Source organism: Monodelphis domestica, chromosome 4 (assembly GCF_027887165.1).
Source record: "Monodelphis domestica isolate mMonDom1 chromosome 4, mMonDom1.pri, whole genome shotgun sequence".
Classification (NCBI taxonomy): domain Eukaryota; kingdom Metazoa; phylum Chordata; class Mammalia; order Didelphimorphia; family Didelphidae; genus Monodelphis; species Monodelphis domestica.
The window spans coordinates 447366470-447510648 of NC_077230.1; the positions used below are offsets into that span (position 1 = coordinate 447366470).

Genomic DNA, 144179 nt, shown 5'->3' on the forward strand with positions numbered 1-144179 from the left:
TATGGATTCTCTGATGTGCAATAAGGCATGAGCTACTGCTGAAGGTTTTCCCACATTGACTACATGTATGGTGTTTCTCTACATTGTGTAATTTACGGTACTGAAAAAGGTCTGAGTGGTAAATGACAGGTTTCTTACATTTATAGTTACCAATTTTCTTCCCTAAGGAGTTCCTATTATGGTCAATTATGTCTGATAATTGTTTGAAGCTCTTTCCAAGTGTGTCATGTTGATGGTGCTCTACTCCCATAGTCGCTCTTTGTCTGGGAACAAGAACAGATCCTAACTTGAATCTCTTCCCAAAAGCATTCTGTTCATGAACATCCAACTCAGAAGCTGTTCTGTGACTGCCTATTACTTCCTGGAGCAATCTCTCCTTCCCCTTATGGCCTTCCAACCAGACATTAAAATTCCAAGCTTCATCCAACTTAGAATTCCAGAAGTGATTCTCTGAGGGTCTCTCCTTGCTTGATGCTTCCATAAAAATGCCATGATTTAAAGATGATTCCTTGATCTCATATCTTGTATTCAGAATAAAGGAATCTGAAATGAACAAAAAACTGTGAATATCCACTTTATTGCAAGAAAGGAAATTTTTTAATGTTAAAGTTCTCTCAAGGAGAATAACTAACTGTAAAAAGTAAAGCAATTTTTTCTTGGAAACTGAAGAAGGGAGAAATATCGAGGAAGGTGTGATAGCAACAAAGTATCTAGTTATCTGGGATTATGTAACCTGAATCAAAATAGTCTTTCCTTCATAGATTATAGAAACTCTTACTCACTTTAAGAAAACAAATATAGGCAGAATATTAGGGAAAAACTTTTCCTGGTGAGAGCTTAAAAAGTCACTTATAAAAAAAGGCCTCATGAAAATTACCTTCCCCCATGGAATCAGGGAGATGCTTCATCAGTGATCCATTTAGATGATGATTTAAAAAACAGTTGAGAAAATGACTTGATGTGAAAAGGCAATCTTAAATGTTGTTTTCAATTCTATGAAGAGGCTGAAAAGTTGACAAGGTTCTTATCCCTCTATTATCTCACCTGGAAATATCATCAGCTACCATGGATTTAATCACCATTTCTTTCTCAAATCCACTTTTCCTAACCTAATCTTTCTGCAGATCTCCAATCTCTCAACTCTAAATATTGCCTGTCAGTCATTTTTACCTAGATGGATAGCAGGAATTTTAAACTCAACATGTCTAAAACAGAACTCATTATCTTTCCCCTTAAAATGCCCCACTCCCCACCACCTTCCACCCCTATTACTATAGATAACAGGGCCATTCTCCCAAACTCTCAGGCTCACAACCCAAGAACCATCCTGGACTCCTCATTCTCTCAAATGCCACTTCCCCACCCTCCAACCAAGCTGTTGCCAAGTCCCGCCAATGTGATCTCTAGGACATCTTTCTTGTTAAAATAACTTGCTTTCTGTTTTAGAACTAACTCTAAGACAGAAGGGCAAGAGCTAGACAAAGGGGGCTAAATGACTTCCCTAATTGGTCACAGAGCTAGGCAGTGTCTGAAGTCAGATTTGAACTGGAGCTCTATGCATGGAGCCACTTATGTCTTTAATATTCTCCCCTCTGACACTGCTCCCACCCTGGTGCAGGCCCTCTCATCATTTGGACTATTCCAATAGTTGCTGGTGTATCTAGAGCCTCTCCCCTTTCCAAGACATCCTCCATTTAGCTACTAAGGTGATTTTCCTAAAGCTCAGAACTCATCATGTTGTAAACCTTAAAATTTCTTAGACTTATAAATGTTGGAAATTTCACCATTGGGAAATTTCATACTTGAAAAATTTCTTACTGATAGTCTATTGGAATGTGAACCCCATTGGCATGAGAGGTTCCTCCTCCTCCCTTCTTAAGATTACTTTAGGACAGAAACCTTTTGCTGAACAATGGAAAGGGCTTTGACCTATGCTTAAGCATAGAACAGGAATTTCTTTGAGTCATGATTGATTTTAGAATTGATACAATAGAGATACTTGGAATGACAGAACCAGGTCTTGGAAATTACAATCTCCACCCTACTCAGTCCTAACAGGATTTAGGAAGGGCTGCAGCATAGATCAAAATTTAATTATTCCAATCTCTACCCTACTCAGGGTAACAGGATTTAAGAAGGGCTGTAGCAAAGGATCAAGATTTAATTATTTGAGAAGATGACCTTCAACAGACATGTGCAAAGCCACAGACCTCTGGGCGGTCCTGGGTTAAGGTAGAGCCACCATTGGCACAGGGAAGACATGGACAGTGATTGGTAGATGTGAGAACTGAGGGGAGGGAACTTGGATGGTTTCCTTAAAGATAGCGGGGTCTGAGGACTAGAGGGGGTTGGTTGGAGAGTTTTGGCTCTGAGTGGTTGGAGAGGTGCTCTGAGAAGCTTGCTCTGAAGGAAGCTGGAGGTGGAGGCCCCTGAGACTGTTTCTCCATTTTGGTCACGTGAGTAATAGGGACTGATCTCCTTTCTTTGCCCCAGCTATCTAAGGGCTTGGGCCTTTTGGCCCAGCCTAAACAGAAGGGGTATTTAAGCCCTATTCCCTTCTCTCCCCTTTCTCTCTCCCCCTCTCTCTCTATCTCTAATACCTTTCTTCATCCTGTTTGTAATTAAAATTTATAAAAGGTTGACTGCTGACTTGAGTTTTCATTTAGGAATTACATAGCTGAATTCCTTGGTGACCTTAAATTAATATATATCAGTCTTTTAAAGTGATTTCCTTGTCACAATGTCAACACCCTACTTAATAAAACTCCAGTGGCTCCCTATTGCCTCCAGGAGCAAATATAAAATGCTCTTTTTGGCATTTAAAATCTTTTCTACCTTTCCTACTTAACTGTCAATTCCCAAGCCATATTCTTCTATCCTATGATACCAACATCCTGGCTATTCCATGAACAAGACCCTTCACCTCTAAAAGTTTTGATCATTTCTTCTGACTATCCCTCATGCCTGGAATGCTCTCCCTCCCTCCTATGCTTTGAGTACTGGCCTCTCTGGTTTCCTTTAAGTCCCAATTAAGATCCCATTTCTATAGGAAGCCTTCCCCAAACCCTTAAACAAACTGATTTCCTCTGTTACTTCCCATTTATCTTGCCTCTAGTCTATTTTTTTACATATGTTGGCATGTTGTTTCCCCTATTAGATTGTAAGCTCTCTGAAGAGCTTTACTATTTATTATCTTCTATTTCTTCCTGTATCCCCAATACTTAGCACAAAGATTGGCACACAGTAAGAGTTTACAGGGGGAGTTTGAAGTGACTCAGGTTGTGATATTAGAGTCAAAATATCATAAATAATTCTATAGCTTTATGCTTATTGCCTTCATTTTCTATTTGTGTACGGCCAATAATTTAAATGTTTAAAAATAAGAGTAAATGCAACCAGTAAGGAAAGTTTCTCTATTTCATTAACAATGTTTAGTAAACTAGAATGAAGTATGAGATAATTAGTGACAAATTCATGAATGAAATTAATGATCACACAGCATATCCCTAGATTTCTATGGACTTCAATAAGATAAAATTAAATCTACAGCCAAGCCAAGTGGTTGGCTGACTTGTATGATCAGATTCCAGACCCCACTGAATTTGCTGCACACAAGGTTCTTCATACAGACTACATTTTCTAAAGTATTTATAGGATATTATCAGAATGTTGTTTTGTAAATTGAGAATGTCTAATGATTACAAGAGAGAAACTGGTTAATTATGGATAAAATAAGCATAATATTGATGAACTGCCATGAATTAAGGGACCTAAGGTCAGCCAATCACTTATGAATCATAAGAAAACAGTGATTCCTAACATTCAACATGAATTCAATTAGAAAACATCCACAATGAACATCCCTGGGAGGATACCAAAAGGAATATGAAAGCCAACTAATATTTTACAGATTTAAGGTGATATGAAATTTCAAAACAGTAATTTTCTAGAATTGGATATGTTAAAAGAAAAACTTATTTGGAGGAACCAAAAGTCAAGAATTTTAAAAGGAAGAATGAAAAGAATGTTCAGGATGACAAGATTATATTATAAATGCATTTTGGAAAGGAAGTTTGGAACCAGTTAAAATTAAAAGAATAAACATGGTAATAAAAAATGCAAGACATCCTAAAACTGGTGCTTTCCAATGAATCTAAGAATTAAGTTGAGATTTAGAGGTAAAAGAAACTTGGTCTACAAAAGCTGCTGGAAAAGCAAAAAAACAACCTAGCAGGAATGAAGTTTCAATTTTTGAAACAGACTCCAAGTACATAGGAGACATAAAGATTACAACAGAAAAGTGTCACCTACCATGATGATGGTTAGGTAAATGATTTTTAAAGAATAGAAATGCAAAAGATGAAGTAATACAGATTAAAAGTTTTAATATCTATGAAATTGATAAAAATATGTAAAAACAAAAGCTATTCTGAAAAAGTTAACTGGCTAGAGGAAACAAACCCTATAGCACTGCAAACTTACCGATCATCTGAAAATACTCCCAATCACTAACAAAAATGCATATTAGAACATTCAAGTTTCACTTCATACCATCAGTTGTACAAAAACGACAAAATATGAAAACAGCAAATGTAGCCGTGAAACAACAGACCTACCCAGTGCCCTGGTAGAAGAGATGAGTTGTTTGGAAACAATTTACCACAACAAAAAAGTAAATTGTGCTTAACTCTATTCTGGCTCAGTAGTATCACTGCTGAGAGTCTGACAAAAAGAAATGAAAAGATCTCCAATTTTAAAGAAAATCACTATCAGTTTTCTTTGTGGTAGCCAAAACCTAACAAAAACCTGGAAACAGTGGTTGTCCATCAATCAATCAATCCCTTGCTAGACATAAGGTAAAATATCTCAAATAGTTTTGATTTGTTTTTCCCTTATTGAGTATTCAAATAGTTAATGATTTATAGTTCTTTTAGAAAAATCTGTATATCCAACCATTCTGGAGGGCAATTTGGAACTACGCACAAAGGGCTTTAAAACAATGCCTGCCTTTTGACCCAGCTATACCACTCCTCAGTTTATACCTCAAAGAGATAATAAGGAAAAAGACTTGTACAAAAATATTCATAGCTGCACTTTGTGGTGGCAAAAAATTGGAAAATGAGGGGGTGCCCTTTGATTGAGGAATGGCTGAACAAATTGTGGTATCTGATAGTGATGGAATATTATTGTGCTCAAAGGAATAATAAAGTGGAGGAATTCCATGGGAACTGGAATGACCTCCAGGAATTGATACAGAGTGGAAGGAGCAGAACCAGGAGAACATTGTACACAGAGACTGATACGCTGTAGCACAATCAAATGTAATAGACTTTTCTACTAGCAGCAATGCAATGACCCAGGACAATCCAGAGGAACTTATGAGAAAGAAGCGCTCCACGTCCAGAGAAAGAACTGTGGGAGTAGAAAAGCAGAAGAAAAATAATATGCTTGATCACATAGTTCGATAGGGATATGATTAGGGTTCTGATGTTAAAGAATCACTCTACTGCAAATATGAATGACATAGAAATGAGTTTTGAACAATGATACATAGATAACCCAGTGGAACTGCTTGTAGGCTTTGGGAGGGGGGAGGAGAGGGTGCAGAAGGGGGAATTATTAATCATGTAACCATGGAAAAATAGTCTAAATAAAAATTTTTTTTAAATCTCTGTGCTAGACTCAACAATTTTGTTCTGGCAGGATGTTTTCAATATTGGGTCATTGGAATAACCTGTTTTAACTTTTCTAATCACTTCTATCCCATGATTTGGTTAAGTATCATCAGCACTTCAATATGGCACTCTTCTAGCTTTTTTGTGCCTTTTAACTTGTAATATTTGGATCACATATGCATTTGAACTTTACTGTGGATAATTTGAGATAATAATATAAAACTAATTTCTCAAAGACTGTTTCTAGTTTTGCCAGTCATTATTGTCAAATAGGGCTATATTTTCTAAGTCATTTATTTGATTCTTCCTTTTCCAAGTTTTGTTTCTTTGATCTACTCTTCTGTTTTTACTTATGATCAAAGTATATTTGATAATTATAACTTTGCAATATAGTTTGACATTTGGAAGTAGTATTCCCCTTTCATTACTTTTTCCATTGTTTCCCATAATTACTAAAAATAAAATACATCCTCCTTTACTATCATTTTTCCTACCTCTGGAAAGTACCCTCTACATAAGTTTGATTGGTTAGCAATAATATGTTTATTAATTTAGGCAGCATTTTAATTTTTATTATATTGGTGTGACGCAGAAACAAGCAATTATTTAAACTGTTATTTTTCCAGAAAATTTTTGAATGTTCCTTGGTAGACTCACTCCATGTTGGCTATGGGATAAGGAGATAATATAAAATGAGGTTACCTAATACACTGCTTATGGAGCTGTGAATTGGTCCAAATTTTCAGGAAATCAACTTGGAAGTATGCAAAAAAAAGGGGGGGAGGGACGAAAATGTCTATGCTCTTTGACCCAAGATTCCATTGCTCAGCACATACAAGTAGGTCAAAGACAAAAAGTATACATATTCACTAAAATATTTAGAGTAGCAAAGAACTAGAAACAAAGTAGATGTTTACTGATTGGGGCATGGTTAAATAATTTATGGCATGGGAATACACAATGCACAAAAATATCTATATAATATATAATATCATTTTAAAAATATATAAAAATATATACACACATACACACGTGTAAAAATAAGTAACAGGATCTAAAACAAAACCACAAGTTTTTCTTGGAGGTTGGCCGTAAAAAGGAGAACAGGTAGAGAAAAAAATATTTAGTCTTAAAAATAATAAAGACAATAATTCATTTCACATAAGAATTTTTTAATCAGGAACAGCTAGATGGTTCAATGGGTTGAGATCTAGGCCTAAAAGATGGGAGGTCCTAGTTCCAAATCTAGCCTCAGATACTTCCTAGCTGTGTAACCCTGGGCAAGTCAATTAACGCCCATTGCCTAGCCCTTACTGTTCTTCTGCCTTGGAACCAATACAGAGTATTAGTCTAAAATGGAAGGTAAGGGTAAATGAATGAATGAATAAATGAATGAATAATATAAATAAATAAATACATTTTTTTCCCTTCCCAAAAACACAAGATTTCGGAGCTGGAAGGGACCTCACACATCACTGAGGCCAGCTAATGCCTGAAAAGTCCACTGAGAAGTAGTTACCGAGTCTTTCCTCAAAGTCCTCAAGTCAAAGGCTCCACTCTACCTAGTGATCTGATTCTCTACTTTTGGATGTCACTGTGCAGAAATTTTTTCCCTCCAGGAGTCCACTCCAATGACTGAGTGTATTCTACTATTTTAAGGAAATGCAATTCTGTTTAATATATTTTTTTAAACATGAGCGGGTTCTATGGAGGCTTTTTCAGTACATATAAATCACATTCTATCGTTTTTGTTGCTATGATTTATTTTCTTATACTTTAAGTAATCCAGGTACAAACCCAATTTGGTCAGAAAGAATATTCATGGGTTTTTTAATTAATGTCAGTATTTGACTTGATATTTTTCGATTAATATTCACCAGAAATATAGATCTTTAGTTTGCAGTGAGGCTGATATAACCAGCTCAGTTGGTGGCAAAGATAATTTTGGCAGCAGTATGACACAGGTAGAGAGGGGAAGAGGAGAACGGAAGGGAGACCTAAAGTGAGCAGACATGGAAGGTGGCTACCACATTATTCTCCAGCAGGTAGGTATTGTGGGTTGGGGGGCAGGGGGGACCAACACATGCACTGATAAAGAGGTGCCGCAGGGAGACAATCTAGGATAGTGATGGCAAATCTTTTAGAAACCGAGTGCCCAAACTGCACCCTCATGCCACATGTGAGCCACCCCTTGCTCCAGACAGGGGAGGAAGCACTCTGGGCAGAGGGGTGGGTGAAGTGAAAAATGTTCTCAGCTGAGGTGGAAAGGGGGAAAGGAGCAGCCCCTTCCAGCACTCCTCTGATAGGTTCACCTACATGGATCTAGGAGATTTGCCAATGGGCTCTTTCTTTCCTCACTAAACCCAAAATAGTTATATGTAAAGTTGTAATGCCGGAGTTATTCAAATTCCTCCCATTGGGGACTCAACTTTACTGACCCACTGAGCTCTTGCTGGCAATGACTGTTACCAACCTGGTTTTTACTCACTCACCTTGGCAAATGGAAATGACCCTCGGGGCTTCCCTCTCTGCTAGGCATGGTGTTTCTCCTCTCTCCAACTGAGAGATCACATGAGGTTTAGGGGCTGGTAGTCCTCCTTTAGGGAAAGAAATGGCAAAGTGCTAAGCAGGGAAATCCATCTCAGAATTCACTGTAGTTCCTTTCTCTTTAAGAAAAAGCAGAGGGTGACCCCCAGACCCTGGGAAGAGATCTCTCTACTGTGCTACTCCCAGATAATAGGGGGATCCATGGGACCCCACTGAGTCCATGGGACCAGACTTACAAGTGAAGGGCCTATAGGGGCCATATATAGTCCCACCTCTTCATTTTACAGATAAGGAACCTGAGTTGCTGTAAAGAAAAGCAAGAACATTGAGATCACCCATTAGTAGGGGGTCAGAGAGACGGCACCATGGCTGTCATTGTGCTCTTGGAATTCGCATTCCTCCAAAACAGGAACTCCTTTACTCATGTCTCGGTATCCCTAGCACAATACCTTACCTCTCAGAAATGCTTAATCTATGCTTGGGGGAGTCAGGAGAGACCCATGTTCAAACCGTTCCTTGGATTTAACTGATGGGGTCAATGGAAAAGAATTTCCTGTCTCTCTTTCCTTTCTCTCCTTCTAGCCCTCTAACTTTCTCTACTCTAGATCTCCCTCCTTCTCTCTCACAGTCTCTTTCCCCATCTCTCTCCCACCCCCACATAGTACTCAGAACATGGGAGCCACTTAAAGGCTTGTTGATTCCTAGACGAGGTTTCCTTATCTATAAAATGGGGGTCATGTGAGTACTGACCTCTCAGGTTTGTGGTGAGGCCCAGATAGGGTAATGCACATTAACGCCACCTCACAACCCCCGAAGTACAATACAAACAAATGTCCGCTACGGTCACCCCCGTTATTCATGACTATCCCCACACTGACAACTCAGCACTCGAACCCCAGGCTAACCCGAAGGCCAGATGCCAATAGGAGCAAGCTGTCCTTACCCAGGGAGACAAAGTTCTGATAGTTCTCCAGCATCACATCCCTGTACAGGTCCTTCTGAGCGGGCTCCAAGCGTCCCCACTCCTCGTGGGTGAAGTCCACAGCCACATCCTGGAACGTCACGGACTCCTGAAAAGCAATCGGATGATCCGCCACTTGGAACAGGAAGGTGACAGGAAGCGAACTGCTTGGTTCTAGTTTTGTCTACTCCACTTCAAGTGTTTCCAGAGGCCTTTGGCAACCAGGGGTCTCGTCTGGTACAAAATCCTTTTTTCAGACAGTCAATAGTAATAGCAACAAAGACATTAACTCCTTTCTAACCAGAAATATCAACTTATCCAAATTTGGATGGTCAGAGCATGGATGAAGGATTAATGTTAGCCCAGCAATAGCCAATAAACAAGTGGGCGTTCTCAAAGACCAAAGACGCTGAGAGAGAGCTACTAGGTCTTTTAACAATCAGCAAGATGACAGCAAATCTGGAGCACTACCTGTGTCTTCTACACGCCCTGAAGGTCTACCATGACAGTACTGGTAGGCAGGTAGGAAGAGGTAGGCAGACTCATCTCAGTAGCTCATTACTTCCTCCTGAGATGGGAATAAGCATCTGGTGATAGGATTAGTCTTTTGACTGCGATTCTCTACAAATGGTCTTGATGGAATCAACTTGAATGAGATAAGGGGAAGGTGGGTGAAGTTACAAAGATGGTCAGAATTCAGTCCAAAGGGGGAAGCTAGATGGCTCAGTGGATTGAGAACCAGACTGAGCAGGTTCTAGATTCAAATCAGTCTTCAAACACCTCCTAACTGTGACCCTGGGCAAGTCACTTAATCTCTCCTGTCTAGTCCTTACAACTCTTCGGCCTTAAAACCCACACACAGTACTGATTCTAAGTTGGAAGAACAGAGTTAAAAAAAAAATAATTTAGACCTGAGTGAAGGGACTTATAAGACAAAAGCCTAAGCTTTCGGTAAGTTTCTCAGAATACAGGTGACTGATGGAGTTACAAAGTTAAGGAGTTTGGACTTGGGTGGCATGGGAGAGTATCACCCAATCCAGCATAATTAAGCCACATTTTAAATTTTACATCTTGAGATTGGATGTGGCTCAGAGAATTGAGTCTTGGGCATTTGGCAGGGTTTTCTAGTCACCTAAGAACACAGAAGCTGTCTAAGCATCTAGAGCTGTGAGACTGACCTACCCTACTAGGTGACCCATCTACCTGGCGCATGGTATTCTCCACTCTTTAATAAGGACATGGATCAGATAGAAAGCTTCCTTGGGAAGGTGACAAAGATGGAATATGACCCTGAGATCATACCATGTGGGGCTCCTTTAGGAACCACTTAGCCTAGACAACAGAGATATAAATCACTGAACATCCAAGAACTGTCATGTGGAAGATGAGATGTCTCCCTGGGCTCTCAAGGGAAGAAACAGGAGTGTTGGCTAGAAAATACAGAGAGAGAGATTTAGGTTTAAGATGGGGATCTCAAAGTGGAATGGACATCTTTAAGAGGTGGTGAGCTTCCTTCCTGCAAGCCATCAAAAGAAAAGCTGATGGCCATCTGTCTGGTCTGCTAGAGGAAGATTCCTTTTAGGCTATGAGAAGAGGAGATGGGCTCTACTAGAGTCCTTCCAACTTGAGATTTTATGACCTCATATTTATAAAGTCAGCACTTACATTTATAGATAGTCACAAACTGCAATTCTTGGCACAATCTCTCCTTTTCCCATCACTCTACCATACTCCCTGCAATGGCAGGGAACTTTGTTCTATGTGTCCTGGACTTGGTAGGTAGATGTTAAAAAGGACAGAAAAACAGGCATGTGGGAGAACCAAAGAACATGTACTTTTAAAATGCACATGGACCTCTCAAATATTGTCACAGAGAAGCACTTGGTAAACTGAAAAGGGTAGAAAATGTGAAAACTGCTATTTTTGGACCACAATGCAATCTTCTAGAAATAAATCACTGATCATTCCTTCACTAAATTCCTATTTCTTCTCTTGATATCTTCTGGAAAGACACTTTGAAATTGGATACAAGCCTGGATTTGGGAGACAGGAAAAACTCAGGGCAAGTGTAGCCTCTTACACACACCACCTGGGTGACCATGGGTGAGTCACTGACTTCTCTGAGCTTTAGGAAATTCTCAGAGATAAGTAGACCGGGATCTGCATGGTACAGGAGATGCACACCAACCAAATCACAGATCCTAGGAAACTTGATTGTCTCTTTCCTTCTTATTACAAATAGATCTAACTTTCCATTGGAATAACACCAAGTATTAACTCTTTCTGGGGTTTATTACAAATTTATTCCACAGTATTTGGCCCAGCAGAGCTGTTAGTTCAATGAACAAGCAAAAATTCTCTAGGAGAGAGAAGGGCACTAAGAGAATGGGGAGCATTCCTCAGATAATGTGGATTAATAGAAAGAACACATTGGCAGATAGGTGGCTGAGTGGACAGAATTCTGGGCCTGAAATGAAGAAGCTGAGTTTAAAACCAGCTTCAGATACCCCCTAGCTGTATGACCATGGGCAAGTCACTTAACCCTCTTTGCCTCCGTTTCCTCATCTGTAAAATGAGCTGGAGAATGAAATGGTAAATCACTCCAGTATTTTTGCCAAGAAAACTCAAACAGTATCATGAAGAGCCAAACGCAACTGAAAAATGATGTGGACATTTGTTTTCCTCGACTGTCTGTGGCAGTTTTACTTCTTGCTTTTTCCTCAATTGAAGGTAAAGAAATGAAAGGGAGGAGAGGAAAGGAAAAGAGGTAGATTTTCATTTGAAAATAAAATTTAACTAAAAAAAGAGGTAACTTTGAATGAGACACTTTGCTTCCCCAAGGCTCAGTTTACCATCACATCAGATAAAGAGAAATAGACTATACAAATCTCTTCTAGTCCTACTGCTCTATGAACTCTATAAAGTCTGAGTAACCAGTCATCAGAGAGAATACATATAACGCTCAGGTCATACCTGGACAGGACATGATAGAGCAGAGCTGCTGGAGGACAAAGGAAAGAAATGTGTCTGCATTGTGAGAAACATGGTAGCATTTCAAAAGAGAGAAGAAATCATAACTCACCATTGCCCTGGCCACAAGGAGCCCAGAAATCATTCTCTCCTCCTCTGTTCTTCTTTATGGAAAGGCAGAATCTGAAAATCTATTATGAGGGAAAAGAATTCATAGAGACAAAATTCACTGAGTGAAACTTAATATGCTCCAGCCTGGGGGGACGGGAGGGAGGGAGGGAGGGAGGGAGGGAGGGAGGGAGGGAGGGAGGGAGGGAGGGAGGGAGGAAGGAAGGAAGGAAGGAAGGAAGGAAGGAAGGAAGGAAGGAAGGAAGGAAGGAAGGAAGGAAGGAAGGAAGGAAGGAAGGAAGGAAGGAAGGAAGGAAGGAAGGAAGGAAGGAAAGGGTGGAAGGAAGGAAGGAAAGGGTGGAAGGAAGGAAGGAAAGGGTGGAAGGAAGGAAGGAAAGGGTGGAAGGAAGGAAGGAAAGGGTGGAAGGAAGGAAGGAAAGGGTGGAAGGAAGGAAGGAAAGGGTGGAAGGAGGGAAGGGGGGAAAGGGGGAAGGAAGGGAGGGGAGGGAAAGAAGAAAGGAAGGAATGGTCATTACACTTGTTTCTGTGTTCCATGAGAGACAAAAAGGTTTAACTAGAAGACTGTCCAACCACTGTAAACAGGAACCTGAACTACATCACAACTGAGATCAAAACAAAGTAGCTAGGGGACACCAAAGAGGATAAAACATAGGGCCTGAAGTCCGGAAGACTTGAGTTCAACTTTGGCCTTACTGATACTTGCCAGCTGTGTGACTTGGACAAGTCACATAACTAGTCTGAGTTTCCTCATCTGGAAATTGAAAATAACAGCCCCCAATTCCCAGAGTTGAGGATCAAATAAGGTATGTACAAAGTCCTAAAATATAGCAAGTGACATAGAAATGCCAGTTATGATGATGCTGATTAGTTGGAGCTGACTGCATCTTACACCTTTTCCCTGCTGTACAGTCCTGTTCTGACTAAAGTTCAGTGGTTAGCAACACATTCTTTTTTTCTTTTTTTAGGAACAATATTAACAGGGCAAGAAGGCAAACAGGATAGCAAAGGTCTTGCAACATGTTTAATAGTTAACAGGCCTGGAAAAGAGAAAATTTAGGCTGTACCCAATACATGTCTTCAAGCATTTTAAGGGCTAAGAAATATTAGATTTCTCCTGCTTGGAGTTGCTGACAGACAATACATTTGGGTTCAACATAAGGTAAAAACGATCTTCCTAAATAAAGCTACCCCAAACTGAAACACAACCTTGGAAGCTAGTTAGCACTGGCTGTTTTCAAACTAAAGCTGAAAATGATAATAAGCTGCTGGGATGTGTAAAAGGGATTCCTCTATAGGACAGGTAAGCCTGAATGGCTATGATGGCTTTCATCTTAGATCCCTCCTAGATTTAAGATCCTGATTTTTCTTCCAACTTTGAGACTCTATGACATCATGCCAGAACACTTTACCTTTCAGACAGGGTTACTCATTCCAGAAGGGCAACAAGGTTGCAAAGTGTATGTTGTTGGGCTCGGATTTGGAATGTTTCAACTTGGGAGTTCAAATCAGGCCTCCTTTACTGTGTGTTGCTTAACCCCTTCTGCCTGAATTTCCCATCAATAAAATGAGGAGAGGCTTTGCCAAGAAAACCCCAAAGGGGATCAACTCATTTCTGTTGCCTGTCTCTAGATCCCTAGAGAGGTCAGTTCCCAGATCAGACATTCCAAAGCTGTGACAGACCCCAGGCACCTTGTTTGACCTCCCAGCGCTGCTGTGAGGCTCCTAAGAAACAGCAGCTTAGCAGGGTGCCTGGCTAGAGTAGGTGCTGGGTAAAAGATGGCCAATATTTAGGAGTTATAAGTATAGCTCAGTGCCTGGCATCAGGGAAGACCTTAGTAACACACAGGCTGCCTATCTGAAAGCCCTGAGGGCAGCTGAGTGACTCAATGGATTGAAAGTCAGGCTGGGAGCCCAGACGGAGGTCCTGGGTACCAATCTGGCCACAGACACTTCCTAGCTGTGTGATATTGGGCAAATGCCTTAACCCTCATTGCCAAGTCCTCACCGATTCTCTTCCTTGGAACTGATATCAACTCGGTATTGGTTCTAAGCAGGAGAACAAGGCAGGAAGGTGGCCTCACCAGGAAGCAGGCTGGCTGGTCTTAGGTCTCCCTCAGCCCTTCATGATCCGGGCCAGTCTACTTAACCTTTCCTGGCCTCAGTTTCCTCATCTGTAAAAGGGGTGAGTAACAACACGGACCTCAGAGGATGGCGGGGATCCACAAGAGATGTTAGCAGTAGCCTCGCACTTCCAAAGGCATCTCAGGACAGCCTGTCCCGAGGGGGAACAGGAGCTCCCTGAATTCGGGATCACTGCGGGGGGGGAGGTTCCCTTCTGCAAGGCCACTCCAGGAACCGTAAGTCCAACATTGGGGTCACGACTAGGGGTAGGGAGACGGGGTCCTACAAGCCGAGTAAACCTTGGAGTGACGAGGGTCGGGATGCTCCAAGGGGAGCTCCGGGGCCCAGCTGCAGGCCGGGAGGAGACAGGCGCCAACAAGAAGTTTGTACCCTGCACTCCCAGACTGCCCAGCGGGAAGCGGGAATGGCCCCGGAGGAGAGGAAATAAAGACCATGGCAGACAGTGACCCCCAAGCCAGGGCCGAGCTCCCGCCCCCCCTCCTCCGGGGGCTCACCGAGCTCTCCTCCAGCCGCGGGTCCGGTTCCTCCACAGTCCCGGGCACGCCTCGGCCGGGTGGCTACTCCGCACCCGCCCCTGATCAGCCCCTGCCACTGTCCTTGGCTCCCCGCGACCACAACCGCCTCCGGACCCGCCCGACTCCGGCGAGTGCGACGCCCGGCACGCACGCACGCACGCTATCTCTCACGCACAAGCGTGCACGCACGCAAAAGCACGCACACCTACGAGCTGGAGTTGAGCCCGAGATATGACTGGAACGCTGGCCGCCCGCCCTCTCTCGCCTCTCCGCTTCACTGTACCCACTGACGCAGTCCGCCTGCACAAAAGACTATTCCTCATCTGGGGCGGCTCTTCGTTCCCTGCCGTGCTGCGTAGGAGCCAGGATCCGCCTGCCTCAGGAAGATCGGCGCTACCGAAAACTCAAGAGAACGCAGGGTCGTAACCTGAGCGTGTTGTTCCAGAGGCATCCTGGGAAATGAAGTCTGAGTCCTTGAAAGGAAGGAAGGAAGGAACCGGCGAGGAGCAGGAGATCTACGAGGAGTTTGGAAGATGTAGGCGCGTGGCGCCTTCTGCGCAGGCGCACTGCCATCTGCCACGTGGCGGCTTCACAAATGTCTCTGGTCCCTCCTCCCTTAGCCCCGCCTCCCTCTGCTAGGGGTTCATCTGCAGGCTGGGATCCAGGGGAGCCTGCGAGTTTAGGTTTAGAGCCGGACGTCACCAGGCCCGTCTAACTTGGACCTTCCTACTCCTGAAGCTCCCCAGCCCCGCCTTGGTTATTTGGGGTGCCCCCTTCCTCTGAGGCGCTAGTGGCCGGGGGAAGGGCTGTCTGCTGTCCATAAGCCAAATCTATGACCAAACCCCTCACCTCCCCAGTCCGAGGGTACGGGCTCCTTCCTTGGGACCCCATTTGGAGGGTTCTTGGCACAGATAACCAGGCAGCTAAGTGCCACCGCGCCATGGACTAGAATCGGGAAGACTCATGTTCTGAGGTCAGATCCGGCCCAGGGATTTGGTGACCAGAACCCCAAACTCTTCTGCCTTAGAACCAATACACAGTATTGACTCTAAGACGGAAGATAAGGGTTTAAATTTTTTTTTAAGTTGTTAGAATGAACCAGTCTTTAATCAGGACAAGGAAGACAATGCTATGATCAGCCGCCACACAGAGTCAAGTGCTGGATACCACAGAGAGGAAGCTCTGGTACTCTGGAAACAATGTCTCTGGGGAAATGCAGCTCCAGAAGGAAGGTAAACTACACGTAAGAAAGAATCTGATCACAAGGGCAGAACCAAGGTGGCCGCTTAATAGCAGCGCAAGCCAAAACCACTCCGAGAATCCTTCCAAAGAAGTAGACTGCAGGACTTTAGATTCAGCTAGATTAAGCCAAATGAGTTTTCCACTAAATCTTTTATTAAGTTTTCTATACTTCACCACTACATAATATGTACCAAACTCACTCACGCCAAACTAGGTCTGCCTACATGGAAACAGAACTGATGGGCAGGACTGTTAAAGGCCCAAAGGATCAAGCTAGATAAGAAGAGGTTCTGTTTTCCCAAACTAAACTATGTTTTAAGCTCAATGTATACTGTTCTTAAATGACCAAAAAATATCTTCTAAAAGCTGTTTTTCCCAAAATAAACAAACCCAAAGGCAATCTTCCATGATTTGTTCTGAAACTGACACAAGTAAGACTTCAAAATCCTAAAAGGTAGACCTAATTTTCTTTTAATAAATTATTCTCCATGGAGAACACATGCATTATAAAAGCTTATTTTGTATAACATTAGGAAATGGGAGGACTGGGGTATGGTAGTAGGAAAACGGAAAATGACAAGAAGCATTTGAGAGCAAATGAAATTGAAACAATCAATATTAAAGTTTTTAAAAGCTTAATGGATTCCATCAAGCTTATAAATTATGTTTTGGTAGACATTAAGACCTGCATTCTCAGGGGCAGCTGGGTATCTCAGTGGATTGAGAGCCAGGCCTAGAGATGGGAGGCCTCAAACACTTCCCAGCTGTGTGACCCTGGGCAAATCACTCAACCCCCATTGCCTAGCCCTTACCACTCTTCTGCCTTGGAACCAAAACATAGTATTGATTTCAAGACAGAAGGTAAGGGTTTTTATTGAAAGAATAACATTTAAAAAAAATTTTTTTTTAAGACCTGCATTCTCTTATCTTACCAAAGAAAATTGCACAACTTTAAAAATATTGGACAATTTATTATAAAGTATACTAGGTCTAAGGTTCCTAATGTCTTTGGGCTTATCAAAAACATCATGCTCCTATGTTTGTTTGCTTCTGCATGGTAATTACCTAATCTATTCCACTGGTTGACCCATTTCTTAAGCAGTATCAAATCTTAATGATTATTGCTTTGTTGCATAGTTTGTGATACAGTACTGAAATGTCCCCATTTCCCCATTTTTAAAATTACCCTTCAGATTCTTGAACTTTGTTCCTCCATATGAATTTTATTATTTTTTTTCTAGCTTTATAAAATGATCTTTTGGCAAGGCACTGAATGAGCACATTACCAAAAATCCCTTACTTATAGGAGAATCCTGATGCAATCAAGTATCCCAGAAGGGATTATAACATTTTTTTATTGTAAACAATGTTGAATATATTTACAATGACTTTACAATGACCATATTCAACCTAATTAACATCTTCAAGAAGTTGGAGAATAGCCTCACAATGGATACATTCAAGCAAATCAATAATTTAAAGAAATAATCAGGAAGTTGGAGATGTGCAATTGGACATCTGTTACCCTAAAAACTACATTTCCCAGGAGCCTGCTGACTTCTTATCATTGCATATTTCCTCTCATTTCATACTTCCTGTAGACAGGATATATTAGCCAGTGGGTTGGCTGGCCTCAACCTCTTTGGCTTCCTGTCAGCATGGTGGTGGTGGTAAAAGGGGATTTTAAAGAGGCTGATTAGCCATGGGAAGTGGTTGGTTTTATTTTTGTTACCTTTTTATTCCTTTACTTCTAATGATCATTAATAAATCTCCTAAAATATAATATTTCTATATTTGAGATCAATTTTAATTTTTACAGAGACAAATACAAAGAGGGGAGTAGTTCCCGAACTGGATTATCTAGGAGGGGCTGATGAGAGGATCAGTCAAGCCACTGACCTTGACGTCCAGGAAGAAGCTTCAATAATCCAAATGATACGATAGGATAGTCTTCTAAGACAAAAGTGTACTTAAGATTTGATCACAAGTACTTCAAGATCTAAGATCATCAGCCTGGGACTCCTGCCTAGGGCAATTCCCAGACAGACTCACTTAAAGCTGTAAAGCCCTTGGAAGAATATGGGGAATGGTGCAGAACACTAGCTTTTAGATATTAATAATTATTAATAGTAAAAATGATGCACTGATTTCTCACTCCACACACAATGATATTTGTCTAATTATTTAGTATCTATTTTGACATAGAGTGCATAACTATCACATCTAGTACTCTCTTTAATAATAATTGTTAGAGTTGTCAGGTTTGCTTATGGAACCCCCAAGTTTGTCCTTCTCCCTTGGGAACTTGCCTTAAGGGAAGTCCCAGACTGAGCTTGTCTACTGAACAATAAACCGTATAGTACCCAATGGTCTAAACTTTGATAGAATTAGTAGATGAAATCAAATCTCAAGTACCATTTTGCCTTAGAAGTTTCTCTCAGGACTTCCGGTCAAGATGGCGGCTTAGAAGCAGCAAAAGTTCAGACCTCTGAAAACCCTTCCTTACCAATCACAAACTGATGCTCCTAGGAGACTGAAATTCAAACTTAACAACAGTACAGAGGCAAGGAACCCTCCTTCTGGACTCAAATCAGAAGGTATGCCCCCCCCCCAAAAAACCGGAATCCCAGAACACTCAGGTCTAAGGGGAAGGCAGAAGGAAGATCCCAGGACCCTTCCCCCCCAACCCAGAGCGCTGAGCCCCCAGCAGCAGCGGGAACCTCAGGACCAGCAAAAGTGCTGTTCTGAAGGGTGCACCTTGAAAGCAACCTGGGCCAGGCTCAGGGTGTCCAACACAGATGGCAGTGGAGCAGCCAAAGAGAGAAGGGGGGAGCCTATAGCCCTGTGGCTGAGTCCTTCCATCGGAGTCTCACCAGAGGATTTTGCCTCGGGGCACATCCAGACCAACCCAGCTGAACCTAATCCCATCAGGAGCCCTCCCCCCCCCACCCCTAGAGTGCAGGGCCTCCCGAAAGGACAGTAACCTCAGGTCAGGCAAAGGCACTGAGGTACCTTGCAGACAGTGCTATGCCAGGCTCAGAGTGTGGACGTAAGGCAGCAGAGAAGCAGCTGAAGAGAACTGAGAGCAGTAACACCAGAAACACTGGCAGGCAGGGGAGGGCAGACCCTGGGCTTCCCCAGGAAGACAGAACAGCTGCGGAGAATGGACAATTTGCCTGGGGCTAAAGCTTTGATCACTAGACACAATTAGAGCAAGCCCTCCACACTCAGATTTCTGGCTGAAAAGGGGAGGAAAAACCATAGACATGGCAAACAGGGCACAGGAGCAACAGCCTCAAAACACCAAGAAAAGCAAGAAGAAGGGGTAGACTTTGGACACATTTTTGGAGCAAAAATACAAAATACAGAAGAAATAGAAGAGGAAACACAAACAAATGCTCCAAAACCTTCCAAAAGAAATGAAAATTCTCCACAAGCTCTTGAAGAATTTAAATTGGAAATTATCAAAAAGATGGAAGCCTTCTGGCAGGAAAATGGGAAATAATGCAAAAGGAACTCAGCAATATGAGGGACCAAAATATGCAAATGCAGAAACAGCTCAAAGCCTCAAAAAACAGGTCAGACCAAACTGAAAAGGAAAACCAGTCTTTAAAGGTCAGAATCAGGCAAATGGAAGACAATGATCTTGCAAAAGAGCAAGAACTAATAAAGCAAAGTCAAAAGACTAAAAAATTAGAAGATAACATAAAATATCTCACTGACAAGGTGACAGACCTGGAAAACATAGGAAGGAGAGATAATCTGAGAATCATTGACCTACCAGAAAAGCCAGAAATAAACAGTAATCTTGATGTAATAATACATGATAACATCAAAGAAAACTGCCCAGAGATTCTAGAACAAGAGGACAAAATATGTATTGAAAGAGTTCACAGAACACCCTCTACACTAAATCCCCAAAAGACAACTCCCAGGAATGTAATTGCCAAATTCAAAAGTTCCAAGCAAAAGAAAAAATCGTACAAGAAGCCAGAAAAAGACAATTTAGATATAAAGGAACACCAATCAGGGTCACACAGGATCTAGCAATTTCCATTCTGAACGACTGTAAGGCATGGAACTTGATATTCAGAAAATCAAGAGAGCTGGGTGTTCAACCAAGAATCAGCTATCCATCAAAACTGACTATATACTTCCAGGGGAAAGTATGGGCATTCAACAAAATAGTAGATTTCCAAGTATTTGTAAAGAAAAGACCAGAGCTCTGTGGAAAGTTTGATATCCAAACACAAAGAGCAAGAGAAACTTGAAAAGGTAAATATGAAGGAAAGGGAAAAGGAGAAAAATATTATCTTTTTCTTTTATTCAAACTCTCTTCTATAAGGACTACGTTTATATCAAATTATATATATTAATATGTGGGGAAAATGTAATGTGTAACTCTCAAAAATTGTATGCATCATTAGAGTAGTAAGAAGAATCACGCATAGGGAAAGTTTGGGGCATCAAGACGATATGGAGAAAGGGGGGGAACAGAAAGAAAAAGGGAGAGGGGAATCTTTGACGGTACTAAGTTTACTCCAAGAAATAGGGGAAAAAAAACTAAATAGAATAATCTTTCTCACACAAAGATATACATGGGAAGGGGAGGGGAAGAATTCTCTTATAAGAAGGATAGGAAAAGAGTTTTTACTTAAACCTTACTCTCAGTGAAATCAAATCTGAGAGGGAAGAGCATCTAGATCCATTGGGATCTTGAATTCTATCTTATCCAACAGGGTAAGGGAGAAGGGAAAACCAAGAGGGTGAGGGGGGAGGGAACACAAAAAAGGAGGGAAGGAGAGGGGGGAGGGGAAGGGAACAAAAAGGGAGGGGTTAGAAAGTGAAACATATCAAGGGAGGGGATTAGGGGTACTGAATTAAAGTAAATCACTGGCTTAAAAGGTTTTAGCTAAAGAAGAAAGGTCAGAATTAGGGGAAGATATCAAATGCCAGGGAATCCACAAGTGACAATCATAACTTAGAACATCAATGGGATGAACACACCCATAAAACGTAGACGAATAGCAGGATGAATTAGAATCCAAAACCCTAGCATATGTTGTCTTCAAGAAACACACATGAGGGGGGTAGCTACTCACAGAGGCAGAATTAAAGGATGGAGTAAGTAACCTTTTGGGCCTCAATGGACAGAAAGAAGGCAGAAGTTGCAATCATGATATCTGAAAAAGCCAAAGCAAAAATAGACCTGATTAAAAGGGATAGGGAAGATAAATATATTTTGTTAAAAGGGACTATAGAAAATGAGGAAATATCACTAATCAACATGTATGAACCAAATGGTATAGCACCCAAATTTCTAATGGAGAAACTAGGAAAATTGAAGGAGGAAATAGACAGTAAAACCATATTAGTGGGAAATCTGAACCAACCACTATCAAATTTAGATAAATCAAATCAAAAAATAAGTAAGAAAGAGGTAAAAGAAGTGAAGGAAATCTTAGAAAAATTTGAGTTAATAGACATATGGAGAAAAATAAATAGGGACAAAAAGGAATACACCTCAGCACCACATGGCACATTCACAAAGATTGACCATACACTAGGTCACAGAAACATGATGTACAAATGCAGAAAAGCAGAAATAATAAATGCAGCCTTTTCAGATCATAAGGCAATAAAAATAATGATCAGTAAGGGTACATGGAGAGCCAAATCAAAAATTAATTGGAAATTAAATAATATGATACTCCAAAATCGGTTAGTTAGAGAAGAAATCATAGAAACAATTAATAATTTCATTGAAGAAAATGACAATGGTGAGACATCCTTTCAAACCTTATGGGATGCAACCAAAGCAGTACTTAGAGGAAAATTCATATCCATTAGTGCATATATTAACAAATTAGGGAGGGTAGAGATCAATGAATTGGAAATGCAAATCAAAAAACTTGAGAACGAACAAATTAAAAACCCCCAGAAGAAAACCAAACTAGAGATCCTAAAAACTAAGGGAGAAATTAATAAAATTGAAAGTGATAGAACTATCGAACTAATAAATAAGACTAGAAGCTGTTACTTTGAGAAAACAAACAAAATAGACAAAGTACTTGTCAATCTAATTAAAAAAGGAAAGAAGAAAAGCAAATTAACAGCATCAAAGATGAAAAGGGGGACCTCACCTCCAACAAAGAGGAAATTAAGGGAATCATTAAAAACTGCTTTGCCCAATTATATGGCAATAAATATACCAACCTAGGTGATATGGATGAATATTTACAAAAATATAAATTGCCTAGACTAACAGAAGAAGAAATAGAATTCTTAAATAATCCCATATCAGAAAAAGAAATCCAACAGGCCATCAAAGAACTTCCTAAGAAAAAATCCCCAGGGCCTGATGGATTCACAATGAATTCTATCAAACATTCAAAGAACAGCTAATCCCAATACTATACAAACTATTTGACATAATAAATAAAGAGGGAGTTCTACCAAATTCCTTTTATGACACAAACATGGTACTGATTCCAAAGCCAGGCAGGTCAAAAACAGAGAAAGAAAACTATAGACCAATCTCCCTAATGAATATAGATGCAAAAATCTTAAATAGGATACTAGCAAAAAGACTCCAGCTAACGATCAGGAGGGTCATTCACCATGATCAAGTAGAATTCATACCAGGAATGAAGGGCTGGTTCAATATTAGGAAAACCATCCACATAATTGACCATATCAATAAGCAAGCCAACAAAAATCACATGATTATTTCAATATATGCAGAAAAAGCCTTTGATAAAATACAACAACCATTCCTATTAAAAACACTAGAAAGTATAGGAATAAAAGGGTCTTTCATAAAAATAATAAACAGTATATATCTAAAACCATCAGCTAATATCATCTGCAATGGGGATAAACTAGATGCATTCCCAATAAGATCAGAAGTGAAACAAGGATGCCCATTATCACCTCTACTATTTGACATTGTACTAGAAACACTAGCAGTAGAAATTATAGAAGAAAAAGAAATTGAAGGCATCAAAATAGGCAAGGAGGAGACCAAGTTATCACTCTTTGCAGATGACATGATGGTCTACTTAAAGAATCCTAGAGATTCAACCAAAAAGCTAATTGAAATAATCAACAACTTTAGCAAAGTTGCAGGATACAAAATAAACCCACATAAGTCATCAGCTTTTCTATATATCTCCAACACAGCTCAGCAGCAAAAACTAGAAAGAGAAATCCCATTCAAAATCACCTTAGACAAAATAAAATACCTAGGAATCTATCTCCCGAGACAAACACAGGAACTATATGAACACAACTACAAAACACTCTCCACACAACTAAAACTAGACTTGAGCAATTGTAAAAATATTAACTGCTCATGGGTAGGATGAGCCAATATAATAAAAATGAACATCCTACCCAAACTGATCTATTTAGTACCATACCCATTGAACTTCCAAAAAAAATTTTAATGAATTAGAAAAAAAACATAACAAAGTTCATTTGGAAGGATAACAGATCAAGGATATCTAGGGAAATAATGAAAAAAAAATACAAAGTAAGGGGGCCTTGCAGTCCCAGATCTCAAACTATACTATAAAGCAGTGGTCATCAAAACAATTTGGTATTGGCTAAGAGACAGAAAGGAGGATCAGTGGAATAGACTTGGGGTAAATGACCTCAGCAAGACAGTCTATGACAAACCCAAAGACCCCAGCTTTTGGGACAAAAATCCACTATTTGACAAAAAATGCTGGGAAAACTGGAAGACCATGTGAGCAAGACTAGGTCAGTATCAACACCTCACACCCTACACCAAGATAAATTCAGAATGGGTGAATGACTTGAACATAAAGAAGGAAACTATAAGTAAATTAGGTGAACACAGAATAGTATACATGTCAGACCTTTGGGAAGGGAAAGACTTTAAAACCAAGCAAGACTTAGAAAGAGTCACAAAATGTAAAATCGATAATTTTGATTACATCAAATTAAAAAGGTTTTGTACAAACAAAACCAATGTAACTAAAATCAGAAGGAAAGCAACAAATTGGGAAGCAATCTTCATAAAAACCTCTGACAAAGGTTTAATTACTCAAATTTATAAAGTGCTAAATCAATTGTACAAAAAATCGAGCCATTCTCCAATTGATAAATGGGCTAGGGACATGAGTAGGAAGTTTTCAGATAAAGAAATCAAAACTATTAATAAGCACATGAAAAAGTGCTCTAAATCTCTTATAATCAGAGAGATGCATATCAAAACAACTCTGAGGTATCACTCACACCCAGCAGATTGACTAACATGACAGCAAAGGAAAGTAATGAATGCTGGAGGGGATGTGGCAAAGTCAGGAAATTACTTCATTGCTGGTGGAGTTGTGAATTGATCCAGCCATTCTGGAGGGCAATTTGGAACTATGCCCAAAGGGCGATAAAGGACTGTCTGATCCAGCCATAGCACTTTTGGGTTTGTACCCCCAAAGAGATAATAAGGAAAAAGACATGTACAAGAATATTCATAGCTGCACTCTTTGTGGTGGCCAAAAATTTGAAAATGAGGGGATGCCCTTCAATTGGGGATGGCTGAACAAATTGTGGTATATGATGGTGATGTAATACTATTGTGTTCAAAGGAATAATAAAGTGGAGAAATTCCATGTGAACTGGAACAACCTCCAGGAAGTGATGCAGAGCGAAAGGAGCAGAACCAGGAAAACATTGTACACAGAGACTGATGCACTGTGGTACAATCAAACGTAATGGACTTCTCCGTTAGTGTCAATGCAGTGTCCCTGAACAATCTGCAGGGATCTAGGAGAAAAAACACTATCCACAAGCAGAGGACAAACTGTGGGAGTAAAAACACCGAGGAAAAGCAACTGTTTGACTACAGGGGTTGAGGGGATATGATTGAGGAGAGACACTAAATGAACACCCTAATGCAAATACCAATAACATGGAAATGGGTTCAGACCAAGGACACACATGATACCCAGTGGAATCATGCGTTGGCTATGGGAGGGATGGCGGGGGGGGGGGGAGGAGAAAATGATTTTTGTTTCCAATGACTAATGTTTGAAAATGACCAAATAAAATAACATTTAAAAGTAAAAAAAAAAAGAAATTTCTCCCATTGTATCAGAGGCCTCTCATGGGTAGTCCAGCCCCTGGCTAGAATCAACTTTCCCTTGTATCCATTTGTACAGCATCAGCTTCTCCCAGACAAATCTAGCCCCTAGCTGGACTCTGTAAAAATGGAGATTCTATTTGTTTCACTTTCATGTAGGTCTTTCCATGGGTTTTTAAAAATTAAGCTACTTATTGTTTCTGGACATCCCTCTTGTAAACCTTAAAATTTCTTAGACTTATGAATGTTGGAAATTTCCCCATTGGGAAATTTCATACTTGAAAAATTTTCCTATTCATAGTAAGAACTCTATTGGAATATGAAACTCCTTGGCATGGGAGGATCCTTCTCCTCCCTACTTAAGACTACTTTAGGACAGAAACCTTTTGCTAAACAATGGAAAGGGCTTTGACCTATGCTTAAGCATAGAACAGGAAGTTCTTTGAGTCATGATTGATTTTAGAATTGATACAATAGAGATACTTGGAATGACAGAACCAGGTCTTGGAAACTACAATCTCCACCCTACTCAGAGTAACAGGATTTAGGAAGGGCTGCAGCAAAGATCAAGATTTAATTATTTGAGAATATGACCTTCAACAGACATGTACAAAGGAGACAGACCTCTGGGAGGTCCTGGGTTAAGCTAGAGCCACCATTGGCACAGGGGAGACATCGACAGTGATTGGTAGATGTGAGAACTGAGGGGAGGGGACTTAGGTGGTGTCCTTAGAGATAGTGGAGGTCTGAGGAGGAGGAGAGTTTTTTGCTCTGAGAGGTTTTTCTCTGGGAGGTTTTGCTCTGAGAGGTTTTGCTCTGAGAGGTTTTGCTCTGGAGGAGTCTGAGAGGAGAGAGGTCCTGGAGGGAGAGCTCCTGGAGAGGTCTGAGAGGAGGGCTTGCTCTGAAGGAGGCTGGAGGTGGAGGCCCCTGAGACTGTTTCTCCATTTTGGTCACATGAGTGATTGGGACTGATCTCTTTTCTTTGCCTCAGCTATCTAAGGGCTTGGGCCTTTGGCCCAGCCTAAACAGAGGGGGTATTTAAGCCCTATTCTCTTCTCTCCCCTTTCTCTCTCTCTCTCTCTCTCTCTCTCTCTCTCTCTCTCTCTCTCTCTCTCTCTCTCTCTCTCTCTCTCTAATACCTTTCTTCCTCCTGTTTGTAATTAAAAACTCCATAAAAGGTTGACTGCTGACTTGAGTTTTCATTTAGGAATTACATAGCTGAATTCCTTGGCGACCTTAAATTAATATATATCAGTCTTTTAAAGTGATTTCCATATCACACATATTTGGGAATTTTTCCCTGGTGACCACTTTATATTTTGATTTAACTCAAGACAATATCTTGAAACCATATTTCCACGGTCACAATTTAAGGCAACCACTCTTTTATCTGTTACAGTTTATGCCAAAGACTCTTTTAATTGTTAGAGTTTGCCCTCCTAGGCATATGCTTTCTTATTTTGTATTTTCTTTATTTCTTAATCTTTAATAAACCTCATAAAATATAATACTTTTAGCATAGAAACTAAATTTTAATTTTTACAACTCCTCCTTCCCATCATAAAGCTAATTAATTGAACTGTTCTGTCCTCTATTCCCTAAAAGGTATGTAGGACCCCAAGGTCTTCAGCTCATTGGAAGATCTCCTTTCAAGGTACCTTTTTCCAGACATTTTACCTGGAGTCCCAAAACTTTGTCTCTGTGAGGTGTCTAGTGCTTGACTCTGTGTAGTGGTCAATCAGAGCATTTTCTTCCTTGTCCTGATTAAAGACTTGTTCTTTCTAACTACTTTAGTGGTTCTAAGTTTTTCAAGGTTGACAGAGTAGACAGAGATGTTTAACTCATTCTGATATGAAAAGGTTCTAAGGTCTTGTCTTATATACAATGTTGGGTTTTAGGGTCATTGATCAGGAGCTAGATCATCTTGCCCAACTCCCTCATGTTTTACCACTGAGGAAATGGAGGCCCACAGAGATTGTTACTTGCCCAAAGCACATAGCTGGTAAAGAGAGCTAAGCTAGCAATTGAATCTCCAATTTTTCCCACTGTACCCCAATAAATGACTGTTTTCTATTGCTGAGACTTGAAAAGAGTTTAACTGAAGAATTAGATGGGTCAGTCAATGCTGAAAGCAATAGGTCTTTATTTAGAGAGGAAAACCAGCATTTATTAAGTGCCTCTTATTGCCAGACATTGCAAAGATAACTTATTAGAGAAAGATTGGTCCTGAAAAGTCACAGGTTTTTTTCAGACTACAATTATCACCATTGTATTTTTTTAACATAAGCAAACATATTACTTTATCAAAGGCATTGATTGAGAAAATGTCAGTATAAGAATGAAAAAGGTTCAAGAATAAGAATATGACAGGTAGAAGGACAGAAGATCATATTCAGAGAGGGAAGTCATAGGCAGACATATTTCAAGTGATAGGAAGGTCAGCAATTTGACCATCCCTATGAATTGTTGAGGAAAAATAAGGATTGAAGTCATTGGATTTGAGGTTGCTGCACTAAGAAGCGAAGAGTTGGGACAAAGAGAAACACTGTGAAACAGATGCTGAAATCTTTGACAAAGTAGAAGAATGGGGGAGCTGGGGTGGAGCTCAGTAGATGACATTGGTAATGACTTTGGACAAAGTGTACGCACATAGTATAATATCAATGAAAGAAGTTATGGAGTGATTTTGGCAAGACAAGGTCTAGGAATGGCAATGGGAAGCATGAGACATGCCATCTTCTACAAGGTTATGAACTGAGGCAGGGAGCTTGAGATAAAAGAAATAGAAGCATTGGAAAGGGTACTGAGAAATAACTTTCAGGAGAGGAAGGTCTTAGTTACTGCCTACAATGGGAATCTAAGAGAAAATGAGAGAAGTGGCTAAGTGGCTCCATGGATTGAGAGCCAGGCCCAGAGATGGGAGGTCCCAGGTTCATATCTGGCCTCAGCAATTCCTAGCTATATGACTCTGGGTAAATCACTTAACCCCTTACCACTCTTCTCCCTTGAAACCAATAATTAGTATTGATTCTAAGATGGAAGGTAAGGGGGGAGAGAGAGAGAAAGAGAGAGAGAGAGAGAGAGAGAGGGAGAGAGAGAGAGAGAGAGAGAGAGAGAGAGAGAGAGAGAGAGAGAGAGAGAGAGAGAGAGAGAGAGAGAGAGAGAGAGAGAGAGAGAGAGAGAGAGAGAGAGAGAGAGAGAGAGAGAGAAGTAAGACAAAGGGGAGTTTGTCAACAATAGGACAGGACTTCCAAAAAATACAGTGGCTGTATTGAGTACATTGCCAGTGAGGAACTGGCAAGAGGTAGGACTAAGGATTCAAGGGGCAAGTTTCAGAGGATTTTTGTTTAGAAGGTGTTGGTTCTAGCTTATTGATTATGAGAATGAAACTTGATAGAGTTAAGGAAGAAGGAAGCAAACACTTATAGGCAAAACTTGTTGATAAAACAGCACCAAGATTCTAAACCAAAGGTTCTTAACTTGGAGTCCACCAACTGAGTAGATTTTAGGGAGTCTATTACCTTGTTTGGGTACAGGGAAGAGAATTTCATCTTTATTTTTACTGAACTCTTAGGGAAATTTAGTATTCCTTCAGTTATTTAAAAACATCCTGAGAAGGGGTCCAAGACACACAGAAAATTAAGAACTCCTATTTTACATAGAAAGTTGATGTGATGAAAGAGATAGAAGACTCCTCTCTAGCCCACCTCTTTGCATAGGTAAGAAGTCCAATGTCCAAGCCTATACATTGCTCATATTAATTTTTTTTTATTTTATGATCACTTAGACTGGTTTTCCCCCCTTTTTTGTCTTTTAAAAACTGTTATACAGGATGATTCTGAGAAGGACAGGAGGAAGGATAATAAGAGAAAATGGTGATATAAAAAAATACCCCAAAAACTCATTTTGAGAAATGAGAAAATAACTAAAAAATTTTAAATGACTCTATTCTCACCAAATCTGTAAAGTAGGTGATGCAAGAATGATTCTTCCGGGGGCAGCTGGGTAGCTTAGTGGATTGAGAACCAGGCCTAGAGATGGAAGGTCCTAGGTTCAAATCTGACCTCAGCCACTTCTTAGCTGTGTGACCCTGGGCAAGTCACTTAACCCCCATTGCCTAGCCCTTACTGCTCTTCTGCCTTGGAGTCAATATACAGTATTGACTCCAAGACGGAAGGTAAGGGTTTTAAGAATGATTCTTCCCTTTCTATGTATGATGAAAAAGAGATGTAAGGAAGTTAAGTGTGTCTAGGATCATATAGCTAGTATTGAGAACCTGGATAGCTTGAAGAATCTATTGAACTGACAAGAGGCTAGAGCAGCTAAGTAGTGTTGCTGGACATTCAAACAAGGTCTTAGTAGAATTAGGTGGAGACTCCAAATATACCATAACAATGAAGTCTGGGACAGTGCTACAAGATGATTGTACTTTATTGGAAAGCTGATGCCCAGATCCAGTTGTCTGGGAATAAGCACTCCCATAGGCCCCTAGATATTGGGGAGAAAAAGAAGTCTGGATACATGCAACACTTCCCTGTTGCCTCCTGCCCAGTCACATACCAGGAGGAAGACACAGAGACACCAAGGCAATGCTAAGAAAGCTGCACCCTGGTGACAAAACCAGTGCCTTTGCACCTGTACCACAGTTTTCCCACAATCCAAAACACCAAAAAGCACACCATAATTACTTTACTGGCAATTGGGAGCTGCCTTTCCTCCTCATATAGTCAAGCTAATTACACTAAAATATATTCCCCAACCTGGCTAAAGCACTCTATCCCAGTGACCCTCCACCCACTATGGTTCCCCACTCTGAGAACTGCTGCTGTTGCTGCTGCTGGCCATGGTGCTGACCACTTCCCTAATACCAGTGTTGAATATTGCCCCTTCCTGTCCCTTTGCTTCCAGTGATGAGACAGAAGTTTGGATTTTAAATTCCTCTCAGTTAACAGAAAGCTTCTCATGCTTGGAAACAAGGTTCCTAGGACTGTTGAGCTCACAGTAAGTTGTTGGTTGGCTTACTCTGCATGTTAAAGGTCATAGTTTTATCTCAAACTCAGGTCAAATTCTGCTCAGTCCCTATGGACCAAGTTTAGTTAATGTCATGAATCTAAGCTCAAATCATGGTAGGGAGTAAGCTTCCTGAGCCAGCACAACCCAAACATAGAAGCCATGTTAACCAGTGGAAAAACTAAACAACCAGAAAGGAAGTCCTTCCCTACCAGGACAATGGAAGAGTTTCCTGCAATATCCACCCATCTTCCTCCCAGATTGTCACTACATGCAGTTGTGGGGCTACTTTTTCTAGAAGTCTTCTTCCATAATAGCATAATAACTATTTCATTACCAAGTTGTCAATGATACCATTTTCTATTTTTTTTTTAAATAAAACCCTTATCTTCCATCTTGGAATCAATATTGTGTATTGGTTCCAAGGCAGAAGAGTGGTAAGTGGGGATTAAGTGACTTTCCCAGGGTCACACAGCTGGTAGTGACACCCTTTTTAAAGTCTCTAGTATAATTAGAACTTTTATCTTTTAGTTTGTCTCATCCAACCACACACACTGCCACAATGGAACAAGATAATATAACAAGTATCTCCCTCATTAGACAATGAATTTTTTTGAGGGCAGGGAACCATCTTAATTTCTATTTGTATCTTCAGTACTTAGCATGGTGTTTTGAACATAGTAAGTGCCTAATAAATGCTTTATTCATTCATATGTATGCCATTCTACTGCTTTGCTCAGCTTTAGTGCTGACTAAGCAAGCTATTACCACAGAGCTAAGGGGCTTTGAAAACCATAAAGAATGTGTGTCAGTGATCATCAATGTTATTTCATTCTTTTTATTTTTGTTGATGGGATTTAGATGGAAACAACCTGAGGACATCACTATCCTGACACTATTCTCCATATTTAGTGTTCTATATAACTACTGTATAGCTTAGTGATGGTGAACCTATGGCACAGGTGCCAAAGTGCTCTCTGTGGGCATGTGAACACCCCTCCTCTCCCCAAAATTTGTTACTAGAAAGTCAGAGGGACTTACACAAAGCTGCTCACCTCCCTCTCTCTCCTGTCCTTCTGCCCAGTAACCCAATGGGAGCACACAGGGGTAAGATAGATGGCTCACAGGCAGTAGAGCTAGAGGACAGCAGAGTGCTCAGGCCACTCCCCATCCCCTCTCTATACTCACTGAGGACATTCCTCACTTCATCCACCCCTCTGCCCAGCAACCCAATGGGAGTACTTCCTCCCTCCCATGTGGGGTAAAGGGGAGGGCAGGTGCACCCAGCACTCAGTGGGGGGGGGCATGGCATGTGCTGGGGTGGGGTGGGTGGGCATGGTACTTGGTCTGGGGAGTGGGGTGGAGGTAGGGCCCAGCCCTCTGTATCACTGGTCTAAGTGGATGAAATGGCTTTCTGTGATTGAATAAGCTGCCTTGTCCAGGCTTAGTGAAGACTGAGCAAACTGTTCCCACCTGCCAGGTGTTTTGCCAACCTTAAAGCATAATATAAATGCCAGCTATTATTGACATCATATAATTGTGCTAAAACAGGGGTCATCAATTTACTCAAATCAAGTCTAAGGGAAAAGTAGTTACCAAAGAATGGAAGCAAGAAGGTGGTGGTGGTGGTTTGGAAACAAGAGGGGTAATAAGAAGACCATGAGAAACAAAGACCTTCTGAAATTGTCAGATAGGGGCACAGGGGTGAGGAAGAAAAACAGAGAAGAGTTTAGAAGCAAAGAAAAGGTTGGATAGTTAGAGGGGTAGAGCTATTAGTTTGTAGGCAAACAGAGAGGTGCAGTTAGCCAAAACTGATGAGGTCCAAGATCAGGACAATCGAATACATGCATGGCTGAATGCCTATATAAAGATTAATACTGTTAAGAAAGATAGTTGCAAGAATGGCTCTGAAAGAGCTATGGACTGTCTCAAGTTGATTAGGACATGTCAAGTAGAGCCAGCTCAGGTATGTCATAAAGAAACAAGGTTATATGTTAACATCACATTTGGATTCGCCAGCCTGCAGTTAAGTCATGAAACCTGCTAAAGGACAGATATAATAAACAATAACGAAAGCAATTTTAGCTTCTGAAGGTCTGCATTCTCCACTAATTTGGAAAAATGGATTAGCCACAAGGGATAATTACTGCATAGCTTAATAATGATATGTACATCAGTAGAGTGAGTCCACTGACACAGTGTGTATGTGCCCGATGTGGTAAGATTTTATCTGATAAATGTGATCAAATTAAAAAAAAACAACTCCTGACAGAAACTGTAAGAAAACCAGCTAAATGTTTAACTTGATGACTGATGTTGTATGGTTTATGTTAAATATATATTCTTTTAATCAATGAATAAAGCATTAAAAAATTTTTTTAATGAGGAATGAATGGCCACCTCTCTTCTTATCAGCCTCATGTTAATTAATTAATCAATAAACATTTATTTAGCACCCGCCCTATGTCAGGGCATTATGCTGAGTTCCTAAAACTCAAAGAGGCAAAAGACAATCCCTGACCTCAAGGGATTTACAAGCCAATTTGGGGGGGGGGGGTGAAGACTCTAAATAGTCTAACTATTTTATTATACAATTATTTTATACTATAAGATTATTTTAAAAAACTAACTATATACAAGATAGATAGGAAATAGATAACAAAAGGAAGGCACCAGAATTAAGAGGGGTTGTGAAAGGCTTCCAGTAAAAGATGAGATTTTAGTTGAGACTTAAAGGAAGTCAAAGAGGTCAGTAGGTGAGTTGAGGAGGGAGAGTACTCCAGGCAAGGGAGGCAGCCAGAGAGAATGCCCAGAATCAAGTGGAGTCAAGGAAGAAGTAACTTGTTTGTGGAACAGCTAGGAGGCCGGTGTTATTGGATCAAAGAGTACATTTTGGGGAGTAAGGTTTTAGAAAACTGGAGGGAGCAGGTTACAGAGGGCTTTGAACGTCAAACAGAGTATTTTATATTTGATCTTGGAGGTGACAGGGAACCCCTGGAAACTGAGTGACATGATCAGACCTACAATGTAGGAAAATCACTTCAGTGGCTGGATAGATTGAAGAGAGGAAGAGTCTTGGGGATGGCAGACCTACTGGCAGGCTATTGCAGGAATCAAAGCATGAGGTGATGGGGACCTTCACTAGGCTGGGGGCTATTCTAGAGAGAAAGGGAAATATTCAAGATATGTTGCAGAGGTGAAATGAATAGGCCTTGACAACAGATTGGATATGGGGGTGCGGGGGAGCAAGAGAAGAGGAGTCCAGGAAGACTCCTAGGTTGTGAGCCTGAGGGCCTTGAAGGATGGTGCCACTTTCTACAGTAATAAGGGAAGGTTATATAGGAAAACATAATAATGGAAGGAACCCTTGAGATTGCTGGAGTTAAGCTGATGATGAAACAATCTGAAAATAATGTTGAACTTCAACTAGATCCTAAAGATTCTCATAAAACCTTAGGGCATGAGGGGTTCTCAGGGACTATTTAGAGTAACCCATGCCTGAATAAGAATATCTTCTCCAACCTGCCAAGTGGTCATCCAACTTTCTCTTATGACATGCACCTGACTTGCTCAGACATGGGCTGTTTACTCAATGGGAAGAATATTATAGCCAGCTGGACCAGTCATAGTTTGATTAATGCTTTAAGAGCAATGTTGTGTTAACATGTCCAATTCTTGGTTGCCATGTGGTGTTTTCTTGGCAAAGATACTTGACTCCTTTGCCATTTCCTTCTCTAGCTCATTTTCATAGATGAAGAAACCAAAGCAAAAAGGGTTAAATGACTTGTATAGGGTCATACAATTAGTGTCTGAGGTCAGATTTGAACTCGAGTGTTCCTGACTCCAGATCTGATGCTCTATCTGTAGCACCACCTAGTTGCCCATATAGGGAATACCTAGTGCCATTGCTTGGGGTGTGTAACAATAAGAAAACAGGGAAAATTAGATCAAAAGGGTCATTTGGGCATGAGTATTAAATAAGAGAAGTCATTCTCGTTTGTTAGCAAATAGAACAAAACATATAGGTCTGTAATGAGGTACAGTAAGCCAGGACAAGTGGATTATGTTAGGCTTGTCTGAAACTTCTTGTATGTGTTTCCACTGGGGACTTATAAGCTAAATAATGCTGATTGCTGGGACACAGAAAATTATGAGCCCAATAAAAACTCTATGCTTCAATATGGTTAGGACATTCCCAATGATGTTGTTGATCAGTGGCCATTTATCATCTTTTATTTCTTTCCTCAGCACTTAAAATGTAACCATTTAGTAATAAATTTTCTGGATTTCTTGTATAGGTGTTCTTAAAGATTCTATATGTACATAACTTTATTGCTCCTCAACAGCAGCCAATGTGTGTCTCAGGGAAAGGGGATATCAAAGAGGACCTGGATAAGTTTCTCTCTCGAAGCACCAGTATAATAGATCATGAAACAAAAATCAGACATGGATTCAGTGTTTAACAAATGATGAGATTATACAAAGCTTTGCACATAGTATTGCTTCCCCAAAGTTAATATTCTGTATAAAGTCTCTGAGGGATGAAATAGACACCTTATAGTTGTCTCATAGTAACTTCACAGAATTTTTCTTCAGTATGAATTTTCATACTCCTCTAAGTGGATGCTAAAGGCTTTCCTCCGTTCATTGCACCTTTGGAGAGTTTCATTAGTATTAATTTTCTGAAGTTTGTTCATAAGGTACAACTTTCATTTGAAGCTTTCTCATATAATTTATATTTAAAAGGTTTCTCTCTGGTATGAATTTTCTTATGTGCATTATAAGTTTGCTTCTGCCTAAAGGCTCTTCCACATTCATTACATTTAAAGGGTTTTTCTCCAGTATGAATTCTTTCATGTTCAGTAAGGTAGTCCCTCTGAGTAAAGGCTTTTCCACATTCATTACATATAAAAGGTTTCTCTCCAGTATGAGTTCTCAGATGTCTACTGTGGGATGTATTATAACTGAAAGCTTTCCCACAGATGTGACATTTATAGGGCTTCTCTCCAGTGTGAATTCTCTGATGAATAATATAGGATGCCCTTAGGCTGAAGTCCTTCCCACATTCTTTGCATTTATAGCATTTCTCTTGAGTATGAGTTCTCTGATGGATACTAAAATATCCCTTGTATCTGAAGGTTTTCCCACATTCCTCACATTTATACAGTTTTTCTTCAGCATGTTTTTCTTGATGTGCACTAAGGCTCCCCCTCTCTCGGAAGGCTTTTCCACATTCATTGCATTCAAAGGGTTTCTCTCCTGTATGAATTCTCTTATGTACACTAAGGCTTCCCCTCTCTCGGAAAGCTTTTCCACACTCATTACATTCAAAGGGCTTCTCTCCAGTATGAATCATTTTGTGTTTTTTAAGGTTTGCTTTTTGGCTAAAAGTTTTCCCACATTCAATACATTCATAAAGTTTCTCTCCAGTATGAATTCTCTGATGATAAATAAAGGATGCTTTGTCAGTGAACTCTTTCCCACATTCATTACATTTATAGGGTATCTCCCCAGTATGGATTCTCTTGTGTTTCTTAAGGTATGTCCCTCGACTGAAGGCTTTTCCACAATCAGTACATACATATGGCTTCTCACCTGTATGAATTCTTTCATGTTGAATAAGGAGATAATTGTTGTTAAAAGCTTTTCCACATTGCTTACATTTATATGGTTTTTCTCCAGTATGAACTCTCTGGTGTTGATTAAGGTTTTCCAGTTGCCTAAAGACTTTCCCACATTCATTACATTCAAAGGGTTTTTCTTCAGTATGGGTTCTCTGATGTTGATTGAGGTGACCCCACTGACTAAAGGCTTTCCCACATTCATTACATTTATAAGGTTTTTCTCCAGTATGAATTCTCTGATGTTGATTAAGGTTTCCTAACTGTCTGAAAGCTTTCCCACAATCATTACATTTATAGGGTTTTTCTCCAGTATGAATTCTCTGATGTTTGATAAGGTAGGAGTCAACACTGAAGGCTTTTCCACATACATAACATTTATAAGGTTTCTCTCCAGTATGAATTCTCTGATGTTGAATAAGATGTGCTCTACGCCTGAAGGCTCTTCCACATTCAGTACAATTAAAGGGTTTCTCTCCAGTATGAATTTTTAGGTGCACAGTAAGGCATGAGTTGTTGCTAAAGGTCTTCCCACATTCATCACATTTATGAGTTTTCTCTCCACTATGTATCTTACGGTACTGAAAAAGGTCTGAGTGATAACTGAAGGGCTTCCTACATTTATTATTCTTGTAATGTTTCTTCCCTGAGGTGGTCTTATTATATTTAAATATATCTGGCAAATATTTAAAGCTCTTTCCAAGAGAATCATATTTATAAAGATGTTTTCCTCTGGTAGCTTTTTGTTTGGGAGTAAGAACTGATCCCAACTTAAACTTTCTTCCAAAAGTAACACATTCATGAAGACTCAATTCATTAAAAGTTGTCCTTTGACTGATTATAACTTGCCTGGCCCATCTCTTTTGACTGCTCTTCTGTCTCTTCAACCTTGTATCAAAATTCCAGGATTCTTTTAACTCAGAATTCCAGAAGCCATTCCTTGAGAATTTCTTCTTGGATAAATTTCCCATAGAAATACTCTTATTTGCAACTGACTCCTTAGTTTTAAAACTTGTCTTCAGAATAAAAAAATCTAAAATAAACAAAAAAATTTTTCATTTGATGGGGAGAAAGGAAATTGCTTTAGATTTTGTCTCTTTCATCAAGAAACATAACGATTGATCAGGAAAAGGTGGAAGTTATTTCTCTTTATTTCTTTTAAAATCTTATATTACTACCTCTCTTTCTTTTTTTATATCACTGTAACTCCCACATGCCCTTCTGTCCCAAATAGGGCACTCCCTTGTAAGAACTATAGTGCAAAGCAATTCATATCCATATATTGCAAGAAGCTTTTATCAGTTCCCCTTAATTGTGGTGTTTTCTCTTTGAGACATTCCCAATTTATCCTGTAAATTTATCCTCTTTGTCCACAAGTGTTTGCACGCTATCTCCCCATTTGACTGTGAGCTTCTTGAGAGCAGAGATTGTCTTTTGTCTTTGTATGCCTAGGGTTTGACACACTACTTGCCACTTGGCAAGCACTTAATGAATGTTTGCTGACTGCTTATTTTTTATCCAGTAATAGGTTTGATAATTATTGTTTTCAATATAATTCAACATTTACTAATGCTATTCTCCCTTCTTTCCTATTGTTTTCTGGTTTTGATCTTTTTTTCTCATTATGAAATATTGTTATTATTGTCTAATTCTAGGAAGTATCTCATATTTTTAAGGGTGTAGCATTAAATCTGTAGACAGGAGCAGAAATGTCACCTTTGATATAATAATTATTCCCTTTTAGTTATAAACAGCAAACACCTCAAACTATTTAGGCCTTTTGTTATTTCCATAAAAATTATACTTCCTGTGAAAAACTTGAATATGAGGAATTCAATGAAATAGATCAACTGGTATGAAGTTATGCACGTGAAGAAACTATATCCAAGAGACCAATGTGCATATGATCTGTGCACAGAATACAGAGATGTTAAGTGAAGGCATCACAGAGCAACAAAACAGGCTAAATACAACAGATGTGAATCTTAAAAATTCTCAGACTCTACCTTAGAACACTTGGTTAAGACCATTCACCATTTTAAACAATGAAGGGACTTAGTCAGGAATGTGAGAACTCTAACATTACTCCACCCATACTTAAGCATACTTTAGGGGAAGATAAAGTTGTAAACTCCTTAATGAACAATGAAGGTACTTAACTCATACTTATAGTGAGGCAAAAGCCCTTTAGCTAGGTCTATTTTTAGATATAATACAAAAGGGTGCTAAGTACCTATGAAGGTCAAAATAATCACTAAAAGGTCAGGCAACTTGCAAACTTGCAAGGGGCAAAGAAGTGTGAATTTACTCAGAAGTTTTAGTCTACCCAGAGAAGTTGAGAACTAAAGAAGGTGTGAATTAAGAATGGTCAGTCCTGTGAAAACATTTACTGTGATTGGTAGATGTGAGAACTTAGGGGAGGTGACATAGGAGAAAATTCTCTTTAAAAGGAGAATCAGAAGGCCTCTGGGAAGAAAATTCAGTTTCCAAAGCTGAATTGGAGCTCGGACTAGTTGGAGTAGCTGGGTCTCTCTGAACACTAGAATCTTGCTTGGGACAAATCTTGTGGTGAGTGGATTAAAGACTGACTGATCTCTCTCTTAGGGCTTGGGCCTAGGCTGGCCTACCCCCTTTCTCATTATTTCCTCTTACTCTCTCTCTCCCTTTCATTAATTCCTTAATTTGTATAATTAAAATCTCCATAAAAACCCAGCTGACTTGGGTATATTTCATATTTGGGAATTTTTCCCTGGCGACCACTTTATATTTGATTTAACTCAAGACAATGTCTTGAAACCATGTTTCCGCGGTCACAGTTTAAGCCAAACACTCTTTTAACTGTAACACAGACAACATGGTATTACCTTGTAAAGCACAAGGCCTTCTTTTCTTTAAGGAATTAGTAAGTTAGGAAAAGGCACAATATAATCGAGACTTTTGCTGTTTTCGTGAATTATTTGGATAATATACTGGTTGGTTTGTGTGCCTGTTTATATTTATCTCATGTGTTCAAGCTGCATTTTGTAAACCTCACAATTTCTCAGACTTATGAATGTTAGGGGTTTCCCCCATTGGGGAATCTTCTACTTAAAAAAATCCCTAGCAGATAGTGAGAATTCTACTTGAATGTGAGGGCTCCTTGCCTTGGGAATATCCCTACTCCACCCTACTTAGGACTGCTTTAGGACAGAGAGCTCCTTGAGAACAATGAAAAGTGCTTTGATCCATGCTTGTGGAAGGGACAGGAAGTTCTTTGAGTCATGACTGTTTTAGAATTGATACAATGGGATGCTAAGTGCCTATAAAGGTGGGGCAACTTGTAAACTACTTAAACCTAAAAGGGTGATAACTTATTCAGAGGTTTTTTCTAATGAAATTTGTCGACACAGCAGCATTTTTTTTCCTGACTTACTAAAGAGATTAAAACTACTCAGCTGTGAATTCAAAATGGGCAGTCCTTTAGAAACATCTACAGTGATTGGTAGATGTAAGGACTTAGGGGAGGTGACATAGAAGATTCTGCCCTTAAAAATAAGAGCTCAGGGAAGAGCTGGGAAGTCATTCTGAAACATTCAGATTGGAGAGACTCATTCTGAGGAGACTGATTCTGAAACATTCAGATGGAGGAGGGAGCTGGTGAAAGCAGCTGAGATGCTGCTGGCCTGGTGTCATTAGAAATCCTTACTTAGACAGATCTTATGGTGAGTTATAAAAAAAAACTGTCTGATTTCTCTTTTAAGACTCAGGTATAGGCCATATTGGCTTTGAGGCCCTTCATACTTATTCCTTTTTTACTCTCTCTCTCTTTCTTTAATTATTCATTGTATTGTTAATTAAAATCTCTATAAAACCCAATTGACTTGGGTATTTGAATAATTGGGAATATTTCCCTGGTGACCACCTTATATTTGATTTTAAACCCAAGACACTAGTGAAACATATTTCTGCGGTCAAACTTACTCACCCTCTCTTATATCTATCACAATTTATATCTTCCACTATTTTAACCACTACAGTTTAAGACCTCAATCATTTTAAATCTCACAATTTTTAATATTTAAAAATCTGTAAGGAAAACAGTGAAAGGAGAAGGAGTGATGGGGCAGCCAAGCGTATTTATTGCCAGTTAAATAATATTGTTCTTCTGGAAGGAGTTCTCAAGGATATGCCAAAGGGCTCAGTGCTTGGGCCTCATCAGTACAAAATCTGTATCAATGATGTTTATTTTTATTTATTTTTATTATTTTTTCAAATTTTATTTAATTGATTAAGAAAATGTTTCCATCATTCTATGGTTCATGTTCTTTCTTTCCCCTCCTCCTATAGCCAATGCACAATTCCACTAGGTTTTATATGTGTCAATCGATGATGTTTATGAAAATGTGGAACTCTGCCAATCAATTTTGTTTTAGGTTTTATGAATTTGTATTTCATTTTCTTTATATTTTTGACATTAAATTTCACTTTGATCTATCATACACATGCCAACAATACCCCCAACAATGTACAATTCCCCCAGATAGTGAAGTAAAACAACAAAAAATTGATTGCAACTGATCATAAGCTACAACCTTACCCTTTAGCCATTTTCTCACTGTTAAAAGAAAGGCCTTTATTCAGCAGTACTATGGTTGTTCAAGGGTCTTTCTGTGAATTCTGCTGCCCTTTAAAGATGCCTTCACTTAATTTTTTTTTGTCCACATCAATCCTTTCATTGGTCTAAGGGAATGCTCAGCAAGGAAATGCCCTTTCCCAAACACAACAGGTCAGCATCTACTCCACAAATAAGAGTCCTGCACAGTTGGATGGATCACTGAGAGGTGAACTGGATGTGCCCAGGGTCCCACTGCTACCATCAAAGCAGCGACTGCAGCAATGGAGGTAAAAAGACCAATAAAGCAAAACTTCACTCTGTGTAATTGTAATGACCAACTTCTTCCCTGCAAGAGAGAGCAGGAAATGTCCTGATCCTCCACCTTTACTGGAGGGAGGCGGAATGGTGAGTATGAACCGTCACATGGCTCATCAGAGGCAGTCGATGCATGGATTAGTTTTACTTCGATGATTCTTTCTGCCTTTTTCACAAGAGAAGGCTCTCTGGGTAAAGCATGGGAGGATGATGTTGATAAATGACGAATGTGAAAGAAAAAAAAGCCTCAGTAAAACTAACCTTAAAAGGTTCGAAAGAGCAGCTTTAAGGGAAATAAGATCAGCCAGTAAGAGATTTTTTGGAAGTAATAAGGGCAGGGTCAAGGAGAGGTGGCTCATAGAGAGAGCTGGGCTAGATTAAAATCTGAGTTCAAATCTTACTTGCAAGATGGCTCTAGGCAAATCCCTTAACCTTGTTTGCCTCAGTTTCCTCATATGTAAAAATGAGGTCTTTGCCAAGAAAACCACAAATGGCGTCATGAAGAGTTGGACAGGACTAAAATGGCAGAACAACAAGGTTATGGACCACCAGTTTGTAGGGAGTGAAATCAGCTTGAATTTGTAACTTTTATCTTGTGATGCTCAGAAGCTTTGAAGTCAGAGGAAAGCAGGGATGGAGAGTAGTGGGAGGTCAGTGGGACTTCATCAAAAAGCATTTATTAAGGGCTTTCTATGAGCTGAGGGCTGTACGAGGCACCAGGGATACAAACTCTCAAGAATGAAACTCTTCCTATTCTCAAGGAGTTGACATGCTACTGGTGTAAAAATAAACTTGAATCCAGGACTTCAATCCCCAGAAGTCCTTGTTCCACTTCCCCAGAATGCTTTGTAATCTCACTGAATTCTCACCTGGGCCGAGAGCAAAATCATTATTTAAAGGGTCTCCTCCCACAGCAGGGTCTCTTCTCTTCCTGGCTCCGCAGACACGTCTCATGATGTGAGTGAAATTGAATTGGGCCTTTCGGCCCACCTGGCACGTGCCTTTCTTACTTGTATTTTTCTTAAATTCTCACCCTTAAATAAACCTCATAAAAATAATACTCCTTGCAGAGAGAAACTAATTTCTACCTCTATTTAATCTTAACACTGGGGAGACCAAAGAGATGGCCGAAGCTGGTGAGATACTAAAAGGGCAAACCATGGGGTTGTCCTGGCTAATTTTGGAGGCCGAGTGGGACCCACTGAGGTTCACACTGAATCAGGTTAATAGACTGAAGATGACAAGAGTCGAGGGTGGGCCTAGGGTGGGTGAGAGAGGAGGCGGAGTGGAATGTGCCATGGGGTGGAATTACCTGGAGGAGGAGGAGGAGGAAGGAATGAGAGTATAACTGACAAGAGGGTTTCTCAATGTAGACACAGATCCCAAGGAAGATGCCAAAATGGATGGAAAGACGGTGAATCACTACTAACCCCTCTTTACTAATCCTTAGGGAACTTCTGTAGAATATCTACAGCTTGGTTAATGACAGCAGCAAGGGATGGGGAGAGAATAGTACAAACCAGAGTGAATGGGCCTCACCAGAAAAAAATGTCACTATGAGGTAGTGACGGTGGAGCAGTCTGGATGAGGCAGGGATGAGCAAGGAGCTTTCTCTCCTCTCCTCCTGGCCCTATGAGCCGGGCAGAGTTGGAGAAGCAGTGGCCACTAGTGGAGAGGACGACAAGGGAGCTGGTGTCACCAGGGGAGAATTAAAGGAAAGGAGAGTAGAATGGAAGAAAACTTTTGTGCAATCTGTGCATAACAGGGAGTTTGTGGTGAACGGGGTGAAGGATCCAAAATGAAAAGTGGTTGTTAAGTCTCACTGGACTAGAGCTGGGGAGGAGATAGATAAATAAAGCATTTACTAAGCACTTACTGCCAGGCACTGTGCTAAAATCCAGGAAATACAAATAGAAGGAAAAAAGTACAACACTTGCCCTCAAGGAGCTTTTACTACCCTGTTTCGGAAAGGAGATTCATGACCAGGAGTGTATCCAGAGAAGGGGAACCAGCCCAGGAGGGTGAAGGGCCTGGTGATCAAGCCACACATGGGGAAGTTTGTTATTACATGTAGTTGGCAAAAAAATAAATAAACAAATAAACAAGCAAATAAATAAATAAATGAAATGGAAAATAAATACAAATATATTAATTAATTTAAAAAAAAAAAAAGGTCTATCATGTAGAAGAAAGATTAGACATGCTTGACTTGGCTCTAGAAGGAAGGCCTTGGGACAACGGATAAAAGCAAAGAGATAAATTTAGGTTTGATGGCAGGAAAGAAAACAACATTAAAGCTACCCAAAAGTGGAATGGGCTGCCTCAGGGTTCCCTTTCACTGGCTGTCTTTAGCCAAAAGCTAGAGAGCCAATTATATGTCTTGGAGGAAATTCTGGTTAAGGTATGAACTGGACTAAGCAGCCTTGGAGGTGCCATCTAATGCTGGGCTTCAAGGAAAGAGAAAGAAATGTAGAAGTAACAGGAGCCACCAGAGCATGAAGAGGTCAAGGTAGAAGGCACCTTCATGAAGGGTTGTAGACACTGTCTGATGCTGGTTACAGAAAAAGTCCCTAAAGATTGGGATTTGAGAAAAGTTCCTTGGAATTAGGTAGAAGGAAGAGAGAGAGGATGATAGAAAGGGGAGAGTGTTGGGCTTGGAGCTAGAAAATCTGGGTGTGAGGCTGATTACATGACCATGAACAGTGGGACTGGACGGTCACTGAAGCCTGGTCTGAGGCTGCATTCTAGTACGGGGAAGTCTCCAAGATTAAGTGATACATGCTCAGTGTAAGCTTTGGTTGATTCTCCCAAGCCAGAAAGACTTCCAAGCATGGGGAAACAAGCATTTTTTAAGCACCCACTAAGAGTCAGGCACCATGCTAAGCACATTACAAATATTATCCCATTTGATCCTCACGACAACTTTGGCATTTAAGGCTGACATTATCCCCACTTTTTTTTACAGCTGAGGAAACTGAGACAGAGGGCTTAAGTGACTTGCCTAGGATCACACAGCTAGGAAGTCTGTGGCAATATTTGAACTCCCGACTTCTTGACTGCAGACCCAGCTCTCTGTGCAATATGGCGCCACGTGGCTACAATGGACAATCTGTCTTTCATCTGAGGTCTAGCCTCGATAACTTTGGAGCCTCAGCTCCTGCTGGTGAGAGGGTGATGAAGACTTGAGCTTATCAACTATGACAAAGAGATCACCATCTACACTAGCACAGAGCCCTCAGACCAAGGAAATTAGAGCTCCCTGAAGCACCACCTTCTGCATGAGCCTTTCTGACCACTCCAAGTACTCATGTTCTCCCTCCTAAATTACTTCATAGTACACTACTTTCCATAACTTTGGGATTATTCCTGTTATATGTATGTTAGGTATATTTGTGTATGTACCTATTGTCTCTCTTCTTAGAATGTAAGCTCCCTTCAAGGACAGGCTGCTTCCTTCTTTGTCCTTGTCTCCCCACAGCCCAGCCTCAGGCCAGGCATACAGCAGGTGCTTAATAGATGCTTTTTGAATGGTTGATTAAAGTACTAAAGGAAGGGAGTCATTTTCAGAAAGAATGGGGACCAGAGGCAAATCTTGGCACTGGGGCAGATGATATGTATATTGGGAACAGCAGTGAAAGGAATGAGACAATGGAATGTAGAGAAAAGAGGGAAGAGGCCAAGGAATTTCAGAAAATACTGATCCGATCTGTGTTCGATCTAAAGGAAAGAGAACCTGCAAAGAAGGTGATGTAGAGGATGCAAGAAGAGAGAACAATATGGCAGCAAACGATGGATGAAAGCCAGAAGACAGGAGGGGCAGGATCGGGAAAGAGAACGAGTCTCTAAGTGAGGAAGATCAGTGTAAACCACCTCAAACCTCTTCTGCAGTCCTGAGGGCCTGTGGGAGATGTTCTTTATCTGACACGGCAAGGCTATTAATGACATAATTGCATGCTGAAATGCTGCTGACCAATGGCTCACCTGGGCAAGAGACTCTTGGGATGATGTCCTTCTCTGTTATCCATGGTGCTTCTCCTCTCTCCAACTGGGAGATCATATGAGGTTTGGAAAATGGAAGCCCTGCTCGTAGAGGGGAAAACATGGAAAGGGCTGAGAATAGAAGTCTACCTTGTAAGATAAAAAATTAATAAACAAATACTTCAAGTATTATATTCTTGTAAGAATTTATTAATTAATAACTTGAAGAAAAAGGAAAATGATAGCATTAGCAAAAAGAGAGCTGCCCAGACCACCAAAAGCGAGAAGAGAGCCAAGAGGAGAGCGCAGGAAGGAGAGTTCAAAAAGTTGGGGTTATGGCAAGCTTTTATGTACAATACGTAAGCACGCCACGTGGAGAAGGGAAAAGGATTCTGGGTGATGAAGTCCAAGGGTTCAAGATTTCTAATTACACAACCTCATGATTACATTCTAGCCCCTTCCTCGTGTCATTTTTAATGTGTATTGATTCCTTTTGTCTGTAGATGCTATTCATTTCCAAATAAGTTCTTCCATCTTTCCCTGACCTAAGGAAAGCTTGGCTAATGACAAAGATTAAAAAGGGAAAAAATGTTCAATAAAACCAACCAATAGATAAACCATGTTTGAGAGGATACACAACACCCTTCCCCCAGAACCCCTCTCATTTCAATAAAGGAAAGCAAAATACACGTCCTCGGCTCTTCACATCATAAATTCAACTTTGTTTGGTTTAATTGTTATTTATGCAAGGAAATGGCCTGTTCACTTGTCTGGGACACAAGTCTGTGTCGGGCCTGACGAGTTCAGCCTACCATGACCTATATAGGACTTCTCAAGGGCTCAGATCTGCCTTATTAAGTCTGGCTCAGAGCAAGTTGGCAGACTTTGGCTTCAGTGACAGGCCTAGGAAGAATTAGAGGACTTTGAATATGGACGCCATAACTATTCCAAGTGTATGGATGGGCCTGATTTATACAGAGAGGGAGAATTTGAGGCAAGGAGAAGAATAATCCTGGAAAGGAAGAGAGTTGGACATTTGCCAACTTTGGGATAAATGCTGGGTTGTATTTTTTTTAAGACATTTATTTTCTGCCAATATTATGTATTGGTTCCAAAGCAGAAGAGTGATCAGGGCTAGGCAATGGGGTTAAGTGATTTACCCGGGGTCACCCAGCTAGGAAGTGTCTGAGGCCAGATTTGAACCTAGGACCGCCTGGCTCTAGGCCTGGCTCTCCATCCACTGAGCCACCCAGCTGCCCCCTTTAGTTACTTTATTAACATAATTCTAAATTACTTTTCAGAATGTTTGGACCAAGAATATATTAAGTGAATGTATTTGTCCCTTCTACCATTTCCTATTTTCAACACTGGTCATTTTCTGTCTGTAGCCTGAATCTTCCAAGAGTTATTTTCGTTCCTGTTTCTATTTTACCAAGCAATTGAGGGGGATCTTAAGAGTTTTCAAGTCTTCTTTCAAGAACTGTTGGCTCATATCCTCTGCCCAGCAAAGCCCCCTTCTCCTTAGGAGAAAGAATGTATGGAGAGGGTAATAAAAAGAAACCCAAGTCTCTGAAAGATGTATAATTTCCCAAGAAGTATAAGGGAAAAATCAACACAGAGTTGACATTAGATCAAATAAAATTAGCTCGTTTTAATCTTGTCATGAGGAAAGGAACAGTATTTGTGCTGGGACTTAAAGGGAGAATCTGTGGTCGGGATCAGTGATTCTTCAACCTTTAAGTCTCAAGGACCCTTAACATTCTTAAAATTTATTGAGGACCTCAAAGTGCTTTTGTTTATGTGGGTTATGTCTGATGATATTAGAAATTAAAATGTATATGACTTTAAAATATTTATTAATTTAAAATAATAATAAACCCATTACCATTGAATATAAGAATTTTTATGAAAAATAGCTATTTTTCAAAATAAAAAGATTTGAGAAGAGTGACATTGTTTTACATATTTGCAAACTTATTTTATGTCAAGGCAACTAGCTAGGAGATTCAGTGGATAGAAAGCCAGGCCTGGCGACCGGAGGTCCTGGGTTCAAATTTGACCTCAACACACTGTATAGGTGTGTGATCCTGAGCAAGTCATTCATACCCAATTGCCTGGCCCTTACTACTCTTCTGCCTTGGAACCACTATTTAGTATCAATTCTAAGATGGAAAGTAAGGGTTAAAAAAAACCCTATTTAATATCTAATTTCATGGATGACAGCCAGATTCTCATATTTCCTTTTGGGACACATAGTTACGTAGTTGGGGAAAGGAATATTTTAATAGACAATTATTGGCCTCGTGGATTCCCTGAAAGAGTTTTGCTCTCTCCCCCCTCCTATTTTTCCCCCATCAGGGCTGCTGGAACAGACTTTGGGAACTCATGATTTGAAAAGCAGTCAATAGAGAAGTTAAAGGCTTGGGGAACATCACGATAAAGTTATTTTTTTTTTAAAAGCCTTTTCACTTGGAAATAGGAATCAATAACATTTCCAAAGCTTTTCGGATTTTGTTGCAAAGATACTTTTAAAGGAAATTATTCCTCGCTTTGGACTACCAGCACGTATTAATTCAGATAGAGGAAGTCATTTTACTGATTCTGTTCTAAATCAGATATATTCTTGCTTGGGAATAACTCCCAAATTCCATGTTCCATATCATCCCCAGAGCTCAGGACAAGTTGAGAGGATGAACAAAGAACTTAAAACTATGATTGGAAAATTATGCACTGAAATACATTTAAAATGGCCTGAAATCCTACCTCTGGCCCTATTTTATCTTAGAAGCAGGCCAGACCTACACATCTCACCACTTGAGATGCTTTTTGGACATCCGCCTATACAGGCTAAACCTTTTTCCCCTGTATATACCTCACTATTAGGGGGAGATACTACTATTGCTTCCTATATACAGGAGTTACAGCACAAACTATGTGAACTTCATGAATCCGGAGCTGCAGTACAAGCTGGACCACTAGATTTTTCTCTGCATGACCTGAACCCAGGAGACAAAGTTTCTATTAAGAATTTCAAGCGAACTGGAGTAACTCAACCTTCATGGGAAGGACCATTCCAAATATTGTTAACTATTCCAACATCTATAAAGATTGGAGAAAAAGAATCTTGGATTCACTGCTCACATGTGAAGAAAGCATCTTCTGCTGAGACTGATTGACTGTATCTTATCACATGAAATGTAGATTATAATCCATTCACAAGTGGATACTTTTTTTTTCAAAAAAGCACATTGAATTACTGATTTTTCCCTTATTTTTTATTGCTTTTCTTTATTTTGATTAGAATATTTGATTTTTTCTCATTTCTTGTACTAAAGGTACATATAAATATTATTTTTCTGCAGTAATACAAGTTTAATATATATATTCTTGCTATAATGTCAATGCACAAGCTTTAAACTATGGGAACCTGCCATTTATTAATAAAATGATATTGGACTGTGATTGTTTGTATCTGATTCCAGAAAATGGGTCAAAAAACAAGGAGCACAGACTTAACCTGAATAGTGCCAAAAAGAGCACACATGAAATACTAATGTGAGACTCGAGGTTGCGACGCTTGACATATGTTGTCGTAGGACTTCCTTGTATCTACACTCTTTGTGAAATACTCATACAAGTACAAAATTTGACTATCATGCTGGCTCCCTATTTCCCTGAGAATGACAAAAAGGTCAGATGAGGGAATGACATTTCCCCATCAAAACAGAATTCTAATTTTTTTTCTTTCTTATATTATGGCAACTTCCTGTAGTCTTGGCTACAAATGACTAAGTGAAATATTACTGCATTCTGTCCTACTGACTTTGGGGATAGAAATTACTTTAAATTGGACCTATACAAGGGCGTATTTTGAAATTTTTTTCTCCTTATGTTTTTGATTGTGTTTTTCTTTTGATAATTGGCTCATACACCCCCATAACTCAATATTGCATTCTGAGTTGAACTGAATGTTTTTTAACACCTACTTCAGGGGGGATTGTATTTTAATTTAAAATCTAAAAATTTTGATTTTTTGTTTGAGATTGTATCTTTATGAAAATCTAAGATTTTGATTTTGTTCGAGAAAATATCTTCAAGAAAGAATCTTGAAACTCCTAAATCGAGAGAATGAATTGTTGCAGAAAGATGCCAGAAAATCCACACTACATCAAGAAGATCAAGAATGAACTTTGGATATGGTTGATTGAACTGAACTTTGATTGAACATTTATTGTAAATGTACACATTTATGCCAAAAGGGACTGCCCCTAATTTAGCTTTCTGTCAATGCGCCCAGCAAAACATTGGTTTTGCTTTCTTTCTTTTCTATTTCCTCCCTCACTATTCTAATTTCTCTTAGAAAATTGAATATTGTGTATATCTATAATTAGAAGTGCATTTAGGATTACAAATTGATTATATTAAATGATCAGTGGGGAGACTAATCTCCCAATGATCATCAGGGGGGATTGTGAATCTTGAAATTTCTCAGACTTGTGAATGTTAAAAAATTCCCCATTGGGGAATTCTCCATTGGAACAATTCTCTACTGGGAACATTCCCCATTTAAATGTGAGAACTCTACTTGGATCAGAAATAGGAGGACCTCTACTTCACCTGTACTTAGGACTGCTTAAGGGGAGAAAACTCCTTGCTGAACAATGAAAGTACTTAAACCCATACTTATGATAAGGCAAAAAGTTCTTTAAGCCATGCCTATTTTTAGAATTAATACAATGGGGTGCTAAGTACCTATTAAAGGTCAGGCAACTTGTAAACTTGCCAGGACAAAAAGGTGAGAAACTTACTCAGAGATTCTAATCTATTCAGCTGTGAATTCAGAATGGGCTGTCCTTTGGAAAACATCTACTGTGATTGGTGGATGTAAGAATTTAGGGGAGGTGACAAAGGAGAAAATGCCCTATATAAGGAGATGAGAAATCTGAGTAGAAAAAACAGTCTGTTGAAGACAGTCAGCTGGGAAAGGCTGAATTGAAGAGTCAGCTGGGAAAGGCTGCCTTGAAGGGTCTCTCTTAAGACTCTCTCGGGGACAATTCAGATTGAAGATTGAGCTAGTGGAGGCAGCTGAGATGATGCTGGCCTGGTGTCACTAGATTCCTTGTTTGGACAGATCTTGTGGTGAGTGATAAAAGACTGACTGATCTCTCTCTCTTAAGACTCAGGTCTAGGCCATGTTGGCTTAAGGCCCTTCAACTTTATTCCTTTCTTACTCTTTTTCTCTCTCTTTAATTCCTCATTGAATTATTAATTAAATTCTCTATAAAACCCAGTTGACTTGGGTATATTCATAATTGGGAATATTTCCCTGGCGACCACCTTATATTTGATTTAAAACAAGATACTGTAGTGAAAAAATATTTTCTGCGGTCACAATTTACTCACCCACTCTTATATCTATCACAATTTAAGTCTTCCACTATTTTAACTCACTACAGTTTACAACCTCAACCATTTTAACTCTTACAGTTTATGGCATCAATTCTTTTAAATGCCACAGTTTATGAGCCTTCAACCATTTAAAATATTACAGTTTGCCCAAAAGCCCCAGTCAGTCTCTGTCCCCTCTCCTCTCCTGTATAGACTTTGGAGACATTCACATTTGAGGAATCTTAATGGACAGGTCAACCCTCCAGGAGGGGGAGGGAATGAACTTCCCTGACACAAGGTCTAATGTTACTGGCTGGCCTCAAGAACTTCTTTTTATTATTATTTTTATTATTATTATTAATCATCTTTTATCTTTATCTAATGCTTTAAAAATATTATCTCATTTAATCTTTACAGGTAGGTGCTATTATTATCATCCCCATTTTACAGATGAAGAAACTGAGGCAAATGGGTTATGTGACTTGCCCAGGGTCACCAAACTACCAACTGTCTGAGGCCAGATTTGAAATTTTCCTGACTCCAGACCTGGGCACTCTATCTATTGGTCACCTACCTGCCTCCGTTTTAGGCATCCTACAGTTCTCAGGAAAGAAAAATGATAAAACAGCCCAGGGAGATGTCATCACACAGGGGAAAGTGACCCTTACCAAGGGAGACAAAGTTCTGATAGTTCTCCAGCATCACGTCCCTGTACAAGTCCTTCTGAGCGGGCTCCAAGCGTCCCCACTCCTCGTGGGTGAAGTCCACAGCCACATCCTGGAACGTCACGGACTCCTGGGAGAACAAACACATCTTGATATTTTGTTCAACACAAAACACTGAGTTAACAGGTTTTCAGAGCAGTAGGAGTTTGTTAGCTTCCATTGCAATTTTTAAAAATTATATGTGTTATTTTCATTGAAATTTGCCTTCTCTCCTTCCTGCCTTCCATCCCCTTTCCCACTGGGAAGTCAGCAGGGGGAAAACCTCTGGTTATAAACTTAGTCATGTAAACACATTTCTGCTCTGGCCATGCCCTAAAAGCAACTGCTTCTCGTTCTGCAATCTGAGTCCTTCCCTTCTTTGCCAGAAGGTGGTCCGCATGGTCTGGCTTAGCCTTCTGGAATCATGGCTGGTCATCACGCTGACTAGAGTTCCTAATTCTCTCACATCTGTTTGTCTTTGCCATATTGTCGTCCCTGCATACTCGGTTCTAGATTCTGCTCCCTCCACTCTGTGTCAGTTCAGAAAAGCACTGAGATCATCCCCTTCACCATTTCTAATGGCACAATACTGTTCCATCCCATTCACAGGCCATCACTTGTTCATACATTACCCGATTTAGGGGTACCCACATTTCCATTCTCTGCCATTCCCTCAAAACTAAAACAATTTACACACCTAATTAGGAGTTTGTTTTGCTTGGGACTACTTTGTTCCCTAATGTCTACCTTTTCTCCAGGTCCCCCTTTCCCTCCTATTTCCCTCCTGAGTGAAATATAATTCTGTACTCAACTCTGTGTTTAAGTACTCTCTCCTTTTTTGACTGGTTCAGATAACAGCATCTCAATTTTTTCTTTCTCTTTCCCTTCCTTCCTTCCTTCCTTCCTTCCTTCCTTCCTTTTTTCTTTCTTTCCTTCCTTCCTTCCTTCCTTCCTTCCTTCCTTCCTTCCTTCCTTCCTTCCTTCCTTCCTTCCTTCCTTCCTTCCTTCCTTTTTTCTTTCCTTCCTTCCTTCCTACCTTCCTTCTTTCCTAAAGCCTTTACTTTCTGTCTTAGTATCAATTCTAAGATAGAAGGACAATGGCAAGGCAATTAGGGTTAAATGACTCATCCAGGGTCACATAGCCAGAAGCATCTGAGGTCAGGTTCCCTGACTTCACATGTATTGATCTATCCACTGTGCTACTTAGCTGCACTTTTCTCACATATTTCTTAAGGGTTTTCTTCCTACCTTCCTCATACAGTAGGTGATTCTATTATCACATCCATCATTTTACTTTACTCTTCAAGTTTGATCATACAAATCAGCTCCCACATGAACCCTGAAAAAATTAGGCACCGCCAACTCACATCTTATACTTAGATAATAAGTAGGAGGCATCTGGGGGCATGCTGCTTAAGAGTACAGGACTACAGATCAGGAAGACCCGGGTTCAAAGCCTGCCTCTATCCACCAGGCCATCTAGATGCCCCTCCTATGGGCTTTTAATCACTAATTTCTCTTGTTCCCTCACAGCCAAGGGAACCATGGCTTCCTCATTTGGACCATCCTTCCCACCCTCTTCCTATCCAGTCTTAGACTCTGCCTTGGGAGTTTAGAACGATCGGTGTGATTTTGTCTTCTTTCACTTAGGCCAGACTTTGTTTCCACTTCCAGACCCCCTCTAGGTAGTGTTTCTCCCTACTACCCATCAGATTTATTAGTGTAATAATGAATTTCTCTGGGCTGAATATTTTGCCTCATCAATAGGATGGTTTAAGGACACAGAGGTATCCATAAGATATGCACAAGGCTCAGGCAAATACTTCTGAAGTAATGTTTATGCCAGTGCCTGGCACATAGTGGGCACCCAGGAAATGCTTAAGCCATTCCCCCTCCCTCTTCCTACCCATCTGACTTGCTTTATGCCATTTGGCTCAGGACAGCCTAAAGTTGTTTAAAAACATCAATGAGCCCTGAATGTGAGCATGGTGGATCAGAGAGGGAGAACCAAGGAATGGCACAAAGAAATGGGCAATAGTCCTGCCAAGATGTCATGAGGAAGTGAAAAGATGATATTATTAGGATTAAATACACCATACGGCTAATGAGGAACATTTGGAGTAACTGGGATTTTAACAGCTAAGGACAAGGTAAAGAATAGTGGGTAAGTTTCTTTAAGGCCAGATAGAATCTTGGGAAGGGGGCTTGTTGGAATTCTGGGTAGCCTGAGACAGTTGGGGTTTTCCAATTGCCAACAGACTACTGGAGGTTTTCCCCTAGGAGGAAGCTGGTGTTTCTATTCCCTGGAACACTGAAAAATCCCAGCGGCAGGTGAAGGAGGAGTACAGGTTAGAGTTTCTGGAATAAGTTTGTGAGGGAAATCAACAGAAAAGAGAAAGAGGGAGACTATTGTTCCTTTGTGTGGCTGCTGAGATGGTCAAGCCATTTTGTGGCCTGCTTAGGCCAAAAAGTCTAGCTAGGCCTGAAAGGGCTGGCAGTTGGTAGAGGGAGAGAACTATCAAATTTACTCAAAGCAGAATAGAGATATAGAGACAGTAAGCTTTATTTTAACTAAGAGGAATATAAATTAGCATAGGTTATTTACTTTAGACCCTGGGAATTAGAATAGTTTAGGAGCATTAAAAAGGCTCAAGGAAACTTGAGCAAGAAGCAAATTCTCATGAACTAGAGGGAGTGGGTAAAAGTTTAGATTCCCTTTAGATTAGGGAATTAATCCTAATCCTCACACCTTTGTTTACCTATTCTTTCCTACCTAAACCTTTTCAATACATATTAATTAATTTGTTTTTTGTACAATCCGTCTCAAAGTAGTTTCACTCAGCCATATCGGACTGGGCCCAAAACAGTTACACTCAGGCTCATTAGCCACAAGCTATTAGGCACCTGCCTGATCTACTACAAGCAGTAAAAAGATACTAGATGTAATCCCCCCCCCCCCTTAACATTCCTAAATTAACATTCCTGGCTGTTCCTATTTGCAACATTCTTGGTGATAGACAATGTCATGGGCAGGGGGGGGGGGGGGAGGAAGCCCAGTTTCTCATGTCTCTACGTTACAGAAAGTGAGACTTTAGTTACTGAATTGGTCTCACACTGGGTTTGGATAAGGACCACCCCTTCGAATTCTCCTCGTCTCCAGCTAGAGTTTTCTGAGGGAGGACATTTAGGGCTTGGGTCCCTGGACAAGATGCTGGAGAGAAGGAAGATGGGGGCCAAGGGAAAGACATGTGCCCACACCTGGACAAACGACAGAAGAAAACAGAACTCACCAGGGACCTGGCTCTAAGGAGACCAGAAGCGCCTCCTTCTGTCTGCTTTACCCGCGCTTCATGGAAAAGGAGAGAGTCTTGAGAACCTCTTGCTGAGAGAAGAAAAAGACATTAGGAGGAAACTCACAGCACCACTACTCACCACGGTGGAGCCCCCTTCATGGGAGGGAGCTGGATGAGACCCCAGAAGAAGCGATCAGAGCGAGCCCAGGAGCAGCTCTGTCTCCTCCTTGAATCAGACATTAGGGCCTCGGACCCCAACTCTGCCCCTGTGGCTGTATAGAATATGATATATATATATAGAATGAATTCCCTATATTCTGTGGGACACTGGTGTTTCTGGTGCCCTTTTGTGACCCCTTCTCTCTTCTGGATTATTCATTTATTCCAGGGATCAGGGTGAGGATAACTTGAGAAAAGAGAAACAGGTCACACTGATGATGAAACTGTGCAGTCATATAATGTTGAGTAGGCAAGGGAGCAGATGGAGGGTAGGTCTTGGAATCAGGTAGACCTGAGTTCAAATCCTGCCTCGGACCCATTTAGCTGTGTGACCCTGGGCAGGTCACTATCCTTCCTCAATTTCCTTATGTATAAAATGGGGGCAATAATAGTGCCTAACTCCCAAGGGGATTGTGGAGATAAAAGCCGGAGATTGATGAGTTGGATGGCAGTGACCATGGCAGCCTCAGCCTGAGACACTGCCTGCCAACCAGCCAGCCGGCATCCCTCTGGGGACCCTGGGTCTAGGACGCCTCTAATAGAAACTGGTCTGAGGCTAGAATTGAGAACAGACAGATAGACAGACAGGAACTGAGCTGGACAAAGAATGGCTCCCCTCCCCCTCCACTGTAACACCTCCTCCTTTCCTGTTTCTCCCTGGTTTGCAGATTGATTCCAGACGGGTGCCAGGCTCCTAATCCCTTCCTTTGATCTTGGCAGGCAGGGAGGGGCACAGTCCTCCTGGAGAGGCAATGCCAGGAACAGCTGGGGGGGGAGATGGCGGGACACCAAACAAGGTGCTCTCCGGGGACACAAGTTTTCTTTGCTGCTTTATAATATTGCATGAGCCGACTATAGACATTTCATCTCTAGTGAGATACAGGCATGCCCTGGGTGGCAGAGCAGGGACTAAGCCACACTTTCTGTGTCCCGCAGCCCTGCGAGTTATGGAGTCCCAGGCTATCTGGTTTTAAATCCTGAGCATTCATTCTGTGCCAGCCTGTGCTGGAATTCAGAACTTGATCCAAGAGGTTTTTCCCCTGTTAGCCTTTTTGGCAGCTGGTCGATGGATGCTTTCATCTAGAAAGAATCTGAATCTGTGTGAGAAAATCCTCGACCAGATCCCCCATAGGAGGGATGGAGGAAAGCAGCTTTGATTGGGCAAAAGAGTCTCCTTAATGGCTGCTTAATGCATGTGAAATGATGCCCTCCTTTTCTGTGGCTTAAAGGCGAGCAGGGATGAGCTCTGGGCAGCACAGAAGATACAGGCAAAGAGCTTGTCCCCTGGGTGGGAAACTCTGGCCCACTGGAGTACCTTCCCCTTTACTTAATGGGGGAAACATGCCCCCTGTAGAAAGATTCAGCCAGCTGAATTTGATGAAGAAAGCTACGTGGTCAATATGTAGGAGGAAAAATTGATAGAAAATCATATTAACAAAGGAGGAGTTTGCAACCAAAAAGATTCGAATGTTTGGGTCAGGGAAGGGATGGGGAGGTTGAAACCTCTGAAGACTGAAGAGATAATACAATATCTCACTTAAGAACCAATAATCGATATAGTCAGCTTCAAAAAAAGGAATGAAAGGAGAATAATTAGCTGTGGTGCTTGGGTGACACTGAGAGATAGCAAGGTGTAAGTAAGGCCCCAAAGTCCTCCCCTGCTCTGTACTGCCTGGGTGACCCCAGGGCACCCCAGAATGACCTTAGTGTGAGAGCTGGGCTGCTCTCCAACACAAAACGGAATGAGGGGTGACCTGTGCTGGGAAGGGGAGCTTCCTCATCAGGGGTCTGCCCCCCAATGAAATCCCAGGCCCCATTCCAAGCCCGATGATGGTCTGAAGCCACCAGGGTATGTACGACAAACCTATGAAAGGAGCTTCACCAACTTGACAGCCTGGCTCCAATGTTGGCTGGGGCTGTTCTGCTCTGCTGGCTGAGACGCAGGGCACTGACTTGGAGAGACACTGCATGCAAAGGAGCTGGTGGAGATAACGGGCTTTTCGGGAACAATGATGCTTTGCCTCCTTGCCTGAGAGCTAAAATTCCCCAGAGCATCAGTGAGTATTCTTCATTCTCTGCACTCACGTTTTCCAAAAGAAGATGTGGGAAAGGACAAGTGGTGGGGAACAATCTCAGAGGATGCTCGTTCCCTGAAGCCCAGAAACCCCACACATTCTAGGCACTCATGTGAGAACTAGGCAGGAAGTACATGCCCCACAGAGGAGACCCTCTAAGAGGCCCCCAAGCTCAGGGCCAGAGAAGCTCCAGGTCACACAGCCAAGGGCTGGAAATGCACCTCAGGAGAACACACAGGGCCTGCTTACCTGTGTCAAAGGGGGAGCAGATGAGAACTAGGGGGAGGGGAGGAGACAAAGAAGCAGAATGATCCAGCTTTCCTTTGGGTTCATTACTGTCCAGGAGAACCAGCTTCACTCTGGGAAGCAGAGGACAAAGGCCAAACAAAGGGAGCCCATCCCCAAGGGAGGACTTGCTAAGTGAGCAACCAGCTGCCCTCAAAGAGGCAGAGCCACCAGCTCCAAGGGCTCAGGGTCACCACACATCTTGGGGCCTGGCCAGAGGCTCACCTGGCTGCTCAAGGACCAGCACAGGGAGACACCCTGGGGATGAGGGGGACACCTGGCATCAGCTGCCTTTCTTCAGAGGCTGCAAAGGCCTTCACAGGAACAGACTGTGCTGCTGGCCCCAAAAGGCAGAAGGAAGAACAATGCCCACATGGAAGGGGCCCCAGAGGCAAAGGGGGCTGGGGGCTCCATGGAAGGAGCAACATCAGAGGCAGCCAGGGGGGAACAGAGCAGGGGGAAGGGGGTGGAATCATCTCTGCTCAGCAGTATCCTGGAAGGGCTGCCTATCCCAACAGAGGGTCAGCTCTGCCTTTTCCTAACTCTGAGACTGTGAAGTCAGGCCACAGCAATTCCATTCCCCTCTGATGGAGGAGATCATCAATATGGTTTGGCAACTTCAGGCCTGGCTGAAGGAGCAGCCCCCAAGGGCACCACTAAATGGATCCAGGTCAACCCAGACCAAGACTTCCTAGTCCTTTGTGTGTCACAGGCTGCTCCAACAGTCTGGGGAAGCTGAGGGACCCCTTCTCAGAAAAATGTGTAGAAAAACTAAGGAAACCACTTAGGACATCACAGTCACTGGGAGGGCCGGGAGAGACACTTAGATAGTGCTTTACAGCCTCAAAGCCCTTTCTGGATAGCTCTTGGAGGCAGACAGTTGAAGTGACTTGTCTAGAGGGGGCCACATGCCCACTAAGTGTCTGAGGCCAGATTTGAACTTGGGTTTTAGGACTCCCAGGCCAGTGCTCTACCCAGGTACCACCCACCTGCCTCTATATTACACTGAATTCCATTATCCAAGTACTTCAAAAGACAAGTTTGCCGATGCCAGGTCAAGAACCTTGTCCCGGAGGGAGAAGCTTCTGCCCCTGGCCACTAGGTTCAAGGGTGTTAGTCCTGGGGAGAGGCCTTGATGCTTCTCAGCTCTGAGGAACATCAGACACTCTAGATGAGAGGACCCAGACTTACTAAAGATTCAGCAAGCTGGAACAACAGACCCAAACCAGTGAGCCACATTGGTTAGGCTGGAAGAGATGGCAAGTCGTGCAACTGAAGGTTTTGTTAGTTCTTTAAAGCATCATTGGAGGGAGAAAAACAAGTCAAGAACAAAGGTGGGGGTGTTAGTGGACCACAAGCCCCACCCTGGCATATGATGGCCAGGAAAAGCTGCTCTGTCTATCCATTCTTGTGTTTCTACTTGTTTCATTGGCTCTGAATTTCTTAGAAAAAGATACCCCTGAAAAACTGCCTTTGGGTGGACCCAATCATGGCATGTGAGGCAGGAAAGGAGTCCCATTGGCCATCTAGCACCTGCCATACATGAAAGGAATCCCTCCTCTAACTGAAGTCCCAGAAAGAAAGGAAAAGCCATCCCTCCAGGAAGCAGCTCAGCCACCTCTGGACAGAGCTCATGGTTACCAAGCCTGGCCAGACATCAGCCTCAAGGGGCCTCTCTGAACTTCCCCCAGGCTCCTCCTCAGGACAGCCCCTGGGATGCTTGAGGGAAGATCCCAAGACTCCCCCTGCCCCCTCACCCCAACAGTCTCTCTAAAGACCTCCACTGCCTTCACCTGGTTCCCACATGCCATGGACTCAGGGCACTGGCCCTCCCTCCTGGCTGGGCCCCCTTCTGCAAGCTCTCCAGATTCTCAGGCACCTTCATCAGCAGGGAGGCCCAGAACTGAGAGCACAGGACAGTGAGAAGATCGCCTTCCTGGGAGGGCTGCACCCCGGAAATAAAGGGGGGCATCTGGGGCTGTGTGTGTGCAGAAAAGAGATCTGTGTGTCCCTAGAGAGCAGAGGTCCAGCCTGAGCCTAAAAAAGGACCCCACTCGTGCCAAGTTGCCCAGGCTTTGCATGAAGGTGTCACAGAGGGAGAAAGACTACTGGGACAGGTGACTGACTACCTGTGCATGATGGGAGCTGAGGAGGGAAGAAAAGAAAGAGGGAAGATGGTACCTGCCCTCCTGCACCAGGGTCTTGCCTGCCCGCCTGCCTGGCCATCCCTGAGCCCTCCTCCCTCCAGGTCCCCGGACAGCTCCAAACCCCCAACCTTCTGTGCCCCTCACCTCTCTCCTCCAGCATGAGGTCCAAGGCCTCCATGGTCACCACACTCTCACGAGTCCCGGGCTAGGGGCTCTGGCATCACGGGGGAGCCACAGGGCCCCTGGAGCTGTGGGAGAAGGGGTCAGGGAGGTCAGTGCAGGGTCCGGGTGTCCAGGCAGCAAAGGCGCGGCGGGGGCCCCCGAGGCTCCACCGACAACTGTCCCGGTTGCTGCTTGAAGGGGAGATGGGAGGCCTGGGGACGCGGCACTGGGGGTGACTCACGCGAGGCTGAGGATCCAGTCTGGGCATACACTCAGATGCTGGACCCTGGCCCCGCTCTCCCGCCCCCTGCCTCTAACTCACGTGGGCTCACCCACAGACACGGACGCGCATACACGCGCGCATGAAATTCAGTGCAGGAGCTCCTCCGCCTTCTGTCTCCCACCTTCACGCGCGCTCACGCCTGGGTCGCGGACTCCGTTCTGTCAGGCCACCCCCTGCGCGTGTCCGTGACTGTAGTAGGTTCTTCTCCTTTCCCCTCCTCTCTCCTACCAATGCGCGCCCCACCACTCACCAACCCCGCCTCCCCTAGCTGCACCAGCAACAGAGGACCAAAATAGCCGGGGCTTGGAGGGGAACTGCGCCTGCGCAAAGGCCATCTAGGAAACTACAATTCCCACAGTCGGGACGGGTGGGTACTGAATGAAACACGTGATCTCAAACCCTAAATTCGTGATCTCAAAACCTCGGGAGAGTGTGTGTGCCCATGAGAGAGATTCTAGGAAATGGAGTTCGCGTGGTGTGTTGCGTCCCTGGTCTCGCCGCCTCCCCATATGTTTTCCGGAGCAGCCTTGGGGCTGGAGGCGGGGCTTAGGCCCATTCACCGTGGACAGTGTCCCGCAGGCGCCTTCTCTGGCAGGCTTTGCTCCCACATTCGCTTTCCAAGCCAAGGTTTCCTCCGGAGGAACTGATGCTTACGCGGCCTTGGCGCTTTGGTTCCCTTGTGTCCCGTGGTGTCCGGTCTGAGGTCCGCGGGAAAGCGCAGAGTCGTCCATCGAGGCCGACCCTGGGTCTCCTCCTAGGGCGCCTGCTTTGCTTTGCATGGCCAGGAGGAAGCACATTAATCCTGTGCCTCGTGATTTAGGCAGATATCTAACAGCCAAGACGTTTCCAGTTTAGGATTGCCGAACTTGCAGTTTCCCGTCCTCCCACACGTGCCTTTCTCTACCCCCAAATTTAACTAGTTATAGGAATCTTGAACGAGCAACAGATCGTGATCTATAAAAATACAGTTTTAGGTTAGCATTCCAATGCAACAGTTATTATTCAGTTGTTTCCAGGACTACTCCTGTCAAGTGTTTTCCCGGAGAAAAGGAAGTAGCCTTCTTCCTACTTAAACCAATACCTGAATCCCTTCTTAATGTGGAAGGGAGAGTCTTAGCTTCAGTAGCTTCTGGGAATGTACAAAGTGGAAATTACCTTAGACAGTCAACAGCACAATCAATTCCTTAAATGATGTTTTTAAAAAAGCAGACAGGGAACTAAGAATACTTGGTTCTTGAGTTTTGGTTACCAACTTTGATCCATTTCCCTTGGAAAGGCCTTTTGTCTTTCAAAAAACACTTTCCCAGTCTTAAAAGTGTTTTTAGATCAGAGAAAATGTTGTTAATTAGTAGTTTCCATTTTACTTTAAAAGTTTATTTTAGGGAGCAACTGGGTGGCTCAATGGATTGAGAGCCCGGCCTAGAGAGGGGAGGTCCTGGGTTCAAATGTGGTCTCATATACTTCCTAGCTATGTGACCCTGGGCAAGTCACAACCTCCATTGCCTAGCCCTTACCACTCTTCTGCCTTGGAGCCAATACACAGTATTGACCCCAAGACCGAAGGTAAGGGTATTAAAAAAAAAAGGTTATTTTTTAATTAATTTAATTAATTCATTTAGAATATTTTCCCATGGTTACATGATTCATGTTCCTTCCCTCCCCTTCCACCTCCCGAGCAATTTAACTGGGTTTTACATGTATCATTGTTCAAAGTGTATTTCCATATTATTAATATTTGCAATAGAGTAATCATCTGGAGTTTACATCCCCAACCATAGCCTCATTGAACCATGTGATAAAGCAAATTTTTTCTTCTGTGTTTCTACTCCCACTGTTCTTTCTCTGAAGGTGGATAGCTTCTTTCTCCCAAGTCCCTCAGAATTGTCCTGGATCATTGCATTGCTGCTAGTAGAGAAGTCCATTATATTAGATTGTGCCACAATGTATCAGCCTCTGTGTACAATGTTCTCCTGGTTCTGCTCCTTTCACTCTGCATCACTTCCTGGAGGTTGTTCCAGTTCACAGGGAATCCCTCCAGTTCATTATTCCTTTGAGCACAATAGTATTCCATCACCATCAGATACCTCATTTTGTTTAGTCGTTCCCCAATTGAAGGGCATCCTCTCACTTTCCAATTTTTTGCCAGAACAAAGAACATGGCTATAAATATTTTTGTGGAAGTCTTTTTCCTATTTTCTCTTTGGGGTACAAGCCCAGCAGTGGTATGGATGGATCAAAGGGCAGTCAGTCTTTTAAATCCCTTTAGGCATAGTTCCAAATTGCCTTCCAGAATGGTTGGATCAATTCACAACTCCACCAGTAATGCATTAGTGTCCCAGTTTTATTACATGCCCTCCAACATTCATTACTTTCCTTTGCTGTCATATTAGCCAATCTGCTAGGTATGACCTGGTACCTCAGAGTTGTTTTGCTTTGCATTTCTCTAATTATGAGGGATTTAGAACACTTTTTTGTGTACTTATTGATAGTTTTCATTTCTTTATATGAAAATTGCCTATTCATGTCCCTTGTTCATTTATCAATTGGGGAATGCCTTGATTTTTTTTTATACAATTGATTTAGCTCCTTATAAATTTGAGAAATTGTCCTTTGTCAGAGGTTTTTGTTATAAAGATTTTTTCCCCAATTTGTTGCTTCCCTTCTAATTTTGGTTTGGTTTGTTCAAAAACTTTGATTCCTTTTACTTTTTGTAATATTGTCTATCTCTTGCTTGGTCTTAAAGTCGTTTCTTTCCCATAGATCTGACAGGTATAATATTCTGTGTTCACCTAATTTACTTGTAGTTTCCTTCTTTATATTTAAGTCATTCACCCATTCTGAATTTATCTTGGTATAGAGTGAGATGTTGATCTAAACCTAATCTCTCCCATACTTTCTAATTTTCCCAGCAGTTTTTGTCAAACAGTGGGTTCTTGTCCCAAACGCTGGGATCTTTGGGTTTATCCTATACTATACTATCTTACCGAGGACATTTACCCCAAGTCTATTCCATTGATCTTTGTCTCTTAGCCAGTAGCATGTTCTTTTGATGAGCACTGCTTTATAGTACAGTTTAAGATTTGGTACTGCTAGGCCCCCATAAAAGTTTTTTTTTTTTTTAGTATGCTTCCACACTAGTATAACATTTCCAGGAAGTGTCTGAGGCCACATTTGAATCCTGGACCTCCCGTTTCTAAGGCTCTCGGGCCAACTGAGGCACCCAAAAAACGGCGACCTTTACAAAACAAAGTGACCTAGACCTCATATTAAAGTTAAAACAGGCAAGTCTATAAACCAATCAGGAGCGAGAGTCTCTGTCTGTGGGGGAAGGCCCGAAAATATCTCAGGCAATCAGAAATCACGTGGGGGGAAGGGGCGGGGAGGTGAGGCTGTGTGTTTGGGTGTATGTTTTTCTCGCGGGGCTGTCCTTCAGGGTTTGACCCACCTGTCCGAGGACCAGGCGGCTCTGGGAGCGGACAGAGGTCTTGCTGGCGGGGTAGGGGTCAGGCGGGCCCCCGCCTCACGGTCCCCACAGTCATCGGCTGCCGGCCCGAAGGCCGTTCTGGAAAACCCTGAGATGAGGTGAGATCGGTGAGTCACCGCGCTTCGGGGACTCCATTTCCCAGAATCCCTCACGAGGGCTCAGCGTCACGTGGTGTGTCTAGCTCTTCCTGCGCTTGAGAGGAGAGGTGGGACAGGAAGCTGTGGGACTGGAGTTCCTGGGGTGCCTTGTTCGCAGGAGCAGTTCCCCTAGTATCCCGGCATTTTTAGTCCGGAGTTACTGGTACAGCTTGTAAAGGTGGGAGGTTGAGTCCTAGGGCGAGCGTCCGAGCGTGAAAAGAGGCGGGAGCACACTTGCATGCCCAAGCGAGTGCGTGTGAGAGACGGGGGCGGGAGAGCGGGGCCAGGGTCCAGCATCTGAGCGTATGCCCAGACTGGATCCTCGGCCTCGCGCGACTCACCCCCAGTGCCCCGTCCCCAGGCCTCCCATCTCCCCTTCAAGCAGCAACCGGGACAGTTGTCGGTGGAGCCGCGGGGCCCCCCGCCGCGCCTTTGCTGCCTGGACACCCGGACCCTGCACTGACCTCCCTGACCCCTTCTCCCACAGCTCCAGGGGCCCTGTGGCTCCCCCGTGATGCCAGAGCCCCTAGCCCGGGACTCGTGAGAGTGTGGTGACCATGGAGGCCTTGGACCTCATGCTGGAGGAGAGAGGTGAGGGGCACAGAAGGTTGGGGGTTTGGAGCTGTCCGGGCACCTGGAGGGAGGAGGGCTCAGGGATGGCCAGGCAGGCGGGCAGGCAAGACCCTGGTGCAGGAGGGCAGGTACCATCTTCCCTCTTTCTTTTCTTCCCTCCTCAGCTCCCATCATGCACAGGTAGTCAGTCACCTGTCCCAGTAGTCTTTCTCCCTCTGTGACACCTTCATGCAAAGCCTGGGCAACTTGGCACGAGTGGGGTCCTTTTTTAGGCTCAGGCTGGACCTCTGCTCTCTAGGGACACACAGATCTCTTTTCTGCACACACACAGCCCCAGATGCCCCCCTTTATTTCCGGGGTGCAGCCCTCCCAGGAAGGCGATCTTCTCACTGTCCTGTGCTCTCAGTTCTGGGCCTCCCTGCTGATGAAGGTGCCTGAGAATCTGGAGAGCTTGCAGAAGGGGGCCCAGCCAGGAGGGAGGGCCAGTGCCCTGAGTCCATGGCATGTGGGAACCAGGTGAAGGCAGTGGAGGTCTTTAGAGAGACTGTTGGGGTGAGGGGGCAGGGGGAGTCTTGGGATCTTCCCTCAAGCATCCCAGGGGCTGTCCTGAGGAGGAGCCTGGGGGAAGTTCAGAGAGGCCCCTTGAGGCTGATGTCTGGTCAGGCTTGGTAACCATGAGCTCTGTCCAGAGGTGGCTGAGCTGCTTCCTGGAGGGATGGCTTTTCCTTTCTTTCTGGGACTTCAGTTAGAGGAGGGATTCCTTTCATGTATGGCAGGTGCTAGATGGCCAATGGGACTCCTTTCCTGCCTCACATGCCATGATTGGGTCCACCCAAAGGCAGTTTTTCAGGGGTATCTTTTTCTAAGAAATTCAGAGCCAATGAAACAAGTAGAATCACAAGAATGGATAGACAGAGCAGCTTTTCCTGGCCATCATATGCCAGGGTGGGGCTTGTGGTCCACTAACACCCCCACCTTTGTTCTTGACTTGTTTTTCTCCCTCCAATGATGCTTTAAAGAACTAACAAAACCTTCAGTTGCATGACTTGCCATCTCTTCCAGCCTAACCAATGTGGCTCACTGGTTTGGGTCTGTTGTTCCAGCTTGCTGAATCTTTAGTAAGTCTGGGTCCTCTCATCTAGAGTGTCTGATGTTCCTCAGAGCTGAGAAGCATCAAGGCCTCTCCCCAGGACTAACACCCTTGAACCTAGTGGCCAGGGGCAGAAGCTTCTCCCTCCGGGACAAGGTTCTTGACCTGGCATCGGCAAACTTGTCTTTTGAAGTACTTGGATAATGGAATTCAGTGTAATATAGAGGCAGGTGGGTGGTACCTGGGTAGAGCACTGGCCTGGGAGTCCTAAAACCCAAGTTCAAATCTGGCCTCAGACACTTAGTGGGCATGTGGCCCCCTCTAGACAAGTCACTTCAACTGTCTGCCTCCAAGAGCTATCCAGAAAGGGTTTGAGGCTGTAAAGCACTATCTAAGTGTCTCTCCCGGCCCTCCCAGTGACTGTGATGTCCTAAGTGGTTTCCTTAGTTTTTCTACACATTTTTCTGAGAAGGGGTCCCTCAGCTTCCCCAGACTGTTGGAGCAGCCTGTGACACACAAAGGACTAGGAAGTCTTGGTCTGGGTTGACCTGGATCCATTCAGTGGTGCCCTTGGGGGCTGCTCCTTCAGCCAGGCCTGAAGTTGCCAAACCATATTGATGATCTCCTCCATCAGAGGGGAATGGAATTGCTGTGGCCTGACTTCACAGTCTCAGAGTTAGGAAAAGGCAGCCCTTCCAGGATACTGCTGAGCAGGGATGATTCCACCCCCTTCCCCCTGCTCTGTTCCCCCCTGGCTGCCTCTGATGTTGCTCCTTCCATGGAGCCCCCAGCCCCCTTTGCCTCTGGGGCCCCTTCCATGTGGGCATTGTTCTTCCTTCTGCCTTTTGGGGCCAGCAGCACAGTCTGTTCCTGTGAAAGCCTTTGTAGCTTCTGAAGAAAGGCAGCTGATGCCAGGTGTCCCCCTCATCCCCAGGGTGTCTCCCTGTGCTGGTCCTTGAGCAGCCAGGTGAGCCTCTGGCCAGGCCCCAAGATGTGTGGTGACCCTGAGCCCTTGGAGCTGGTGGCTCTGCCTCTTTGAGGGCAGCTGGTTGCTCACTTAGCAAGTCCTCCCTTGGGGATGGGCTCCCTTTGTTTGGCCTTTGTCCTCTGCTTCCCAGAGTGAAGCTGGTTCTCCTGGACAGTAATGAACCCAAAGGAAAGCTGGATCATTCTGCTTCTTTGTCTCCTCCCCTCCCCCCAGTTCTCATCTGCTCCCCCTTTGACACAGGTAAGCAGGCCCTGTGTGTTCTCCTGAGGTGCATTTCCAGCCCTTGGCTGTGTGACCTGGAGCTTCTCTGGCCCTGAGCTTGGGGGCCCTCTTAGAGGGTCTCCTCTGTGGGGCATGTACTTCCTGCATAGTTCTCACATGATTCCTAGAATGTGTGGGGTTTCTGGGCTTCAGGGAACGAGCATCCTCTGAGATTGTTCCCCACCACTTGTCCTTTCCCACATCTTCTTTTGGAAAACGTGAGTGCAGAGAATGAAGAATACTCACTGATGCTCTGGGGAATTTTAGCTCTCAGGCAAGGATGCAAAGCATCATTGTTCCCGAAAAGCCCGTTATCTCCACCAGCTCCTCTGCATGCAGTGTCTCTCCAAGTCAGTGCCCTGCGTCTCAGCCAGCAGAGCAGAACCGCCCCAGCCAACATTGGAGCCAGGCTGTCAAGTTGGTGAAGCTCCTTTCATAGGTTTGTCTTACGTACCCTGGTGGCTTCAGACCATCATCGGGCTTGGAATGGGGCCTGGGATTTCATTGGGGGGCAGACCCCTGATGAGGAAGCTCCCCTTCCCAGCACAGGTCACCCCTCATTCCATTTTGTGTTGGAGAGCAGCCCAGCTCTCACACTAAGGTCATTCTGGGGTGCCCTGGGGTCACCCAGGCAGTACAGAGCAGGGGAGGACTTTGGGGCCTTACTTACACCTTGCTATCTCTCAGTGTCACCCAAGCGCCACAGCTAATTATTCTCCTTTTAATAGTGAGGAATTTGAGGATCAGAGGTTTATTTCGCTTCCCATTGTCACATAGATCAACTAGGAAGTGTAGGAGACGTTTAAACTTAGGACCTAATGTTTTCGAGCCATGAAATTCCTACCCCTCATTCTTCCTTAGATGCTGAGGTGCATATGAGACACCCAGTTCTCTGGTACAGTGTTCCCATCCTCAGAATTCCCATAGTTTGTATTCCAGGCACCAGGTTTTGTTTTTGTTTTTGGTCTCTTACCCAAAATAGATTTTCCTCTTTGTTTCTCTTCTCTTTGCAAAACAAAATCTCATTTAATGCCAGTCGTGCCTTTACAATTTTTTTTTTGCTCAGAGCATTTTAGCAGCTGTCTGGAAGTTTGGGGCAACCCCGGATTGAGGAGTTCCTTCTGCATCTTATTGATTATTCATTGAAGCTAAGCCTCCATGTCTCCTGCAATGGAGCTGAAATATTTTCTGCCCACCATGTTATCTGATGAGATTCTGAAAGCCCACACTGAACGTGAGCTGTTTTAATTGTTCCCACTGCAGCTATACTGGGATTCATATCACTGCTGTTCTCTCCTCATTTCTCTGGGGGAAGGCCTGAACTATGTGCTTCCAGGGCTACGCGGCTCTTGCTCGTTAGGTCCAGGCTAACAAGAGGGCCCAAAGGAATTTCCCACACTGTGAGAAACATATATTGCTCCAGGCCCCACCTTCTATCCTCCTACCATAGCTGAACAGAAAGTTGTTCATCCTTTGATTTCAAAGAGAATCTGTAGCATCACAAGGATGATGTCTTGACTTGCAGGTGAATTGGATTTAAATGAGGCGGAATTGCACAGATTTGCTGGCCTCGTCTCTCTTCCAGAGTCAGCAAAGTGTGAAATAAACTGGTGATGACCTGGACTGCAGTAGGTGACCTTGGCATCCTCAATGTCTGACCAAGCTCTGAATACTCCACAGTACCTGCTTCAGCTGCCTTTGTGGCTGGTGGAACAAAGTGTGCTCATTCTACCACTCCCCTAACTCACTGTCAAGTCTGGGGCCTGGCAGTTATCCTCCAACTGGTTTAGCCCATCTGCCGGGGTGGAGCCACAGGAGAGGGAGGGGTGAGAGATGGGCATCAGAGGTGCTGGGCTTTCCAGAGCACCTATACACATGAACAGAAAGATGAACTTAATGTAGGTAGGGCCTGAGTGAGTGAAAGACTTCGGAAACTTTCTAAGGGCCCTATGCAACAATCTTTCTAGGGCCTGCAGACTCAGGGGTCCTCAAGCTGCAGATGTAGCCAGATTTCCTTCCATGGGCCAAAAGTATAGGGATCTTTCTTAGGCCTTAGGTGTAGGGAGTCTTCTCTAGGCAGTGGGTATGATAGCGTAAAGGTTAAAAATTTGGGTAAACTGAAGCATGGTAGAAATTAGTTTCTCTCTGCAAGGAGTATTATATTTTTAGAGGTTTATTAAAGGTTGAGAATTTAAGAATATACAAGTAAGAAAGGCACGTGCCAGGTGGGCCAAGAGGCCCAATTCCACTTCACTCACATCATGAGACGCGTCTGCTTGCCAGCAGAGACAGGAAGAGAACCGAGCCCACCTATGGCAGAGACCCTTTATATCATAATTAGCTCTCAGCCCAGGTGAGAATTCAGTGAGATTACAAAGCATTCTGGGGAAGTGGAGCAAGGACTTCTGGGGATTGAAGTCCTGGATTCAAGTCTCCATTTTTATAATAGTATTCTATGGGCCATAGAATAGGAGACTCTCTGGACTACAGGAGTAGGAGTGATCTCTAATGGTCATAGACATTGGGGTCTTTCTACAGACAACAGATGTATCTAGCCTTGTTCCAGCTTTGTCCAAAACTCTTTCCTCAAAAGCCAGGACCGCCAGAGATTCCATTGCTGTTCTTTCTTAGGGAGTGCTGAACAGCCCAATCATTTCCTTATCTCTGTTCCCACATGCCCTGCCTTTCATATTTCTGCTTATACCATTGATTTTTCACTTTCAGAGTGTTTCACTGTTTTAAAATTTCATTTTGTCCTCCTAAGAAGATGTGAGGCAAAGTGATGCCAGGGAATGGCCTTTCCATTTTTCATATTTGAAATTCCAGAAAGCTGAGTGATTCTTTCAGGGCTTCATACTTCCTCAGTATGAGAACTAGATTCCAGGTCTCCTTGTTCTCAATTCTGCGCCCTTTTCTATAAGCCACATTGCTACTGTGTTGAGAAAACTTTTCTTAAAAACTCATTTAGATAACACTGTTATCTTCTCCCTTTTTCCCTATAACTTCCCTTTTTTGGTTGGTACAAACACTTATAGTCAATCAAAACAGACTACTGCTTTGGCTTGTCTCTTTTTGCATTCTGAGTCCTCTTTCAGGAAGCAGAAGCTTGTTTCATCATTAATCATCTGAAATCCTGATTGATTGATAAGAGTTCATTTAGCATGATAGTATTCCACCCCACTTATATACCATAGTTTGTTCATCCATTTCCCATGAATGGCTACCCCCTCAGATTCCCAATTTTTACCACCTCAAAAAGAATTATAAATATTTTTGCATGTCCTTTGTTTATTTTGCTTAGGACTAGTTCTCTCTGCCTTAATTTACCTTCCCTCTAAACTCTCCCTTCTTCCCTCTACCTCCTATTTCCCTGTTAAGGGAAATGTCCTATTGTGTGTGCAAGAATGTGGATTCTTTCTTTTCACTAGTTCAGATGAGAGTGAGGTTCAAGTGTCAGTTGTCTTCCCCATCCATCCTCCCCAATTCTACCCCAATTCCTCTTCCTCTTTCTAGTCTTTTTATTAAGAACATCAAGCCCTAATAAAATTACCTCCATACCTGATCTCATTGGACTTCCTCTATGAATTCTGATGATGATATGGTCCAGAAGGAACACATTTTATCTCCCTTTATTTGAATATAAGCAAATTATCCTTATTTAATCTTTTCTCATTGTTCATTTATTACTTTTTTATGTTTCTCTTCACTCCTGTGTTTGAATTCTCATTTTCTTCACAGCTTTGGGCCTTTTTAAGCCTTCAGGTAGACTTGGAAATCATCTATTTCTTTAAAGGTCTTTTTGTCCCTCTGTAGCTGTATATTCAGTTTTATTGGGTAAGTTATTCTTGACTAGAATCTAATGTTCTTTGCCATCTGGAATATCATATTCCAAGTTCTCTACTCCATTGTAGTGCTGGCTATTAAATCATGTATGTCGTGACTGTAGTTCATTGGTACTTTCTCTCTACCTACTACTTGTACTTTTTCTTTCTCTGGATTCTGGTTATGATATTCCTAGGAGGTTTTATTTTGGGATTTCTTTCAGGAGGTGTGACAAGTGGATTCTTTTCTATTTCTGCTTTACCTTCTGATTCTAAGAGTTCTGGGCAGTTTTCTTTTAAGATTTCTTGAAATATGATGTCTAGGCTTTTTTGGTCTTGGACTTCAGGTATTAAAATGATGATTTAGAAATATAATAATGATTCTAATTTTTTTATTCTTTATCTGTTTTACATGGAGATACCTTACATTTTCTTCTAATTTTGTTCAGTCTTTTGATTATTTTAACATTTCTTCTTGTCTTATGGAGTCACTGCCTTGTATTTGGTCTGTTTTAATTTTCAGGGAGTTTGTTGCTTGAGAATGGTTTTGTACCTGTTGTGCCAAGCTGTGAATTCCTTTTTCATTTCTTCTATTATTTTCATGATACCAGTTGGCAATACTGTAACTATTTTAAAACAGCAATCATATCTTATTTGAAGTTTTCTATGTGATACACATTGTCAGACCTTTTAGTCAGGCTCCAGGTTATGGTCTCCTGATGATTCACCATCTTTCCTTGTCCTTGTCCAGAGTGATTTGTCAGTTTTTTAAATTGTGGCCGATCCTCTGCAGCCATGTTCTGACCAGAGAAGGTTGTGTGACTGATTTTTTTTTTTTGTAACACCCTCTCTTGCCTCCTTCTGTTCCCTCCATGTCAAAATGATAATAAAACAAATGTATTATTGCATATGGTGTTTTTCATTATCAGACGACCAGATACTTATTCATTTGAGCTGAAGCTGTTTTCTAGTGGGTTTTACTTTCTTGAAATGATACAAATAAATCGTTCAGCATGAAATAAATGCAAATTTTAAGCTTAATCCCACTTAAACTTTACATCCTGCTTCTAGGGTTCCTCCACAGAAGTCCTACACCAATGCTTCATTAGGATATGTATGTGGCCCTTAGCAATCTCAGCTTCTGTTACAGGAGGGTAGATTGTACAGGGTCCTGCTAAACTTGAAGATGTAGCCTTGGTCATTGTGAATATGGCCTACCTAGCAACTTCAGTAAAGATCTTTACCAGATTATCCATGAACGGATGGAATTCTGGGGCCACAGAAATGCTAGACAATGAAATACTAAAGAGCAGAGGGTTGTAAATCTGTATCCCGAGAGCAAGAATTCACACAGAAAACCACATGTCCTTGAAGCTCTTGAAGATAATTAGCAAATTATTCCATTTCCTTTAAGTCTTAAATCTGGATTCCATCATCTAGTGTATTAGTTGCCCTTCCTAGCTTTGTGTCAGTAACAATTATGATTAGTATGTCTTCTTGGTTTTAAAGTCTGATAAAAATAAGGAAGAGAGAGTAAGTACATAACCTTTTGTGTATGTGGCAATAGACACTTCTTTCCAGGGTAATATCAATCTAGCAAAACAATACTCTTTAGATAGGGTATTTCAACTAGCCACAAATTGCATAACTGTAGTATATCTTAGGAACATTCCTCACATCAACAAAGGATAGCCTAAAAGATGTGTGCGATATGCCACTGAAATTGAGATCCATAATGGCTAAGGCATCTTTCCTGATAAAGCAGGATGAATTCTCATTAGTAAAGAAATGAAGTATGATTGGCAAGAACTCATTTCAAAATGCATGTTCAAATTTGATCAGACACTGATATCAAAATGGTAAGTGATCTTTGTCTAGTTCTTGAGGCTCTACAAAGCACTTATTTGATCCTTATAACATCCCTTTAGGTATTGGTATCCCCATTTTGTAAATTAGGTAACGGAAGCTAAAAATTTTAGTGACATACTCTGATTTCAGGTTCAATACTATTGCCTGACTGTAACACTGGCCACCACCTTAGCCAGTTATAGTTTTCAGAATCTGCCTCTTTCCCCATTAAAAAATTATATTTCTCAGAATTCTAGGAACTCATTTGTTCTTCATGATTTTTCAGAGTGTAGTATAGCAGGTATATTAGCATCTTGGAAGTATGATTGATGTCTTGATATTGTATCTTATGTGGTCATATGCCAGACCCATGGCCATGCTGCTTATTGCATTTCTAAATCCTCAGCCCAAGGGACAAAAGTATTTCTGAGCAGGACATTATTGGCCACAGAGTCCTAGCTCACACCTTGTTAAACCACATTCCTTTCCAAGTCACCTGTTTGACTAGCCTCCTCCTCTTTGATTAGGTGATCGTCAATTCAACCAATGTTAAAATATATGCCATGTCACATATTCATTAGTTATCTCCCACTCCACATTCCTAAACCCTCCAATAAAAGTTCGGGGACATGTGTGAGCCAGCCCCTTGCTCTTGAGAAGCATCACCAGAGCTTGCTACACCCCTCATGTTTTAACTTTTTGTCTCTGAGTCTTTATTCTCTATCTCTATTACCTCTTCATCCATTTTCCTTCAGTCTCCATTCTCCTTCTCAGGTAACCACCCACGAGGAAATTAAATAGGAACTGCAGGCAGCTCCTACACAGAGAATAAGATACACTTGCAGGTGGTTTTGGTACACTGTGACATAATTCTTTGGGACCTGGATTTTGGAACCTACTCAGTTTGAATACCTGTTCATATAGTATCTCTCAAAATTGACTTTTGTGAACCTTAGAATTTCCCAGACCCTACTTCATAAGGTTGGGTTAAGACCATTCCCCACTTTAAACAATGAAGGAACTTAGATCAGGAATGTGAGACTTCTACTTAGATCAGGAATGTGAGAACTCTACTCCACCCCTACTTAAGCATACTTTAGGGGAAGAAAAAGTTGTAAACTCTTTGCTGAACAATGAAAAGTACTTAAACCCATACTTATAATAAGGCAAAAAGTTCTTAAGCTGTGCCTATTTTTAGAACTAATACAAAATGGTGCTAAGTAAAAGGTCAGGCAACTTGTGAACTTGCAAAAGGCAAAGAGGTGAGATCTTACTCAGGCGTGAATTCCTCAAAAGTTTAGACTACTTAGGTGTGAATTAAGAATGGTCTGTCCTTTGGAAAACGTCTACTGTGATTAGTAGATGTAAGAATTTAGGGGAGGTGACATAGGAGAAATTTCCCTTGAAAAGGAGCTCAGAAAAGGAGCTGAGGGGAGTCGGACTCAGATTCACATTCAGATTCAGGATTGAGCTGGTGGAGTCAGCTGAGATGAAGCTGGCCTGGTTTCACTAGAATCCTTGCTTGGACAGATCTTGTGGTGAGTGATTAAGGACTGACTGATCTTTCTCCTAGGGCGTTGGCCAGGGCTGCCCTGGGCCGGCCTATCCTTTTCTCATTATTTCCTTTTTTCTCTCTTTCTTTAATTCCTCATTTGTATGAATTAAAATCTCTATAAAATCCAGTTGACTTGGATATATTTCATAATTGGGAATATTTCCCTGGCGACCACCTTATATTTGATTTAAAACAAGACACTGTCTTGAAACCATATTTTCTGCGGTCACAATTTAACATCCACTCTTTTATCTACTACAATTTAAGTCTACCACTATTTTAATTATTACACTTTCTATCCTTATTTATAAGAATATATAGAAACAGTTTGGTTGTGTAGAAGGAGCCTTGCTAGGCAGAAGATTTGCATTGTTGTTCCAGTCTACCCTCATTTGAAGTTTGGTCATTTACTAATCAGCCAAATTTATTCTGAGCCTCCAAATGTAACAATACCTGCCCCAGACTGCTTCATAGGATTGTTCAAAAGGATTAAATGAAATAATTTATGTTAAAACACCTTTATAAATAGTCACCCCTATGGATATGTAAATAATGTTTCATTTATTCATTTCAGATTGGGAAACTGAAGCTGAAACAAAAGAATCTATTTCAAAGGTTGACATTGTTATGGATGCATCAGCACAGGAACAGTACTCAAAAGATGATCTCCAGTGTGCCAAGTTGGGAGAAGACTGGAGTTATGATGAAGAGAAACCCTCTATGCACAATGAATGTGGGGAATCATTCAAGTGTAATTCAAACCTTTTTCAGGATCACATAGTATATAATGTAAATCAAACACATGATTACAATGAATTTGGAAAAGACTTTATGCAGGATAAACATGTTCCCGAGCATCAGAAAATCCACTCTAAAGAGAAACTTCATGTATGCAAAGACTGTGGCAAAACTTTTAGCTTCAGCTCATCACTTATGTACCATCAGAAAATTCATACTGGAGAGAAACCTCATAAATGTAATGAATGTGGAAAAGCTTTCATTCTTAGAACACAGCTTAATTCCCATCAGAGAATTCATACAGGGGGGAAACCTTATGAATGTAACGAATGTGGAAAAACCTTTCGATACAATTCATCCTTTACTTATCACCAGAAAATTCATACTGGAGAAAAACCTTATGAATGTTATGAATGTGGGAAGGTCTTCAGAGGGAACACACAGCTTAATTCCCATCAAAGAATTCACACTGGAGAGAAACCTTATGAATGTGATGAATGTGGGAAAACCTTCAATCAGAGCACACAGCTTACTTTCCACAAGAGAATTCATACTGGAGAAAAACCTTATGAATGTAATGACTGTGGGAAGGCCTTCATGCAAAGTGCACATCTTATTTCCCACCAGAAAATTCATACTGGAGAGAAACCTTATGAATGTAATGAATGTGGGAAAGCTTTTAGCTCTAGTACATCCCTTACTTACCACCGGAGAATTCATACTGGAGAGAAACCTTATAAGTGTAATGAATGTGGGAAGGCTTTCATCCAGAGTGCACATCTTACCTCCCACCAGAAGATTCATACTGGAGAGAAACCCTATGAATGTAGGGATTGTGGGAAAGTTTTTAGCTCCAATTCATCTCTTATTTACCACCAGAGAATTCATACTGGAGAGAAACCATATGTATGTAATGATTGTGGGCAGGCCTTCAGAGTGAATACACAGCTTACTTCCCATCAGAGAATTCATACTGGAGAAAAGCCTTATGAGTGTAATGAATGTGGGAAGGCCTTTGTCCATAGCACACATCTTACCTTCCACCAGAGAATTCATACCGGAGAGAAACCATATGAATGTAATGAATGTGGGAAAGCTTTTAGCTCTGGCTCATCACTTACTAACCACCAGAGAGTTCATACTGGAGAAAAGCCTTATGAATGTAATGAATGTGGGAAATCTTTCAGGCACAATTCATCCTTTCTTTACCACCAGAGAATTCATACGGGAGAGAAACCTTATATATGTAGTAAATGTGGAAAGGGCTTCATTCTCCGAACACAACTTACTTCCCACCAGAAAAAGCATACTGAAGAGAAACTTTATGAACATGATGAATATGGGAAAACTTTTTGATCAGTGAATTGCTTATTTATCTCCCCCCAAATTTGTAGAAGAATGAAATATTAATGTGATAATGTTGGAAAGCCTTCAGCTGGAGCATACATCTTTGACACCAAAATGTTTATCCTGGAAAAACTTACAAAAGTAATGAATATGGGAAAATATTAATTTTTAAGCTCAGAGAAACCTTATGATTAAAATGAATACATGGAAAGCTCTTCCAGCAAGGTGCATATAACCTGAGAATGCCAGAAAAATGCCAGAGAAAAGTCCTGTAAACGTAATCAATGTGGGAAAGGCTTTAAACATCAATCATTGTTTAATTACCATAAGGGAATTGTTGAGAGTGAATGAATTTTTTGGAGATTATAACTGACTCCATTTTGTTCTGTATTGGCCATTTTTTTGTGTAGCAACCCTGCATGAAATGAATGACCAGCTGCAATAGTTGGTTCTCTACAATGTTTTCTTTCATCCTCAAATTAGTACAAAGGCTTGATTGCTGAAAAAGAAAGACTCAGCTATCTCTGGAAAGTCTCCCTTGTTTAGCCTGACAGGTAGTTCCCTTTGACCTATTGAAACTAGTGATACTAACAAGGGCACATCACTTCCTTCTCTATCTCCTATAGCTAATCTTACACATTTTCCTTAACAAGTATGTGTTTTTCTTTGTAACCTCAGTTGCACTGTAATGAATAGCCATCGGTTTTTTTTCTTTGTTTCCTGTAATATATAATGTTAGCTAAATTGTGAATGACACATTTGCATCACTTGCAAAGTGTATGATAAAACCTGTTTCTCTGATTTGTGCTGGCTTACTGGCAATAGCCAGTCAAACAAAGAAGAAAATTCATGCCACAATTTTGTCAGTCCTGGTTGGGTCAGCCAGTTCAACCTTTACCATATACCATCAGTTCACCAATTCAGGAACTTCTAGAGATGGGGAACTGAAAAAGCTGATAAAGGTGCAATCTAATACTTTTTGTGCTCCAAATCAAGAGGTCCGCAGAGACAGGTTAGTTTTATTTCGTGTATTTTTGTATTGTGTGACCTGGCTTTGTGTACTTTGGGGTTACTTAGTGTTTTGATCAACCTTCCTGTCTAAATTCTTGGTTAAATTTTGAGTCTAGTCTACCAAGGAACCCTTGGAAAAGCTATACCTGGGGCAGAACTAGAGGAAACTGGCGAAGATCAAACAGATCATCTGACCATCAATTCATGGTCACAGGGATAATCCCAGACATGAATATTATGAAACTGATATGTAAGCCTCATATAAAAATGATGCCCAAGACTCAATTTTACTTTGAGTAATCAGTCATCATTATCGGATCTAGTTGAAGTTTCTGTTCTGGAATAGTGTCTTGAGATCCATTTTGATGAATTGGGAAAAAAAATTCTAGGAAGGGCTGTTCTCTAAGTCTAAACTCATACTCTGTCAAATTAAATGACCAGCCTAGACTTACTCTACTGAAAGGCTCTCACCATTATTTGGTACCTTTAATTATGAAGCCTTACAGATGCTAGAAGAAAAAATAGAGGTCCATTTTCCAAAACCAACGAGTTAATGGTTTATTTGTGTAGATCTCAAAATGCATAAATTTTGTCATCCAAATTGTGAAAAATTAATGAATTTTTTTCTTGGGGAAAAGAGAAAGCCACCTCCTCATGTGGTTTTATCAGAGGATGAATACTAACATTTGTCAATTTTCCTTCTAGTCCACCACTTGTCTCAAATACCCCACTCTCTGGAGATACCAGTTAACCAGTTAGTACCCTATTTTTTCCTCTTTTTTAAACATTTAGCTTCTATTTTAAAGTCAATACTGTGTATTGGTTCCAATGCAGAAGAGCCAAAAGGGGTAAGTCAGTAGGAGGTTAAGTAACTAACCCAAGGTCACATAGCTAGGAAGTGTCTGGGGTCAGATTTGAACCCAGGACCTCCCATCTCTAGGCCTGACTCTCAATCCACTGTACCACTTAGCTGCCTCCATTTTAATTTTTTTAAGGGACAATACCATTGTCCTTTACAACCTTGCCCTTGAGGGACAAGAAAAACCTGTCACCGAAATCCCCTTCCTGGTCACTTTTGTCTTTAATGAGTGGTTTGAAGACGGAGAAAGGTAAAAATGATAGAGACTCAGACACAGGAAGACCACCAGGTACAACTTTTGGCTACCTTGAACTGGAGTTCTGGCCAAGAATGATGTTTTGAAGAATGTAAAAGGAGCAAAGAATTTAAAATGACTTCTCACTCTTCTCACTTGTCACTATTATAACCTGCCATCACCCCTGGCACTAACAGAGGATATTCATCCCAGATTTCCAGCCCATTCCAATGTTAAATTGTGTTATTCCCAGTAAACGGTCCATAGGCAAGAGGAAATGAAAACATTTATGTCACAAATTTCAAATCTTTCAGAAGATAGTCTTATTTCTGTGTTCCTAATTCTGGTGGGCTTAGGAATAACCACAAAAGGAGAAAAGAAATCCTTTCCCCATTCACATACATGTATTATAAATTAATTAGAGACTAAATTTGTGGTTGAAATGTGATTTCTTTATTGTGAATTTCCAAAATGTGGTTTTAAAAATGTGGTTTGTAAAAGCTGGAATAACCTTGTGAATTTGGGGACTAATGCTCTTAAATTTTAAAAAATGAAAACGTTGTCAAAATTACATACAGACAACACTAACCTCATTACCATCCTCTCTTTACCTTGAAGAGTGACAAAGTGTAAGAGTGGAAGGTGATTTTCCCCAACTAGGGAAACTAAGAAAGCCTTAAACATTTAAAAGGAAAGAAATGTTTTTGAAGTCTACAGTTTCTAAATATCTGGTGCTAAAGAACCACAGTGCAGTTCTTCACAATCCTATACAGTTTAGAGAAGCAGGCTTGTTTCAATCAGCAAAATTTCATTTTAAAGGAATATTTTAATTTTTAATAGAATTTCATTGTCCAATTATATAAGAAGCAAAAAGAAATCAAAATAACCTGCATTTGCAAGTCCTTAAAGGGGCAAATTGGAAATGTTTTACCCAACAAAACAAGGAATTGTCTGTAAATGTTGACTTTCATTTTGATCAGGAAAAAAGTAAAAGTTTTGCAGTTAATTGGAATTGTATAATAAACTTTGGAAAGGAGAGATATGGGTGATATAAAGAAAACTAGTTTTGGGAAGGGAATAGGATATGATTGGGAAATAAAAGTGAAAGAGATTGAGAAAGTAGAGAAGGGAAGTGAAAGGTTGAATCACTAAAGTGGAAATTAAGGTTAATTTGGTTTGTTTGGTTTTTTTAAATCCATACCTTCTTCTGTCAGAATTGATACTGAGAATGGGTTCCAAGGCAGAAGAACAGTAAGGGCTAGATAATTGGGGTAAGTGACTTTCCTAGGGTCACACAGCTAGGAAGTCTCTGAGGTCAAATTTGAACCCAGGATCTCCTCTCTTTAGTCCTGGCCCTCTGTCCACTGAGCCCCACCTAGTTATCTTTCAAGTTTAAGTTTTGAAGAGAAGAAAGAGAAATTTAAAGAATGTTTGGAGAACATTTGTACTTATACAGTGTGGATACAAGCTTAATTAGAAGGCATTGAGAATTAAGTGTTAGGATTTCTCAAGGAGCAGGAATACAAAATAGCGATTTTCTTTACCCAAGTTGACATAGTCCTCATCTTAGGTCAAAAGAAAAGCCAAGAATTGGTGGTAAAGTATTACAGAGAAGTTAGCTTAAATCCTAGTTAGTCTAGATAAGAGGAGACTAGGAAAGTCTCTTTGCCTCTACAATGATTATTACATTTGGAGAAGTGTTGTTTCCTCCTGAGATAGTTGAAGTTAGTTTTGAGATTTCTCACGATTGCCAAGTTTTATTTAACTGCTTTTGATATTCTCGATCATGTGGAAGAGTAGCCGAAATCATGAAGCAAAATTGACTGAGCAGTTAGATTTTTTAATTCAATATTGGCTTCTGGTAAATCAAGGAAAATTACTATTTACAGCATGATCTAGGTAATTGCTGATGCCATATTTGTAAGTATAAAGGCAATTCAATTTTTTCCTAAAACCCTTTCTGTTAATCAGTTCTAAGAAGAGTGGCAAGCACTAGGCAATTGGGTTTACTCACGCTCAGGATTACCAAATTAGAACATGATTGAGTCAAGATTTGAACCCAGGTCCAACTCCAGGCCTTATCCATGACAATTGGATTTTAATTACTGGTCTCTGAATGCAACTAATATAGGATGCCAAAATTGGTGGATGAAATGGTTTTCTTTGTAAGATAATTCAGAATGCTTTCTGCTGAGTTGATGGGTTGGTTTGCTTCTTTTTGACTGGGCAATGTGTTTTGTCTTTTAAGTCCATGATATTGGAACATGTTATTATGTTCCTAACTTTTCACATTGTGGTTTTGGGAAACCATATAAGAAATGCTCTTGATTTGAAAAAGGATACCTAGAATGTACTTACTACATTTGTATTATTAGGAGATTAACTCCTTTTTTCATCTGAATGCTGTGAAATGATGAACTTGAGCTATCACGTATTAGAGACTATTATCACTTTGGTGAAAAAACCATCTTAAGTATTTGCTTGGGTATATTTTCCTTAAAAATGACCAGTGACGATAATTATTTAGAATTTGGCAAAAGCCTAAAGACCTTGTATGTTCCTATTATCTGAAATTGTTTAAGGACTTGCCAGATCCTTCGGATCTTCAGCTTGGCCAAGTTCATAAAATCTTCTCAGTTCTGTGGAAGAAAGACCTGAAAGAATATATGTAGCAATGAAAGACTCTGTAAATGCTAAGATAGCAAAAAAGGTATTATTAATATTAACATTTATGACAACTGAACTAGGTAAAACTTTACCTGGAAAAATATGTGCTTCAGTTCTTATATATTTGAGCCAATATAGTATCGGGTCCAGAGAGAATGTTTTTCTTTTTGCTTTAAACATTAATATGGTACGTTAGGATACCTATGCTGATAGTAGCCAGTCTTCCTCCGTTCTGAGTGAACTCTAGCATTTATTCACATTTTGTGTAGACCCTACAATGTGATTATTTTCTTAATCTTCACTAACTGCTGTGATGTCAGGATGTCTCAGTATACAATCACACATGAATTAAAGGTGCCGTTTTTTAACATCTTGTATGTACTACCAAGGATACATTTTTTAATGATTTATTTTGGCTGGATGTTATCGTAACCACACACAAAAATAGCTCTATCATCCTCGTAAGATATGAATAGTGGAATTTTGCTATGTTAAGAAGTTTAACCTCTTGGGACTAAAATTTAATTTGCTCTGGCCTTGGAATCGAGGCATAACTGTTTGACTGACTGTTCAGCTAGTGATCCACTATCAAGAGAAATCCATGAGCTCCTCAAAGAGAAGCATTCTGAGAAACGGTGGTTATAAATACCTGGGAAGACTGAGAAAAGACAGCCTACGAAGATAATGGCAGGATCCTCTTGCCTCAGTTGTGCTTTTTCCTTTCTGAATAGCAAAATTTCCCACATGGTTGATCTTCAGCCTGGGCATGATGCCCTGTGAAAAAATGTGGAACTATTGCATGATTGTCTGTTCTAACACATTACTATGACTTTTCCCTGAAGTCAGAGCTAAGAAAACTATCCTGTTATATTTATGAACTGTTAGTCTGTGCCTTTAGGCTTACACCTGAGGGAACATTCTTAATATTGTTTACAATCATGATCTTCCCTTTTTTCCTACAACCATGAGTAAGCCAATCAGAACAATGTTCTCACGAATTTTAGTGTCACGATCCTCAAGCATCTCTGAGCTGCTCTACTGGGATGCAGGGAGGAAGGACCTTATTGCTTTTATTTTTACTACTTGGAATTAATTGGTGGCCACTCCTCATTTGAACTGTCTAATATAAGTGACCAGGACAAATCTTGTTCATTGTTTTAATATTTAAATATTCATGTATAAGATTATGTCCTAAAGTATCACATTCTTTCTGAATGATATGAGGAGAATATATACACTCATGAACAAATTGTGTGATATGGGATAAAGAGAGAAAAGCTTTGATTTTTTAATAAAATGGTAAACTTCATTTTGTAAAAAAAAAAAATATGATAATTGTAATTGTATTCGTAGCCTTAGGACATTAGCTGTTGTACCAGTTGTCTGAGGAACAATGATGGTCCTAAGTGTTATATTTCAGATTTTATCCTGGAGATAATAAGGAATTACTGAGCTTTTTCCGGTCCATTTAAATTTAACATATGCTTAGCTATACAAATATCTAAATACACTGGCTTTGGATATGTTTTAGGAACCGTTTTTGGATATGTTTTAGTAATTATAAGAACTCAAGTTGAATTGAGGCTTTCATATGTCGAATTGTTATTAATTGGTTGCCAAGAAACTTAAATTATGATTTTAAAAAATGAATGGATAAAGAGGAAATAAATGCTATCCGTTTCTTTCACACAAGACAATTTAAACTATTGTACCTGGAGATACAGACATTATGTATTCACATGTATTGGGAGAAGAAAAGAGAAATACTTGGGGTCTTTGGCAGACTACATAATAGGTCAGGAAGGGTTCGGTGAGATTTTGAAAGCATTAACTTGACACTCTGGAAAAACAAATGATGGCTAGGTAAAATTCTCTGCCATTCTCTAGAAGCATTCTATTTTTATGGTTTTATACGTCAGAACTAAAACTCTTAGTAACTTAAGCATCCGGGGAAATACGGGGACAGTTAAGTACAGAATTCATATTTTTTGTTCCTCAGTGGAAATTGCTGCTTGCCCTTAGCAAATGGCCAAAGATCATTTCACTTTCCCATAGTATGTGTGACTACTTTTTACAAAGTAGTTGGATAAAAGACTTGTTAAACACAATGAGCCTTTACAGCCACACAATCCTAAAGCACTGCTTTAGGAAAAGGTTTGCCTCCATTTGTTGAAGCCCATACATTAAATGGGCAAGTTCTCCAAAGCATTTCATTATGTGCGAGATGATTAAATGGATGTTAAACCAAAACTAAACATTCATATCCTATTTGGGGAATGCTTCTTAAATGGGAGCTCAATTTTTTTCCCCGTTTCTCTGGCAGTATCAAGAGACAGAAGGACTTGTTGTACAAAGTCAGGACCTCCATGATCCTTTCTGCAGTTGTGGAAACTTGAAACAAAAAATAGTGTGTGACTATTTTAAAACTCCAAACTTCCAGATGAATTATAGGTGACCTAATCTGATGTTCTTCCTTATAGCCCTGACGTGCATACGGTTAACTCTGTAAGACGTGTACTGACTTTATCCATGTGACCCAGTTATTGGAAAGCCAATGTAATTGGGTTTGTCAAGCCTTACTAAACTGTATTAAGTCTTATCACCAACAGATTAAAGACAGAATTATCTTCATAAGTGACTTGAAACCTGGGAAGTGGTCAAGGAAATACCTCTGCAAAAACACTCTGTAAACAAGGTGAAAAGTCCTATTTCATGCACTTTTGATAACTAACCCCTCAGTTAAAGACACCACGAGGTTGATTCAGGCATACGTGTCTCAGTTTAAGTAGATCAAGCTGGACCATTTGTGGATCGTGATCAAGGACAGTGGACGGTGGTCAAGAACTTTGACAACGGAACGTCCTAGGGAAAGTGTTTCCCAGAAGCAGACAACTTCATGAAGTTAAACCCAAGATGATGGAAAAGGAAATCTGTTTTCTAAGTGGATATTATGGTCCATTCTCTGTTTTGGTTTTCCCCTCTGACAGCAGAAATATATTTATTGTCTATTATGCCTTGAGGGCCCTGTTTTTTTAGAAATTATTATGACCTTCCAAAGAGGTTTTGTTCAGTTTTTTTTATCTGCATTTTCTTGTTCCTTAGATTTTCTTAGTACCGTTGATTGATTTATTGATTGGCATGATAATTAGTTTTTAAGGAAATGTTCAGATTTTTCTATGATTTGTTAGCCTGCATATTTTTATTGCATAACCGCTATAATCCTCTTTGGACCAAGTTGCCTATTTTGCTATACAAGATGACTTAATCTCATTCTTACATCAGATGGCCCAGAGATTAAAAATGGTTTTATCTAGCGACAAAGGAGAAATTGTTAAAAGTGAATGTTTGGGAGAACATAACTGGCTATTTTATTTTGTATTTGCAATTTTGCTGTGTATGACGCCTACGAGAACTGAAGGACCAGCTGCTGGTCTCTTATCATTGATACAAAAGACTTAATTGCTTTAAAAATTAAGAAAAGAGGACACAATAGTCTCTGGAATGTCCCCATCGCTTATCTAGCCTGATATATATAGTTCCCTTTGACTTAATGAAACTAGCTATACTAACAGGGACACATCCCTTCTCTATCTCCTATATCTAGTGATAATACATTTTCCTTAACATTTCCTTTCCTTTTTCTTTGTGTAACCAGCTGCACTATAATGAGCAGCCATCCTTCCCCCCTCCCTCTTTGTTTCATGTATAAATACTACTAGCTGAATTGTGAATGATGCATTCCCAGCACATGTTCCTGGGCTGTGTCACTTTGTATAATAAAACCTGTTTCTCTGATTCGTGCTGGCTTATCGGCAAAAGCTAGTCAAACTAATTCGTGCAAAAGAAAATCGTGCAACAGAATGCATTCTATAATTAAGTCTTACAAACATAATTCGTGTGGGAAGATTATTCAAGGTCACACATATTAATCTCTCAAAATTTTGGCCTGAGAAAAACATTTTATGAATATGAAAGTCTTCAGTCACCAGAAATCATATTGAAAAGCTTATCAAAGCAGCAAATATGGGTGTGTGGAGATTCAGGGGCCTTACTATAGGCATGAAAATAAGACTCTATTTCCCCTGGCTGTTTACCAGCGAATTCTTTCTAAATGGGTTATTTTGTGTTATCTGGCCACAGGAGAGAGATGGAGGACAGCCTGTGTTCAAAACCATATTTGTTGGGTAAGGTTTGTTGGGTAAATGTGGAGTAGAGTTAGCTGGCTCTTGGTTCTATGGCAAGGTACAGGAATAAGATTGGACATGAGCCACCAGGGGATGTATTCCACTAAGCCTGCAGGAGGTTTTGCTTTGAGACCCACTGCTGTATGTAGTTAGACTTGGGTCAGGGACAAGTAATGTAAACCAATAAAAAGTCCTTAGCCAGAACCCCACATTAGCTTCCCAGATTTGACAAGACACCCCAATTCACGCAAGCTGCTGGGAAGTGCACAAAGCCACTTTGGATGTGTCCATATCAGGGATATCTTTGCTTGAATAAACCTTAGTGTTAAAAAATCAAAGTGCTATTGTGTCTGCTTCATTTTATTTCGCTATTTCTCTGCTAGCTGCCCTCCTCTGGACTTCTATGATGCTCCAGAAACCTCTTCAACCTTCAAGATTACTCAGTCTTAAAACTCAATTTGTCAATATTCTCTGCTCTATCCTTTGGAAGGAGGGGGGAGGGCTTTTCCAAGAACCTCCACATAAAAGAGGGCACCTAGGTTAGCCCTCTCTTCACTTCTCCCCCACTGAATTCTAGATTTCTCCAACATGTCCTTGCATTGGACACTCCTTTTCTTCCTATCTGCTTTATATCTCCCTTAAGTATGTTGTCTTCCCCCAGTAAAATGTAAGCAAGACCTATTTCATTCCCCCTCCCCCTTTGTATGCCTAGTAGTATGTGCTGGTACAAAGAAGTCACGATATAAATTCTTTTGAACAAACAAATGTCATTATGTCCTAGAAGCTTTCCTCCAATGTATTCATAGTGTTTTTTTTTTCATTTAATCCCTTCATCATAAAATTGTAGCAACTAGCAGAAGAGTTCAGATTTCCCTTAGAACACAATGTGAACAGAACTCATGTGAAGATCTAATGAGGTGGCTCTTTATGGAAATGGGGATAGAGAAGAGAATATGGACAAGATCTGTTTTTTACCAGCCTGGTTGAGAGAGCCTACATAACTGTCAGGATCTCTAGTAGAGATCAGGTGTTGAATTTCCTATAGTCAATCATTTAATAAGCATCAAGTACTTGCCTTGTGCCAGGCACTATGCCAAATTCTGGAGATACAAACAAACAAAAAAGATACAAACAAAAAATCTCTTCCTATATTCTAATGGGGGAAGAAAATACACCCCAGAAAATAAAAATAAAAAGATAAAAAGGAAGTAAGGGAAAAGGGAAAGTACCTAGGACAGGGGAGTGATAGTGTGGGCTAAGCCATTCCGTTGTGAGAGTCACCCCATTTCTTTCACACAAATGTCTGTACTCTCCCATTAGTGATTATAGTGCAAGTCACTCAAAAGAAGACATGCCACAGCTTTTTATTGTGCAGCCTGCCCCTTGTCTCTACCGCTCCATCCCATTTTGCTCCATTCTAGCAGAAAACCTTTAATCCCAAGACTGGATGAAAGGGTTATTGTGCTAGATCAATCTTGAGACCCAGCCACAGAGACCTTGACAAAGCTTTTGCTTTCATGCCCTCCTACCCTTCTCTTCACTCCCTGAAACATATAGAAACAGGCTTTGCCCCTTTAGGTGAGACTTTTTCTGGTGAACTAAATAAATCCATATTGGTTCAAATTCCGTTTCTCAGACATTCTGTTGTTCATGTCATCACAATGGAGATGTTTAGAAAAAAGTGCAGTGGGGTAAGAAAGAGATGGAATTTCTCTCCTCAAATAAACGTTCTGAGAGGAACCCTTTACTTTTCATTCAGAGGGAGGGACCCCAGACAACAGCATTCTGCTCAAATACAATGAAAAATATTGGTATTAAAATATTATGGTTAAAACATATTCTTTTCTGTAAATACCATAGTAAATTTAAAAGTGGCAAGAGCAGGAGCTATCAGTCAAAATCATGATCATATTGCTTAAGTGTTCTTTGAAGAGAATATTTTTTCTTTGTGGGGGAGATATGTATATTGCATTAAAAGAAAATGTAACAAAAAAAGAGAAAATGAGCTTTTATGCAAAAGTAATTAAATATCCAATCACAAATAAATTGTTCAAAAGAGGTCATAGCACAGCAGGTCAAAACATTGGATTCCATATATATATGGGGTGTATGGGGTGCTCAGGGAGGGGTAATATCTCTGGTATGGAGAGCTTGTCGTGCCCTTCTAGGGCAGCTCTCCAGCCTCTGACCCTCACCTGACACTCAGCTCTCACTTGTGGCTCCCAGTAGCTGCTAGCATGGGGCAGCGGCCACACCCTGGGCCGGCTTCAACAGGCTGGCTAAACCTTGTGAGGGTAGCCATCGGGTTGATGTCGACCCCTGGTGAACTAGGGCTTTGCTCACCCAGCATGTGAAGACTGCTTCGGCTGAACAGACGGGAGAAACCAACAAGAAGGTTCAACGGTTGAGATGGCGATGCAGCAAGGCACTGTGGAGTGCTTAGGGCGTGATGGAGCACAAAAGACAACACGGCCATCCAATGCAGCTGAGGAAGTCTCCAGGTGTAATGACTTTTCATGCCAATGGACCCAGGCTTCCAACGCCGAGAGAGTGGGACTGTCTCTGTGCATTGACTTTTCCACTTAAATCTTCATGCACAGGTGTCTTTGTGCACAAAAACGCACAAAGACAATCGTCATCCTCGGTTCGAGAGACAACCAACAACAACATATATACACACATATATATACATATATAATTTTAAAATAAATTTATGTTTATTTAAATAAACTATTTTAAAATATATTTTTATTTTTAATTACATGTAAAAACAATTTTTTAAATTCATTTTCTAAAATTTATAGTAGCAAATTTTCCCCCTCCTTTATTCCCTCCCCCACTCCCTGAGACGGAAAACAATTTAATCTAGGTTATATGTGTGTGGTCACACAAAATATTTCCAAATTAGTCATGTTATAGAAGAAGACTTAGATAGAACAAAACAAAAAAAGAAATATAAAGATAAAGTGAAAAATAGTATGCTTTGATCTGCAGTTCTTTTTCTGGAGGTGGACAGCATTTTTTGTCATGAGTCCTTTGGTATTATCTTGGATCATTTTATTACTGAGAATACAGCTAAGTCATTCATAAGTTGATCATTGTACAATATAGCTGTTACCATATGCAATGTTCTCTCTGTTCGGCTCACTTTATTTTGCATCAGTTTATGTAGGTCTTTCCAGGTTTTTCTGAAATTCTTCTGTTCATGTAGCATGTCATATATTGTATAAACCCGAAAAAGTTGAATTATACTTGAATGATCCCCTACATTCATTATCTTTCAAAGGTTTCTCAACATCATTATTGTATCCTCCCAATTTTGTACATTGGAGATGATCTTTTAAAAAACTAATAAATGTGTTGATTTACTTTAGAAAAATTTTCCATGGTTACATGATTCATATTCTTTCCCTCCCTTCTTTCCACCCCCCTCCCATAGCCAACGAGCAATTCCACTGGGTTTTACATGTGTCATTGTTCGAAACCTATTTCCATAGTATTACTATTTGTAAGAGTGATCATTTAAAGTCAACATCCCTAATTCATATCCCCATCAAACCATGTGATCAATCATATGTTTTTCTTTTGCGTTTTTGCTCCCACAGTTCTTTCTCTGGATGTGGATAGCATTCTTTCTCATAAGTCCTTCAGAATTGTCATGGATCATTGCATTGTTGTTAGTAGAGAAGTCCATTATCTTTGCGCCACAGTATATCAGTCTCTGTGTAAAATGTTTTCCTGGTTCTGCTCCTCTCACTCTGCATCAATTCCTGGAGGTTGTTCCAGTTCATATGGAATTCTTTCAGTTAATTATTCCTTTCAGTACAATAGTATTCCATCACCAACAGATACCATCATTTGTTTAGCCATTCCCCAATCGATGGACACCCCCTCATTTTCCAATTTTTTGCCACCATGAAGAAGGTAGCTATAAATATTTTTGTATAAGTTTTCCCTATTATCTATTTGGGGTACAAACCCAGCAGTGGTATGGCTGGATCGAAGGGCAAACAGTCTTTTAAATCCCTTTGGGCATAATTCCAAATTGCCTTCCAGAATGGTTGGATTAATTCACAATTCCACCAGCAACACATTAGTGTCCCAATTTTGCCACATCCCCACCAATATTTATTATTTTCCTTTGCTGTCATATTGACCAACCTGTTAAGTGTGAAGTGGTACCTCAGAGTTGTTTTGATTTGTATTTCTCTAATGATGAGAGATTTAGAAAACTTTTTCATGTGCTTATTGATAGTTTTTATTTCTTTACCTGAAAACTTCCTATTCATATTCCTTGCCCATTTATCAATTGGGGAACAGTTTGATTTTTTATACAATTGATTTTGCTCCTTATAGATTTGAGAAATTATAGACTTTTGTCAGAGATTTTTGTTATAATGATTTTTTCCTAATTTGTTGCTTCCATTCTAATTTTGATTGCATTGGTTTTGTTTGTACAAACCCTTTTTAATTTAATGTAATCAAAATGATTCATTTTACATTTTTGTGATATTCTCTATCTCTTGCTTGGTCTTAAATTCTTTCCTTTCCCATAGATCTGACAGGTATACTATTCTATGTTCACCTAATTTGCTTATAGTTTCCTTCTTTATTTTTAAGTCATTTATCCATTCTGAATTTATCTTAGTGTAGGGTGGAGATGGTCTTTTAAGTATTGTTCCTAAGATTATTTGTCCAGAGCAATTTCAGTCTTTGAAAGATATTCCCTTTTTCAGGCCCAGTTTTCTAATATGAAATGACTAAATTTAAATAGCAATATTTATATGTGTAAATGATGACAGTTTATAAAGAACTTATATAAACTTAATAAAGAAAAATACCATAAGCAATTAAAGAAAAGATTCAAGTACTGAGGGGTCACAGTCAGGACCACACATGACTTAGCAGTCACCACTATAAAGGAGTGGAGAACCTGGAATATGAGATTCTGTTAGATTTAAAATGGTTGAGGTCTTAAACTGTAGTGATTAAAATAGTGGAAGATATAAATTGTGATCGATATAAGAGAGGGTGAGTAAATTTGACTGCAGAGAATATGTTTCACTACAGTGTCTTGGTTTTTAAATGGTGGTCACCAGGGAAATATTCCCAATTATTCAAATACCCAAGTCAACTGGGTTTTATAGAGATTTTAATTAAGTACAAATGTGGAATTAAAGAAAAGAGAGAAAGAGAGAAAAAAGAAATAAGTATGAAGGGCCTTAAGCCAACATGGCCTAGACCTGAGTCTTAAGAGAGAGAGATCAGTCAGTCTTTTAACACTCACCACAAGGTCTGCCTAAGCAAGGATTCTAGTGACACCAGGCCAACATCATCTCAGCTACTTTCACCAGCTCCCTCCTCCATATGAATGTTTCAGAATCAGTCTTTCCTCAATCTGAATGTTTCAGAATGAGTCCTCCTCAATCTGAATGTTTCAGAATGATCTCCAGCTCTTCTCTGAGCTCTTATTTTTAAGGGCAAAATCTCCTATGTCACCTCCCCTAAGTTCTTCCATCTACCAATCACTGTAGATGTTTTCCAAAAGACAGCCCATTTTGAATTCACAGCTGAGTAGATTAATCTCTTTAGTAAGTCAGAAAAAAAATGCTGCTGTGTCGACTAATTTCATTAAGAGAAAACCTCTGAGTAAAGTTTTCACCTTTTAGGTCTAAGTAGTTTACAAGTTGCCCCACCTTTTTAGGCACCTAGCATCCCATTGTATCAATTCCAAAAACAGGCATGGCTCAAAGAACTCCTTTCCTTTATAAGTATGGTTTTCAAGTACTTTCATTGTTTAGCAAGGAGTTTTCTGCCCTAAAGCAGTCTTAAGTAGGGGTGGAGTAGGGATACTCCCATAGCAAGGAGTTTTCACATTCAAGTAGAGTTCTCACTATCTGGTAGGGAATTATTTCAAGTAGGGAATTGGAGGATTCCTCAATGTGGAGTAAAATTTTTAACATTCATAAGTCTGTGAAATTTTAAGGTTTACAATTCCAGAAGGCAAGCATATGGTCTTACAGTCAAGAATAATTTAGGCAGCCAAACTGGAGTATAATACTAGACTTCCAAGTTGCCAACTCTGATCCCTTTTTTTTTATTTTCTCCTTTTAGTGACCTCTCTGAAATGACAAAGCTGATCATATTCTCTTTTAGGATACCCCTTCCCTTCTGGGCTTTGGGGATGCTGTTTCTTTGTGGGCACCCTCTCCCTAATCTTCATTTTCAGTACCAATTTTATGTTGTCTTCAGCCTGTTAGAATGTGAGTTCCTTGAGGGCAAGAGCTATCTTGCTTCCTATCATTTGTATCCCTAGTGCTTAGTACAATGCCTAGCATGTAACAAGGAATAGATAGTATTGATTCTAAGACAAAGAGCAAGGGTTAAAAAACCAAACTATTGTGTAATTGGGAATCTTGTACCTTTGAACTACATTTCCCAGGAGCCCACTGACTTCTGTAAGGGGTAAATTTAGGGTTGCGACTGAATATATTCTTAGTTGGTTACCACGGATTTAAATTCTAAATCCCAATGAAATACTCAAGTCAGGATTGAATTGTATGATGGTTTATTTACAATAGAAGGAATAGAGAGAGAGAGAGAGAGAGAGAGAGAGAGAGAGAGAGAGAGAGAGAGAGAGAGAGAGAGAGAGGGAAAGGGGAGTCAGTCTTATAACTCACCATATGATCGGCTGAAGAGAAGTAGTCTGAGGTCTCATGCTAGAGCTCCTCCAGGGTTGAGTTCCACGGCCAAGTGCCTCTCACAGGAAGTGATAGGAAATATAAAGACAGTTATTTATGTCACTTCCTGTGTCTTACATGTAACCAATGGTGGCTTAAACTTGGCTTTGGACAGCCCAGGGGGGTCAGTCTGTTGTTTCTGATTTGTCACTTGCTAGCACATGTGGGTCATGGACCTTCCTCCCCCACACTTAATCTTTAAGTGGGGGTGTATACATTCCTGGTTGCTAGAATTCTAAAGACTAAACACGGTGAAGTAAAACTAAAATTCACACTCCCTGTTGTTAAGTGCTGAGATAGACATAAATTGGGGGGAGTTCCGAGTCCAGTCCCCTTTCCTTCCTGGGGTGGGACATTGGTGGAGTGAGCTGTTTGAGCAGGTAGATTAGCTATGGGCACTTGGTTTTATTTTGTTTCTTCTAGTGATTGTTAATAAATCTTACAAAATGTAATATTTGAAGTTATTAATATTAATTTTAATTTTTACATTTTAAAGTTCACGATTTTAAAATGTCAGACAGATAACATGGTGCCTGACCAATGACAAAGAAACCGCTGATTTAAAGGAGACTTCTAATACTTATTCTATATCCCACATAGTGGTCATTCCGAGAAACATGTTTTCCATGACTTCAGGCAATACTCATCTCAAATTCCACCTTCCCAAGGAAGCCCTTTCTGCTCCCCCAATCTGCCAGTGCCTAACCTTTGGGTATTATTACCTTTCACCTACTTTGAAAAGTACCTGATGCAGCCTACTTATGCACATGCTGTCTCCCCTACCAGAATGCGGGCTCCTTGTCTTTGGCCTTTGTAAGTCTCTGCACTTAACACTGTGTCTGGCTGTTGTCTTAACTGACAAATTAAACAGTGAAATTTGGAGAGAAATTCGGAGTAATAAGCGAGTATTCATTTGGGAGCATATCACTAAGACACTCCTAATACTAACAGTGACTCTTATTCAGCCAAAAGTGACCAAGTAATAAATGGACAAGGGACATGAATAGGCAATTTTCAGATAAAGAAATCAAAACTATTAATAAGCAGGTGAAGAAGGGATGTGGCCACATCCCGGTCCATTTGGGAGGGGGGAAGAAGCGTGCCCACACACTGGGGGTGTGGGGAGGGGCAGGAGCTTGTATACACTATTCTAGTCCCCATTAAGACACCCCACCCCCGCTTGTCATCTTGCACAGCAGGATCATCCCAGGGTACATCCCTCTCTCCCTGGCTGCTCCTCCTTAGCAGGCAGGCCTGGGGGTAGCCAAGGCCCTCAAGCAGTGAGACCGTACAACCGGTGCTAGGCTGGGTCAAGACTCGGGATGCTCCCTGATAACCTCAACCCAGGTAACCCCGACTTCAACCCTAGTGCTTTCACAGAACCGCCCTCATCAGATCAAGTCCTGATCTCCAGAGGCCGAGTGGGGCGAGACCTTCCGCTGATTGGCTGAAAGGCAGCGTCATGTGGACAAAAGAAAGCCTTCCTAAATGCGTTGGGGCGGGACCGAAGAAATAAGGAAAAACCGCCCCGGAAATTTCTTTCAAAGACCTGCCTCTGACATTGGATGGGAGGAAGGAAGCGGAAACGTCTCGGGTCGCAGTGCTTTATGGGAATTGTAGTTTAGCGGTTGTTAACGTGCGCATGTGCTGAGAAGCTAGGAAGGCCACAGGAGAGGAGGTTAGTCAGAACTACCTACTGTCAGGCTCCTCCTTGAAAGATATCAAAGCATCGCAGGAAGGAGAGCAGAGCATGAACGGGCAGAGAGGGAGACTTTTTCATGGAGAAATAAGTTATTTTAAAAATAGTTAGACAGATAAACAAATACAGTTTTCAAACATTTCTGCCCACCTTTTTCTCTCTTTGCCTGTCTTACGGTAGACCCCAGGCTCCATTGGGGCAATAAACAACACCCCCCCCCCAAAAAAAAAAAGGAAAAAGAAAAAGGAAATCCTCCTAACATATATGCATACTTGAGTAGAACAAATTTCCATATAGCTCATGACCCAAAATGTCTTCACCAGTCGTCAGGAATCATAATCGTTACATTAATCCAAGTTCTCAAATCATCCGTAATTCTTTTTCCTTTTGGATGTTCTTATTATATAAATTACATTCCCAAGGGTTTGGTCACTATCGGTTCATACAGATCTTCCCAGATTTCTCTGAAAACATCTACTATGTGTCAACTGGGTTTTGGGGAGTCCCAAGTTTGCCCCTGTCCCTTGGGAATTTGCCTTAAGGAAAGTCCCAAACCAACTGGGTCTTAGACTGAACAATGGCTCACCAAGCATCCATTAAGTGTCCTGAATAGGAGTGAGAGAAATGCTCAAATCCTCAGTGACCCTTTCTGTCTTAGAAGTTCCCCCCATTGTATGAGATTCATTCCCCAAAAGACCAACACCTGGCTGAAGCCATCCTTTTGTATCCTTTGTAGTTTAGATCACACCATGATACCCCAGCTTCTGGCTACAGCCTCTTTCCCAAAATGGCTTGCAAACTGTCAGTGTATGTTTGCTATACTTAATTTCCCCAAGGGATATATAAGTTCCCAAGTTCTATTATTCTTGGGAAAATCATCTTTGGTGGTGGGTTTTCCCAGAGACACTGTGGCCAGAGAACCAGAGTTTTGGCTCTGTGTAGTATTAAGTGATGACTGTGTGGTGGCCATATATTGAGCACTGTCTCTAATCCTGATGAAAGAATTTGGTCTTTTCTGACTACTTTAGTGGTTCTGTGTTTTTCCAAGTTGACATGGCATTTCATATGATGCAATATTTCATTACTTTTATACAGCATGGTTAGCTTGGCTATTCCCCACTTGATGTGCATCTCCTTAGTTCCCTAGTTTTTGTTATTACAGAAAGAACTGCTTTAAATAAGTTTGTATATGAGTTCTTTTCCTTTTTCTTTAATCTCCCTAAGGATATAGGCCTAATAGTGATATCAATGAGTCAAAGAGTAGTCATAGTGAAAAAGAAATGATCCTCCAAAAGGAAATATGTATATTGAGAAGGACCCAGATGTATTGATGGTAAAAACAAAAACAAACAAAAAAAACCACCTAAGGACCTTCCCAGGCCAGTGAAGTACAAAACCCGTTGAGAGTATATTAAAACAGGAATTAAGTTTATTTTGCTTATTAAGTTTAGAGAACTGTTAGTTAAGACGCAATATGTCCATGACTCCACAGAGATCTATCTCCAACCAACTTCTATGCCTCTCTCATGAGAGAGCTCTTCTGATCTTCCAAAAACCTTTCTTATCAGCTTCCTGTTTGTATCTAACCCTCAAAACTATCCGACTACCTATCTAGACTAAGTATCCCAGATTGCTAATCAACTAACCTTAATTGTCTCTAAACAGGCTATTGAGGATGAACTCACAGGTAGACTGAGTCCTTCCCCAAGCCTGGGGTTGACTTCTTAGGTAAAAACTCCAAAGTCCCAGATGTTAAATCTTTGGATTACCTCAGCCAAATTGCCACAGCACTGCAAGGAAAACCAGATCACCTCCTAAGTATCATTGTTTTTTCCTTTGGTACATTCAGTTCTTGAGTAATTTTTACAATTATCAGTTCAAAAGTAACAATCCTCCTTGCCATTTCCCCTTCCACAGGCATACATGTATATCTCATTTATTTCATGTATTTAAAAAAACAAAAATCTTACCCTTTAGTGTAGAATCAATACTAAGTATTAGTTTCAAGGCAGAAAAGTGATAATTGGGGTTAAGTAACTTGCCCAGGGTCACAGCTAGGAAGTGTCTGAATCGTATTTGAATCCAGGATCTACTGTTTTTATCCCATGTACTCTTATAGTACTTGCAGTCATGACATAATTTTCTTTGAGGCTCCATTCACTTGAGTAGTTATGCTTTTCTTTTGGGGTTTATCCTTTTCACTTATCTCAGTAAAAGTTCCTTCTTCCTTGTGTTTAGTGTTTTCTTTTGTTTACTCATGTTTCCTTTTATTAGAGGCTCATATGTATGTCAAAATCTTCCCCTATACTTCTGGATGGCTGATCCTGCTTGATCCTAAGTTTAGTAGCTAAGATTAGGCTCCATCTTCTCTACAAACTGATTAGCCTCATCTACTATTATGTTTCAGCTGCCTAGATAATAATCTGGGTATTTCTTGCTATAGGTAGGGATCCTGGGTCATGCTACTTTGTGTGCTGTCCCCATTTCTGGTCTCAGATTGGACCTCTAAGAAATTCCAGTCTGGACAGGGATTTGGATCTGCCTTATACCATGAAAGGTGTTCCTAGGTTACCCAGAGCTGACTTTGGACACTGGTTTGACTCATTGTAACATACCAGGAATATTGGCACCTGGGAAGTATGATTGATGTGTTGATATTGTATTACCAGACGCATGGTCAGACCTCTTGATGGTCATTGTATGATTCATGAGCTGGCTCTTGACTTGGCCATGCCTCCTCTATTCGAGTAAGGTCATTAACATAGCCCAGGTACTTTTGCTCAGAGCACACTCATTTGCAAAGCACTTGGTTTGGATTTACCTCCAACTCTTTGTTACATATTCATTGAACACCTCCCAATTTACACCTCAATAAATGGGAGAGGGCAGCCCATTTTCTCTCTCTTGATTCTGGTATCTTTGGAGTTTCTCCTCCTATCTCTCTTTATCTCTACCTAGGAATTCTTTCTTCCATGTGTTCTCTTACTTCTCATATTTTCCTTTAATTAATTTTCAAAGGAAAATATTATAGGAGCAAGCGCCGCTCCCCATATCAATTAACTTGTCTTTGAGTCTTCATTTATCACCCATTTTCCTCAGACTCCCTTCTCCTTCTCAAGTTAAAATCCACAAAGGAAAATTATATAACAACCGCTGGCTGGATTGTTATATTTGGCACCCCAGAGTGGACATTTTTTTAAGGTGCTAAAAACTATCGTGTACACTACACTTGGGAAGATTTGTGTGGAACGAGATTGGAACCAGAGCAGCAAGACCGTCACTCGGCCGGTGAGGTAAGGTGCTGTTCTTTCAAGGAAATGGGTCAAACTTTCTCCTCTCACAATTGCTATATTCTTTAATTGAAAAGAGAGGTATTAAGATCTCAAAGGCTAAGATCAAAGCATTGCTTAAAATTATATTGAAAGCCCACCCTGATTTTTCACCAAAAGGGGTACTTAATGTGCAAGAATGGGATCAAATAGCTCAAGGACTCAAACAAAAAATATCACAAGTTAATTGCAACACATGGAAGAAAGAATTCCTAGGTAGAGATAAAGAGAGATAGGAAGAGAAACTCCAAAGATGCAGGAATCAAGAGAGAGAAAATGCACTGCCCTCTCCCATTTATTGAGGTGTAGATTGGGAGGTGTTCAATGAATATGTAACATAGCATAGGTGTTTAACATTGGTTGAATTGATAATGACGAAAACAAAGAGGTGGAGGTAAATCCAAACCAAGTGCTTTGCAAGTGAGTGTGCTCTGAGCAAAAGTACTTGGGCTATGTTAATGACCTTACTCAAATAGAGGAGGCATGGCCAAGTCAAGAGCCAGCTCATGAATCATACAATGACCATCAAGAGGTCTGACCATGCGTCTGGTAATACAATATCAATACATCAATCACACTTTCCAGATGCCAATATTCCTGGTATGCTACACTCATTCTTCTCTCATATGGGGTTTTTAGATGACTCTTTGCTGGTTGGGCCTTGTGTCTGGCCTCAGATCTGAATGGGATCTCTGGATTGTTACTGTTGGGCAATGTTCTGACCCTTTATACTGATGTGAGACTGATCCATTTAATATTTCAACTATCTCTGATCCATACTTCCTCAGGGTTCTAGGAATTTGTTCTGTGTGTGTGTATAATAGTCCTTGACTAGATCAGGTTTATAATAGATTGGCTTTGATTTTATCATTGTTCCTTCCAGTACATTTTTAGAGCTTTACTAGGTTGGTAGTGGCAGATCTGGGCTCTGCTATGTTCTAACACAGTCATCTTCTCAGAATGCATTATAAATTAATCTCATGTTTTTAATATTTTGAAGATGTCTGCTTTATGAATATATACTTATATTCGTACTTACATTTGTAGGTTATGCTGTATAAATATAGCACAATTCCCCAAAATATCAAGAGCTTTTCACAAAATAACAGGAGAGTGTTAGATTTATATTAGTTTTGAGCGTTAAATAGTTGTAGATAAGAGAGTGGGAGCCATAAACTGTGATAATTAAAATGTTTGGGAGCAAGGGAAATATATAACAATTATGACCGCTGAAATATGTTTTCTACTGTGTCTTGGTTTTATATAAATATAAGATGGTTGCCAGGGAATATATTCCCAATTTATGAATATGCCCAAGCCAACTGGGTTTTATAGAGAAATTTAATTTATAATACACTGATTAATCAATAGAAAAAGAGAGAAAGGAAGAAAGGAATAAGAATGAAGGGCCTCAAGCCAATAAGGCCTAGACCTCAGTCCTAAGAGATAAATCAGTCAGTTGGTTTTATCATTGACCCAAGATCTCCCTAGGTAAGGCTTCTCATGCCAACCTCAGGCTCCACCTTCAAGAGAGCCTCCTTTCAAGAAATGTTTCCAGAGAATTCTCCTCCTGACTCCTCCTGAGTTCTCCTTCCACAGCCTCCTTCAAGACCTCTCCAGGAACTCTCCCTCCAGGACCTCTCTCCTCTCAGACCTCCTTCAGAGCAAAAAACCTCCTCAGTCCTCAGACCCCGCTATCTTTAAGCAAAAAACCTAAGTTCCCTCCCCTCAGTTCTCACATCTACCAATCACTGTCGATGTCTCCCCTGTGCCAATGGTGGCTCTAGCTTAACCCAGGACCGCCCAGAGATCTGTCTCCTTTGTACATGTCTGTTGAAGGTCATATTCTCAAATAATTAAATCTTGATCTTTGCTGCAGCCCTTCCTAAATCCTGTTACTCTGAGTAGGGTGGAGATTGTAGTTTCCAAGACCTGGTTCTGTCATTCCAAGTATCTCTATTGTATCAATTCTAAAATCAATCATGACTCAAAGAACTTTCTGTTCTATGCTTAAGCATAGGTCAAAGCCCTTTCCATTGTTCAGCAAAAGGTTTCTGTCCTAAAGTAGTCTTAAGTAGGGAGGAGAAGGATCCTCCCATGCCAAGGAGTTTCATATTCCAATAGAGTTCTTACTATCAGTAGGAAATTTTTTCAAGTATGAAATTTCCCAATAGGGAAATTTCCAACATTCATAAGTCTAAGAAATTTTAAGGTTTACAAGAGGGATGTCCAGAAACAATAAGTAGCTTAATTTTTAAAAACCCATGGAAAGACCTACATGAAAGTGAAACAAATAGAACCAAGAGAACATAATATACAGCAACAGAAATATTGTTTGAAGAATGACTTGTGTATGTCTACCTCAAGGGAAAGAACTGATATAATAGTAACATAGCAAGACATGGTTTTATATATAAATATATCTTTTTGTTAAGTGATCTTTTCTCTAGTACGGGATGGGAGGGATGGTGGGAGATACTTGGGAATTTTAATGTAACAAACACTTTTTTAAAGAACATTTTAAAATCTTAGATATTTTCTTTAAAAAGCAAAAATCCAGGAGAGGGAAGGAGGGAGGGAGGGAGGGAGGGAAGAAGGAAGGAAGGAAGAAATAAAGAAAGGAAAGAAAGAAGGAATGAGAAGGAAGGAGAAGAAAGGAAGAATCCTAAGCTCTGAATGTCAGAAGCATAAGGGTTGGGACTAAGGAACCTCTAAAAAATGGCAGACAATGATCTGAAGAGACCTTACAGTCACATAACCTTCAGAGGATTATACAATTCTCATCCATCTCCATGGAAACCTTATACATGGTTATTCAGTAGGAAGATTTGGATTCTTTCAGTAACTGCTGGATACCTAAACAGATGAAATGAGGAAAGTCTATCTATCCTCCCTTGTAGCTGGACCATCTGCACCTTTTCCTAAGGATTCTGTGATCTTGCTGCGTTGTGTTTGACCCAATCCCATGAAAAACAAATCTATCTAAACTAAATGACAAGACAAGAGACGAACAGAATTTGAAGAAACTCCAAATGGAATCATGAAGATTTGGACATGACTGAAATGACTGAATAACAACAACAACAACAACAGATCTTTTTCAGGAGATTCTGCAGTACTGAAGGCACTGAACTTACAATGCCACCTCCAAACAGGAATATCTGAATGACTTCCAGAATGTGCAGAGAATTGCACAATCTGTGGTGAGCCTACATCTTCCTGCTTTATCATTTACTTGATGTTTATGATCAGAGCAGCTATTGAATGATACTGTCATATGACTTAAAACAAACAAACAAACACAATACTATCCCTCAAACTGAAAATCAGGAATACTGAGGATAACAGAGGGGTAAATATGAGCAGGATGCAATGCGTATCAATGAAGAACTTTTAAAATGTACAGGAGAAAAACAATCAGGAAAATATGTGATAGGAAGAAAAGATGGGTTGATTGCATATTAAAGAAGAGAAGTAATAGAATAACCTCACTGTGCCATCAGTATATCTGTAATGTCAAGAGAAATGGAATCTTCAGCATGGTGGGTTTCAAGCCAAAGGGAGGACAAAGACCAACATAGCACCCATGGATGGGTCCCAATGTGCATCACTGGAAGGAACAATCAAATTGATGATATCACAGGTCTACTGCAGTACTGACAGATTCTGAATTCTTTGAAATCTATTACCCCCTCCTCCCCAGGTTGTGTGACAAATGAAAGACTCACTTTGCTTGTTCCTTGAAGGTGCCAGAATCAACAGGAGAGAATATACAGGCAATCATTCCTCACAGGGAACCGTTTATGGCAAGGGCACCCTTTTATACAATGGGGATATACAACATGATCTGAGACAAGTAGTGAATAATGAAACTGGTTAAAATGATGGTCAAGGCTGGGTGGATGTGTAAAGATAAGGAACAGTTCCCAGGGTTCTGCAAAGTATATTGATCTAAAATGTTCTGGGCTTTACACTTGAACAAACCACTCCCCCTTCTTGCTTCTTTTCATTAAAGCAATTAACATATCCCAAGATAAAAAAAAATCCAATCATTTGATGAAAAAAGTCTCCTAAGAAAGAAAAGCTCTTATGCCAATAGAAACAAACTTAACATATGCAAAAATCTATCCTTGCTTTTATTTGGATGAAGAAGTCCATTTTTTTAGCTCTTCTCTTAAAATAGCCTACATAAAAGATTAGCAGACTTGCCTAAATTTCCTACTAATCAGCATTAAGGTAGATGAAGAGATTGCCTCCTACATACTGTATAATTCTCATAAAATCCAAAATTAAAACAAATTTTTTTGAGAAAAATTTTCAGGAAAAGAAGCTCATTAACTCCTTGAATCAAGAAAATGAACTCTTTGGAGAAAGTGCCATGAAGAAACTTCCACTGCATCAGAAAATCCAAAATGAACTTTGGGGTGTAACTAATTGAACTAAAGGGGATAGAACACAATTATTCTGAATGTAAACTCTTATGCCAAAGGGGTCTGCCTCCTAATTGGCTTTCTGTCAATGTGCCTAGTGTGAAGATGGGATTAATTCTCCTCTGCCCATTTTAATCACCAGAAGTGTATACACTCCACTTATTCTTAAGTATGGAGAGGTCTGTGACCCAGGTGTGCTGTAGTGAGTGACGAATCAGAATCGACTAACTGCCCCTGGGCAGTCCTAAGAAAAGCTATAGCTGCAATTTGTCCATGTAAAGTGGAAGGAAGGCACAGGAAATGACAAAAAGAAGTGTCTAAAAATGGCAAGAAATTCCTGTGATCAGCTCTTTTTGCTTTAACTTGACCTTGAAGGAGCTCTGGCTTGGGACTGCTCTTTGATTTTTCCCTTAGAACTACTACGTGAGTGAGTGAAAAAGACTGACTCCCTTACCTGAGTTTTTTGGAGGTACTATTCTCTGAAGAGGCCCATCTTGGAGGAGGCCTTGTGCCTAGGACCTTTGTTTAATTTACCTCTGAGCCCCCTTTACTGGGTCTCTGAAGCCCTGCCTGGTTCCAACCAGGCCAGAGTAATTATCTACTCTCTCTCATTTCCTTACTTTCACTTTATTTTATAAAATGCTATAAAGACATTCTGACTTGAGTAATAATTTATGGCAACCACACTCATATATTTAGTCCAACTTTTAAATCTTTAACCCTTATACTACCAAACATTGGTTTTGCTTTCTCTCTTTTATTTCCCTCTTATCTCTAACTATTGTAGTTTCCTCTTAGAAATGGCAATATTGTATGTACCTTTAGCTAGATCTTTAAAGGTATAAGCTGGTTATGTTAAATGATTCATTGGGGAAACTAGTGTTATAAGAGTTTTCTAACCCTTATAAAGTATTGGTATTCATATAGTATTGCCAATAATTGTGTCAGACCATTGGGTTTTACTGTTGGGCAAGATGGCTTCTCAAAGCAATCTAAAAAATTCCAGCTCAGGCCAGTTTTATATTAAAAACTATTTATTGAAAGTATTAAAAATTAGGAAAAAGGGAAAGAAAAAGGAAATAAGTAAGAATATTTACCCTAAATCTAAAATTTCTAACTGTAACCAAAACCTCAAAATTAAGGTTTGCAAGAATCCACTTCTCCTTGATAAAAATCAAGGCTAACTTATCTTCCTGTTTATTAACTGAATTCCAACTTTCTACCCTAATAATAAAAAAAAATAATTTATCACAAAGAAAGACTGGATTTCTTTCCTGCTGTTTAGATGGGAAAACAGCTAGTCAGAATCTTCGCAGCTTTGCTCTTTTTTGCCACCACTGGCAAAGCAATGATATTGTACCACAATTTCCTTCCTTCTTACTTGGATATTTCTCAAGTAGAAAATTCACCAGATCTTCTCCAACTTCCAACTCTCAGAGCAAAACCCTTGGACCACTTTCTTTGAGTCAGGACAGACCAAGAGTGAGTTTGTTGGTCTAACTGTCCTTCCCAAGGACCTCTGAGAAATTCTTTTTATTTCCCATGATCCTCTTTAAAAATCTATTTTGGCTTAAAGAAATCCAACTTTCTCAAATGTCTATATTTATCTATTGCAATCAACCCTATTTCTTAATGAACAAATAGACCATTACACTGGTCTCCCAAAGAATCACAGGGGGATTGTGAAAGGGAATTCTTTATTCTCTTTATTTTCAATCAATCTAAGAAACTCCTTAACATTTACTTAATCCCTACTTAACACTTTATTATCAAGTAAGAGAATTCACAAGTCACTTACTGGAGAGTTCTACCCTTTTAACCCAATCAATTGGAAACTTGTGAATCCTTTGATAAGAGTTGACACCTTCAAAGAATGAGGTGTAGATACCACAGACACTGCCCCCCTAGTCAGTGCTAGGCAATTTGGAAGCTGTGATTGACTCCTGTGAAGAGGGGAAGGGAAAGGAAGGGACTATAAAAAGTCCCAAATGTCTTTGGCTGAAGTTGTCTTAGGCTTTAATCTTCAGCTTTGAGGATCTTGTACTGGAGCTTAGGTTGGTGACCTGCCTCCTGGAGGTGACTTGGGACCTTGGCTCTTGGGTGAGTAGCTGGCTTCTGAAGAGAGATTAGTTCTGGAGAGGCCTTCCCTTCTTGGAGGCTAGACATTTTCTACCTTCTTTTTGCATTTCTCTTTTACTCTTTCCACCTCTTTGTAAATAAAAGCTATTAAAAGTCATTTTGATTTGAGCTATAATATTTTAAATCGGTGACCACCATATTATTTTAGAATTCTCACATATTTAGTCAAACCCTTAATTTAATTCCTTACAATACTGGTATCAGTGAATTACATTTCAAAAAAGTTATATTGGTGCCCATTGTTTTTAATATTAGCAGTTCTTGACAATGCTTTGTCCCCCTCTACCCTTCTAAAAGAAAATTAAACAAAACCACAAAACACACTGACTACATCTAATAGCATATTCAACATTACAAACTCATTATCTGTTTAAATGAAAGGAGGAATATTTATTTCCTCACGAGCTCTTCCTCAAGGGCAAAGGCTGGTTATTATAATTATACAAAGTACTCAATTGTTTTGCTTATTTATATGGTTATAGTTGTATCTTTTCCTTGGTTCTACTAACAACATTCTTCATTTGTTCAGACAAATATCCCCATGTTTCTTTGTATTTATATATAATAATCATTTTTACAAGGCAATAATTACATTTTGGTACCACAATCACTTAGCCAACCTCAGTCAATGGGCATGTACTTTTTTTGCTACCCAGAGTGGTGCTCTTAATATGGCATATATTGATTCTTTTCATCCTTAACTTTCTTAGCATAAGTCTAAAAGTAACATCTCTTAGTAAAAGGGTATGAACATTTAAGTCACTTTTTCACATAATTCAAAGGCTTTTCAGAGTTTGGTTGGTGGAATCATAACTTCCATTATCATGCATGTCTTTCTGGTCCCCCAACAATTGACTATTTCCATCTTTTGTCATCTTTGCCCATTTGCTGAGTTTAGGTGAAACTGCAGGTTTGTTTTTGACTTGTAGTTCTTATTATTAGTTTATGGAACAATTTTTCATATGCTTTATAGTAGCTTGTAGTTCTTCTCAGAACAGTTTTTCCAAAGTCTTTGACCACTTATCTTTGAAGGAATGGATCTGTCATATATTTGTATCAATTTCTACTTATTTAGGTATCAGACTTTCATTAGAGATATGATACACGAGGATTTCCCCTGCAACTGAGTTACCCTTAATATTGGATGCATTGATTCTGTTTTCTCTTCTAGTTCACTTAATCAAAGCCTTGTATGCCCCTATCCTTTCCTGGGTGTAAGATTTCAGGTAGGAAAACACTCATGTGTGTTTTTTAAATAACCATTCATTACATATTCTGAAACTGCCTTCATTTATACTATTTAGTAAATGTACTATCCTTTTCTCTTCCTTCACTTCATGGAAATCCTTGTATATTTGCTAAATTCTTCAGATCTATATCTATATTATTTTTATATCAGTATCTACATATCTATGTATATACATACACACACACACACAGACACGTCTCTATATAGACAGACACACAGATATGCAGTCTTTGCTTTCGTTATGCCCCAAGTCTTGTTCTTCATTAACTTTGTTTAAGGCTGAGGCAGCCCTCAAAAACTCTCTTATGTAGACAGGTCTCTGAAAACAAGTATAAGCCTGGCCCCAGAGTCCCATCCAGTATAGACTTTAGAAGTAGGGAATGCAGGAATGGATGCCATAAATCCACGTAAGGAAGCAAGATTTCCTCCATATATAAGAAAGTCATCAGAAATCTCCCTTTGGGCTATTGCTTTCTCTGTGGACCTATATCTCAATTACTAGCACTTACTTCTGTTTCTGTATCTTTTTTTTTTTTAAACCCTCACCTTCAGTCTTGGAGTCAATACTGTGTATTGGCTCCAAGGCAGAAGAGTGGTAAGGGCTAGGCAATGGGGGTCAAGTGACTTGCCCAGGGTCACACAGCTGTGAAGCTGTATCTTTTTTTTTAAACCCTTACCTTCTGCCTTGGTGTACTGGTTCAAGGAAGAAGCACAGTAAGGGCTAGGCAATAGTGATTAAGAGACTTGCCCACGGTCACACAGCTGGGATGTGTCTGAGGTCAGATTTGAACACTAGTCCTCCTGTCTCTAGATCTGGCTCTCTATCCACTGAGCCACTTAGCTACCCCCCCCTTCTATATAGTGATATGAAGATAAGAAATCAGTTATCTAGAGCCAAAAATTTTGGCCCTGTAAATTTGGCTTCAAATACATCAGTTTTGTGCATGGGCTTTGTTGTGGCTGCTGAGTTATCATAAAAAACATCCTGTTAGAAAGCATTTGTTGCTAAACAGTTGGATGAATTTTCTTCTATCAAGTAGTGGGTAAGCTTTAAATGAATGCTGTTCCACATTCAGAAATCTTCTTAGGATGAATATTTTGCCAGCATACATGTTCTCCAGACAAAGGCTTTCTAACACTGATTATATTCACAAGGTTCCTTCCCAAGATGAACTTTCTGATAGCAATTAAGGCATGTTTCTACCCAAAGACAGGCCTCTCCACATTCAATTAAATTATTTCTCTCCAGTATGTATTTTCTGGTGGTAAATAAAGGAGGAGGTATATCTAAAAGCTTTGCCACATTCGTTACATTCATACGGTTTCTCTCCAGTATGAATTCTCCTGTGGGTAGTAAGTGGTGTACTCTGGGCAAAGGTTTTACCACATTCATTACACTCATAAGGTTTCTCTCCAGTATGAATTCTCTGATGGGAGCTGAGCTGTGTTTTTGACCTGAAAGCCTTTCCACATTCATTACATTTATAAGGTTTTTCTCCTGTATGGATTTTCTGGTGGTAGGTAAGAGATGAGTTGGACCTAAACGTCTTTCCACATTCAGTACATTTATATGGTTTCTCTCCTGAATGAATTCTCTTGTGTGATGTAAGTTGTGCTCGGAGAATAAAGGCCTTTCCACATTCTTCACATTCATAAGGTTTTTCTCCAGTATGAATTTTGTGATGATAGTTAAGAGATGAACTGCAGCTAAAAGATTTCCCACATTCTTTACATTGATGAAGTTTCCCAGCTGTATGAATTCCCTGATACTCAGTAAGATGTTGCCTGTAGATGAAGGCTTTCCTAAATTCATCATATCCATAAGTTCTCTCTACAATATTTGTTATATGATTTTGAAGAAGGTTTGAATTATAGTGGGATGACTCTCCAAATTCAAATTGAGAAAGTTTCTTAACATCAAAATTCCAGTCTTCTTTCAGTGTGGAATTCTGATAACTATTTCTTGGGTATTTTTCCAGGGATGATTTATTCATATCAATGTCCAACTGTAGAACTGATTTCTTTGCTTCAAGTTTAGTTTCCCAATCTGAAATACATTAAAAAAAAATCACTTGTTTCCTGTTAGAAGGTATTTTTTGTTTATTCAAATCTGTTTCTTCTCATCAAAGATAATTTTCTTCAGGGAAAGTAGGTGGCTCAGTGGATAGAGAGCCAGGCCTGGAGATGGGAGGTCCTGAGTTCAAATCTGCCCTTATATACTTCCTATTTGTGTGACCCTGGGCAAGTCACTTAATTCCTGTTGTCTAGTCCTTAACTGTTCTTCTGCCTTGGAACTGATACTTAGTATCAATTCTAAGACAGAAAATAAGGGTTTAGGAAATATATATATGTATATATATGTATATACACATATAAATACACACATAAAATTATCTTCAACCTTGAAAGCAAAAAAATATATAATAAAACATCCCTAGCACTTACAACTGTGTAGTGTTTGTAATTTAGAAAGAACTGTCATGTATTTATTTTATTCAAAACTCTGTGCAGTAGGTAGGGAGGGTATTATGTTATGTAAGGAAACCGTGGCTCAGAATACTTAAGTGATTTTGCAAAGATCAAAATGCTAACATGGGAAGACTGGGATTTTAACTGGGATCTTCTACTTGAGTCCATTTCTTCTCAGCATGGCACATTGCCTCTCAACTGTGATATGAGGAAACTCAAGTCTTGAGTTGAGAGATGGTACGAGAATACCTAAGTAATTTTAATGAGCTGAAGGACTGAGGCCAAATCTATTGCCAAGCTGTTCCAGTTCTACCTTTGCAACATCTCAGCTCTACATCCCTTTCTCTCTCCATCCTTAGCCACTCTTGTGTCTTTACCTTCTTATTCCTAAACTCCAACAGCTTTCTGATTGTTCCCTCTACTTCAAACTTCCCTTCTTTAATCCATCTTCCAATGAGTTGCCAATGTAATCTTTCATAGGACAGGACTGACCATGTTGACCACTATTTGGTAAACTCCAAAGACTTCCTATTACCTCCAAAATAAAACATAAAATCCTCTTCCTGGGTTTTAAAGCCCTTCACAACCTCAAGGGCTTCCTACTTTCCTAGCCTTTAAAAAAAATCCTTATCTTCCATCTTAGAATCAATTTTGTGTGTTGGTCGCAAGGCAGAAGAGTGGCAAGGGCTAGGCAATGTGGGTTAAGTGACTTGCCTAGGGTCACATGGCTAGGAAGTATCTGAGGCTACATTTGAACTCAGGACCTCCCATCTCTGGGCCTGTTTCTCAATCTGCTAAACCATCTTGCTGCCCTCCTTTCCTGGCCTTCTCACACTTTCCTCTTCACTATATCCTCTATGTTCCAGTTACCTTGACCTACATATTATTCCCTGAACTCTCCTGTCTCCCAATTTCAGGCCTTTTCACTGCTGGCCCCCAACCCTGGAATGCTGTCCTGTCTCTCTCCTTCCTGGCTCCCTGCAAGGCTCAGCTAAAATTCCACTTCCTATAGAGGCCTTTCCTGGTACTTCTTGTCTCATCTCCCCCAGGGCTGGTGCCATCCCTCTGAGATTACTTCCCATTGACCCTGTATTAATCTGGTAGGTACATAGTTATTTGGATTGTCTTCCCCATTTGAATATGAGCTCTCTGCAGCAGAGAATGTGGTTTTGCCTTTTTATTTTTGATATCGCCAGCACTGAGCAGTGTGGCATAAGAAGAACTTAATAAATGCTTCTTGACTGACCAAAACAATGACATTACAGGATGCTAATAATAGTGCTTTATATAGGGTTTTAAGGTTTGCAAAGTGTTTTATAAATTATCTCATTTGATTCTCAAAAAGTACCTTGGAAGTGGGTGTGCTATTAGGACCTCTATTTTATAGATGAGCAAACTGAGGCTGGTAGAGGATAAATGACTTGTCCAAGGTCACACAGCTAATACGTATTTGATGTCAGACTTGACTCCAGGTGCAGCATTCTATCCACTATGCCACCTGGTTGCCTAAACTGATTTGCACGTGACTGAGAATGTACGGCAAAAAATCTGAAAACCAGATAAAAAGAGAGGTTCTCCAAATATGGTGAAAACTTTAACTGGCTGAACTGGAGTGATGCTGGGGAGCCAAGTGGTGTGAGGGAGCACACACACATCAGAAGAGAGCTAGGGTTACATTCTGCCTCTGGATTCCCAAGCCAGGCAACAAGGAGCAGGAGTGCTGAATAAGTCCTGGCTGACTATATCTCAGTTGTTGTCAGGCCCAAAGGAGGTAATCTAGGCAGAGTGCCTTCTCGGTCCTCGTTGGCTATGATTGTGATGTTGACATCAAAGCCCGATCAAATCACAGAACAGGTAACAAAGGCGTGACATCGAGCCAGCTTCATTTCTCGTACTGAGTGGGAAGTCATCCTGCTCTATCCGGGGAATGCCCCACCCTCGATCTAGCTAGATTTCACTAACACATTTTTAAAAATCTTTCATGATAACCTTGATGAAGAGAGATAAATGTCTTATTAGAGTGGCCTCTGACCACCTCTCCTGCCTAAAGATCAGATGTCAAGGGACCTGGTGGGAGATCGCTGGTATCACCTGTACTACGACGCCTCTTTTCTGTCCTCTTCAATGTTTTCATCAGATGACTTTAGGACAGAGAAGATACTGCTTATCAAGTGTGATGATGACCTAAAGCTATGAAGGGTAGCTACTACTCTAGAAGACATCATCAAGATCCAAAGACCTTAACTGGAATGATCGGGGAAGGAGGGTAACAGAGAGATAAGAAGGAGATTCTTCTTGCTGAGGACACTGCTTATTTTTGAGAACAGAAGTAAATACCAAAGAATAGTTTAAGAAAAGTGACTTGTTAAGGGTTTGATATTCATTTGAGAATATAAGGGAGTTTGTGCTAGACAGCTTTAGCCCCTCTGCAAGGCCAGGGGCCTGCAGGAGTTTCCTGTCTAAGATGTCCAAGGTGCTTCCTGACTAATAGTTGGCTTAAAGCCATAGCTCCTGTCTGCCTGGCTCCCATACACTCACCCATACAGGGATTTCTGGAGTCTTCTCTCTCCAGCATCCATGGTGTTTTCCTTTGTTCCAACTGGGAGATCACATCTGGTTTGGAAACAGGATACCCTACTCATGGAAAATGAGAAAGTACTAAGGACAGAGACTCACTTCAGAATTCCATCACAGCCATAGGATGACCAGAGGGTGATATGCAGATCCTGAAGGTTGCTCCATAATGTGCTCCTAGGGAGCAGGATTTTTGTCTGTTGTGAATTGTTGCTGCTGTTGTTTTTCTGAAGGGTGGATAGGAGGGGAATGGCTGTATAGTTCACAAAGAGGGCTTGGAATCAGAAAGAAAGTGAAATCCTTTGTCCTTTTCTCCTATCAAAAGAAGAGGATTGTCTTCATATTTAGTTATCTACCCTGGGGCGGTACCCTTGATCTAAGGCAGCACAGGATGAAGAAGAGGCCCTTTTCCAATTTTACAAAGTAAAAATCTGTCATCTAAGAATAGGGAGCAGAAGGCTCTCTACTCTCTCCATTATGTCAAACAAACATTGTTCAACACCATAACAGCCTAGAGTAAACAGTTTCTGAGTTATTGGGAGAAACTGTCCTCACCTAGAAAAACAAGATTCCTGTAGTTCTCCAGCATCACATCCCTATAGAGTTCCTTCTGAGAAGGGTCCAAGTGCTTCCACTCCTCTTGGGTGAAATCCACAGTCACATCCTTGAATGTCACTGACTCCTGAAACACAGAAGACATTCCTATTTAGCCAGAAAATGTCCCTCACATAGATCTTGGCAGAAGGTGAAACTGAAAGGAAGTTTGGAGATTGGTACTTAAGATGAGGGTTCTAAAAAAAGTATTTATTGAGAGTACTTATTCTGTGCCTTTCATTGTACTAAGGGAAAGGGAAGAGACTATGTGTTTATTTTTTTTTTTTGAGGCAGAGGGTAAAAACAAAACCTTTAATTATTAAAGTTCATAAGCATTTCAAAGGTTGAAAGAATATAAGGACAGGATTCCCCAAGTCTAAAAAGAAGGGGACTAACTCAAGGTCTCTCAGGAGGTCTGCTTCTTTCTGGGAAAACCCAAACCTGCACTCGCCAATTCCTAACTATCTAAGCCCATTTTTTTTTCTTATTGGAAAATGTTATTTTAATTTAGAATATTTTTCCTTGGTTACAAGATTCATGTTCTTTCCCTGCCCTCCTCCAATCCCCCTCCCATAGCTGACACACAACTCCTCTGTATTTTACATGTGTCCTTGATCAGAACCTATTTCCATATTAATATTTGCACTGGGGTGATCATTTAGAGTCAAAACCTCCAATTATATCCCCACCAAACCACGTGATCAAGCAGTTGTTTTCCTTCTGTGTTTCTGCTCCCACAGTTATTTCTCATAAGACCCTCTGCATTGTCCTGGATTATTTCATTGTTGCTGGTAGAGAAATCCATTACATTTGATTGTACCGAGACTATGTGTTTATTAAGCACCTACTATGTGCCAGGCAGTGCTTTTCAAACATTCTCTCACTTCATTCTACTGGATTTTACCTCCCATATAAGAAAAGCTAGCATTGATTTATTTTAATTTAATCTAAATTTAACAAACACCCACAACAGGCATTTCCAGAAACATGGTGCAACAGAAGATTGTACATGAACCTATGGATAACAAATATGGATTTATATACATTTTGCTTTTTAAACATTATGTAAATAATATGATTAAAACATATGCATATACTTAAAACTAAATATGTACAAATATACATAATAAATTCAACATGCAATTTTCCTAATTGTCCATGATTCTTTCTGGTCTTTCTTTTCTTCATGCATCTGTGAACTTTAGATTACTCCACCCTACTTAGTCTAACAAAAACAGGAATGTCTACACCCATACTTACTCGTCTAATCCACTGATTTATATTTTCTTCTAGCCCCCCCCCCCTTTTTTTTATCATGACTTACGGTTAATCCAATAATTTTTAAATTATTTCTCCTGAATCTATTTTCCAGATTAGTTGTTCTTCAATGAGATATTGTATATTTTCTTCTATTTTTTCATTTTTTTGTCTTTGTTTTATTGTTTCTCCATGTATCATGGAGCCATTATTTTCCACTTGTCCAATTTTAATTTTTAAGAAATTATTTTCTTCAGTGATTTTTTGTATTTCTTTTTACATTTGGTCAATTAGACTTTTAAAGATTTTTTTCAATGAATTTTTATTCATCTTTTTCCACTTGACCCATTCTTATTTTTAAGAACTTATTAAATTTTTGTGACTCTTTTGCCATTTGGCCTATTCTGTTCTTTTCTTCATTATTTTTGGTGCTCAACCAAGCTATAGACTCTTTTTTCATGGCTTTCTTAAATCCTCATTTTTTTCCTTTTTCTCACTTTTTCTTCTACCTTTCTTTTTTTATTTTTAAAATCCTTTTTGAGCTCTTCCAAGAATACTTTTTAGGCCCAAGACCAATCAATATTTTTCTTTGAGTCTTTGGATGTAATTGTTTTGATTATAGTATTCTTCGATATTTGTGTCCTGATCTTCCCTGTCAACATTGTAACTGTTGTTTGCTCATTTTTCTAGCATTTCTTTGCTCCTGGGATGGAAGGGTCACTATCCCATGCTGTAGCCTTTCCAAAATAATAAGATCTAAGGAGAGATATGTTCACTGATCTCTTGGCCTGTGCTCTAGTCTATGAGTGATCACAAGTCACTCTGGAACTATGACCAAGATTCCATTTCCCCTGTGGCCAAAGGTTTTCCAAATTGGAACTGTAACCAAAATATCATCTCTCCTGTGGCCAAAAGTTTTAGTGTGCTAGTGCTTGTACTCACCCTGGAGCTGTAACCTAGATCCATTTATAGTCAATGCAACAGAGTTCTGCACCCTGTACTAGTAAAGGATTCCCTGTAATCTTATTCTCATCTATTGTCCAATACCCTGACTCTATGTGGGATGAGACCTCTGAAAGCCCTGCCACCAATTCAGTCACCTCCAATGCACAGGGCTCAGGGCTTCATTGTTGGCTTGTGCCTGGTGTGAGCCACTGCTACCTGACCTGCACCTGGGTACAGGACCTAGCTTCTGGCTTACTAAGTGTAACCAGTCCTGGACTGCCCCTTCACTCTTATCCCAATGAAACAGACCTTTTCAGTTAACCCTCTTAAGTTTCCCTGGATTAGAAAATCATTTCACTCTATCATTTTGTTGATTCAGCTGCTCCAGAATCCATTCTCAGGCATTATCTTAAAGTTGTTTAGAGGGAAATTGAGGAGAGTTCTGGTTACCTCAACTTCAACTATCCTTCTCATCTTACTTAAGCCTGCTTGAGCTAATGTTTCTATGGTGCTTTAAGTGGAAAAAAGCCTCATTTGAGACTTCCACCAGCTGAGGTGCTAACATTACCCTTATTTTACAGATGATGAAATAAGTTCAGAGAAGTTAAGTGATTTGGGGGAGAGGAGGGTGTCGGCTCTACACAGCCAATATCAGAAGTGGGATTCCTATACATCTACCTTGCTGGTTTTCAAACGAGCTGAAACTTACATATCAATTAGATTTATGTTCATTCTTCTGTATTTTTTAAAAATTTTATATACCTGTCCATCCAACTCTCATTCATTTCTTCCTTGATGCTGACACCAATCTCTGACCAACAAATCTGAAGTCAACTCAACAGGTTGAAAAAAAATTATACTCAGGGAAAAAACTAGATTCTCAGTTGATATAATACAATATTCCATCTATGAACTTATACAATGTGAAATGTTTCTACCAACTCCTTTTGGATATTAAAAATCAGCAGTGTAACTAACAAATATTAGACAAGTTTCATCATTTCTAACCAATGAAAATCAAAAGTCCCTAAATTAAAGATTCCTCTCATATTTATTTGGATCAATTGATCAACAAGCATTATGAATCATTTATTATAGCAGAATTGGGATTTCTGGATTCTGGTTTTTCCAGTTGGTCTCACTATTTCAAATCTCTCCTCACTCTAGTTCATCAGCTATCAGAGTGATCTTCCTAAAGGGTAGATCTGACCATGTTAACCTGTTACTCAATAAACTCTAAATGATCCCCCATTGCCTCCAGGATCAAATATAAAATCTTCTCTGACTTTTAAAGCTCTTCACAACCAAGTACTGCATTAGACACTAGATACAAAGTAAAAAATGAAACATTCCTAGCCTTCAAGTAGGTAACATCTACCAAGGAGGCAGCATAAATATATATGGGTGTCTATATATATACATGTATGTATACAGACTGACCAGGAAAGGCTTCCTATAGTAAAGAGCACTTAAAGAAAATGAGAGGTTCTAGGAAGCAGCAGTGAGGAGGGAGTATATTCAGCCATTCCTATACAAAGGCACTTCAGGAGATAAGAGTGAAGTATGCAAGGCGTAGTAAGAAGGCCATTGCTTAATACCACATAGCTCAGTACTAAGTAAGTAGGAAATCTGACAGAGAAGGCAAATGAAAGCTATGGGGAAAAGAGGGATTCTAGGCAATAAGGTATACATACCTTTAAGTGCAGCGCTCTGGTCTCTTGGGCTCTTCTAACCTAAGAGTAAGTTAAAATGTGTCAGAGAACTAGAGTGCCGTTTCAGGAAAGAAAATGCCGATGGCAGGTTAGAGGCCAGAGGGGGCAATAGGGGGAAAATTGAATTTGGAGGGATGGTTTAACTAGTTTTGTTATTTATTACCAGAGTGACCTTAGGCAAAGTCACTGTCCTCTAGGCTTCAGGCTCCCCCTTTTCAAAATAAGTAGGTCAAAAGAGGTGACTTCTGAGATAGCTCCCAGCTCTGTCTGTGATCTCACCTGGTGGAGCCAGCTTGTCAGAAATACAGCAGCCATTCCCTCCTCCTCCATGCTCCCCTCTCGTGGAAGAGCAGAGTTGTCAGAAGGCATTGCTGGGGAAAAGAACAGAACCATCAGAGAGATCAACATAGCTTTGCAAATCCCAGATGTACAGGCTTTTCCCCACAGGGATAGAAGTCAGAAGCAGCAAATATGTAACATACAGTATATATACTTGGGGCATGAGCGAAGGGCTATTACTATGGCTTGCTCTTCCCAAAAGAAGAGAAAGCACGGTCCAGTTGCACAGAAGTCATCTCCTAGTCCCCGAAGGCAGGCTACATAGCTGTCAATGTCTAGTTCTTCTCCTCTGAGGTCAGATGTGGGGACAGAAGTTTAGACTGCATACAGTGAGAGCGGGCTATATCCAATCAATGACCAAGTACTTATTAAGTGTCTACTACGTGCCAGACATTATATGAGGCACTGGAGAAACAAAGACAAAAAAGAAAATGACTTTGAGGAGCATGTATTCTACAGGGTGTGAAAATATGTACATATAAATACATAAAAAGAAATACAAAAGTACAAATTAATTTTGGGACAAGAAAAGGGCGGGAGCTAGTGAGTATCAGGAAAAACCTGACCTATAGAGATAACATCTGAATTTAAGCTTGGAGGAAAGAGCAAACATTCTACAACAGAGGACAGCTTGGGTAAGAATCAGAAGATGCATTGTGAGGAAACAAAATCAAGGATGTCATTTTGGCTATATTTAGAGTATGTGAATGGTGACTAATATGGGTATTAAATGCCCAGCAGGCTGTTTTTATTTTACTTTTCCTTAGAGGTAATAAGGAACCATGGAGTTTACTTGAGCAGGACATTGACAAAGGTCAAACCTGTACTTTAGGAAAACCATTTTGGCACCTATATGGAGGATGGATTGAAGAGGGGAAGAGTCTTGAGTTAAATGAAGAATAGCATGATCCAGCACCTTAGGTAGGCAAAGCATTTCCCATATGCTATCCTGTGAGGTACACGCCGTAATTGAGCTCGTTTTACAGATGGGGAAACTGAGGCTGAGCGAGGTTAAATGGCTTGTTCAGGGCAACAAACCAAATGTCACTAAGAAAATCAATGTAGCAGCCCAGATCAGGAATGAGCATGAAGTGACATATGGGGGTGCCGATAGGAGGTTGAGACCCCAGGGGTGAGGCTGCCTCAGAGATCTTTCACAGGTGCCCTACCAGCCATCTGGCGGCCCAAGCACTTCCAGCGTCCATGAATAGGCAGTCGTGCCAACCCTTGCAGCATCCACCCTCCGACAGGTAACGGAGGCACCAGAATGTGGGGGGTGGGGTCTGGAGAGGCCAGTGGTTGTGGCAGGCCTAGGGGGCCTCAGAAAGAGGTTCTGGGGAGCAGCAGCCAGTTAGCAGGAGAGGCCGAGGCAGGTGTCAGGAAGAAGGTTGGACCGGGGCTAGGAGAACCCTACAAGGGTCAGGAAATGGGGGCGAACAAGGCGTTTTCCAGCCCCGGGCCCCTAAAGAGGGCAGCCGAGGGCACTCGGAACCAGGTCCAGGGGCTCACTGGGAAATGGGAATTCCAAAGGGGCAGATGAGTCATGTAGACCAGATAAGGACAAAGGCCGAGGTGGCCTAAACTGGGGCCGGGGTCCTTCGCTGTAGTCCCAACCCACAGGGGATATCGGGGGCAGAGCTTAGTCGCTCAGATTCGCCTCTGATTGGCTGAACCGGCGCGATGGGGCGGAGCCAAGAGCCTAGGTCTCGAGGCAGCGTCACGTGGTCTCAGGGCAGCTCGGGGAGACTCACCGGGAGGAGCAAACAATCAGTTGGATCCAGGAACAAAGAGGGAGCGGAAACGGAAGTTTTCCCCAAAGACATTCCTCCATCATGGAACTCGAAGAAGGAAGCGGTAATGACCTTGTCCGCAGGACCTTGTGGGAATCGTAGTCTCGAGACCCGAGGAGACTTCTGCGCATGTGTGGGGTAAAGGCACCGAAAGGGCAGGGATAGGTGAGGTGTGGCTTCGGCTCTAGGGAGCGCCTATTCCTGTAGTTCTCTCCTGGTTCCCTAGCCCGGATCTTTTCCCTTCTCCACAGCAGGGGAAGCTTCCTGGAGGAAGTCCTCAGGTCCTCAAGTGAAGGAGAGAATGCAAAGAATGGAGGAGGGAGCAGCGCCCGGGGGCAAGGGCCGGAAGGACCTGGATGAGGCTCCTGCCTAGTCGGTGCTGCGGCCCCTGGGGGCGGGGCGGTGCCGAGAGCCTTCCCAGCATCCACCGCGGCCGACGTAGGCTCCCTGGGCTCTGCTGGAACCCTAGCTGAGGCGAGAGTAAACTAGGGCGAAGCTAGCGGACCAGTTTCCGTTCTCCCAAACCATTCCTTTAAACCTGCCCCGCCTTGCAGCTCCTGAGCTTCCCGAGACCCACCTGCTAAAGCGGGGGTGCTACTCCCCTCACCCCAACCCTCACACACAGCTTGACCAGGAGCCTCTGGGCCACCATTTTTTCTCGTGCATTGCATGGTTTTTAATAGGAATAAGTGCCTTTTGGCAAAAGCTTTTTCTGCATCTTTTGAGATAATCATGATTTTTGTTAGTTTTATTACTGATATAGTCAATTATCTTGAGAGTTTTTCTACTATGGAATCAGCCCTGCATTCCTGGTATAAATCCCATTTGGTCATGCTATACGATATTTGTTATATATTACTGTAATCTCTTGCGAGTATTTTTATTTAAAATGTTTGCATCGGATGTTAAGTAGGGAAATGGTCTACAGTTTTCTTTCTCTGTTTTGGTGCTTCCTGGTTTAGGTATAGCACCATACTTGTGTTGGAAAAAGAACTTAGTAGAACTCCTTTGTTCCCCCAAATAGTTTGTATAATATAGTATTGGAATGAATTGTTCTTTGAATGTTTGGTAGGATTCATTCGTCAAGGTCTGGAGATTTTTTCTAAGGAAGCTCATTTATGCTTTTTTGAATTCTTTTTCCTAAAATAGGATTATTTGAGTATTTCATTTCCTCTTCAGTAAATCTGGGCAAATTGCATTTTTATAAATATGTATTTCACTTAGATTATCAGATTTATTGGCATATAACTGGGCAAATAACTCCCATTAATTGCTTTAATTTCCTCTTCTTTAATGATGAATTTACCCTTTTCATTTTTTGATACTACTAATTTGGGTTCCCTTTTATTTTAAAAATTAAATTAACCAATGACCCGACTATTTTATTGTGGGTTTTTTCCTCCATAAAATCAGCTCCTAGTTTTATTTAACTCAATGGTTTTCTTTTCAGTTTTATTAATCTCTCTTTTGATTTTTCAAGATTTGCAATTTGGTATTTAATTGGGCATTTCTAGTGCTATGGATAGAGTGCTAGAGCTAGAGTTAAGAGTCATCATTCTGAGCACCAGGCAGTATATGAGCACTTTTACAAATATCTCCTTTGATCTTCACAACAACCCTAAGAGATGAAGGCTATTATTAAATCTGTTTTATAAATGAGGAAACTGAGGCTTACTCATTGCTAAAAAAAAACCTAAAAAGGTTAAAATTTAAAATATTAAAAAGCAACTGTCAGAGTTGCTCTCAAACCAAAACAACCCTTTACCGGTCTACAGGTGAGCACCAACCCCAGAAGTTCTTGGGGAGTCTATTCAGGTATTTGGACTTGAACTTCCCCAAAAGTTATTACACTTGGATTAATCAAATGTCCCTAACATGGACATAAGCAAAGCATTCTTGATTTGCTTTCCTCTTTGAGACTTCTTTAAGGGGGCATGACTATGTGAGGGTAACTCATGAATCAGTGCACCACATGCCTTCCTTGCTGGCCACTCTGTCTCTGGCTGAGGTCTCTAATTCTGTTCTCCAGCTTTTTCTTAGCACAAGGTATTCCTCAGCTAGGTTATCTAAGAATTAGCTCACTCCCTGAAACTTGTTGCCTGCTAATGTGTCCTTTACTGTGAACCCTTCAAGGCTCTATGTTGGCCAGCTTCATAATCCCAAACATCATCATGCATGCCCAGCCCTGTGCTTACACCAAGACGAAGGGGAAGGAATTGAAGAGTGAGGTGGTTGTATTAAAAAAATTCAATAGAAAACAAAAAGGAGATTTGATATCCTTGAAATTCTATGGGGAGAATCATGTACTGAGTGATTTCCACTTGATCTTTTTCTAAGTCTGTAATGATGAAAACCTTAATTATTAATAGCATTCCAAGTATAATTCTACAAACAGTAAAACACAATAGTCATAATTATAAAAATCCCATTAGATGCATAACCAAATCAGTATCTCAAACAGTTGTACCCTGAGGAATTTTTGTCTGATACTAATGTTTCCTGGAGTCATTTCTCCTTGCTTGCATCATCTCCAACATGTTTCCCCATCATTTTTCAGGAGTACCTTTTGTTTCAAAGTTTAAGCAGATTTATAAGAATGCCATAATCTAAACCCAATATGAATACCAATAAGTTAAAATAAACAGAAGTAAATTTTAGAATCAAAATAACTATTACATTGCCTTTTCAAGAATTTATATTCCTAGGTGGCTCAGTGGATTGAGAGCCAGGCCTAGATGTGGGAGATCCTGGGTTGAAACTTGGCCTCAGATACTTCCTAGTTGTGTGACCCTGGGCAAGTCACTTAATCCCTGTTGCCTAGCCCTTACTGTTCTTCTCCCTTGGAATCAATACACAGTATTGATTCTAAGACAGAAAGTAAGGGTTAAAAAGAAAAAGAATTTATATTCCTCAAGTCAATGTATATTTTTTGGATTACAATCTAATTCCACTGTACCCTTATAAGTAGAATCTGACCCTTTTCTAAGACTTTTAATTCATTAATATTGTCCATATCCAAAAGAAGAGGAATAGCTTTACCATGTGATCTATGTCAGAGCTGGTTGCCTAAAATATAAGAACAGAGAATTAAGGAGATAAGTTTGAAGTTATATCAGGTTGGCTCACAAGAGGAACTGAGGGGAAAAAAGGATTCCAAAAGGAATTTTGGGACAGAATAAGAGAGGGACATGAGCCTGGAGCAGAGTCACTGTTGACATTGGAACTTTGGAGTGACAATTTCCTGGAGGAGTTAACTGACCTTCCCTGAGAGGAGAGCTTGCCCTGCCGATTGAGCTTTCAGATCATTTTCCAGCTTCTGCATGCAACTTTCCATTGGTTTCTTCCTCTTTGTTACTGATCTGAATTTGAAGATACTGTTGTCTTCCTGAGAAGAAAACCAGTCTAAAGAAACTTGTTTCTGTCTGTAATCAGGGAGACTTTCAAGCTTTTGCCTGAAGGCCGTTGGGTGGCTTTGACAACTGTAAGGGGTAAATTTAGGGATTTTTGACTGACTATATTATACTAGTGGTCGCCAGGGATTAATTAAAATCCCAATAAAAATACTCGTCAGTTTGGGAATTTTATGATGGTTTAATTAATATAGAGGGAAGGAATTAATAAGAGAGAGAGAAAGGGGTATTAAGATTTTTCCGGCCTAGCCTAAGCTAAAGGAAGTTCAGAGAACTCAGCCACAAGGCCTCAGAAGATTAAAACTAGCTTGGCTTCCAGCTTTGAGGTCTACTCCAAGATGAGGGGCCTCCTAAGAGGATAGTACTTTTAGGAGGTAAAGGAAAAAGGAATCAGTCTAAATCACTCACCCAGGTCACTCAGGGAAGAAGCCTCACCTAACCGATGCTACCGAGCTTCTCCAATCCCTTACCGGCAAGCCACAAACGCCAACTCCCAAGATGCCAAATGCCGCCCAGCACTTCCCACACTGTGGACAGAGACCAATGTCTCCACAAGCAAGAGTGAGAACCAGAGCCACATCTCTGTGAAAAGAGAGAGCTGGAGAGAGGAAGTGATGCAAAATATATAGAGCATTTTTTAACATCACTTCCTGTGTCTCATATGTACCAATGGTAGCTTAAGCTTGATTTAGGATAGCCCAGGGGGTCTGTCAGTTGTTTCTTATTTGTCACTTTCTAGCACATGCCTGTCATAGACCATCCTCCTCAACACTTAATCCTTAAGTAGGGGTGTATACATTCCTGGTTGCTAGGATTTTAAAGATTTAATCAAGGTGGAGAAAATCTAACATTCTCACATCTAGTCAGCATACTTATTCAGCAACTGAACTATACTGCCTTTCCCAAAGACTGTTTTCTGAGTAGCCTTAGGATAGCTAGAATTTAGGGATTTTGGGTTATAGACAGATAGGAGAGGTGATACTTGGCAGCATGTCAAAGAAGACAGGCTTTTGCAAGCCTCTTAGATTTGGAGGGTGGAGTAATTAGAAGGTCATAGCTAGGGGATTTCCTTGGCCCTCCTTCCCATCCCATTTCTTGTTTATTTACAATATTAAACCTTTTATTAATATAAAAGTCAAGATTGCATTATTAAGAGATCCAGGTCTGAAGGTAGCCATTTTTGTCTTTCAGCCTGGGACAGATGGAGACACTGGACTTTCAACCTTACCGTCTAGAAGTATTACGATCCCGATCTTTCAAAAACCTATAATAATGTTCTAATTAATAAATATATCATAGCACTCAGTCCTCAGAGAAGACCCCAAGTTAAATGTAGCATATCTATCACACTTTGAGTACCACAAATAGTTAAAAATCCTTCCCAATTACAAAAGCCATATCTTAATATAAATTTCCAAAACTATGATCCAAGTTGTTCACCAAAACAGTTCACAGACAAAACGAATTAAAATTGCATCAGACAAATGCATGTCCAAATTCCCTACATGGACAAAAAACTCCATTTAAAGCACAATGAGCCTATAATTCATGTCAGCTACAAATATGTAATTACTGCCCATATCAAATATGAAATATGTTGATTCCCCCCATAGGGTTTCAGTTGTAATGAATCATGAAGGCATTAAAGATGTATTCAAAAGCAGGCTCTAATGAGCAAAATGCTCATGGATCAGACTTATGGACACTTCTAATATTTCACATGATTGATTTCTGAATCCTTAAATTGGTTGGGTCTTAAAAATTTTGTGGAAGTTTGAAATCAAGCCTTTACTGTGGTCTGCAGTCTGAAAGCTAGCAGACAGGTTCTTCAAGACCTTTGTAATACCAAAGACTTGCCTTTGTATAAGCTGGGGCCAATGTGTCAGAAAGGAGAGGATTTCACATTGCTTCTTACCTGAGTACATGGCTATACTATGTGGCCATCTGTTCCTTTTGCTTGTCAGTACCATGTTATAACTTCTGGTGTGCCAACTGTTTTGATTGACATCCTGCAACCCCCATTCCTACAATCATCAATAAAATCAGTTCAGCTCAGTCTCTCTCTCTCTCTCTCTGTGTCTCTCTCTCTCCCTCTCTCTCTCTCTGTCTCTCTCTCTCTCTCTCTCTCTCTCTCTCTGTCTCTCTCTCTCTCTCTCTCTCTCTCTCTCTCTCTCTCTCTCTCTCTCTCTCTCTCTCTCTCTCCCTCTCTCTCTCTCTCTCTCCCTCCCTCTGAGGAGGAAGAGCTGACCTGCTGAGACCACACTAAAGTTTTGTCCCTGTGTTCCTTCTCTTTCTCTCTCTGCTTCTTCTATGGCTTACTCTCCCTAGCCTGTAAACTTAATCCATTACTTTCCAGCCTTCAGTTTCCCTCTGCAGGTGATTCAAACCCACATGAGAATTTGATGTAGAGCGGGTCTCTACGCCCTTGCTGAGACCTGTGCTTGGTTAGGGGAAATAGGCCAGGGTGTCTGATTGGTGAAGTGAGTAAGGCAAGGCCAGGTGGGGCTGCTTCGTGCTATTCCATTTTTTCAAAGTTAGTCCCTTACATATATAGGAAAATTATGCTGAGCAAACATGTGATACATCACAGTAATTGGGGATACAGAAAAGGAGGGGAAACACAACTGTGCCCATTTAATCATAGGAATGTCAAACTTTTAAGATACACTACAAAGATTTCTTTTGTCATTCATATACAAGAATGTTTTTAGCTCTGGCTCAAGGTTTATGGATACATTCTAGGAAATCTTTCACGGCCTAAGGCTTTATGGTTTTCATGCCAGAAGACTAGCCTTCTTTTGAGGAATTCTCTTAACAAGAACTATTTTTATTACAGTCATAGCCTTGCAGTTGCAAAAATGAGACTGACCTTGTTCAAGATCTAAAGCAGATTTTCAGACATGTCTTTTGTGGCAGTTTTCCTCAGTGGGTCTAAAATGCCTTAGGGCTCTGTCAGAAATATACCATGAATGAAATGTATCCCCAATTCATATAATCAACTAAATTCATTTATAATAATAATTCATTATAAATAATTTAGGAAATTCAGTTCTATTCACATTAAAAACAAATTCTGTTCTATTACAATTTGAAATCCACATTATCCTCTAAATAATTTCAATTAATAAAATAAATATGATAAAAGTTTAGAGTTGAATGGCTTTTTACTCTGTCATCCTTTTATCTGAAAGTAGGGTCCAATATGTCTTTGTCAGAGAGAGGAACAAATGACAAAGAGATGGACATATTTATCTGAACATATCAGTCAGCAAAAATCTGTTAAGCACCTGCTGTATTCCAGACACCATACTAAGTCATGGTGATACAAAGATAGCAAAAGAACAGGCCCTGCCCGCAAGAAGCTCCAAGTCTAATAAAGAAGACAACATGCAAACAACTATATACAAAGTATGTGCAGGATAAATTTGGAGCCATCTTGGAGTTCTTTAAACCTTGAAAAGTTCTTTAAACGCAACAATTAAAGAAGACTAGGAAAGGCTTCTTTCAGAAGGTAGGATTTTATCTAGGCCTTGAAGGAAGCCAGAGAGTACAGGAGATGGAGATAAACATTGAGAGAATTATAGGCATGAGTGGAACAGGGGTGAGTTGGTGAAAATGTCTGGAATTGGGAGATGGAGTATCTTGTGGGAGGAACAGCAAGGGCAGTGAACAATGAGATTGGTGTCATTGGATGGAAGAGTATATGGTGGTTGTGGGGAGGAGTAAAATATAAGAGGAGGTAGGAAGGGGCCAGACTATATAAAGCTTTAAATATTAAACAGGGTTTCTAATATTTGATTCTGAAGGTTCTTGGGAACCACTGTAGTTTATTGAATGAGATGGGATGGTCAGTTTTGTGCTTGAGGAAGATCATTTTGGCAACTAAGTGGAGCAAGGTGACAGATCAGAAGGCTATAGCAATGGCTCAGGCAGGTGATGAGAACCTGTACCAGAGTGATTGAAGTTTCAGAGGAAAGGGGTGTTATAAATGTAGAATCAATAGGCCTTGGCAACAGGTTCTATATGGAAAGAGAGAGAGAGGACTCAAGGATGATACTTTGGTTACAAGCCTGGGTCACTAGAAATATACTACTCTACTCAACACTAACAGGAAAATTTGCAGTATAGATGGGGCTTGAGAAAGACACTGAGTTCCGTTTTGGATATGTTGAGTTTTAGATGTCTACAGGACATCCAGTTCAAGATATCCAATAGATAGTTGGCGATGTGAGACAAGTTCAGACAAGAGAGGTTAAGACTAGATTAGTAGATCTGAGAATCATGAGTATAGAAATAATTGAATTCATGAAAGTCAATTCAATCACCAAGTGAAATAAAGGGAGAAGAGAAGAGGGTCCCAAATAGAGACCTGAAGACACCCACACTTAGTGGTCCTGACCCTGGTGAAAATCCATCAAAAGAGCATGAAAAGGAATGGTCAGTTATGCCAAGAAAACCTGGAGAGAAGAGAATATCAAGAAGGTAAAGGTGATCAGTGGTGTCAAAGGCTACAGAAAAGTCAAGAAACATGAAGATTGATAAAATGACGTCAGAAGCCAAGATTCAAAGCTCAGAAGAGAATGAGTAGAAAGGAAGTGGAGGCAGCAATTATAGATGACATTCTCAAGGAGTTTAGTCACAGAAGAGAAGAGATATATGAGATTATAGTAGAGAAGGACAGATCAAACGAGGGTCTTTAAAGGATGGGGAATGTGCATGCATGGAGGCATGAAAGATTGAAGAAAAATAAGAACACAGGTGTGATAGAGAAGAAATCTTCTGGAGAAGAAACAGAATGGGATCACTTGTACTTGGAGAGGGCTTTTCTTTGGCAAGCTAAAGGGCTGCCTCTTCCAGGTGAGGCAAGGGCAAAGGAAGAGATAGTGGCAGAAGTCATCAGGGACATGTGAATTAAGAGTTAGAGAAGAGGAAGTTCTCAATGAACAGCCTCCATTTTTCATCTGACTATGGCTAAATGGAATGGCTAAATAAGTTGTGGCATCTGATTTTGATGGAGTACCACTGCACCATAAGGAATGATGAGCAGCTTAGTTTAAAAAATACCTGGGAAAGATTGACATGAAATTCTGAAGTGATATGAGCAGCAAAGGAAACATGTGCAGCAACATAAATACTGTTTAAAGAATGACTTGTATATGTCCATCTCCAGAGAAAGAACTGATGTAATAGTAACATAGCAATACAATTTTATATATACATCTTTTTTTTGTCAGATGATGCTTTTTCTAGTGTGGGAAGAAGATACCTGAGAATTTTAATGTAACAAATTACTTTTAAAAAATGAAACAGGTGTACAGCTGGGTGGCTCAGTGGATTGAGTCAGGTCTAGAGATGTGAGGTCCAAGGTTCAAATTTGGCCTCAGATACTTCCTAGTTTCGTGACCCTGGGCAAGTCACTTAACCCCCATTATCTAGTCCTTAACCGCTTTTCTGCCTTGGAACCAATACATGGTATTGGTTCTAAGATGGAAGGTAAGGTTTAAAAAAAAACACACACAAATTTGTACTGGATCCAATCAAGATAAATGTTGATTCCTTTCCTCTTCCTGGTCTCTTGGACATCTAGTTCAAGGAACAGAATGCAGATGTCATTCCCGGGTATAGAATATGGTAGAATATAGTATGTGGACTCAACTGACAAATATCTAGAAGGCACCAACGAGAAAATAAAGGGATTTCCTGGACTGCAAGCCGAGTGATTATTTGTCAGCAACACTGGGGAGGGGATTTCTGTTCTGGTGGGCTCCTTCAACTCTATTTTTGTGATCTTGCTTTTGAAGGGTCTTTTGATCTAGAGAATCAAGGGACTGCTGGGATTGGTGATCCCTGTGACCTAAGTGCACTCTAAAGTTAAATCAGTTTTTATTATTAATAACGGATGTAGCTAATAATAGCATTTCTATTGTTGTTTAAAGTTTATGAAGCTCTTTTTATGTATCTCTATGTGCCCAGTAGGCAGCTAAGCATTCAGAAGCTCATAAAAGTAATAACGGGCCTGAGCTCTCCAGACATTTATAGCCAGTCTAGCTGGGGAGTACCTAGCACATACACACTACTGTATAATTAAATATAGTATTTTATTTCATAAAATGGAGATTCTGGTGCTCTCCACAGGGATGATAAAAACTTCTTAGAGGAAGTACCTTTGAGGAATGGTAAAGCAGAGGAACAGCTAAGGAAGGAAGACTTACAGGCGAGCCAGAAAGATGAATAAAAGCATAGAAAGGAATTTGTTATTATATCTACGTTAGACCCATAGGATGAGCCTAATATTTTATCTGGGCAATAGCAGTAGTTTCTTAATTGGTCCCCCAGGCAATAGCTTTTCCATTCTCCAACCCATTCTTCATACAACTCCAAATCTTAAAGCACGGATGTGACTTGCTACCAACCTCAGAGAAACTCCTCTTTGTTGTTTCCTCGCCTCCAGGATACAATAAAAATTCCCGTACGCAGCTTTTTAAGGCATCCACAAACACCTTAGCCAGATTTTCCAGCCTTATTGCATGTATTTCTTCACACTTTACCTTACAGCCATCTGGCCTACTCACTACTCTAATTCCAGCTCTTGTTAAACAACCTTTATGCTTGTTTAGCTGTGGTCTATGCCTGGCTGGCACACCCACCTCCTGTCTGAGATGATCCCAAATTTCCTTCACAACTCAGCCGAAGCGCCACTATCCAAGCCCTCCCAGTTGCTAGCGCCCTTCCCTGGCCTGGCTCTCAACCTATAAGCCACCTGGCTCTGCCCCTGCATCTTCACGTTCTCAAGGCAAGGGTTATTTTGTTTTTGCCTTTATATCTACAGTGCCCAGCCACAATGCTGTTTAATAATTGTTTGTTGAATAAGTCTGAGTCCTCAGAGTTGAGACCCATTTAGAGAAGTAATAAGGGCGCTGGGGACCAAAATCACGTATCTATAAGGTGTGTGAAAGTAGGAAGGTGACATGATTAAAGGGAAAAAGAGGCTTATTCATGCATACTTTCTTCAGAACTAATCTGGAACTCAATCCACAAATGGTCCTTCTATTTTTTTGTCATGTATTGCTTTCATATATGGGTCTGGAATCTCCAAAATTAACCTTTCCATAGATTTTGCTCATGTCAATTTGCCAAATATTTTTATCTTCAGACAATTCCAGGGATCTTACAATGATCAAAGGACTAGTCTACACATTTATAGGAGGGATAAAGCTAATGATGACAATTTGGTGGTAGAAGGGTATAAATGTAAAGCATTTACACGTCAATTTTGTTTTGGAGGGAATGCTCGTGGATATTTGGAGTGATCAGGAATGCTGGGAACAGCTAGGTGGCGGAGTATAAAGAGTTCCAGGCCTGAAGTTGGGAATGCCCGAGTTCAAATCTGCCCAGACATTAGTTGTGGGACCCTAGATGAATTACTGAAACCCGTTTGCCTGTTTCCTTATCTATAAAATGAACTGAAGAGAGAAATGACAAACTACTTGAGGCTCCCTGAACCCGCAAGAAGCCTCAAGGTAGGAAGATAGAAAAAGGATAGAAGTTTTGGATACCCCGAGGGGCATGGTGGAGCCAAATTATAGATATGAGGTGGCAGAAATGAGTCAGAAACCAGGCCTTATTGATTATAATGGGGCCACAGCAGAACCCCGATCTTTAGGATGTCGCAGAGGCATGATCCATCCTGAGATCCACAATTAATACCATACAGGTCGGAGACATGATAGAGAAAAGAGAGTGCCTGGCCAAAAGCCAGGTCCCAGGTAGATAAGGAAAGGAATTAAAGATGGAGCTTGGCCAGACATCAGTGAGAGCTAAGATCCAAGAGAGCAAGAAGGTGGAGCTTGCTGTGGCCCTGTATTTAATCTCTTTGATATGCAAATATGCACAATACATAGGGATGATTATCATTGGTTAATGACAAGGTATAGGTGTGGTTTCTCTTGGCCAGGTGAACACAAAGAAACCTGTTTTCCCACCTAACCTGGGGGAAGCTGGGGTCAAGGGTCAGAGGCTTTCCCAGCCATGTACAAGACTGGAGCATGCTCTCTTCTAAGCCAATCTTTACATTCTGTTTCCCTTGTCCCTAGATAGGTGTGGACTGCTACACCACTCCAGTATCCCGGCCAAGAAAATTCCAAATGGGGTCATGAAGAGTCCAGCAAGAGACATTAGAGGGAGCTTTATTTGGGCAGCTGGGAAAGCCCTTGGGGTTTAATAGAGGAAGAACTTTTGAAAAGCATATGAGTCTAATGCAAGTAGAGTTGGAAGGTGGAGGATTTAGGGAAAAGAGTGAGTGCTAATGCATTCTAAGGCTTTATTTCAGTGTATGACTATTGCTTTTGCTGTGCCCTTACAAATATACATGTCCGTGTCACTGGAATTAAGAAAAAACATCTTCAAGTCCACTAAAAACTAAAGATGGCAGCCTGTTCATGCTTTAATTGGGTCAAGGCTACTCTCGGCCATTCTCAGTTATTGGTAGACTGCAGCTCTAAAACCATCCCGTACATCCATATCTTAAATTCTCCCCAGAAGCTGACCCCAAGTCTCCTAGATCATTTCTATTTTTCAGAATGTCTTATCCTGAAATTTGTCTCTCTCCTTGATAGGAAATAGAATTCAAAACCACCATCGTTGTTATTTCCACACCCCTCTCCCCCAACTTATTCTTCAGTCACATAGAGGAGCTAGACTATAAGATCTCTGAGGTACTCTCTCAATTCTAACACTCACAACCAGGAAAGGACAACAGTTTTAATGAACCCATTTAATAGTAGAAAAAAGTGCAAGTACAATTATTTGGGCTCTTGAGAGGTGATGATCTGTTCAGGGTTACATAGGTACCAAGTTATAGCCCAGGGATTCAAACCCAGTTCTCCTGATTTCAAGTACAGTGTACACGTCCCACTACATCATGCTACCCAGGCCAAACATGTAGATGGGCCCAGTCCTACTTTATTTCTTTAAATGACTTATAAACAACATCAGACATCAATACAACCAATTAAACTTGCTTTGCAACTATTTACATTTAAATAAATGAACTTCAATGCAAATAATGTCATAACTTTCCAGTCATAACTTTCTCTAAGTCTCCCTTAGGTCTCACTTATCCATTTCTTTGTACTCCATTCTTCTGGTTCTTTTTAGTTTCAATTATTTCATAAAGATCCTTTCAGATTTCTCTATTTTGCTCATATTTTGGCTTAATACCATCGCATTAATGTAATACAATGACCCTATTGTTGGACTTAAGGTTGCTTCCGTTTATTTTTTTTTAAATAATCTTGCTATGAAAAACCTTGATAACATTTTGGGTATATCCCCAATCATGCCACTATGAGTCAAAGATAACTGCTCATCTGAACTGTCAGATTACGTTCCAAAAAAAAAAAAAAAGATCTAAATTCAGAGAGGCAGCCTCCATTTTAAAACATTACCCAACTTGAGGCAAGAAAGTCACTTTAGGTCATTTCTCTAAAATCTTTTATTTGCAATGAGAAGTTTCTGAATTTTATTCTGTTAAATAATATTTGAGTGGGTTTATTGGGGAGGCAGCAAATGGTAGTGGAGAATATTAAACCTGGAGTTGGGAAGACTTGAATTCAAATTCTTCCCCCTCATTGCTTTGCAGTGATGGGAAGATCATTTCATCTGTCTCAGTTTCCTTATTTGTAATATGGAGATATCTATAGTAGCTGCCTCCCAGGTTTATTTTGAAGCTCAAATGAAATAATGTATGTAAAGTGCATGACAAGCCTTAAAACCCTGTAAGCCAGCTATTAAAAAGATTTCATTAAAAATCTTTAAGGTGTCTGATGAAAAATGACCTACACTTCAAAAAATCTTCCCTTTGTCACTGCATTGATAGGGCTTATTTGTAGTATAAATTATTTGATGCTTCTTACACATTAAACTTGGGCTGAAATCTTTCCTAAATTTATTACATCAATGAGATTTCCTTTTTTAGCTCATTGTTTTTTCCCACACCAATACTATCATGGATAACTGTCTGAAATGAATCTTAGTGATTATCCATATCACCTCTAGTTGGAATTATTTTTTTAAACCCCAACAAACCAAAGCTTTTTTTTTACAGATGAAAAAAACGGAAGCCCAGAGTGGTTGATGTTTTCCCAATTGTCACAGATAGCAAGTAGCAGTCAAAATTTGAAGCCAATTGCTTTTTGGCCATTTGGCTAAGATCAAGTTCAGAATTTGAATCCACATCTTCTGACTCCAAATTCAGCCACCTTTCCACTACATTCTACATTCATTTCTTTTGTGTAGCTTCTCTCCATTATGAAGTCTCTGATGATGAATGAAAGATGATCCATGAGTGAATGCTTTCCCACATTCATTACACTCAAAGCATTTCTCTCCAGTATGTATCCTCTTGTGTTCAGTAAGGTTTCCTCTCTGGCTGAAGGCTTTCCCACATTCATTACATTCATAGGGTTTCTCTCCAGTATGAATTCTCTGATGATTAATAAAGGTTGTTTTGTGGCTAAAGGCTCTTCCACATTCATTACATTTGTAGGGTTTTTCTCCAGCATGAATCCTCTGATGTTCAGTAAGGTGACCCTTTTTGCTGAAGGCTTTCCCACACTCACTACATTCATAGGGTTTCTCACCAGTATGAATTCTCTGATGTAGAGTAAGGTTGGAGTTTTTGCTGAAGGCCTTCCCACATTCACTACATTTATAGGGTTTCTTTCCAGCATGAATTCTTTGATGTTCATTAAAATGCCCTCTCTGGCTGAAGGCTTTTCCACATTCAGTACATTTATAAGGTTTCTCTCCAGTATGAATTCTCTGATGGAGAGTTAGGTTTGAGTTCTTGCTAAAGGTTTTCCCACATTCATTACACTCATAGGGCTTTTCTCCTGTATGAATTCTCTGATGATAAATAAAGGATGTTCTATGGCTGAACTCTTTTCCACATTCATTACATTTATAGGGTTTATCACCATCATGCATTATTTGATGCTCAGTAAGGTGCCCTCTCTGGCTGAAGGCTTTCCCACATTCATTACATTCAAAGGGCTTTTCTCCAGTATGAATTCTCTTATGTTCATTAAGATTTCCCCTCTGGCTGAAGGTTTTCCCACAGTCATTACATTTATAAGGTTTTTCTCCAGCATGAATCCTTTGATGCTCAATGAGGTGTCCTTTCTGACTAAAGGTTTTCCCACATTCATTACACTCAAAGGGTTTCTCTCCAGTATGAATTCTCTTATGTAGAGTAAGGTTTGATTTCTGGCTAAATGCTTTACCACATTCATTACATTCAAAGGGTTTTTCTCCAGTATGAATTCTCTGATGAAGAGTAAGGCATGAATTGTTGCTAAAGGTTTTCCCACATTCATTACATTCAAAGCGTTTCTCTCCAGTATGTACTGTTTTATTAAGGTTTACATTCTGATTGAAAGCTTTCCCATATTCCCTATAATCAAAGGGTTTGTCTTTATTATTTATCATCTGATATTGAATAAGACCTGAGTGGTAACCAAGAGGCTTAGAAAGATTCTTCCCTAAGATGGTTTTGTTACATTTAATTAGATCTGAAAATTCCTTAATGCTCTTCCCAAGGATATCATAATTGTGAAGACTCCTAACTGTAGAAATTCTCTGTTGTGGAACAAGGATTGACCCAAGATGAAAATTTCTCCCAAATGTATTATATTCAAGTACACTTGCCTCATTAAAAGTTTTTCTAACAGCAATTGTTACTTGTTTGGATTGTCTCTCCTGGTTGTCCTTCTGATTTTCTAACATTATATCACGTTTCCACATTTTTCCCATATTGGAATTCCAGCTACCATCAGCCTTTGCCATTCTTTGTTTGGATGATGTTCCCATGAAAATGCCTTTTTTGAGAGCTGTGTTCCTAGTTTTAAATACAGTTTCATGACTGATAGAATCTGAAAGGGGAAAAAAAAGACAAAATTTACTATCATCTTAGCTAAGAGAAAGGTATTTTATAGTTAAGTTCTCGACTCTCTTTCCTCTATCAAAGAGATAGATGACCAATCTAAAAGGCAAAGCACTGTTTTCTTGGTTTTTTTAATTCAGGTTTTTTTTTTAAATCTACATTTTTGTCCCCCATACCCCCCCCCCTGGAGAAATATAGGTTGGATGACAGAATATGTAAATGGATGAGCAACTTGTGTAACTTTACTCACAAAGTATTAGTTAATGGGTTAATGTCAACCTGGAGATCCATCTTTAATGCTGTGCTTCAGCGGTCTATATTTTGGCGCTATCCTATTCAAAATTATCATCAATGCCATCTACCATCTGAGTAAGAACTGATGGAGTCTGAAAGCAGACTGAAACATACTATATTTCACTTTCTTCTTTTAGATCTCTTCTATAAAATGACTAATGTGGAAAAATGTTTTACATGATTATATCAGATTGCTTGCTTAATGTGTCAAGGAGGGGGTAGTTAGGAGGGAGGGAAGAAAGGAAGGGAGTTTGGAACTCAAAACTTTAAAAAATGAATGTTAAAAGTTTTTTTACATATAATTGGGGAAAATATTTTTTCCCTTTGTAAATTTTGCTATTTGTAAGATATTATTGCTGTTTAGTTGAGGAACAGATGGATTGGAATGGGGGGGGGGGTGTCCTAAAGGCAGGAAGACCAAATAGGAGGCCAGTGAAATACTATCGATGAGAGGTAAAAAAGACTGGAACCAAAAAAATGGCCCTATGAGTAGGAAAAAAGGGTTATATGTATGAGCTCCCATGAATAGGAGAATGAGTTAGACAGGAGAAACAAATTTTTTTCTAAGAGTAGAAGAAATATGAGAGAGAGCTATAAGGAAAGTTACTTCTTGAAGTGAAAAATATGAAGCTATATACAGTTCATACTAGACAGGGGCAGGCCTTCTCAATATTCCTGGAGGCTTCCAAGGCTAGCTGATAGTCCAGCATTTCAAAGGTGCTGCCTCCTAACCAAACAACTAAATTGTAACTCGCAATGGCTATAGTCACTCTGGCTTTATTTCTTCACCTGAAAGAATGCCTCCAGGTGCCTCTTCCTCTGACATCCATGATGCCTCTCCACGTTCCAACAATAAGATCATTGCTGGCATGGAAACTGGAAGCCCTGCTCAAAAGGAAATAAAGAGGAAAGGGATGAGGGCGAACAATCATCTAAGAATTCAATCCCAGCCTCGCTTTATCTTGTGGGAAAACGGTATGCTGGGAAGGCCCTGACAGTGCTACAATGAACTCTTTAAATATTTTTATTTATATATATAATTTATATTTTAATATATTTTTTCAAACCCTTGCCTTCTGTCTTAGAATCAATACTATGTATTAGTTCTAAGGTAGAAGGGTAGTAAGGGCTAAGCAATGAGGGTTAAGGGAATTGCCCAGCTAGGAAATGTTTGAGTCCAAATTTGAACCCAGGACCTGCCACTCTGGGCCTGGCTCTCAATCCACTGAGCCACCTAGCTACTCCTCTAGAGGGGACTTTTGAAGAATGTTTTACATTCTATTCCCAGGAAGTTTGGCAAAGGATCCCCAGAGCTGCCTTGAAAGCAGAAAGAAAATTCATCCGTTGACCCAATCTCTGTTATAAGAGCAATTTTCATATATTTATGTACTTACATAGTATTTCAAAGGAAAAATCTGATCTATGGGAACAGGGCGGGCAAGATATACAGGGTCGGTACAAGGAAGCTGCAGATTTATAAATATATAAAGCAAAGACCTTTTGCCTTGGAACAGAAACACACTTTCTCTTGACCTTAAATTTAGCCCTCTTACCCCATTATGTCTTCTACATACCAAGCCAAAATGTTGGTTATGCTCTTCAGACTTTAGCAAATGAAGATGCAAAGATGCTCCAATGAATAAGTTCTGAGGCATGAGGAAAGCTGTCCGTCCTTACCAAGGTAGACAAAGTTCTTGTAGTTCTCCAGCATCACATCCCTGAATAGATTCTTCTGGGAAGAGTTCAGTTGGCCCCATTCTTCCTGAGTGAATTCTACAGCCACATCCCTGAATTTCAATGGTTCCTGAAACAAACACTCCTATTCAGCCAGGACCATCCCTCCCTCCTTTCCTCCCTCAGTGGGGCATGGAATAGATAGGACAGAGAGAATGCTTTTCCTATCGTTGAGGCTTCTGAGCATCTTGTGTCAAGTATTAGAACTCTATACCATGTGCCTCCCTCTGTAGCATGTAGTTAACACTCGACTTTAACATTTGCTTTCAGAATCTTACAGAATCCCCCCAAGTGAGACCCAGGGCATACTTTACTGCTAAACTACACATTCGTAGAGTCAAAATACATCTTAAATAAACACACAATTAAACTTAAAATGCTACTCTAGTCAAACAAATCCTGTTGATTAGATTTTGGGCAGAATGGAGGGCATCAAAACTATGGTGAGGTCCTTGATCTTCCCACTTCTGGCTACTGCCACCATAGTTCTCTCTCTTCCAAAACTCTATTTCCTTTATTCCCGATATTGGCAGGGGAAAATTCCCCAGTCCCTACTCTGCTTACTTCCATAAAGATTTATCAATAAGCATTTCCCATGTGGACAGCATTAATAGGTCATCAAAAAGACCAAGTAAAACTTGGCTCCCATTCTCACATAGCTGATGGGAATGGACATTCTAAAATGACGATATATAAAATAACCATAAAATGTGACAAGCAGGTAAGATACAAAATCAATGGTTAGCAAGATATGAGAGTTGGAGTGGGATCATTAATGAGCCGGGGAAGAGAGAATGACAGCTGGCTTTATGGAAGTGATGACATCTGCCTTCTTTGGGAGAAGGTTGGGTGGCAAAAAGAAAATGAACTGAAGGAAGATATTATAAAATCCATTGGGAATTCTCATAAGATGAAAGTAGGTGAGATTGCCCAAATGTCTGTTTGTAAGGAAAAGCTCGCAAATGAAGAGTTTGAGACTCAGGACCTGAAAGCCCAAGCGAGCAGTTGCTGAACAATTCTCCACGAATCTTTGTAAAGCAGAGAAAAAAATAGGGCTGAGGATCCTACTTCCAGAAGTTATGGAAAGCAAGCTGAATCTTGCAGCGAGCTACAATCAAGTCTGCAACGTTTGTATTTCTGTCAAGATGACTGGTTCTGCTCTAAATGCAGGCTGGTCTTCCTTCTAGAAAAGAGCATGACGGGGCCCAAGGAATGACTTTGTCCTAAATTACAAGGAAGGATGATATATTCATGGGGGAAAAAAAGGAAGGGCTTTGCCCTGAAAACAATGAAAGAAAAAGGATCTTAAGGTGCAAAAGAGAATCCCAAGTCTGTGCTAGGAGGCTGGAGAACAGACCAGAGAAAGGGCAAAAGGAAGACCACCAGATACCTACTGCTAAGAACAGGCGTGAGGTTTTCAGAGTACAGGGAGGTACACACTGTAAAGCAGAGTCAGCAGCTTCCTCTCCAGGGAAGGACGGGGCTCTGCAGGGATTCATCCAGAAGGATCCAGGCAGGAGAAGAAGGCTGCAGGTGGCGGGGGACTCACTGAGGGGAACAATCCAGTGTCGTCTCCCTGGATAGAAGACACGTCTTGGATTCTCTTCCATGGTGTTCTTTTGGAAAAGAGGCCAGAAGAGCCTGAGGGCAAGATGGCGTGCCTTAGATGGCTGGGCAGTCCCTGAACAGCAGGAATCAGCCGTCGATAAAGTCTGACATCACCTTGGAAGGGGTTTTCCAGTCAAGTCCTGTGATCCAGCCTTGGCCACGCACTGCTTAGTTCTGTTAGCAATGAATGGCATGAACGCGGATGGACGCCCCGCTTCTGGGAGAGAGCAAACACTGTGGGCAACCTCGACAGGGAGGTTCACCAGCTGGAATCATGAAATGTCGCGAGTGCCCGTGCATACGAGCACGAGGTCTAGCTCGGCCTGATTCACCCCCAGAGAGTGCTGTCTGTGCTGTTAAGTTGTCCCGAGAGGAACGTGACCAGGAAGAGGGATGCCCTGCCTGGCCCGAGAGGCCTCATTCACAGAAGTCACTGAGAAGGACGAGGACAGACATACAGAGAAGAAAGGCCTCAAACCGAGGCCAGGGCAAGCTCAGAGCTGGCTCACATCGGCCACACGACAGGGGGGTCCTCAGGAAGAGACAAAGAGCCGCAGACCATGCACCGGCCTCCCTTAAGCCCAAGTCTCAAGCAAGCCAAGCCATGACTCTGTGGGGCTCTTGGGGAAAGTGAGGGATGCGGCCCTCCTTCACCAGCCCTGCTCTCTAGGACCTCCGTGGGCTGGGGCTCTCCTGGCAGGGCAGGATCAGGAGAGGTTTGATATTGAGGGATCTGGCAGCCAGGCTTGAAGACAAGCAGGAAACCCAGAGCTAGAGAAGGGTCAGGAAGAGAGGCTGGCACAGGGCCACCTGTGGGGCCACACGGGAGGCCCAGAGGCTGACCAGGACCCAGAGAGGGGAAGGATGAGGCAGCCTGAGCCCTGACCAGGCAGTGGCTCATTTTTCAAATATTGTCTCATTTGAGCCTCAAAACCACACTGGAAAGCAGATGGTACAGATATTATCCCCATTTAACAGTTGAGAAAACAAAAGCAGACAGAGGTTAAATGACTTACCCAGAGTCAAATGGTGACTAAGAGTCAGAGGCAGGATTTGAACTCAGGTCTTTCTGACTCCTAGTTCAGCACTCTGTTCCCTATAACAGAGGTGTCAAACCCTCCCCAAACCCCAGTATATAGTCTGGACCAGATTAAAATGCAATTGAGAAATGTTTCACCAAAGAAATAAAAATACAACAGAAGACTGCTAACATGGCTTCCTAGTCTATCTGGGAACATCTGTACCAGGGGAAATGCTGGTGGAAGCAGGGTGGGTGGAAACAATCACCACGTGACTAGGAAGATGAGGCCCATTCAGATGAGGCCTGGGGTAGAACTCCTGCCAATCTTCAGACATCTCCAGGGTCCTCACTCCTTTCGGGTGTGAGGCACAGCCAACATAGGGGTTCAGGTCCCCAGCCACACAGGGCTGGGCTCAAATAAGGCCTGATGTCCACCCCCACTGCCTTCCCTAGAGTCTGTGCACAAAAGAGACCTGATGCTGCCCCGGGCACTTAACATGTCATTAGCATCTCATTTACATTGTGGCAAACAGAGTGAACTCTGGGTAAAGCCATGCAGGTCAAAGGGGCCACAGCTGCCCAAACCAGGCTCCTCCACTGATGACAGGAAGCCCTGGGCCCCTGTCCCTCTTACCCGGGGACTCTTCATCGCTATTTCCCCTACAATCCTCTCATGCACAATATAGCCCTTTCCTAAAGTGGAGTCGGGGGCAGAGGCCTGGGCAGCACAATCCCCATCAAGCATAGTCAGAAGAGAACAGGCACTGGGATATCCTGCCATGCTGGGGCCTGATGCTTTGTTTTTTTTTTGCAGGGCTGAATGACTGCCAACAACTTACCTGGAAGCTAAGTAGCTCCTCTTCCTCTTCCTTTTCCTCTGCACCTCCTTGGGGGAAGCTGAGGTCTGGGAAGGCCAGGCCTACATGAGAAAGAGGAGCCATGAGGGAGGCAGAATGGAGCAGAAAGTTGCAGAGAGCATCCCAGAGCTCAGGCCATGTGGGGGAACCAAGCAGGCTCCAGTGCCTTGCAAGGGCACCAGCTTGGGAGGAGCCAAAGCCCTTGCCAAGCATCCCCAGCCTGGCACCAGGATACAATGCTCTCTCCAAGGACCTTGGAACCCTTGCAGACAGCCAAGCCAGCAGCCTGCTTCCTTCAGTCATGACCTAAGGCTTTTAAAGCATCCATATAGGCTGACCAGCTCTTACTGCCTGGCACACTAAGGGGAAGTGGCTTGCTTAGAGGTCCCACACGTAGAGGCAGGACTTGAACTCTGCCCTCCCAATTCCAGGAGCAGGCACCCACTAGAGGCCATGCCAGCCAGGCCCTGAACTATGTGAGAATTTGTTTTTCATATTCTATATTAATTCCTGTATCAGGACCCGGGACTAGAAAGGTCCAGCCATGTGGCTGATGAAAGAAGGTGCTGACATCTGGGTCTGGGCAAAGACTCACCCCTCCTGGGATGAAGTAATGAGGGAGGAGTTGGGGTCTCTAAATCCATCTCCTCAGCAGCTATTTCCCAATCAGGGATGTCTTGAGATGTCCAGGAGAAGAACTGAGAGGTGAGCTCACAAGTGGTATACAGAGCCCTGCATAAAGAGGACTTGGGGTCTTTTGGTTGTTGAATCGTCTGATCTGATAAGGATGCCTCGATCAGTCAGTTATGTCTAAAATAAATTTCTCCTTTTTCCGGTGTTGCTCACGTGACGCCATCTGGAGGTCAAATACCAACGAGTGAGGTAAGATAAACAGGCCACCGGAAAAAGGGAAATTAAGAAGCAGTGAGACAGAAAGCAATGAGAGTAAAAAAAAAAATATCATGAGACAGCAGGGTAACTTCACAATTGCTGCTCCCCTGGGTGGCCCAGGCAAATTAAGAAACTATGATTGGTTCCTGAGATGTGACATGTGAGAGTTAGTGGGTGGAGAAAAAAAGATTATAAACTGAGCCAAGGAGGAAGTGAGGGCTTAATCCATGCTGGGGTGATATTGTGGAGCTGATAAATACCTTACTCTGATGGAGAAAGGCTATGGTTGTTAGAGGTCCCAGAGGGGGATCCAAGTAGTCCTGAGGATTATGTGAGGTTCCACCATGCTGGGGAATCGTGCTAAAAGAAATGGGAGACTGTTCTGTCCACCCAAAATAGTGGGATAAATCAAATCCTGTTAGCCAGGAGGAAAATGAATGTCCAAGCCAGTTTTATGATCACGGATGTAGAGCAGCTAAGTGATATGCAGGGTCAGATCCAATTAAACTCACTCTGTAATCATGTGTCTCTCACCTCTCCTAGAAAAGAAGGGCCTATTTTTATAGGCTCTGCACAGGCTGGCCTCTTGTGGGCCTAGAACCACTGAAAGGTACAGTGGTGTATGCTTCTGAAGGGGGAAAAAGGAATAGGAAAAAGCTAAGAGGGAAAACCTGGGAAAGGCTAAATGAGACCAAGAAAAGGCATCATCTGTCCTGGCTCTATTCGGACATCCGCAGTTCAGGAGACTAACACTCTCCTGCAAGAAGTCGCTAGGACTCTGGCCCAGACAGCTGATACTGTCTGCAAACCGAGAAGTCAATAAAATGTTGCTTCTGCAAAAGGCCAGCTTGTGAAGTAACAGAATATATGACAAAGAATCAGGAGCTTCCGAACAAAAGCGGAATATCCAGAGGCTCCAGCAGGAATAGTAATTCTCACAGTAATGACCATAACGCCTCCCAGGAGAACTGCAGTCACTGTGAGGGAAGCCGGAGAAATCCTGATTCATGATGGTGGGAGGGAGGGGAACGGAGTGGGGTGATTTTTCTTTCCCAGACCCCGATGTTTTATCCCTATGTATTTCAGTCTGTTCCCTTCCCCCTAGCAAGGAGCCCCATGTAATCCTAAAGGTCAGGGACACTTACTACGATTGTTTTACTGGGCACCGGGGCTTCCAGATCTGACCTAGGGAGCAACCCTGATTCTGAGTGCACTCCACTGGGTCTGTAAAGGTTGGGGTGCCGGGGGTACCTCGCTATAGCTCCCCTTGTGTCCATGGGATCTCGGACAAGAGAACAATCATTCCTCCTAATGCCTGAATCCCCTGTGGATCTCTCTTTTGTAAATTCAGAGTCATGATACCTGGCTCTCCTGATGATTCCTTATCTCTACCATTGCCTGAGAACTCCCCTTCTCTATTTCCAGTCCTCATTCCTGGCAATTAGGAGACAAGCAGCCCATGTTTTGGAAATTCTAGCAGACATCCCTAAATCTCTTTGGGTTTCCTCCTTTTCTGATGTAGGCCTGCTTAAAGGCAGGGTTGACCAGTCAGGGAAAACCCTGACCTATTTAAAAGATGGACTAGGCAGCCATAGTGAACCTTGACTCATTTAAGATACGGTGGCCCAGCCACGTAGCCAATAAAAGGATGTGTCGGAATCTGGGTCCGAGCAAGGACCTACCTTTTCCTGTGCTGAAGAAATGGGGGAGTTGAAGTCTTGAGGATCACCTCCTCATTGGTTATTTACCAATCAGAGATGTATTGGGATGTTCAGGGGAGGGACTAGTGGAGAGCTCAAAAGTATATACATAGGGGGCAGCTGGGTAGCTCAGTGGATTGAGAGCCAGGCCTAGAGATGGGAGGTCCTAGGTTTAAATCTGGCCTCAGATACTTCCCAGCTGTGTGACCCTGGGCAAGTCACTTGACCTCCATTGCCTAGCCCTTACCACTCTTCTGGCTTGGAACCAATACACAGTATTGACTCCAAGACAGAAGGTAAGTGTTAAAAAAAAAAAAGTATATACATATATATGTATTAACCTCTTTCTTACTCATTTTATTATTATTATTAAATTCTACATAATAAATACTTTGAGTATTTATTCATTTTTAATCTCACAGTGTCAATGGTAATTAATCCCTTATACATGTTAGACATCAGATCCTGACCCAAGACCTTAATTTTGCTCAGTTTAAAAATTTAAAAATATCGCATAGGGTGAATTGTCTCTGATTTGTGACAACTTTTCTCCTTTGTTTAGATAAAAACTTTCTACAGTCTCTGCTGCTAAAGGTCCTGGCTCTGTTCTTAGCATTCTTTTTCCTTAAAGCCCTGACCTTCTGCCTTAGAATCAATTTTGCGTATTAGTTCCAGGGTAGAAGAGTGATAAGGGCTATCAGTGGGGGTAATGTGACTTGCCCAGGGTCATAGAACTAGGGAATGTCTGAGGCCAGATTTGAACCCAGGACCTCCTGTCTCTACACATGGAGTCAGCTCACTGGGCCATCCCATTCTTTGCTAATGGGTTTGAAGGTGTGATCTTCTCTATCGACTTGCACTTCCACTTTGTGTTTACCACAGTATGAGTTGGTGTTAAGATGTTGGTCTAAACCTGATTTCTGTCCAAATGCTTTCTTGGCCCTGTTCTAGCAAACATTTTCACCCATGATGTGGATGGAGACACGAGTGGTCTACTGATGTCAGATTGGCAGATGACACAAAGCTGAGGGAGGCTGTTGATAACTCAGAAGAACCAGAATCCCCAAACCCTGGACAGGATAGACCAAATGGCCAAATCTAATGGGATAAAAGGAAAGTCCCACATCTGGGTTCAAAAAATCAACTTCAAAATGGCAGGCTGGATGGGCAATTTGGACTTGGGTGATTTGTCCAGGGTCACCCAGGTGGGAGGTATCTGAGGCGAGACTTGAACCCAGGACCTCCCATCTCCAAGGCCGGTGCTCCATCCACTGGCCACCATGCTGCCCCTAAACACAGTGTTCTTTACGTTACACCTCACTGCTTCTCGAAATGGAAAGCAATCATTCTGAGTTTGAAATATTAAAAACCAAAACATGTACTTACAGGCTAATGTGTTCCTATTAATGAGTTAATCTGGAATTCCCTAAGAGATAAGGATGAGGATAACTCGCATTTCTATAGAACCTTTTCTCCAGAATAATCCTGTCGGAGAAGTAACAGAAATATTCCTATCCCCATTTTCTAATTAAGGAAATGAAATGACTTCGGTGAGGCCACATCAGTAGCTAGTTTCAGAGCTGAGTGTCAAACCCACCTGGGTCTGGTGGCACCATGATCGCTACAATACACTCTCCTGCTCGAGTAGCTTAATAACATTAACCTTGAGGTGATTCAGTCAAGAGTTCTCAATGCCCTACAAATAATAAAATAATAACTGTGTGTGTGCGTGTGTGTGTGTGTGTGTGTGTGTGTGTGTGGTGCCTCCAGGGGGAGATGACACTCCATATAGACTATCATTCAAAGATGGCGGTTTTGAGTAGAGGGTAAGCTCACCAGAAGAAATCCACCTTCATGTTTTGGGTGCGAGGGGCCCGTCATTTTATTCCTTGTGCTCTCTTTTAAAATAAGGGATTCTTTTAAACACGTTTGCCTGGCCCAACCAAATGATGAGACAAAAGGATGTAGGCTGGGATAAAAACAAATCCTAGGGCAGGCCAAGGGTGGAGACTGGAGGCCATAAAGTGCCAGTCGTGCATATGCTGGGGGTTGGTGGGGTCAGGCACCATCAGAGGGGCCAATCCATTCCTGCCTGCAGCGCCCTACCAGTGAGCTTTTCTTTTTCCCACGCAGTAGATTCTCCCACCCTCAAACTCGCACAATTCTCACCTCTCTCCTCAATCACAAGAGCCAAGTCCTCCATGGTCCCCCTTCTCTGATGATCTGATTTTAGCAACGTGTGGCGAGCCAGCAGCTCCAGGATTGCACAGTCCCCCCCGGTTCTGCTCCAACGTTCTGCAGAAAGGTCCAGAGAAGATACTGCCTTCTCTTATAAGACGATCTTGTTCCTCAGCCGTGTCTTCCCCCACTTTCAAGTGGACTTGGAGGATCAAAAGCCAGGCTGCTTCCCCTGGGGCCTTCTCTGTAGCTTCCTGGCTGGGAAGAGCTGCATTGGGGCCCAAACTGCTTGGGTGCCCAGACTATGAAGACTGTCCCAGAGGGCTGGTGGGGCCAGGGACAGCTGGCATGAGCATCAGTCATACACTCCAGCCCAAGGCACTGCAGAGACCCTGAAAATGCAAATGAGTGAAAGCTGCATTTCATTCATTTAACAATCCTTCAACAAAGCCTTAAAGCAAACCTGTATGTGCCAGGGCCAGCAGAAGTGCTCAGGATCTGCTGCAGGGGAACCTCACTTTACAAGTCAGAAAGAGGTCTTTAAATACAAACATTTGGCTCTGGGTCCAACCAATGCCTGTACATTTGTTTATGGAAGTGTATTTCTAGATGTGTCCTGTGCTATTACTCCCACTATCAATGCAGACAACCTTCGTGCTGAAAAATCTCTCTCAGCTCCCATCAACTTAATACGAGAATTTATTTTTCACATACTGTATTAATTCCTGTATATTAGGAAGAATTACTGTGACTTCCTATGCTGGGATCTGAGTCAGAGATACCATCCAGGCTGCTGCTTTTTGCATTTTCTTTGACCTTGCGGATCCCAAGGAATGTCTTCCTTTTCAATAGAATCTGGTTAACAGATAGATGAAAGGGAGAAGGGTCCCTTTGCGGCTTGTGTGACCTGTCTGTGATGGGGAGGGGTAGATAGGTTGACGGATCACCCCTTAACCAGCTCTCACCAATGAAGGACGTCTTGGGATGGTCAAGGGAGGGGCTGAACAATGAGCTCCTAAAAATCTATTTATTCGACTGCCTGACCGAGCTCAGCTTGTCCCTGGTCCTGAGAGCCACAGAGACCTTTATCACTGGCCTAACCAATAAACCTGATATAATCAATGAGCTTATATTCCTATCCAGAAATCAGTCTCGAGATAATTTTCATCGCAATGGTTAATGATCATCACAAACACTACAAACTGCCTATTGCAATTGTCCCTGAACGTCCCATACAAACTTCCAACCTGGAATATCCAAAACTCGGCTTTGTCTTTCTCCCCAAACAAGTCTTCTTCCCAACATCCTTGTCTCTGGGAAGGCCACTATCCACCATCTTTCTAGTCAACTACGTTCACAAGCTTTATATATTTAGCCGGTTGTGAAATCTTGTTTCTACTTCCGCAGCTTGGTATAGTGTCTCCTCCTCTCCCTAGCCCCACAGCTTCCACTCAGGGTCTAAGTGACTTGCCCAGGGTCCCACAGCTAAGTGTCTAAGTCCACATTTGAACTCGGGTCCTCCTGATCCAAGCCTGGCATTCTATCCAGTGAGCCACCCAGATGCCCCTTTATATTATGGCATCTTAACTGGGCCCTCAGCACAGCAAAGCAATTTTTTTATACCTTCCTAAGGGAGTCCCCATCCCCTTCTTCATAGTGGTTCATCTAAATTCTGACACCTAAGCTTCCTACAGCACCCCACCACCGGCTTCCCAGAGAAGGACCTTGCCATCGACTTCACTAAAAAAATTAAGGCCATGAAGTTAGAGCTTTCTCTTCCTCCCTCATCTCACACCTGCCAAACATCTTTTCCCACCATCTCCTCCTTTGTCCCTGTCTGTCTCACAGAGGTGGCCTTCATCCCTACATGAACCGTAATCCCAGCCCATCCTGCCTGCTCCAGCAGAGCCCCCGGATTATGCCCTTATCTTCAACTTCTCATTTGCTTACTCCTACCCTGTTCCCTTCAAACCCACCCATGTCTCCCTGATCCTAAAACATCCTTCTCTGATCTCATCATCACGGTGAGTTATCATCCTTTGTCTCTCCTTCTCAGTTGATCAATAAACGTTTAGCAAAAACCATTCTGTGCCCAGCACTGTGCCAAGTCCCAGACTTTCAGAAAGAAAGCTCTCGAGTGAAGCACCTGGAATTGTAACCAATAAATAAAATGAGCCCATTTCTCTGAGTATAACATCATTTATTAATAGGGGCTCCGTGGAAGTTTACCGTGTTTTATATGGAGGTGTGTCTTCTGACTGGTCTGACAGCATGTCCTCTGGACGCCCCCTGCCCCTCCTCATCCAGGTACAATGAAGAGGTGGCCTTGGAGGTCTCAGCTCCTCCCCAATTACTTCATCCTCACTCTCACCAGAGCTAGGCAGCCATCTATGGCTAACCCAGACCTCTGGCAATTAAGAAACAGCACTTTTGTAGGGGTCCCTCTCAGGTAAAGGCTTAGAAACCTGGAAATAATTAACTTCCTCAGCTGTGCCTGCCCTTCAAAGGCTGAGAAAATGAATGGATTCAGATCACGAGATGATATATAGAAATAATACAATCCAATTTTAATTTGCCTCACAAGTCTCAAGGCCCTGCTCACAGTCCAAAGGGGGAGACAAAATGCAAAACCACTATGTCGACAAAAAGTAATACAGGCGAAAATGGAGATATTCAACATAGGGATGCCACTAGAATTAAAGAGGAAAGGCAAAGCGTGCTTGGGAGACTAGGATTTCAGCTGGGTCCAGAAAGAAGCGAGGGAGCCGAGATAAGAAGGGGAGACAGCGAACACGCCCCAAGTCAGGAAACAGAGTTCCATTTTCAAGGGCCAATAAGAAGGTCATGAAGTGCGGACTGCATAGGGACGGGGGTATTCGGTGTAAGTCATTTAAACCTGGGAAAGCCACCCACCCTCAGTGCCACCATTTCCTCTCTACTCACTGTTGGCAGTGTGGCTTCCAACCTCATCTTTCCACTGAAACTCCTCTCAACAAAATGACCGAAGATCTCATTTGTCAAAGCTAAAGGTCTCTCAGACCTCAATTTCTTGCCCCATGTACAGCACTTGAGTGTCGTTTACCGCCTCTCCTCTCTGGTTCTCCTCCCTCAGCTGGGTGG

At 41.1% G+C, this 144179-nt stretch overlaps 5 protein-coding genes across 15 annotated transcripts in view; 1 reads left to right on the forward strand and 4 right to left on the reverse strand.

Annotated features, from left to right (window-relative positions):
- LOC100618881 (zinc finger protein 260-like) overlaps positions 1-16807 on the reverse strand; it is a 20476-nt gene extending 3669 nt beyond the window's left edge. The window contains exons 1-5 of one of the 3 annotated variants that reach the window (XM_056796845.1): positions 15145-16807; positions 12266-12344; positions 9166-9292; positions 8168-8272; positions 1-543 (exon numbers count right to left, since the gene is read on the reverse strand). The exon at positions 1-543 is cut by the window's left edge and continues 3669 nt beyond it. In XM_056796845.1, the coding sequence (XP_056652823.1) occupies positions 1-543; positions 8168-8272; positions 9166-9292; positions 12266-12298 (808 nt within the window). In that variant the 5' untranslated portion in view covers positions 12299-12344; positions 15145-16807. Of the gene's footprint in view, positions 544-8167; positions 8273-9165; positions 9293-12265; positions 12345-14287; positions 14881-14918 lie in introns of those variants that run through there. The other 2 variants (XM_056796843.1, XM_056796844.1) reach the window with 2 other exon arrangements.
- Positions 16808-34592: 17785 nt separating this feature from the next.
- Positions 34593-60921, reverse strand: LOC100029038 (zinc finger protein 260-like). 4 transcript variants are annotated; one of them, XM_007492583.3, is made up of 6 exons: positions 59483-60921; positions 59061-59164; positions 54188-54279; positions 50862-50988; positions 44809-44907; positions 34593-36951 (listed from the first exon to the last, which is right to left on the reverse strand). In XM_007492583.3, the coding sequence occupies exons 2-6, from the start codon at positions 59092-59094 to the stop codon at positions 34991-34993; spliced, it is 2313 nt and encodes a 770-aa protein (XP_007492645.1). In that variant the 5' UTR covers positions 59095-59164; positions 59483-60921; the 3' UTR covers positions 34593-34990. The 4 variants fall into 4 exon arrangements, with proteins under 4 accessions (XP_007492645.1, XP_007492644.1, XP_007492643.1 ...); XM_007492582.3 differs by having other exon boundaries at positions 59411-60921; XM_007492581.3 differs by having other exon boundaries at positions 59401-60920.
- A 1793-nt stretch (positions 60922-62714) lies between these two features.
- On the forward strand, positions 62715-84497 carry LOC100028993 (zinc finger protein OZF-like). Of its 3 annotated transcripts, none has more exons than XM_007492580.3 (3): positions 62715-62943; positions 63470-63573; positions 73693-84497. In XM_007492580.3, the coding sequence occupies exons 2-3, from the start codon at positions 63540-63542 to the stop codon at positions 75210-75212; spliced, it is 1554 nt and encodes a 517-aa protein (XP_007492642.1). In that variant the 5' UTR covers positions 62715-62943; positions 63470-63539; the 3' UTR covers positions 75213-84497. The 3 variants fall into 3 exon arrangements, with proteins under 3 accessions (XP_007492642.1, XP_056652831.1, XP_056652832.1); XM_056796853.1 differs by having other exon boundaries at positions 62722-62952; XM_056796854.1 differs by lacking the exon at positions 62715-62943 and adding an exon at positions 63041-63160.
- Positions 84498-102035: 17538 nt separating this feature from the next.
- Positions 102036-118286, reverse strand: LOC103098166 (zinc finger protein 82 homolog). 3 transcript variants are annotated; one of them, XM_056796856.1, is made up of 6 exons: positions 115387-118286; positions 113576-113667; positions 113279-113317; positions 109344-109470; positions 108753-108848; positions 102036-105792 (listed from the first exon to the last, which is right to left on the reverse strand). In XM_056796856.1, exons 2-6 carry the CDS (start codon positions 113663-113665, stop codon positions 104981-104983), a joined length of 1164 nt encoding a protein of 387 aa, XP_056652834.1. In that variant the 5' UTR covers positions 113666-113667; positions 115387-118286; the 3' UTR covers positions 102036-104980. The 3 variants fall into 3 exon arrangements, with proteins under 3 accessions (XP_056652834.1, XP_056652833.1, XP_056652835.1); XM_056796855.1 differs by lacking the exon at positions 115387-118286 and adding an exon at positions 114805-115321; XM_056796857.1 differs by lacking the exons at positions 108753-108848; positions 115387-118286 and adding an exon at positions 114805-115309.
- Positions 118287-127593: 9307 nt separating this feature from the next.
- LOC100618762 (zinc finger protein ZFP2) overlaps positions 127594-144179 on the reverse strand; it is a 20439-nt gene continuing 3853 nt past the window's right edge. The window contains exons 2-6 of one of the 2 annotated variants that reach the window (XM_016422421.2): positions 141051-141451; positions 136273-136352; positions 132748-132874; positions 131860-131955; positions 127594-130765 (exon numbers count right to left, since the gene is read on the reverse strand). In XM_016422421.2, the coding sequence (XP_016277907.2) occupies positions 129102-130765; positions 131860-131955; positions 132748-132874; positions 136273-136352; positions 141051-141084 (2001 nt within the window). In that variant the 5' untranslated portion in view covers positions 141085-141451 and the 3' untranslated portion in view covers positions 127594-129101. The other variant, XM_056796847.1, reaches the window with a different exon arrangement.

What these genes read in the sequence shown, in the direction of transcription:
- LOC103098166 (XM_056796855.1), bottom strand. Translation starts at nt 114,871, where the DNA reads ATGCTGCAAGGGTTGGCACGACTGCCTATTCATGGACGCTGGAAGTGC. An exon ending in CCAGAGCGCTGCACTTAAAG is followed by an intron (nt 109,471 to 113,278) that starts GTATGTATACCT and finishes TCTGTGTTTCAG; the next exon opens with GAGTCAGTGACATTCAAGGA. An exon ending in CAGGAATCTTGTTTTTCTAG is followed by an intron (nt 108,849 to 109,343) that starts GTGAGGACAGTT and finishes TTCCATGAGTAG; the next exon opens with GGTATCCTGTTTCCAAACCA.
- LOC100028993 (XM_007492580.3), top strand. Translation starts at nt 63,540, where the DNA reads ATGGAGGCCTTGGACCTCATGCTGGAGGAGAGAG. An exon ending in CCTCATGCTGGAGGAGAGAG is followed by an intron (nt 63,574 to 73,692) that starts GTGAGGGGCACA and finishes TATTCATTTCAG; the next exon opens with ATTGGGAAACTGAAGCTGAA.
- LOC100029038 (XM_007492583.3), bottom strand. Translation starts at nt 59,094, where the DNA reads ATGGAGGCCTTGGACCTCATGCTGGAGGAGAGAG. An exon ending in CCTCATGCTGGAGGAGAGAG is followed by an intron (nt 54,280 to 59,060) that starts GTGAGGGGCACA and finishes TTCTTCTCTCAG; the next exon opens with CAAGAGGTTCTCAAGACTCT. An exon ending in TCCTTAGAGCCAGGTCCCTG is followed by an intron (nt 50,989 to 54,187) that starts GTGAGTTCTGTT and finishes TTGTTCTCCCAG; the next exon opens with GAGTCCGTGACGTTCCAGGA.